A 144,179-nucleotide genomic window follows, 5' to 3' on the forward strand; every position below is an offset into this window, starting at 1 on the left:
AATGATTTGTCAGAAACCGACAATGTCAGAATTGAGTGCAGTATTCATTCTAGTGATCTTCTCACTATACCATATATATCTTAACATTTGAACTGTTTTATTTGCTCTGTGACCCCAGAATTTCTCTGACTTTTTATTTTCCTACAAACACTTCTGATTACATGCTTTGCCTGTGTCTTTACAGAAAATACATAGGGTTAACAGAGGCTGACAATGAATATTTATCATGCCAATTTGACTTTCATTTGACCTTGAAATGCCATTGTTACTTAATGTGAAGATATCAAGATGATAGCACCGCAGATGCTGCCAAATGAAAATTTTGCTGCAATGAGCTTTTTATGAAATATTGAGGCTAAGCAGAGAACCAGTTCCTCTGACTAAAATAATCTCAGTCACTCCCTTCCCTAAATCACAGTGTGGAGGCTGCTGGCACTCTGGGCTTTCTACTGCCAGCAATAACACCCTGAATGTGCCTAGCTAGGAAACATCCAAGATCAAGCGATGGTCCTTTTAACTGCAGATTGTGGGTATTCATTTCCATAGGTTTACATTCAAAACAAAGGTTTTGTTTATGTGGGTATTTTCAAATATCATGGTTTTCAACAACCTCATTTGTATGAAGGTAAAAAATATCTCACTCTGAACAGGAAAGGAAATGGTGTGCTTTCTATCTAAGCAGCACGTCACTCCCATCTTTGAAGTGTGCTGCATTCTCTCTCCTCTATTGCAGCCCCACTCAGCCCCCATCCTCACCTCGGGTGAAAACCTAACATCCCACACGGTACCTGAACAGGAAAAGAGTTTCTTACTCAGTTGACACCTTTGACTTTCCACTCAGTGAGGTCAACCTAGCTTATGTTTAGAGAAAGGAAAGGAAATCATAACGAGAGATGCTTTAAGTGGGACAACTAGGATGTGCTGTGCATAAGGAGTGCAACAGTACAGACGACCCGAGGTGTTTTCAGCTCTCATTGTGTCACCTGGCTGAGGCCCTCTATATCAAATGACATTTACTGAGCCGCTGGGAGAGACTGAGATCACATATACTGTTCTGCTGAGAAACACCAAGGGCAGGCAGCTTTCCTCAGGGACAGGTTTAGGAGATAAGAGGCATACTGCATTCCTCCATGGATACAGAAAGTCAAAGCCTTCTCCATTCAGTAGCATGAAGCAGTGGCTGAGGTGGAAAGAGAAATATGGTCCAGCCATAGTTCAAGAAAACTCCCTGACAACGCCATAGTAACCTTTCATTCCACTGACTGCAACGGCCCCACTGTTCTGTTCCTGGCACGACGCTCAGTGCTGGCCAGGATTCATTTCTCCCTATTCAGCTCAAGTTGTAGTCACATAATAGAATGCACAGTGACAAGATTTCCTGAGGTTTTCAGGTGCATTTAGCCTGGCAGGCTATGAGTTGCTACCTTTCTAGGTCCAATGGTTAAAAGAAGGCACCTATTGCTTCCAGACTGTAGTCGGAAACCAAACAGATACTATCTAGTATTAGTCATTCGGAAGGCAGTTAAAGATCATTTCATGGGCCAAGCACAGGCTTGGCCTGTAATCATGTAATCCCAGCTGCTATCTCATGCCTGTAATCCCAGCACTTTGGGAGGCCAAGGCAGATGGATCATCTGAAGTCAGGAGTTTGAGACCAACCTGGCCAACATGGTGAAACCCCATCTCTACTAAAAAAAAAATACAAAAATTACCCAGATATGGTGGCGGGCACCTGTAATCCCAGCTACTAAGGAGGCTGAGGCAGGAGAATCACTTGAACCTGGGAGGTAGAGATTACAGTGAGTCAAGATTGTGCCACTGCACTCCAGCCTGGGCAATAAGAGTGAAACTTCATCTCATTCATTTATACAACCAAATATTTTAGAGTATTCATTTTTTTCATTCATTTATACAATCAAATATTTTAGAGTACCAACTATGTCCCAGGCATTATGCCTAGCTCTGCCTGATACAAATATAAATAAAACATAGTCTGGAGGAACTCACAGCTAAGTGAGGAAGGGAGAGAAGTATGCATATAACACAATATGGTGAGTGCACAATTAGAGATGAGTACAGGGTCTTGAGAGGCAGAAGAAAATGGGTAAAATTACTTTAAGGAAGTGATGCCTGGGAAAGAAAAGGGGGTGATAAATGGAAGAGAATTTCAAGCAAAAGGAAAAATGTAAGCAAAGGTAAAATCATGAAGCAAAATGTTTGTGTGTGTGTGTGGTTTGCTACTGCTGGAACATAAAATGTGGGTGCATCACAGTAATGGCAACCAGGTAGCCAGGTAGAGGCCAGGTCAAGGAAAGCTCTATGACCTCTTCTAAGGAGCTGTATACTACAGACACGGGAGGACTATTGAAAGCTCTGAGCAAGAGAGAGACATAATCAATTTCCGCTCTGGCAACAGCGTGGAAGAGCGGGCTCATGGGACCAAAGTAAAGGGAGGAAAAACAGAAGTATATTTCAAAAGCAAGGGTAAATAATGATGAGGGCCTGTTTCTGCACCCCTCAGATAGCTGATCATCAACTCTGGAAACCCCAGGCATCTCCATTTGTTCATAGTGCACAATCAACCTTTAACCCACTGTAATGAATCCACTGCGTGGTATTACAAAATGTGCCAGACCTAACCTTGGAATGTCCCCCTAAAGCAGATGGAAGCTGGAAGAGAAAGCTCAGAAGTTCCATCCACATCCCCACCCTCTGCCCATCACCTCCCCAATTGCCTAGTGTGTTTCCTGAAAACACGTTCTGAAGGCTCAGACCAACCCACATCTGGCTATGCCCTGGAGCCAGCTTACTTCTCCGCATTGGGTGGCTCTGCCACACTCTTTCAATTGCTCATTTTTCCTGCCTCTGCCCACTTCTGGGGGCTTGCCTGTTATCTGTTTTATGGTTACCGTCATTTCTGCCCACTTTCTAAGTAAACCCACAGAGTTGGCCTCCTGCTCACCAACTCAGCATTGTAGCTGCTCAAATTCAATGTAATATCATGCTTGATGAGGATAAACAGTAAATTGTAGGTCCATTCCCAAAGGCATGCACTGTTTCCTTCTTTCTAGTAAGATAACATCCAGGTATTTTAGCCTCACAAGGAGGGTGTCTTCCACTGGTAAGCCTTGAGAGGCCAGTCCTAACAGGCTCCTTTGAGCCTGAGAAAGACTCATCCTCTATTCACACCTGAGAAGTATTGTCACCCACAATTTTCAAGCAGCAAAAACTGACATAGTCCACAATTAACCCCCATCCTGCCAAGTGGAGCCTGTGCCAGTGCTGTCAGTTCCTGAACTGGACACTGCTGAGGAGAAGGTCTTCCTGGACTGGAGACTCTCCATAAGTCACAGCCACTGTCACACTGCCAGCCCTTCTGCTTTCCACTGCTGATGATAAAACCTCTTTCTGCTTTTATTAGATAAGCAAAGAGAAAACAGTTGCCTGGTTGTTTCACTCTTGTACATTTTCAGCTCTCTTCTCACCTTTCAAGACGACAAACAACAACAACAACGAAAAAACAAAACACGGATCTACACATTGCCACCTTCCCATTCCCTACTATGAAATCTCGGCATTGCTTTCTGGATACCAGCATGAGGGGGTGGTATCTGAAGCAGACAGCCTGCGCTTCTCCACTTCTGTCACAGTGTCACATGACATTAAAACTGCTGCTTACTTTTCTGCTTCCCCTTAAGACTATAAACTCTCTGAAGACACTGTGAATGTTTCCTCAATGTCCTCAGTTCTATCAGAGTATCTGGGAGTCTATGGTTATTCCATTTACATTGGCTGAATAAATAAATAGTCAGTGTTTCCAATTGCATGAACAAATGGCCATTCAGTTAAGGCATGCCCCAGGCATTCCAAGGGCTGTACCTCTGAGATATCCATGACCTACAGGCTGCACCTGTGCTGCACCTGAGAACACCCAGGCTTTGAAGCAAATATTTATCCTTTCAGGGGAGTTGTGATCCTAGGCTGGCGTCCTTGAATAATAGATGTTTAAAAAATTTATCAAGGAACAGAAAATTCTGCACAACTACCGAAAAATGGGAAGAAACATGCATACCCTGTAAAAAGTAGTCAACATACATTTGAGAAGTAGCATCCATGGTGACTTCAAGTGACAAGGACTATGTTGATGTTGGACAAAACTGTAAAAGGCAGTCTAGTCTTATCCCTCTCTCTTCCCTACTGGCATCATCCCTACAGGCAGTAATTAAAATTAAAACCACAGTTCCTGCCAAGGGCTCATGACATGGGAAAACATTCACAGCAATACGGAACTTTTTGGGAGATCAGAACTGTCAGGTCATGTTGCATGTGGCATGAGACCAAGCATCTGGATCTGGGACTAGAGGTATTGTTCCAGATGTGTGCAGTCAGATCCCATGGTGTCCAAAGAGCACAATTAATTTTAGGCATTATTTAGATAACAACTAGTGCTGATTAAAATCTATTGTAGAGGACATAGACTTCTGGCATGGCAGAATGAGGAGCTCTGCTGGTCTGCTCCCCAGTAATAGTGGAAAAAGTTTTTTGAAAAACAACCACTTAAAGTCTTAGAATATTTTCCTAGGCGCAAACAGCAAACAAAATACATTTTTTTTCCAGAAAACCTATAAAAAAATTAGAATCTGTGGAATATAAACCAAGACCATTCCCTCTCTCCCTGCTCCCAGTTTAGTGAGGCAGACACTCCACTCCAGGCTGCTACAGCCACAAACCCAGAGTTCCCTCGGCCACCACCCCTGCTCCCAGCTAGTCAGAGGGTTTTCTTCCCAGGAAGAGCAAGACTTCAGCATTTCTCATCCTAGCCCAGCTACCTGTTGCCATGGCTAAGTCCCAGGTGAGAGCAGCTGAGCAATGAGGCTCCTTTCTGCAAACTCCCCACTTGTGGAATGAGTGCAACAGACTAACAATACTGGGACCCTGATTGCCATCCCCTGGCTTTTGAGGCAGTAACTCTACTTCAGAAGAGGCAAGCTTAGAGGACCTCAGATCGCTCTCTCTCTCCCCTTTACTGAGTACTAAGCTCCTGGAGCAGGGTTGTCACACAAAGAAAAGCTTGCTATTTTTCCCACCCCCAGCTTTACAGCGTTGATTTAGAGATTTTGTTTGAGGGGAGAAGCAGGCTTTAAAGCAGATAGTTTTGAATAGCTTCCCCAAAGGAATTAATTTCATTTGCAATAGAGCGTAGAGAAGTTCAAGTTTAAGTGCTCTCTCAAGAACAGTGAAGGTTATGGTGAAAGGCAGTTTGGAGATTTGTGGACCTAATAAAGATACAGCCTAGACTGTAGGTCAACTAGTTTACAGGAGGGAACCAGGGGGATGGGATAGCAGAGAGGAGCTCTCCTGGGGTCAGAATAAATATCAGGCACGGACTTCAGAAAATATTCCATCAAAAGAGCCACAGTTTGATTGGATTAGTTTGTGGAGCAATTTAAATTCCAGAGCATTGTTGGATAACAAGAGAGAAACCAGCAGGCAATTAGTGTAGTGTAAGTGCTAAATGAGTCCAGAGACTTTTCGGAGAGCCTGACTAATACTACTGTTATCTCAGGGTGACTGTAGGCAGACCCAAAACTACACCTCCTTGGGGCACAACATCAGAGGCTTAACACTACAGGTAGAAAATACACTTTCCTAAAAGAATCGGCCAGTGGCCAAAAAAATAATAATAATTTTTTAAAAAGAAGTAACAAGAACAAACTTCAGGGTGGCAGGCAACAGCCCAGAGTTGGTATATTATCTAAAATGCCCAGTTTTCAAAAAAATTATAAAACACGCAAAGAAACAAGTATAACCCATACACAAAAAATAGCAGGCAATAGAGGTTGACTTAACAAAGACTCCAAAATAGCCATTATAAACATAAATATGTGTTCACAGAACTAAAGGCAGGCATCATGAAGAAAATTTACATCAGAGAGACTATCAATAAAGAGACAGAAATTATTTCAAAAACACACATGAGAATTCTGGAATTGAAAAACACAATAACTGAAATAAAAAATTACTAGAAGGGCTCAAAAATATATGTGACCTGGCAGAAGAAAGATTGGTGAACTTGAAGACAGATAAATATGCAAATCAAAGAACAGAGAAAAAAAGAATGAAGAAAAATGAACAAAGACTCTGAGAAATATAGGACACCATCAAGAGAACTAATACATGCATAAGTGGGATTACCAGAAGGAGAGGGGAGAGAAAAGGGAGCAGAAAAAATATTCCAGGAAATAATAGCTACAAACTTCCCAAATTTATTGAAAACAAAAACCTGCACATCAGGAAGCTCAGTGACCTCTAAGAAGAATACAAGCAGAGATATTTACAAACAGACACATGATAATAAAAGTGCTGAAAGTCAGACAAGGAGAAAATCGTGAAAGCGACAAGAGAAAAATGACTGCTTTTTACAAGAGACCCCGGTAAAATTAACAGTGATTTCTCAGAAGAAACAATGGAGGAAAGGAAGTACTGGGACAACATATTCAGAGTGCTCAAAGAAGGGAAACTTTCAACCAAAAACCCTGTGGCCAGCAAAACTATTTTTTGAAACTGAAGGTGAAATACTCTATTAGTCTGTTTGCATATTCTTGTAAAGAACTGCCTGAGACTGGATACTTTATAAAGGAAAGACGTATTAATTCACTCACAGTTCAGCATGACTGGGGAGGTCTCAGGAAACTTACAATCATGGCAGAAGGCGAAGGAGAAGCAGGCACCTTCACGAGGCAGCAGGAAAAACTTCCAAGGAAGGGGGAAGAGCCCCTCATAAAACCATCAGAACTCGTGAGAACTCACTCACTATCATGAGAATAACCTGGGGAAAACCACGCACATGATTTAATTACCTCCACCTGGTCTCTTCCTTGATAGAGGGGAATTATAGGGATTACAATTCAATATGAGATTTGGGTGGGAACACAAAACCTAACCATATCATATACTTTCCCAGACAAACCACAACTGAGAATTTGTTGCTAACATACCCCCTTTATAAGAAATATTAAAGGAAGCTCTTTAGACTGAAAGCATGTAACCTCAGGCAGTAATTAAAATCCATACACAAAAAAAGAGAACTAGTAAAGGTAGTTACACAATTATGAAAAGCAGTGTAAGTGCATATCTTTCTCCTTATGTGTAATAACTGATTTTAAAAAGCATTGTATAAAATAACGCACATATAATTGTAAGGTACACGGACGTGCTTTGGTCAAGGAATAGGCCAAGATGGACATCCAGGCCAGAGTGATTCAGTGAGTTTAGGGTGCAAGCACACACACCACTTGTTATATAACCTGTTTGTGTAAGTTCATACTTGGCTCTGAGCCACTATTGTCTGTAAAAGGTATAACTGCCCTTCTGACACTGTGCATGGGGGACATGGCTCAGCTCAGCTCTTGGGCATGGCTCAACGTGGTTCTTGCACTTATGTCCAGAGAAAGAAAGAGTACCAGAGCTGTCCATCTTGCAGATGGACAGAGGGGAGCCATGGTACAGCACGGCTCAACAAGGCTGGTGCTCAGAGAAAGAGTTAAATGCTGACCCTGAAGGCAAGGAAGAGCGGGCCTTGCTCAGGCTGGTCGTGCAGCTGTGTGTGGGAGCAGCTGGAACCACTGAGGCGGTTGCTGAGAGGAGCTGCAGAGTCAGAGCGGACAGCCAAGATAAAGGCAGACGGTGTGGGAGAGCTGGTGTGGGAGAGCTAGTGTGAGAGAGCTGCTAATGAGAGAGCTGCTGAATAAAACTACACTTCACCTGCCTATGCCCCCTCCCCAGCCCGCGTGTTCTTTCAGCTATCACCCGTCCACCCACTCCCCTCGGACCTCAGCATGGGTTCGAACCTGACCCTGAGTGTGACATTTGGTGTAGTCATGGCCCTGGACCTGATAATAATATAATGCTACATTATGTTCTATAACAGAAATAAAACCTATGTACATTTATCAGCTGGGCATGGTGGCTCATGACTGTAATCCCAGCACTTTGGGAGGTCGAGGCAGGTGGATCACCTGAGGTCAGGAGTTGAAGACCAGCTGGTCAACATGCCAAAACCTTGTCTCTACTAAAAATAGAAAAATTAGTCGGGCATGGTGGCAGGCACCTATAATCCCAGCTACTCAGGAGACTGAGACAAGAGAATTACTTAAACCCAGGAGGCAGAGTTTGCAGTGAGCCGAGATCGCACCACTGCATTCCAGCCTGGGTGACAGAGCCAGGCTCTGCCTCAAAAAATAAAATAAAATAAATAAATACATATAAAGTATTTATTTATTTTATTTTTTGTCAACAGCAGAAAGGAGTGGGTTGAAACAAAGTTGTATTGGTCTTCGGAAATTACTACAGATTATAAAGTAATAATTATAACAATATATTTTGGGTCTTTAACATAACTAGATATAATATATATAACAATAATACCACCAAAAGGGGGGAAAGGGGATAGAGCTATATAGGACTAATGTTTCTATATGTCATTGGAATTAAACTAGTATATCTAGTTTATATATCTAAAGCTGATTCTGATAAATTAAAACATATAGAGTGTTATGGACTGAATACTTTTGTCTCCCTTACTCCCCAGCAAATGTATATGTTGAGAGCGTAACCACCAGTGTGATCATATTAGGAGGCTGAGCTTTGGGGAAGTGATTAGATCATGATCCCTTCAGATGGAATTAGAGGCTTTATTAAAGAGACCCCTGGAGAGGTCCCTGGACCCTTCTGTCAGGTGAGGACACAGCAAGATGATGACCATCTATGAACCGGGAAGTGGGCTGTCACCAGCACCTTGATATTTGAACCCCCAGCCTCCAGAAATCATGAGAAATAAACATTTATTGTTTAAACCATGCAGTCTACGGTATTTTAGATATGGCAGCCTGAATTGGGTCATATAGTAAACCCTAAAACATTAAGTATATGTATAAAAAGAAAAAATATGTATATTAAGAATGTATGTATATTTCCATGTATATATATGGAAAAACATTAAAGAGATTAAAATGTTACAAATCTAGTATAAGATCACAGAGTTACCTTCAGAATCAGTTGAGCTACTGGGCATCATCCCTTTGACAAAAATTGTTACCACTGGGTGCAGTGGTCTTGGGAAATGAGCAAAAATTCAGACCTGGGGGCGGCATGGAATAGGCAGGAAGGAAACAGGACTCATGTGTACACATGTACCAGTCCTGCTTGCCTAGTGGATGGAGTGCTGGTCTAGCCTTAGCCCTGTCATTTGTCCAGAAGAGCCCTAAAATAGAGTATAACAAAGAGGAACCTAGAGACATAGATCCAAGCTGAAGTGCTCAAATTTTAGCATGAATCAGCAAAACCTGGAGGGCTTGTTCGCAGATCGCTGGTCCCACCCCCAGAGTTTCTTATTCAGTAGATCTGGAGTGGGGCCCAAGAATTAGTATTTCTAATGAGTTCCCAGGTAATATTGATGGTGCTAGTCCACACTACCATGTATAAGCCACTGACTGCCCTAATATGTGCAGCTCATAGTGGATAAATGTAATTAAAGCCAGTTGGGAATTTAGGTCATAGCCCTAAGTACAGAACCTACTTCTAGATGAATCGGGGCAGTAAGCACACTAGAAGAACATGTGGTAGGTGTAGGGAACATGTAGTTGTTTTACCATCCAAATCAATTCATTCTTCTGGCTATTACACCCCACTATTCCTCTGGGAAACACCTTGCTCCCTCACTTTTAGTCCATATGCTTTGGAAGGGTTTGATGACCCACCTCTGCTTCCATGGGGTGACTGTGACTCAGGCCTAGATAATCAGGGCTTCACATTATCTTAGCCATAGCGATTGGTTCAGAGATGGGTAATCAGGATGAAAAGAGATAATGATACTTTTTCTGAGACAATAGAGAGAGACAGAAATACTGTTTTTCTGTTAGATTTGACCTGAAAAGACAGGTCTGGAGCTGCCACCTTGCACCATGTGAAGCCTGAAACCAAAGCCAATTTTATGGTAAGCCAGGAATTAGAAAATTAGCAGATTAGGTTATCATTTGAGTCCTGGACCAAACATACCTGAAATTTGTGTTGCTCTGTGAACCAATTAAAGTTTCCTTTCATTTGTATCACTTATATTTTTCAAATGTTTTATTATGACGTGTTAGCAACCATGTGAATAGATAAAGCAGAACAAGATATATGACATATTATGAGTGAGAATGGGCATTTCTGGAAGCAAAGTCTTTGCAGAGTCATGAAGGGAGATATTCAACATGCTAATGTGGCAGATGCTCCTGAGAGGCACTGGACCAAGATTGTCAAGACCTGAGTGTGACCATATGAGTGCAAAGGCAGAAGTCCAGGTGTGAGGATTCAGCCAAATCTAGTGTGCAGGAGAGTTGTGAAGGTAAATAAGAAGGCAGGATCCTGGAATCTACAAGGACCCTGAGGAGTAGCCTAGAAGAGGCCTGAGACCCAGATTGGATTGATAGCAAGGTGACTCACAGATCAGCTTACACATCTGCCCTCTTTGTCTTCCCTCATTCTTACTCTCTGACTCCTTGTCCTACCACTCCCTCTCTGCTGACTCCACTATAGACATAGTAGACTCCATGCTTGTCTTCAGATACATCAACCGTGCTCCCACCTTCAGACTCCTGTACTTATTCCTGTAAGTACAGGAAATATATCTTATATGGGGCAAGAGTCTTCCAAGCATAGGAAATACACGATGGAAGTGATATGATGTAAATGGCTGTTTCCTTCATTTCCTTCAGGCCTCTGCTCAAATGTCCCATTATTAGCGAGGTCTTCCTGGACTATTCTATATAATTAGCGAGTTCCCACCACTACCCTGGCTCATCCTAAACTCCTTTCCTGCTTTATATTTCTCCATCGCGCTTCTTGCTATCTAACATACTATGTATGTACTTGTTTGTTAATTGTCTCTCCTCAATAGAAGGTAAGCTCTGTGAGGGCACAGGCTTGGGGTTTTTTGGTACTATTGTCATGGTACCTAGAGTAGTCTAAACCACAGTGTGTGCTCAATAAAATGTTGTTGAATAAATGAATGAACCAGAGTTCAGCAACCAGAATTGGGCCACTGAATCCTAAGTCTGTGTGAATATTCCTATTATGATCACCACTTAAGCAACAGCTTATGATGAAAGTCAATGCTCTCTTCCTTGAGGATCCCACACTTTGCCCCTGCCCACCCACCCCATTTCCACTCAATAGGCATTGCTTTCAGCTGTCACTGAGCCCCTGCTAAAATAATTAAGTTGTTAATTGGTAGGTTTAAAGTATAATTCAATTTAGATATCTCTGCACCTTTATTTGTATTCAGTAAGGATTTGCTAAGTGCCTAGTGTGTGTGTGTATATATATATATATGTGTGTGTGTGTGTGTATGTGTGTGTGTGTGTGTATATATATATAATATGATCATGCTAAGAGCTGTTGGAGCTACCAATATTAGAATAATGTGGATGATTCCTGATGAAATTTACAATCTCATTTACAATGTCAAAAAAGTACTGTTGGATATTTTAAAGCCTTCAAAAGTCAAAGAAATGCAATTATGGGAAAATGACAGGTGGTAAAAGTTATCCCCACATCTACTGGTACACTAGAGCTGGCTTGGCTCATAAAAGTCAATTAAACACAACCATAAAAATTAAGTTATTTAAACTTCAATCAATCAAGGTTAAAGATAGTGAAAGTATGTAAAACTCATCACTTCCTTAAGATTTGATTACATTTTACTATTATTTATGCTTTCAGGGTTGTTTATATCTATTATTATGATGGGAATACCCTATAATGGTGAGCTACTGAGCATCTCTTCCTGACTTCACAGTTACACTAGAGGCATAAAAAAGGATGGGTTCATGTCCTTTGCAGGGACATGGATGAAGCTGGAAACCATCATTCTCAGTAAACTAACACAAGATCAGGAAAACAAACACCACATGTTCTCACTCATAAGTGGGAGTTGATCAATGAGAACACATGGACACAAGAAGGGGAACATCACACACTGGGGCCTGTCAGGGGGATGGGGGGTTAGGGGAGGGATAACGTTAGGAGAAATACCTAATGTAGGTGACGGGTTGATGGATGCAGCAAACCATCAGGGCACATGTATACCTATGTAACAAAACTGCACGTTCCACACATGTAACCTAGAACTTAATGTATTTATAAATTAAAAATAAAAATAAGATTCTTCGGGCCTAGTCCATTATAGATGCTTCTTTTTTAACGTCCTAGATGTGCACTTTGAGGTCCACATCAGTTGAGCAATCTTGAGTCATTATTCTATATACTTTGGGAGATACTCCAAGAAATAAGACTTTGTAGGAATTAATCCTTCCTCATTGTCTGCACTGCTTATCTGGCCTCTGTGACTCACTGGGAAGACATTCTGTGAGTTCAAACAACAGGTTAGTAATAATTATTAACTGACCAATATTTAAGTCCAACAGATTGACTAGCTTGAGTGTGCATAGCTGGCCTCATGAACTCTCCCAAAGGAAGTTTCCCTGGTGGATTTTCCAAAAATTTAAGGCATTTTTCTGGAAAGAACCATGTGTTTGGAGTTTATTTACTCCACCATTTCGACAAAGCCTATGTCTGCTAGACTTCTGGGCAGCAAGAATACAATATCTTTCCAGGCATCTGTGTCTGTCCAATGTGATTCAGGGATGAACATAGCTCTGGAATGTCTCTTCATCTACGTCTCCATGATGAGAACCAGCTGAAGGTAGGGCATTAAGTTAATCAGCTGATTGTTTTATTTAAACAACCTGAATTATTTGGGCAGCTTTTCTTCCTTCTTGCCTTGCTGATTAGAGACTGTTTCAGTAAAGACTTCACGAAATGCAAAATTAAGAATTATAGATGTGATTAGCTTTAATATGATTGTGAAAGTCTAGCTAAAACTGAACTAAACATTATAAAGAGCATTTGAATAAACATAACACCAAAATGATTACTGTAGAAAGTGTAGCAAAAAGGAGGAAAAACCATATCAATGAGACTATTTTGTTTCTAGTCTTCCATGTAACATCTTTTAAAATTATCTAACTGTGCTCACTCCTCATGGGTGGCTGTTTGACTGTTAAGTGGTAGTACAGTAAAAGGGCTACCAACTTTACCTGCCCACTCTAGGCACCACAATCTTATCTGCATTCACAGGCATCCAGTTATTCATTGAGGAAAAAACAAACTTCATCGAGAAAACTCTTTCTATTGACTATATCTAATGATGGTGATGATAATGAAAATTATTATGTTGGTTAATTTTATGTGCCACCTTGACTGGGCCATGAGGTACCCAGATATTTGGTCAGACATTACTCTGGGTGTTTCTGAGACCGTGGGACAAGATTAACATTTAAATTAGTAGACTGATTAAAGCAGATTGGCCTCCAAAATGTAGGTAGGCCTCATTCAGTCAGATGAAGGCCTGAACAGAATAAAAGGCTGGCCCTCCCACAGGAAAATCCTCCTACCTGGTTGCCCTTAAACTAAAATATCATCTCTTCCTGATTCTACAGCAGCTTCTGGCCTTCAGACTCAAAACTACAGATTTTGGACTTTCTAGCTTCCATAACTGTGAGAGCCAATTCCATAGATAGATAGATAGATCCTATTAGTTCTGTTTATCTCAAGAACCCTGACTAACACGATAGCTATACTATATTGAGCACTTATTGTGTACCCACTACTGTGTTATAATCATGACTTCTACCATATCACTTAATACAACAACCTATGAGTTGTATTTCACTCACTATACCCATTTTATATGTGATGAAACTGACTCAAAACAGGTAAATTACATTATCAAGTTTGTTGAACCAGGGTTTGAACCAGGGAACCAAGTTTGTTAGAGCCAGGGCCTGAAAGCAAATATGTTACTCTCAGTGTTTTATTTTTATATATTATTATCCTTTTTATTGTGGCAGAAATCATCAAAGATCCCTATGCTCCTCTACATTTCCAAGTCTTCTTTGTAGCTAAATTGAGCCATATGAATAGTGCTACCCAATGAAATGTGAGCAGATGTGACATGTGACCTTATGGACCAAGGCAATTAAGAGCTGGTGTGCCTCCATCATTTCTCTTCTCCTGCCTGCTCAACCCTGGAGGACACCTCTTCCATCTGGAATAGGAAAAGCTGAAAGAAGCCCAGGTTTTAGAGTCATGCCTTGGATGAGAGCCACACAGCAAAGTCATTTGAGCCACATCAAACTTTAATTACAAAATAAACTTGTATTGGGCCAATCCATTGATATTTTAGAGTTGTTAGTTACCATGGCATATGGTATACCTATTAAACTTTGTATAAATGTGAAATAATATTGCAGTGATAAGCGAATGAAATGTACAGATAAATTTGTGTACATAATGTAGCATAGCAAGGCTTTGGAAGCAGGCTACATAATTCAAATTCCGCTAGGATTAGAACTTGGCAAAGTGACTGACCTTAGAGGAATTACCTAGCCACTCTGTTCTTCTCAGGTGCAAAACAGAGATTATTAATAATAGAGCAAGTGGTTGTGATGGTCAAAGGAGTAAATATGCCTAAGGCTATATGATGGTATATGTTAAGCATGTAAAACATGAACTATGTATATTCAAAATAATTATCATTTGTCAATATAAAACAAATGTTTTTATTATTCACTAAAGTTCATTAAACAAACAACAAACATGTTTAATGAAACTATAAAGCCTACACAAAATTAGATTCTGGGAATACAAAGATGAATGAAACATGGTTCTATTTTCAAGGAGTTCACAGCCCATTAAAGTATTCAGCCATGTTAATGTGATTAAAATTTAATAAGCACCATAAAAAACCATTTTCGGAGGTTTCATAACTATGTATTGTTCATGAAAAGTATTTCATTTCTGGTGCCTTCTGGACTGCTATTTGAAAACTTTTGGCATGAGTAACCTAGTCAACATTACTGATGTGGAAGAAAGGACATCAGTCTCCCAGTTCACTCTCTGGCTTCTGTTTGTCCTCTCTCCAAGCCATCCCCTAGGCTGCCTCATAGATCTGATTAAATCATTGTACTACTTGAAAATCTTTGTTCTATCTCTATTGCCTATAGAATAAAGTATTGTGTAGACTCACCTGCATGCCCCAAACTATGTGCAGCTAGCGTCTTGTTATGTAGAAAAAGAACAGGTGAGATGAGGTAGAAAGAGAACTGGGGTGGAAACCCTGAATATAGTTTCACTTCTTACTGTCTTTTTCACCTTGGGGGAGAAACTTCTCTGAGTCTCAGATTCCCCATCTATAAAAGGAAATGTATCTGCTGTGAGAGTCAAATGACAGCATAAGTGTGTAAGTGATTTATCATTTACAAAGTATTAAGCACTGTATATAAGGTAAGGCAATGCTTCTCAAACTTTAGTGTAGGGAACATTTCTCCTGGGGAAGTTGATAAATACATATTCACCCAGGTGCCTTCCTCAGAGAGACTCTTTATTCAGTATGTCCAGGATAGAGACAGGTGATTTGACTTTATTACCAAAAACCCCAAGTGGTTCAGATGTAGGCCATCTGTGGGCCACACTTTGAAAACTGCTTATGTAAAGCATCACAAATTCTAAAAGGAAGAATCCTAATGTAAATGTCTTGACCCAAGAAAGATATATTTTTATTAATATCTACCCTTCTATTTTTATTGTCATTCTAAAAATGGAAATTGTTGTCAGACTACTAGCAAACTGGAAATAGACATATTTATTGAGAGGCCCAGAAACATTTGCTGAGAGGCCCAGAAAATTTCACAGGCTTTCATCTTCTCATTTTAGTCCTTGGAAAAAGTAAAAATACATAGCTTTACTCCAAATTTAATGATAAGGAGACTGAGGCTCAGATGTTGTAGAAACAAGTTTCAAATCTCTGGTGCCATCTGGAATGGAATTTGAGAACTTTTAAAGTCTGAGTATAAACCCCTCTATTTTCCATTCCTTGTGATTGCCTTCCAGACAGAGCTAGAGTTGGCCAGAAGCCAAACTCTGTGAAAGCTTCGTGGGGTGTAAAGGTGGCTGTTATCAGTTCTGATGAGCTTTGACTCACAAATCAATATTTTCCCATTACCAGCTCTGTCTCCACACATTTTTGTATCTGAAATATTGAAAATATCACCTCTATTACAGTGATTCCTCCTCTATATTGACCACACATGACCCAAGGCGGCTCACATGTGGTGGAATGATGGCTGCAGCTGGCCCTGAGAGAGCTATCCCAGTAGGAAATTAAAAGGAAACTGATGGTGATAATACTGAGTCACCTCCTTTAGCAGAAATTCCAAATAAAACTCCATTCTATCTCAATAGTGAGAAATGTAAATAAGGAACTGAGTGTGTGTGTGTGTGTGTGTGTGTGTGTGCACGCGTGCTTCAAAGCATTTACTAAAAGCCGTTTGGCAAAGACAAAATTTAGCATCTGAAAATCTTATCTTTTGTCACCCAACTAGCTTGCTCATTGTTCTTGGTTTTTGTTTATTTGTTTTGAACTACTAATAAAGGAAATGACACAGGGTGATATGATTTTCTGACCAAAAACACAGATGTCTTAGCAAAAAGAGAGCACAAACTTACATCTCAAAACTAGCTTATCTTAATATTGCAATTAATAGCTATCATAAATCACTCCAAAACTCAGAGGTGCATGATATAGAAAAAATAATTTTTAAATATAAAAATCATAAAGGCAAGATATTTTAAGTCCCAATAAACCTTTATTTAAGCCAAGCATTCATACTTTTATTTACTCTTTGGTGCCTGCTTGGAGCCAAACAATTAGTATGCATTAATAGAAAAACTTTCAGGAAACGAGGCAAAGTAATGAAAAGGAAATACAGAAAATATGTTAAATATAGGAAAAAAAATCTGTACACCATGCTATAGCCCACTATCCACAGATTAAAAAAAAAAAAAAAGCTACAACAGATGTGCAGAAGAAACAAATTTCTACTTGCGCTAATCTGAGCTGACAGCTGCTATTAGGGCTGACTCTGTAATACTTCTGTCATCACTTCTAAAAATCAGCTTTTCAAATAGAGAAAGGGGAATTTGAAAATATGAGAGGGAAACTTTAGGGATATAAATTTTGCTGCCATCGGTCCTGAATTCATCACCTTTTAAACTCTCAATCAATATTTTTCCATTATTGAGGCTGCCTCCAGACAATTTTATATGGAGGCTTTGAAAATATCACTTCTATTGTGGTTATTTCTCTTCACTATATTGACCACATTTTTGAAGGAACTTACGTGGAATTTTGAAATTCTTGTGGTGCAGGTAACTTCAGATGAATATATTTCAACATGTAAAAGGTCTGTTGACTCGACCAAAGGAAAATATAATGAGAAAACAAATAACACAGGCACTACAGTGAAATATAGTCCTGACTTAAATAACTCTATCATCACTCTGTGACCTTAGACAAATTATTTAATCTCTTTAATCCTCTATTTCCTTCTTTGCAAAATGGGAATAACTATAGCATCTATCAACATCAAGAGTTAAAGATTATACATACACATGTGTGTATATATAGAGATATGGATATATAATGTGCATGTTTGTGTCTGCATGTATACACATATAAGAATGGCTTAGAATGGTACCTAGCATGTCATATACATTCTTTAAGTATTAGATACTGTTGTTACTGTTATTATTAATGTTATTACAAAGTTACCATACAACTTTGCTTATGGAACAGACTGGGGCACTGATTAATTCAAAATCTGTGTCTATGGAAAACTTATGAGAAAAGCCCAATTAAGAATACTTCGTTTTTTTGCACTGAGGATTGTTTTGAGGAAGTTTAATGAAGGGACTGTTTGGTGTTGAGTACACACGTGGGAAATATGACCATGACTCATCTTGAAGCTGTTCTATCAAAGTCAGTTCCAGCCACACATCAAAGAACATCAAAAATTTTCACAATTTCACATTCAATTTGTGCCAATCAGGGGGATTTGGTTGGGTTAATTACTTTAATGACACATTTTAATTTGTGCTCATCTAGTATTTCAGCATAAGAGAGGATTCTTTGCTGCATTTTTTGGTGAAGGTTCTTCAGAGGCCAAGGCTAACAGGGGTGTTTTTTCAAAAACCAGAAAGATTGTGTTTTCAGCCATTTTTCTAGAAACCAAAGAGTCATATTTTTTTATCATAAGTAATGTAATTTCATTTTTATTTTTACCAATGAAAATAGGCATAGCAAGCAAGCATAGAAACTGGAGTGCTATTCATTCTTTCCTCAAAACAAAAACAAAACAAAAACCCTCAACTCTAACATGCCCTCCTCTAAATAGGTCTAACTCTGTCCTTTCTCATTTGTCAAACATTGATTTTTTTCAGCATTTAATGGAATGAAAATTAAGAGGGTCATGTTGTATTTTTTTTTTTAAATCTCCACTTTCAGCTCCTTATTTTGATAAAATGTGTTTTCCGACTTCAACATTAGCAATTATGTCAGCTCTACCCTGGGAAGAAATATGGTTTTTCATTACCTCCGTATAAGTCCACAGGGGAAGGACTAAGTATAAGATTTTATAGAGACTACCAATTGTGTGAATTCTTGTATAGCTTTTTACATTTTTCAGAAACTCAGTGGCAAATTTTCCAGATAAATATTTTGAAGCAAGAAAGCCATATCTTTAAATTGAGCATAGATAGTATTGAGGTTAAAATTCCAACAGTCACTCTTCATTTGCCTCGTCATTTTAGGTATCTCAACAATGCATTAATTTTAATTCATTAACAAAAAAGCAACCGAAATGCACAGCATAATAATAAAGGAACTGATGGCACTCTTCCTGCCAGATAAACATGCCTCACAGAAGGCTTAACTGTCACATACCTACAGTTTCAGCTGTTTGAGGGTGTTTTGATAATAGCATTAATGTCAAAATTCAGCTGCCAACACTAAGCTGTCAGCTTTCAAAATGCTCTATGGAGTGTTTGTCCCTTAGGACATAAATTCCAAGAAGCAACTGAGCTGCACTACAACTTGACAGCTTATCCTATTTCCAGGAGAGCCTTGGATCTGTGCAAATCTAGGAAATGTAACTGCAGCTCTGAGATAAGGAGATGTGATTGGAGCAAAACCTCTTGGAAAATAGCACAGGGGCCATTTGGGTGCTAGATATTCAAACGGCCTTTGAAGCCTCTGGAAAATGAAGGTAACTTGAGCGACTCTAGTTGGATCACAGCTGGACAGCAGGCACTTACTGCTTCTGCCAAGATTCTCAAGGTGGAAAATGACATCCTGGGACCAGCTCCTTCCTCCACTGGTGACCCTGGTAAGTAGAAGTAATTTCCCCGATTATGACTGCAATTTCTCATCAAGCATTACATAACCCATATCATTTCATCTTCCTAAAATAAATTATTCATGTCGTTTGGGAATTCATCTGGGAGCTGCAGGTCAAATATCCCATTTACTGCTAAATTACTGTTAACATTTTTTTTCTGACTTATTAGCTGTTTACACAGAATATTTCTTGGATATAACACGTTTTCCTCAGTGTAGTTTTTCTGGAAAAAAAAAAAGCACATCTGTATTTTCTTTTGAATCCCCAAGGTCAACTTAAGGATTATCAGTTGCCCTTAAAAAAGTGCCATCCTCAAAAAATTACATCATATAGAAAAAATTTCTCAACTGATATGATCCCACCAAAGTCTCAACTACATGAAATGGCTATTCTATAAAGACAGTGTCCATAGTGTGATGGAAAGTAGTCTGACTATGACATTTGTATCCCAGTTCCTCTACTTCCTAGCTGCATGACAAGAGGTAAATTATTTTCTTCTCTTGGCTTAACTGGTTTCTTCTCTAACATAAACATATTGGTAGCACCAATCTTGTGGACTATTGTAAAAACTAAATTAATACACATAGAGTGTTCAGGCCAGTGCTAAACATCCAGTAAACGCTTGCTAAATATTTTTAACATTTCTAAAATAATTGTTGCATTATCCTGATTCGATCTTTCGGAAATTCATTATTTTTTGAAAAATGATCGATAAAGAAAGTGAGTAAGCCAACAGTGCAACTAATTACATTACTCCTAGAATGTGTCTCGTTAATCTAACCACGGAATGCAGCCAGTCAAGAGTTGGTTAACTAGATGTCCATGCATGTGCCTAGGAAAATGAGAAGTTGGTAGCTTGCTAGGGGAAGAAAAATATTTGAAAAGCATCTGTGCAAACTGCTGAGTCCCAGGTTCTGCCTACCCAGCTACATATCCTCTGAGGGCCTGACCCAACCATCCTATCTCAAGTAGCTCCTGTCATTTTTGTCATATCACCTTATTTCCTTCAAAACATGCCTAAGTATCCAAGATTATCACTTCTAAAATTGCATTTATTTAGTCCTTTATTTACTGACTCCCTCACATATTTTTCACACATTTCTGTTTCTACTTCTCTTTCCCATTCACCAAATTCATGGCAAAACATTCCTAGTGCCAATTTGTTTCTCACCACTTTGCAAAAAAGCAGCAATGCATGCAGCATACTTTTGCAGTGTTCTCCTGCTTCCCATGTGAAGCATCAATGTGAATATGCATGTGACATCAGAAGATATAGGCTCTTATTACAGGAACCAGAACTGTTATAGCTGTCAAACGTCATTGACAAACTCCATCCTTATGAACCCACTATTGTATAAATGGAAGGATAGTTGTAAAAATGGTAATTCCAGTATTTGTCTCTTCAGGTGTTAATTGAGAAATAAAAATGTACAGTCTAAAATAAAACTATATTTTATGATATCCAATTGGACATTTATCCTTAATAAATTAATTAATAAAAGTTAAAGACAAAAGAGTAAGTATTGGCTTGTTAAACATAAGAATCTCTAAGCACACTGGTCCCACTTTAAGAAATCTAGTGATGCCTCTGTGTCATGGGTACCTTGTATTTTCCACCTGCCACAGACTGGCTTCCTCTTTCTTACACAAGGGGATAGGATGACAGTGAGCATAAAAGATAATCTTTACCCTTGGATTAAGATGCAATTATTCCATGTCAATTCTGACAACCAAAGTGAGATCTAGTTTGTTGGTTCACACAGAGCATTTTCATTTTGAGTATAGATGCATTCAGGCAGTTCTTTGCATTGAAATTACTGATGCACTCATAGCTTTTATTTGCAAGAGAACAAATCTAGAAAATACTTCTATAAGTATCACCTTCCACTTGGGATCAGCAAAGATCCCTTGGTGGTGTTAAGTTGGCAGATGAAAGATCCCAAATGGGTTGACTCACATGTCCAGTGTGTTAATAAGGATGGCTGAAAGGGGACTGTTGGCCAAATCACCTACAAATAGCCTCTCCAGCATGGCAGTTCCAGGGTAGTAGACTTCTTACATAATAGCTCAGGGGTCCTATAGACTATTCCAAGACACAGAAAGTGGAAGTTACCAATATCCAGGACAGCCTCACTTCTGCCATACTCTTTGTCAAAGCACACAGAAAGCCCTCCCAGATTCAAAAAAGGGGGACATCAATATTATACTCCCACCTCTCAATGGGAAGAGTGTCAAAGAATTTGGGGAGTGTCTTTACTCTCCCATATAATCATTTCCGTAGTTTAAAAAACATATACTCTCCCATATAATCATTTCCATAGTTTAAAAAACAAGTAGAGAGTACCCATTAGTGAATCAGTGAAATATGCTTCTTTTGACACACGTAGTTACATAATTTTACTTATTTATTTATTTATTTACCTAGAAACAGGGTCACACTCTAACTGCTGCCCAGGTTGGCGTGCAGTGGCATGATCATGGTTCAGTGCAGCCTTGACCTCCCTAGACTCAGGTGATCCTCCCGCCTCAGCCTCCCAAGTAGCTGGGACTACAGTTGCACAGCACCACTCCTGGCTAATTTTAAAATATTTTTGTAGAGATGGGGTTTTGTCATGTTGCCCAGGTTGGTCTCAAACTCTTGGGCTCAAGCAATCTCCCTGCCTCAGTCCCCCAAAGTGCTAGGATTACGGGTGTGAGCCACTGCACCTGGCCCATAATTTTATTGATAATAAAAATATGCCGATGATAAAATATGTGCATTTTGAAACTTAAAATTGAATGGAACACATGATGATATTAGAGAGCTTATTTTTCAGTCAATAAACAGAAATTAAAATTTTTAAGAAGAATGGTTTTGTGATTGTTATAGACTGGTATTCCCAGATCACATCATTTCTTAGTTTTCTTCTTGCCCTTGTAGTTGCTTGTTTTTAGAAAAAGGTTTTACATACTCCTCTTCAAATGATCATCCCTTAAAAGTCAGTGTGCCCCATAAATTTGTAATTGGTAATCTTCTTCCTTTTTATAAACACTCCCTGAATGATCTCATATATTCTCAAGGTTTTAGCTATTTTCCATGTGCTGAAGACTCTAAAACATTTATTTCCAGCCCAGCTAGTTCCCTATTTGACAGACCCACATATCCAAATAATTGAATCTCTGAGTGTTCCACTGGCCCTTCAAAGTCAAAAAGTCCAAAGATACATTTGTCATCAGTCTCCTAAGATCTGCCCCTCCACCTTATTCATCAATATTGTAGATAATCCAGTTGTACAGCCACCCAAGCAGAAAAACTGAAATCATCCTTGACTCCTTTCTTTTCCTCACCCCACACATACAATCAGTTCTCAGAACACGAATCCTCTTCATTCTTAATATCTTTTGAGTCTATTCTTTTATGTGTATACATATACATAGAGATATATAGATAGACATATGTAGATGTTCTTATTTCTAGTGCTTTAGTTCTGGCTCTCATGCTGTATCACCTAAGTTATTTTAACTACTTCTTACTAGATGTCCTTTCTCCTGCCTTTGCACTGGTCCTAATTCATCCTCCACATGTGTCACCAAAGTGTTCATTCTAAAAGGGAACTCATATCAAACTTCTTTCTTGTTTAGAATTCTTTAATGGTGTTACATGGAACTATATCCAGTTCTAGGTAAAGTCCAAATTTCCTAACGCGGTATTCAGGTCACTTTCTTTATTCTCTTGAATAATTCCTACTCCTTACTTCAAAACACACTTTGGATGTCACTTCACTCAGAATGCTTTCTGACCCACTTCATAGTCTGACTTCCCACCTCCCTCCAGTTTTTATCCTATGTTACACAGTTTCTACTTTCACACTCTTTTATAAGCATGCATTTATTTGTCTCTCACGCAGGAAACCGTGCACTCCCAGAGAAAAGCTAGAGGATTTTATTTAATATCCTGGGCACGTAGTTTCCATTTGACATATATTTTCTAAACGAATGAATGAATGTGGTTTATTGTATTAATAAAATTTCCATTGGAACTCTCAACTAAGTTTTAAGAAAGAATAATAATGTGCCTCTATTTCAATGCCCTGAAACAGAAACCTGGAACCACAAGAAACATTTCCCAGTGGAAACTATATCCATACAAAGTAGGAGAACCACAAGTTTGAAGAGCAGTCCTTGAAGGTGCTGCTCATTTGCCGACTCTTAACGAAAACCTGTCCAGAAGATGACTGAATGGCAGTAATTTAAAGAGTCATTACCTGTGCACAGCACTGAAAACATTTCCGGCTGGGGAGGAGGGACATAAGGGTGCTCTTAAAAGAAAGACACAGAGTTGGCAGCAAATGACTGAACACATGTGAAGGCAATTAACTCTTGGGATCATGACTCTAATATTCAGTGTAATAATCAAGTTCAGAATCACAGGGCATATTTTATAAACTTAATAGTATTAGAGGACAAAAAATAGTTTTAACACACAAACTAACTGTACTTATTGGAATATATTTAACCCCCTAAAATAAGTAGATTCTTTGACAACATCACGGACATAAATCTCAGTTCAAAATTCTAGGTATTTTTTAAAAGTCTCTATTGTCTATAGCGGTTTCAAACATAAAGCACCATTTCACTGAGATTGTGGAATACTTAATATTAGCTCTCTTGGGGTTCCCTACCTTCTTTAATAGGGTTCTGTTAAAGTTGTAGGATGTTCTATTAAGCTAAGTTATAGTGAGAGAGGGTAGAGAGTAGAGTAGTACCCCTCTTTTTAATCATCATTCACACAGGTTGTCTTTGAGGTATACAACCTCATTTTCTTTTTACTTTTAAGTTCAGGGGTACAAGTGCAAGTTTGTTACATAGGCAAACTTAGGTCATGGGGGTTTATTGTACAGATTAGTTCATCATCCAGGTGTTAAGCCTAGTATCCATTAGTTATTTTTCCTGATCCTCTTCCTCCTCCCACCTTCCACCCTCCAAAAGGCCCCAATGTATGTCATTCCCTTCTATGTGATACATGCACACATGTGTTCATTGCATCACTATTCACAATAGCAAAGACATGGAACCAATCTAAATGCTGATCAATGACAGGCTGGGTAAAGAAAATGTGGTACATATACACCGTAGAATACTATGCAGCCATAACAAATGAGATCATGTCCTTTGCAGGGACGTGGATGGAGCTGGAGGCCATTATCCTTAGTGAAGTAACACAGGAACAGAAAACCAAATACCACATGTCCTTGCTTATAAGTAGGAGCTGAATGATGAGGACACATATACAAGTGTTTTCAACAAGTCTTTCCAGGTCAGTTGTCTTTGCTGCTTCTTTTAAAGGGCTGTCTCTGGTTCTTCGCTCAGAATAAACAGACATATTTATTCCCAGAGGATACCAAAAATAAAACATGGGTGTTTTTTCACTGTCAATAACTGGACTCTTCTCTCTTCCTCTCCTCAGACTGAGTGCATCTCTTTATCAGCTATGAACACACACAAGACCTTTTATCTAAACACATTAATATTCTGCCTGAACTGAGGTTTTTTAGTAGGAGAAATGATTTTAACACGGATATTTCATGAATAAATCACTTTTCTGATTATTTTCCACCTATGAGAAATAAAGCTATTTATTGTTGTTTAAATAGTCAAATCCAGATTACCAGGATTCTTGACCCCTTTGAAATAATTCTATAACGATTGACACATGCCTACAGCAGCCAGACTGATAGGGTAGTAAGTGGAGTCTACTGACTGGAGAATGTGGGATCTGTCTAAAGTAGTTGCTGTGCCCCACTCTAGACCCGTGGCCAGAGCATCCAAATTTCAAGAGATGCTGAAAGTACAGATTTTTGTGTGAAAGCTCTTGGATTTTTCAGTTGCAGCTCAATTGTTGTAAAACACAATGTTCATACACAATGCAGGCTAAAGAAAAGTTAGATAGATGCGTTACCAATTTGTGTAATCTAGATATAGTTTATCAATTGGTAAAAGAACAAGCCTTACTGTAACAAACAATATACAGGAAAGATTTCTTTCACTCAGGGATCCTGTGAAAATGTTCTACATCTCTTTTTCCATTGTATAATCAAACTCAAATTTCTGCTGCTAAAAGGGCAGGTTATGAGATTTCCTTTATAATATTATTAAGAAATTTGGTATCTCTCAATCTTTTGACATTACAGACACAAGCAAAGGGATAAAGATAAGGAATCTGTTGTCTTAGGCTTCTCCTCCCCTTTCCTATCATTGACAGTTTCTGAACCCCTTCAGCACACCACAGACTGAACTCAGTTCCTACTTAGAAAACAGAGCCCCCTTCCCTCAAACCCTTTTAGCAAGTGTTAGTAACTTCTATGATCCACAAAATAATTTAGAATTAGAGTACAAACTTGTACCATTTACACAAGGACATTATGACAGTCACTTCTTTTCCCATAAGCCATGGGCTCATACATATAAAATGTTCTTTTTAGTTATAGTTAGACAAACTACTTAAGGCACTATTTGCCATTTTATTTCACTGAGTGTAATTTTCATAAGCTTACATTTTTTTTTTGCACAGAACAGCAACTCCTTGTTTGTGGTTTCTTCATTCACTAAATACTGAAGAGGAACTCTCCAAAACTCAACATGAAACCTTATTAGTATTTGCTAACTTATTAACACATCATTTAATTTAGTCATCTATATCATTAAGGCATACCAATGGTTCCAAAGACTATCAGGATTTTGTTAATGTTAGATTAGTTATCTGTTGCTGTATAACAAAACACCTAAACATAGTGTCTTGAAACAACGATGTAGTATTTCTCATGATTCTGTGGCTTGGCTGTGCAGTGACCTCTAGTTTTGCCTCGACTTTCTTCTGTGACTGCATTGAGAGAGAGACTGCCAGAATGGTAGATTCCCCATAGCCTTATTGACATGCTGGGAGTGGGTGCTGGCCATGAGTGGGGGTACCCCAGTTCTCCTCCACATGGCCTCTCACCTACAATAGGCTAGAATGACCTCCCTCAATATTGGCCTCAGTGTAAACAATAAAGGCAGAAGTTGAACAATCACTTAAGGCTCAGGTCCCAGAAACCCCAGTTCTCCTCCAATGCCTCTCACCTACAATAGGCTAGAATGACCTCCTTCAATGTTGGCCTCAGTGTAGACAATAAAAGCAGAAGCTGAACAACCACTGAAGGCTCAGGTCCCAGAATTCGCAAAATGTTACTTCTGCCTTGTTCTATTAGTCAAAGGAAGTCACAAGGCTAGCTCCAGTGGTGCACTTTCTCTTATATAGATACTCATAAGCTAGTTATCTGCTGGTCCAGGTTCAAGAGGGTGGACTGAAGAAACAGAACCCCCCTTCTGAATAGGAGGAGTATATACATCAGAATAAAATGAATTTGCAGCACCCACATTTTGCAAGCCTCTCTACATGTGGACTCACTCATAAAATTTTTGCAAACGTTATTCTATTCATATAGAAAAACAAAGACTTTAAAAATCCTCTATAAAAACTTTCCTGAAGAAGCACTTAGCCAAGGATATCAGTTACCTCCTATATCGGTTACCTCCTATATGCCACTATATGTCCTCTCAGTCTTACTTTTCTGTTGTTCTAGCTGCAGCTACTGCAGTGAACTTTGAATGACTCCAACATACCTCACACAGGCAGGGTTTCCCTAGGGTATGTGAAGTCCCAGGCAAATATTTTAACAGGACCCCTGACTATACAAACAATATGAGTCCCCTGAAATCAGCAAGTCAGCACCATTCTGGAGACACAATCTCACACCATCCCACAAAAGAAATACTGCTCTGACAATCCGCCCCACCACTTCCCTGTTCCCCAAGGCATCAGATAATCTATGTTACATCTCTCTGGCCCACCTCTGTTGTGGGCAGTTGCACACAAGCACAGACTCATGCTGATATCTCAATATCCCTACTTTTCAAGCTAGGAGCCTTCTCCAAAATCCCAGATGTCCATGTAAGCATGTGAATGCATATTTAAGCACTTCCCAGAAAGGGAAGAGACTTATAGCCCCCATAGGCAACTCCCAATAAGTGGGGGATGGGAGATAGTGGATTAATGTCCAGCCTCCCATCCTATGAATGTACAATTCTGAGAAGAATTCTGTACTGGAATGAAGCCCCTATTGCTTACTTTAGGAACCTCAATAATGCACTCATATTGTATTTTTCTCCTGCACTCTTCCTCCCATCTCCCTTACTCCTGCTTCCTGGATCACCATTTTAATAAGCTATCTGCACCTGCACCAACCCCTTATTCATGCCCTGCTTCCAGGGAAACCAAAACTAAGACACCGTGAGACTTTTTTTTTTAACATGTGTGCAACCCAGAAATGTGGGGGAAGGGAGATAAACCATGGAATGAAATTTTGATGAATGGAAGACTGAGACATCAGATAGTCTTAGTCCCACCTCCACCCCACAGACTATTCTGAAAAAAAAAAATTGTTTATATGATCTTTTCAAAGGCTTCCTTAATTGAACTCAATACCAGGAAGTGGCCAGTTTCATAACACACAATATTGGCTCTCCTTTCCTTATCTCATTCCCTTTTTTCCTACCTCTTGCTTGCTGAAATTGAACTTCCTACTAAAATAATAGCACATAAGGCATTAACTCAGACTTTCCTTCTTGAAGAACCCAGATTAAGACACCACACAGCAGAGAATTCAATTCAATAAACAACCAGTGGGGAGACATGAGGCAAAATGGTTATCAAGAGTTTAGACAGACTTCTGTTTCCCCAGTAAGCAAAGAGATTAGAAGTCACAACTCCATCATAACAAGTAAAAAGCTGAACATACTGAAAAATAAACAACTCTTCTTAGATCCCTCAGAGAATTGAGGTCACAGGGCAAACCTCTGCCCCAAAAACTGGAAAGACAGACAATCGAGTATAGAGAATTGTGACTTACTAGAGCAGGAACCTCCTATGGCAAACTGTAATTGACAAGTTACCAGAGGCTCAGTGCAGACAACTCTGAGAGTTAAAAATTCCAGGGGGACTCAGCCATAGGGGACCCTCCACATTTTTGTGAGTTTTACCTCCAGGCGCTTGAGCAGGTTCTCACAGTAGGTATTAGAGGAAAATCCCTTGCTTCTGGCTGGGGGAGGGGAAAAGGAACCCTCTTAAAACATACAGGAGCATTCCGTTCTTAATGAGGCCTCCCTCAGATGAAACTATTTTACCAGAGCCTCGCCTGCAAGAGTCTTAGCAGAGCCTAACTTATCTAGAGGAAGGGAAATACCTGAACCTAGCCCCCTTTAGCCATCCTGTCCCACTTAAGGGAGGAAAAATAACTGACAAGTACAGGTAAAATTTAGGGACACAGGTTCATCGAAAGACTGAAGCTAATCACAGGATATAGAATGCTTCTCCTACCTCCATACCTTAGCACTATATTATTGAAGGCCTATTTACCACAGTTCTTTTTTCTCATTACATTATGTCCACCTTTCAACAAAAAATTACAAGATACACGAAAAGGCAAAAAACACTGTTTGAGGAGACTGAATAAGCATTTGAGTCAGATATGGCAGAAATGTTGCAATTATCAGATCAGGAATTTAAGAAAAGTATGATTAATATGCTAAGGGCATATTAATGGAACAGACAACATGCAAGAACAGATGGATAATGGAAGCAGAGAGATGGAAATTCTAAGAAACAATAAAAAGGAAAGTTTAGTGATGGAAAACACTATAATAAAAAAAAAAAGGATGTCTTTGATGAGCTCATTAGTAGACTATACAAGGCTGAGGAAAGAATCTCTGACCTTAAGAATATGTCAATAGAAACTTCCAAAACTGAAAAACAAACAACAAAAAAAGACTGAAAAACTCAAAATAGACTATCTAAGAACGGTGGAAAAACTACAAAAGGTATAATATACCCACAACTGGAATACCAGAAGAAGAAGAAAAAGAAAAAGGAGCAGAAGCAATATTTGAAGCAATAATGACTCAGAATGTCACCAAACTAATATAAGACACCAAACCATAGATTCAAGAAGCAAAGAGAATACCAAGCAGGACAAATGCAAAAAACAAAACAAAACTATACTTAGGCATATATCTTAGTTTAACTTGCTATAATAAAACGCCACAAACTGGATTGTTTAAAGAACAAACATTTATTTTTTATAGTTCTGGTTGTTGAAAGTGAGATAAGGGTGACAGCACGGTCAGATTCCGGTGAAGGCTTTCTCCAGATTGCAGACTGCCATCTTCTCATTATATCCTCACATAGTGGAAGAAAGCTAGCTGCTAGCTAGTTCCCTGGCCTCTTCTTATGAGGATACCAATATTATTCACGAGCGTTAAAACCTTATGATCAAATTACCCCCAAAGTTCCCACATCCAAATACCTAATATATTGAGATTAGGGTTTCAGAATATGGATTTTGGAGGGACACATTTAGTCTATTGCAGCATATTATATTGAAGTTTTAAAAAAGATAAAAATAAAGACCAAATCTTGAAAGAAACCAGAGATGAGAAAAAAAAAAAAAAAAACAGCTTACATATACAATAGCAAAGATGAGAGTTACATCAGACTTCTCTTCACACACCATGCAAGCAAGAAGAGAGCAAAGTGAAATATTTGGAATGCTGGGAGAAAAAAAACATCAAACTGGAGTTCTGTACTAATTTACTGAATATAATCTACCTCTATAGACTACTTCATCCAACAAGTGAAGAATACAACATTCTTCTCAAGCTCAGATAGAATGTTCACCAAGATAGACCACATTCTAGACCATAAAACACAATTAAAAGGAAATGAATTTAATGTTTAATTTAATTAATGTAAAAGAATAGAAATTACATAATGCATGGTCTCAGATCATCATGGAATTAAATTAGAAATCAATAACAAAAAGATAAATGGAAAAATCTCAAAATACTGAGGAACAACACACTTCTAAAGAACACATGGATCAAAAAGGAAATTTTAAACTATTTTGAACTAAATGAGAATATAACTTATCAAGATTCGTGTGATACAGTAACAGAAGTGCTAAGAAGGAAATATATAGCATCTAATGTATGTATTAGAAAATAAGAAAGATCCAAATATCAGTAACCTAAGTTTCCACCTCAAAAAAAGAAGAACAAACAAAATCTGAAGTAAGCAAAAAAAAAGAAATAATAAAAATTAGAGCAGAAATTGATGGAATGTAAAAAAAAATTAATAATAAAAATCAACAAAAACCCAAAGCTGGTTTTTTAAAGATTAATAAAATTAATAATCTCTAGCTAGGCTAACTAAGAAAAAAAGAGAGAAGACACAAATTGCTAGTATCAGAAATGAAAGAGGATACATCACTGAAGACTCCAAAGGACATTAATAGGACAATTAAGGAATAGTAAGAACAACTCTATGCCCACAAATTTGACAACCTAGATGAAACGAACCAGTTTCTAAAAGACACAATATGTCAACACTCACACAAGAAGAAATCAACAATTTGACTAGACCTATATTTTTAAAGAAATTAAATTAATAATTATTAAGAACCTCCCAAAACAGAAAGCATCAACCTCATAAGACTTCACCAGTAAATTCTACCAAACATTTACGGAAGAAAGTATACCAGTTCTCTACCACCTTTTCCAGAAAATAGAAGCAAAGAGAGTACTTTCTAATTAATCCCATAAGGCAGACATTCCCCTAATACTGAAACCAGACAAAGACATTACAAGAAAAGAAAACTACAGACAAACATCTCACATGAATATAGTTGCAAAAATCCTCAGCAAAATATTAGCAAATTGAATTCAACAATGTATGAAAATAATTATACATCATGATCAAGTGAGATTTAACCCAGGCGTGCAAGGCAACAGTCAATAATCAATTAATGTAATATATCATATCAACAGGCTAAAGAAGAAAAATCACATGATCATATTAATAGGTGCAGAAAAATATTTGGTAGATCTAATACCCAATCATGAAAAAACCTCTCAGCAAACTAAAAATACAGGGGAATTTCCTCAACTTAGTAAAGAACATTACAAAAAAAAAACCCAAAAACCTACAGCTAACATCACTTAACGGTGAGAGACTCTAAGCTTTTCTGGTAAATTCAGAACAAGGCAAGGATGTCCCTTTCACCTTATTTTCAAAATAATGTTGGAGGTTCTAGCTAAAGCAATGAGAGAAGTAAAGGAAATAAAAGGTATACAGATTAGGAAGAAAGAAAACTGTCTTTATTCACAGATGACTTCATCATCTATAGAAAAAATTCAAAAGAACAACAAAAAACCTTCTGAAACTAAAAAGCGAGTATAGCAAGTTTGCAGAACACAAGATTAACATATAAAAGTCAATCACTTTTCTACATACACTAACAAGGAACAAGTGAAATTTGAAATTTACAACACATTATCATTGACATTAACTCCTCCCAAATTTAAATATTTAGTTCTAAATTTAACAGAATATGTACAAGGTCTATGTGAGGAAAACTACAAAACTCTGATGAAAGAAATCAAATAAATAAATAGAAATAGCCCATGTTTATAAATAGGAAGATTCAATATTGTCAAGGTGTCAGTTCTTCCCAAATTGATATACAGATTCAATGCAATTCTAATCAAAATCCCTGCAAGTTATATTGTGGATATCAATAAATTGATTGTAAAGTTTGTCTCAAGAGGCAAAAGACCCAGAGTAGCCAACATAATATTGAAGGAGGAGAACAGTGTTGGAAGCCTGAGACTACCCGACTTCCGGGCTTACTATAAAGTTGCAGTAATCAAGACAGTGTGGTATTGGTGAAAGAATAAAACACACGGATTAATGGAACAGAATAGAAAGCCCAGAAATAGACCTGAATAAATATAGTCAAAGAACCTTTGACAAAGGAACAAAGACAATACAATGGAGCAAAGATAGTATTTTCAACAAGTGGTTGAAAACTGGACATCCATATATGAAAAAATGAATCTAGACATAGACTGTATACCCTTCAAATAAATTAACTCAAAATTAGTAATAGACCTAACTGTAAAACACAAAACTGTAAAACTTCTGGAAGATAACATAGGACAAAATCTAGATGACCTTGGATATGGCAATAGCATTTTAGATATGACACCAAAGGCATGATTCATGAAGAAATAATTAATAAGTTATGTTTCATTAAATTTTAAAAGTTCTTCTCTGCAAAATACAATGTCAAGAGAATAAGAAGATAAGTCTCAGACTTGGAGAAGATATTTGCAAAAGACACATCTGATAAAGGAATCTTATCCAAAATATACAAAAATCTCTTAAAATTCAGCAATAAGAAATGAACAACCTGGTTAAAAAATAGGCCAAAGACCTGAATAGATACCACAGAAGATATACAAATGACTACTAAACATATGAAAAGATGTTCAACATCATGCCATTAGGGAATCACAAATTAAAACAAGATACCACTACACACATCTAAGAATGGCCAAAATCTAAAACACTGACAACACCAAATGTTGACAAGGATGTGGAGCAACAGGAACTCTCATTCATTGTTGATGGCAATGCAAAAATAGAACAGTTTCATGGTTTGTTATAGAACTAAATATAAGTCTCACCATATGATCCAGCAATCTCATCTCTTGGTATTTACCCAGAAAATGGGTAAAATGTATGTCCACACAAATCTTGTACCTGGGTGTTTATAACACCTTTGTTCATAATTATTGAGACTTGGATGCATCCAAGATGTCCTTTAGTAGGTAAGTGAATAAAATGAACTGTAGTATGTCGAGGCAATGAAATATTATTTAACACTAGACAGAAATAAGTTATCAAGCCATGAAAACACATGGCAAAAACTTAAATGCATATTGCTAACTGGAGGAAACTATCTTAAAAGGCTACATACTGTATGAGTCCAACTACATGACAATCTGGAAGAATTCAGGCGCACAGACCAATCCTAGTTGCATCATTTAACTAGCTGTGTGCCTTTGGTCAAGTGACCTAAGCTCTCTTTTCCTTAAGTTACTCATCTGTGAAACAGGACTAAACCTCATGGAGTTATTCTGAGAATTTAAAAAATAATAATAATGATGCATATAAAGAGTTTAGCACATTATCAGACAGAAAATAAGCATTTGCCAAATATCTCACTTATAAGAAACATCCTGCAGTATACTCTTAAAGATATAAAGAAAATAAATATAATCAATGCTCTTCAGGAGTTCGTAATCTAGGAGAGACCATGAGACTATAGTGATACCAGTTCATAATAAATTTTGTCATAATCAGAAATGTGATTCATTCGGGAGTTAAGAGTCTTAAAGGGGAATTCCACTGCAATCCATTGTAAAAATAAAAAGCTCCAGACACCACGACAAGTATGAAGACTATCTCAGATACTTTGCTCCCATGTAGTTCTCTGCAGAGCTCAAATCCTGGTATTAGTCAGCATTGTAGCGTTGATGAATATCACAAACAGGAAGCCACTAAATGCTTTGTCAGGGCTATATTTGGTGCTGGTTTAGCCCTTACTTAGAGAATCCTATTTTGTATTGATCTTCTTACCTCAGACATGATATAGCTACCCTTGGGAAAGTGAAAATATACAGAGCTGTGTGAGGCTAAGTTAGCTCCGAGATTTATGTCTGCAGGATATAAAATGCTAAATAGGCAAGGAAGGTCAAGAATATATTTTCATCAAAAAGGCATAGAGACTTTTAGTCACTGCTATACAAACACTTCCTAGCAACCATACTGAAAAATATGACCACAAAAAAATACAGTGTATTAGGGGTATTATCATAATTTTAAAATATTGACCCACTTGACCCAAAACCCACAGAAACCTACAAGCTCCACTGGACATAGCGGAATTCAGTACAAGGAAGAATACTAGGATTAAGATTTTCCCTTCATCACAAGCCAACTACCATACTTAATGCTTTTAACAATAACAAAATATTTTTGGTGTGACTCTAGCGTGATTTACGATAAGATTCTGATTAATTACATGGAATAATTTTAAGCATCACACAGCAGAAACATATTAAAAGTAGAATTTTACCAAATTCAGTGAGTAAAACAGTTAAAGAGTCAGTATCAAGACTCCTAAAGAAACACAATTTAATGCAATGTCAAATCGGATCTTTTGAACTAAACCAGAAATTCTGATTTAATAAAAATTAACACGCTTTTTTAAAAAATTAAAAATATTCATGATACTTTCTGGCAATTTAATTATGCTGTCATTTAAAAAAAGAAAGTGCAGAATAGCGACATTTATCTCCTATCATAATTCAAATAAATGCAATTTTTAATCCAAAATTGCCTAGCTGGCAAGTTTCCAATTTCCGTTTTTACAAAACATCTATTTGCACAGAATATCTGGGGTCCCAAAACATTCTTTAAAGAGAAAATGTTAAGCATTGTTTAATTGGTTTTTAAAATTTAAAGTCAAGGTCTGGACAAGCATAGGAAACACATACGTGGTTACAGAAAGGAATGTAAATGCTAACCTTGACAATGTAAAAGCAAAAGTGTAGCTAATAGGAGGACGTAGAAGCAGGAAAGGAAAAATGAAAAAAGAGTAGGGGTCCTACTTTTACATAGACATACTCATTTTACAAAGAAAGGAATCAAGAAAATCTGTCAAAACAATGGAGTTTTGGCCAGGTGCAGTGGCTCATGCCTGTAATCCCAGCACTTTGGGAGGCCGAGGTGGATAGATCACCTGAGGTCAGGAGTTCGAGCACGGCCTAATATGGTGAAACCCCATCTCTACTAAAAATACAAAAATTAGCTGGGTGTGGTGGCATGCACCTGTAGTCCCAGCTACTTGGGAGGCTGAGACAGGAGAATCGCTTGAACCTGGGAGGCGGAGGTTGCAGTGAGCCAAAATCGCGCCACTGCACTCCAGCCTGGGTGACAGAGTGATACTCTGTCTCAAAAAACAAACAAACAAGCAATAACAACAAAAATAGAATTTTATATTATTTAAAGTTACAAAGATTTAGATAAACTAAATATACATGTCTAACTTAGGCATGGAAGACAAAGATGTAAGAGTAATGTAAATGAGTTAGAAGTCTTGACTTTCTTAATAGGAAGTCTATTGGTATAATCTATTGATTTATGGAGGAGTACAGGAATAAGTACATTATCTAAATGTATCAAGGTAATCTTCAAAAACATTTTTAAAGTAACAGCTAAAAGATGTTGTCTTTGGAAAATATAATTGGGAATGGAGAAGAGTGGGTAAGAAATTTTTTGTCTCATCTGTATTATTTGATTACCATATGCATGTGTTACTCTCAAATACAGAATTTATAATAAAATTACTATGTGTACATATTGGCACTACTATTAATAGACATTTACAGAAAAATACTTAGGTGTAATAATAGGTAACTTCAAAAGAAAACATTTACAGAATATTTTTATCATAAATCAAACACAATAATAAAAAATATCTGTATTCTGAAAAGCTCAGGATTTTCCAGCTCATTAACATTTCCCCAGTGAAATAGGTCCACTATGGAAAATAATACTCTTATTTAACTACTGACAACCCACTGAACAGTGTAATAGGCAGAGGAACAAACAAGACTACACTTCTAGGCATTGCCAAGAGTATCTGTGTGACACTGGGAAAGCCACATCATTTAATCTATTGAGGCCTTAGTTTCCTCTTCCATTAAATGAGAGAGTTAGGCAAAGAGGCCTTGAAGGTTGCTTCAGGCTTGGTACTGTATGATCTTCAATAAAGAACTTCATTTGTTATAACTAGAATCAAAGATTTCAAACATTTGAAAAGATCTTAGGAGTCAGCCAGTCTGACCCTCTCATCTGCAGAAAGGCAAGTGAGGTCTCCTGAAACTTTTAGAGCACAAGAGCTAAAGGTGGCAGAATCAGAACTAGAGACTAAATCCACAGATGCCAATAAGCATGTCTTATATTAGTCTGTTTGGGCTGCCATAACAAAATACCATTAGACTGGATAACTTAAGCAACAGAAATTTATTTTCTTATGGTTCTGGTGGCTAAGAGTCCAAGATCTGGGTGTTTGCATCGTCGGGTTCTGGTGAGGGCTCCCTTTCTGGTTTGCAGTCAGCAGTCTTCTTGCAGAGTGCTTACTTGGCTTTTTTTTCTGTGTGTGCTCATGGAGAGAAAGATCTTATTATAAGGCCACCAATCTTATCAGATTAGGTCCATACCCTTATGATCTCATTTGACATCAATTATTATACTTCCTGAAAGTCAGATCTCCAAATGCAGTCACAATGGGGGTAAGGGCTTGAACGTATGAATTTTGTTGGGGACACAATTCAGCTCATGGCATCTTCTTTTGTAAAATGCATGACAAATTTTTCACATCTCTCTTCCCTGACAACATGACACAAGTCTTGTTCCTATATATCAACATTTCAATTTGAGGGAAATAATGCATTGGATAAAGGAAAAGAAAAAAAAATCAGAGATTGACATCATCTCTCATTTCTCAGTGATGACTTACATAAGAGACTACATAAAGATTTGCATGTGATACATTTTACGCTTTCTCCACATCAAAGTGCAAATTCAAAGAAATAAATGTGAAGGTGCTAAGTTGTCTATTGATAACCTTTCATACACATTTATCATCAACTGCTCTAACAGGTCTGCTTGTGTAGTCTTCTCTCAGCAAAATTTCCAAGAGTAAAAACTACAAACTCATGTCCATGAAAGCTAATAGATTTCTAGAAAGAAAATGTTTTGTTCTTAGTTGGACACTTCCTTTGCAGTCCAATTCCACAATCCCATCTCTTTCTTTCAAACTGACTGAAGCAAACAATACATTCAATGACTGGAGAAGTAAAAATGGAATTTTCAGTTTGGAGTTAAGAAAAAGAACTTGTTTTCTAAAGGCAAAAAAGCATATGGAGCAACTGAAATTCAGAAATAAGGAGCTTAGTATGGGAAACTCAGTCTTGAAGGAAACCACTACTTGATTACAACATGTCTAGAAATAGGAAGAGAGAGACAAATCCCACAAAGTTGCCGACAGTACAATTGTTTAGTAAAAAGAAAACATAAAAACACATAAGACAGAAGGGTGCACAATACAGATCAAATATAACATATTTTAGAAGAGGTTTTAGAGACAAAGGGCCAAAAGGGGGCACTTCATCCTCACAGGCCATGTGAGGGGAGATAGTGAAGTTATTCCATAAAACTTCTCCTCAGCCTCCCCCACCTCTACCACCTACTTTGATGGAGACAGTCAGCTCCTCTGTGGTTCCCAGAGTACTCGGAGTCAATAGCTTTATTGCAACCCTTACATATCCTCTTTCAGTGTTTCTCAAAGTGTAGTTCTCACATCTTTTGCATCAACTCACCACCATTCTCCGGCACCTCCTCAACTCCCCCACATCTAAGGATGGGCTAAACAATCTAACCTTCCAGTTGATTAGTGTGTTTGTTATATTTTGAGAATTGCTGCTATATATTAACTGTTATCTTGTCTCTTGCCAAACTACGAGTGTGTTTGATGACAGTTACTATAATTTATTCACCTCTTTATCACCAATGACAAGCTCAAGTTGGTCCTCAATAAATATGTGTTGACTAAGACCCTGGGGAGCACCATTACATAAACAGGGGACAGAGAAGTGAAGCCATTCAGTCTGAATGACTTGGTTGAATCTAAAGAATTGTATTAAATAAAGAATGTCATTTTCAAAGTTGAGATGAAATGTTAGAAATAATATGGGAATTTGATTCTGAATTGACTCAATACTTCACAAACTGTTTCTGAAAACAATTTTTTATCTTATTTTGTGGGAAACCGAGTGAGGTCTGGTTTAGCTTCCAAGGAGTTCTGTCACTTGAGTGCAGTGACTCTGGAAAGATGCAGTGTCTTTCCAGAAATTGCTTACCTGTAGGATCTCTACAAGCTAGGGATTGTAGAAAGAGACTTGCTGCTGAAATTGAGGTTGAGATCAATCCAGAATGAGAAACACAGTATCAAAAGGAAGCATCACACAGAAAGACCCATACCAGAGGCTGACCGTAGGTTGATTCCTATCTTGAACCACATTTGAAATAGTAGAGATCAGGACTGGAGGCGATTTTTCCAATCCTGAAAGCAGAACACTGAGATGACAGTTGAACAGTGGGAAACAAAGAGGTCAATATTGTGATCTTGATTTAAAGCTGTGACATCTTTCCTCTCACTTGAGTACATAGGAGCTAGGGGCTAGGGTTAGACTTGGCAACGTCTATCTTGGGAACAGTCAGCCTTCTAGAAGCAGAATACACAACCTGCCCAAGGAGACAAGCTATCAAATGTAGTATACATACTAGATCATGCCCGGCTTTGGTGGTCATACTGTTGTGGGGGTCAATCTGACTATGATGCTAATATCAAAACATTAAAATAGGCAGTAATTCAAATTGGATTTCCAGGAATAACATGTTTAAACACATTTGTTGTTGTCATTGTTGTTGTTTATTTCTTGTAATTTGTAGAGGTGAAAAATTTCTTTGCAAAATAAAAGGTATCAGTCCCAGGTACATTCTGCCTATAATGAGGCTTTAACCCAGAGCAGAAGGCAGCTGAGAGCTCACAAGCTTATCTGAATGGAAATGGCTAGGTAGACACCTTCTATATTTAGGTTACTGAGAGCTCTTGGAAAACACTACCCAACTTGTGCCTTCTGATGGCCAACATTTCCTTCCATGTTCTATTCTCCTCCTGCTTGCAATTCCATATATTCTCTATTATTCTCTTCATAAGTCCCTTACCCCATCACTCTCCCTATTACTTTTGCCTGATGACCTCATAATGTACCTCACAGGACAAATGAGATGCCGGTAACTGAGCTTCTTCACCTTCCTGCCCATCCTCTCTCCCTACTCAGAAAAGGAACTTAGTCACACCTATCCTCACCTTCTTTCTCCCATCTCAGTGGAAGGAGCAGGAAGGTCTCTCTATACCCATCCAAGCCCAGACCCTCCACCTGGCCTTAGAGTCCCTTCCCTTCACAACCATTCCAGTTATTACCCCTTCTCCTCTATTTGTTTAATTTATTTCCAAGGAGCTTGTCCCTCAGACATATTTGAGTTCTTCTGACCATAACAAAAAAGCTGCTTAACCTGTCATAGCCATACTTCTTTAAAGAATAACCTACAGTTGTTGTATCCACATCTTAACGTCCTATTTGCTTGTAAACTTCTCATTACACTATAATTCACCTCTTCACCAAAACTGTTCTCACCATGATTTCTGATTACTTACAACCACCAAAGCCAGTAGTAACTACTTAGCCTTAACATCACTTGAACTCTGGGGAGCACCTGACCCTATGAATCACTATCACTCCTCTACTTCCTCCTTCTGATTGGCTCTTTCCTCTCAGATCCATGATCTCTCTCTCTCTCTCTCTCTTCCTCTCTCCCTACCTACCTGGACATATCTTCCTAGTCTCAAAGTGAGCAAAGTGAGGTTCCACTTCTCTGTTTTCTTGAAATGTTTCTCAGAGTCCTAACTATGTCGTCTTTTCTTACACTCTGCCCCCCTCTCCCAGGGTCTCATCTACATCACCATCTGGATATATTCCAATGACTCACTGGTATATTTTAATGACTCCCCATCTCCAGCACAGAACCTTCTCTTGAGTTCCAAAACCATATGTCCAACTGTCTGCAACACTTCAGGCTCAGCATGTAAAACCTAAAATAATCCTCTCTGCCTCCCCCCGCCCATTCCCTATCTACTCTTTTTTTTTCCCGGATTGTCTACTTTGTTTAAGGACACAATCATTGCCCTGCTCACACACACAAAAAAAATCATGAATTCTTTGTTTATTTATCTGTCTCTAGGATATAATTAGTACCCTCTCCCCATTTCCCACACATAGTACCCAAAGTCAACTACACCAGTTTCTAAGTGAAATAACATACTCTGGAGTAAGCAATACTGCATATATTTTATTTGTTGATGTTTACAGCAATATATGGTTTTTCTGGTCATTTACCTGCAAATATACTAGCTAATTTGGAGAAGAAAAAAAACATGGCTCACAAATCCAACAGATTGAAGTAAAATATCCACTAGTTTATAAATATGACCACAGTATTGAAATGCTATATTTTATTGAAGCAGTGCATGTGATGAGGTTTCATGTTATTCAAATTATAACTGTTTTGCATAATAAGGCATATTATAACTCCTTTACACTGCATAAAGAACAATAGGAACAACGTTTTACCTCATATTTTATTCTGAAAAGTATCAGTCTTGTAGGAAAATTGAAAGAATTGTACAGTGAATACCCATAAACCCACCACCTAGATTCTACAACTATCATTTGTGATGTGCCTGCTTTATCACATATCAATCCATCTAGCCTTCTATCAATCCATCGTATTTCAAAGTAGCTTGTAGGCATCAGTTCACTTCAACCGTCAACACTGAGCATAGTTATTAACTACAGTTATTTGGGTGAAGGGAATTTACATAGAGTGAAATGAACAAATCTTCAGTGTAGCATTTAAAATGCTACTTCTTCTTGACCCTTCCTTCTCCCTCCTCACTCCTCTCATATCTAATCACCCCTGTATTGCTCAACTCCCTCTCCTCTCCTCCAGCCCCACAGCTCTGGTTCAGACTTTTGTCACTTCTCTCCTGAATTACTGGAAAGTCATCCAGCTTTTTCATTTTATTCATTTCAACAGCGCTGTCAAAGTGATATTTCTAAACCACAATCTAATGGAATTTCTTGTTTACATTGTTTCTAAGGTTCTTCTTCAAACATTTTGGGGAAGGTTTAGGACACAGTTCAATCTTTTGAACATGGCATTCAAGGATCAGACCCCGACTATTTGTCAGGCCTTATTTCTTGCTACTTCCCCCACTTTCCTATCCTCTGCCCAATTCCTTCTCATACAAATACTACTTACCAAAGATACAAAATTATTTGCAATATTTTATGCCCCCTCTCCAGATGCTTTGTATTTTTTTTTGATGTTGTTCTTTCTGTCTGCAATGCCCTGCTCCCCTTTCTTCATTTAGCTACTCCTTCAGACGTCATGGTGAGCCCTGCATGTCTGCTCTCTACCCCAACTCCAGAATTGGCTGGATATCCTTTCCTGGATTTCCTAAGCATCATGTGCAGACATCTTTCTCAGAATTGTTGTCCAGTATTTGCTTGTCAGTTATCCCAACCGGTCTGCAGTTCCTTGAGGGCAGAGAGCGAAGCCTCCTTCGCATTCCTCTGTCTAGTCTCAGATACACCAATGCTTGATCAATGTTCATAGAGAGAAATCGAACAGGAGGAAGGCAGGGATATTTACTAGATGTTTGAGAATCTTCAACATTAAGGTGAGTGGTAGAATGCAGTTAATTTAAGAAAACTTTTAATATAAATTTAAAACCAAATGAACCATTTTAGCCTACATAGGCATTTGCCTGTGGCTTCAGGAAAACCACAGGTAAGAAAAAGATCACAAGCCACTTTTTTTCTTTTTAAAAGAATTATGGTAAAATGCACATAGCATAAAATTTACCATCTGAAGCATTTTAAGTGTACAGTTCAATAGTGAAGTATATTCACATTGTTATACATAAGTAACTTATAATTGTATAAACTAGTATTATGTCTTTTAAAAAAAAAAAAAAAGAACATGTAAAGGCATTAGGAAAGCTCTGACTTAAGGAGGCCATATTCTTGCCTAAATTACATGTAACAGCTATGCAGGGGCTACCCTAAGGTACCACTAATCACCTGGCTGCAGCTTCTAGAGCTGTTGGCAGAGCTATCAAATAGTAGTAACAGGAGGGTGCTTTCTTCCAAAGGAAGTGGAAACTCCATGGGCTTTACACCTGGCAGCGACAGCCAGTCTACTTTAGGTCTGACCCTGGTTATCCAATTGACTTTTATACTAAGTGACTATACGGCATTTAATTTAGAGGAGCACTAGAGATCTAAACTATATCTTTAATTAAACAGCACAACTCCTATCTTCCCCATTAAAATGAATCTTCATCTAGCCCTAAGTTTTTCTGCACTAGACTGTGTTGCACTTCTCCACAGAAGATGAGTAAAAAAGAGATAAGAAATTTGAAATATACTGATGGTATCTGAATTCAGGTGGTTGATAGATTTATTGCACCAATTCTAACAGGTATTTAGAAGCAGAGACCAGGTCAATACCCGCCTTGAAACCAGAAATGTATTATCCAACAATACAAAGTTTGAGCCACATGAAAGACTTGGGATAAGAAGTAAAAATGAATCAATTTACTACTATTTATTGAAGGCTAGGTATGGACCAGTACTGTATTGTTAAAATTAGCATATTTGGCTTTCATATTTCAGAAGTATTTCAGAAGCAAAACTTCCAAACTATAGAAAATCTGATCAGAAGTAATATAAACCGGGAAATAAAAATGATTGCATTTGCTTCTTCAAAACTTGGGAAGAATGTAAACGGGTGGGAAAATCTACAATTGACTATGAAGACAATCTAGAAATGAAGAAAAGAAAAGATCTGGGATGACTATTGAGAATTGAATGATTCCTATGATTGATTGATTGCTTGATTTTGTCTGGGATGTATTTTGATTGCAATAAACAGAAACTTTCAATGTATCTTAAGTGAATAGCGGTGTTTACTAGAAAGATATATGGATATTTCATGTAACCCAAGAGCAGAAAATATATCTGGACTGCACCAGAGATTGAAGCAAGGAATTGGGAATCAGGGGCTATGGTTAACTTATCAGTACCTTAGGAGTGAAGAGGCTCCTTTTCTACATCTCTTGATTTGTCTGTTTTATTTGTATCCTTCTCTGCAGATGAGCTTTCTCTGTCTTGGGGTACACATGGCCTACATATGACAACTCTCACCCCAACCCTGTTTTTCTATCCCCTCACACTTCACAGGGATGAAGTCTACAGCCTCTGGGACCTAAATCCAAATTCTTAAGTGGAAAAACTGACTCAGAAAGCTTAAGTCAAGAATCTACTCACAGCCCTTTGATGCCTAGAAATTTTCCAGAAGACCCTACTTCCTAGGACTCCAAATATAATACCACATGTTGATGCTCTACTCATTGGATTGCAAAAATGCTGCAGCACTTACAACACCATTTTGATTCAGCCAGTAACCAAGTGAGATACAGACATGTGAAATGAGAAAATTGAGTCGAGTTATTTTAAAAAATACTTAATTGACAACAAAAGATTGTATATATTCAAATTATACAAGGTGATGATTTGATATAGGTATACAATGTGTAATAATTGCCACAATCTAATTAATTAACACACTCATCACCACTCATGCTGTACCTTAGATCCCAGAATTTGTTCATCTTATAACTGAAAGTTGGGCCATTTGATCAACATCTCCCTATTTCCTCCATCCCTAGCCCCTGGTCATGACTGTTCTATTCTGTTTCTATGAGTTTGATGTTTTCAGATTTCACATATAAGTGACATCATCCTGTATCTGTGTTTCTGTGACTGAGTTGTTTCACTTAACAATGTCTTCCAGGTTCATTCATGTTGTCAAAATGGTAGACTTTCTTCTTTTTTTATGGCCAAATAATATTCGTGTGTGTGTGCACTACATTTTTAAATTCATTCATCTGTTGACACTTGGATTGTTTTCCTATTGTGGCTATTGTGAATAAGGCTGCAGTGAACATGGGGGTGCAGATATCTCTTAGAGACACTGACTTCATGTCCTTTGGTTATATACCCAGCAGTGGAATTGCTGGGCTATATGGTACTTCTGTTTTTAATTTTTTTTGAGGAACCTTCATATAGTTTTCTATAATGACTGTACAAATTTACATTCCCAACAACAATGTACAAATGTTCCCTTTCCCCAGACATTTTCCAACACTTATCTCTTGTCCTTTTGATAATAGCCCCCCTAACAGGTGTAATTTGACATCTCATTGCTGTTTTCATATGCATTTCTCTGATGATTGGTGATCTCGAGCACCTTTTCGTATAACTGTTGACCATTTGTATGTCTTCTTTGGAAAAATCTCTATTCAAGTACTTTGCTTGTTTTTTTAATTGGGTTTTTTTTTCTTGCTATGGAGTTGTATAATTCAGTATCAAATTCTTAAGTTACCAGATTTATTTTGTTGGTTTTCATCCCACCCAACGAAAAGAACATAAACTTTTTTAAAAAGTGAAGAGCTTCAAGCACTTCCTTAGGATATTCAATTTCTAGTATGCTTTTTTTTTTATATTGTTGTTGTCCAAAAGAGGTAAACTCATCTTTACCAGAAAAAAACAGTTTGTGAAGTTATTCTCATCACCAACGTGGGAGCCTCTATCTGGAAGGCTAAGCAGTTATTGACTTCTAAGACTGTGGCAACACACAGATGGAGAGCATAAACCACCACTTCTCTCCACAGATGCTTTGTCTTACAGAATAGGATCTATGCTTGATAACAAATGCTGGAATGCACTGAAGTACCAATTACTAACTATTTAAGGACAATGCCATCCCCAGAATGGAATATGCCTGCACTGATGAAATAAGTTGATTCTGTTGCAGGAGATGAGTATTTCCACATTCTCTCCAGCAAGCCTTTATAATCTGCATTAATCACAAGTTTATTTTGGGATTCTTGTCTAGGGATAGGTGTAAACCGTTAATTAAGTCACTGCCTATGTGGTGTTAGAGTTGTTCACTCCTTGTTTGTAATACATACTTGTCTATTGGTCTGAATGAGGAGAATGGGTTGCAGATGCCCTAGCTGCCTGCCTCTGCAGAACCCAGACTGTGAAGTGTTGCCTCATTATAAGCTGAATTGTGTCCTTTCTCCAAATTCATATGTTGAAGCCCTAACCCCCAAATATCTCACAATGTGACTATATTTGGAGATAGAACCTTTAAAGAAGTTATTAAGATAAACCATTAGAGTGGAGCCTAATCCAGGCTGACTGGTGTCCTAAGAAGAGGACATGTGGACACACAAAGGGACTCCAGGGATGCATGAATACAAGAAAAGACCATGTGAGGACACAGTGAGAAGGTGACCATCTGCCAGCCAAAGAGAGAGGTCTCAGAAGAAACCAAACCTGCTGACACCTTGATCTTGGACTTTTAGCCTCCAGAATTGCGAGAAAGTAAATTTCTGTCGTTGTAAGCTACCCAGTTTGTGGTATTTTATTATGACAGCCCTACGAAACAAAAATGTGCTTCTACAAGAAGTTTTAATATTAGAAGATTCCCTAATTCTTTTCTTCAAGATGACCCATTCACAAGTTTAACCATATGGGACCCCAACTTAGTCTGTTTATTGTGCTAAATATAGAAAGAAACCAGATGAGAAAATTCATCTTAAAAATCAGGTGTTCCTGCAACACAAGGCCCTCATTGCCTCATGGTAACTGACAAGGGTGACTGGCGACTGCCTCCTTTACGTAAGAGATACACTCCCCAATTCCACACAGTCTCTCATATTGCCTATTGTCATATGCCTAATTGCTCCACTTATTTTTAATAACTGTCTGACCCCGGTAAGCATTTTAAATCAAGAGCCCCTGAGATGGTCTGCTCAGAACCAGGTTGCTGAAGTCGCAGTGCTTCTATCATTGGTACAGAGACATTGATCAAGCATCCTGGGCAGACTTGGCAGCAGCAGGCCCATTAAAAACATTTATTCTAAAGCCAGCTGACATTGATTTTTTTGGATACACCTTCTGAGGACAAAACAGAGTCACAGAATCAAGGAAGCAATAACTCTTCTCTGGCCATTGCAATTATTGAAGTAGAGTCACCTTGTATATACAATAGATAATGAGTAGTGAAGATACTCTCCTCTTTTCCATTTGATTCTTTTAAAAATTATGTGAGCTAACGAAGGGAGGCTATGATGTGTCCAAAAGGGGATATTAGGGCTTAGTATGAATCAAGTCTTTTTAGTGAAAGAGTTGAAAAGATTAATTTTGTCCCAAATACAGTTGGTGGAATGGCTGTCTTTTCCTGGTTTGTGATACCACCCAGGACATTAGTCCTCAGCTAATTTATACTAGTTGCAAATAATCAGAGAGGCACCGCTAGAGACATTCTGTTAGCCTTGGGAACCCAGCCAACTCTGATGGTAAAGAACAACAACATTTGGAAAAAGCCAAGATCATGCTAGGGTTGTCAGCGTTGCACAGAGTTCCATAGAAATGATGTCTCTCTTGTTCTCTGTCTCTCTTTGATCCTCTTTTCCTCTCCCTCCCATTTTTTCTCATTCTCACTCCAGTCTCATCATTCACTTTCTCCTCCTAAAGAAGGTTGAAAAGATTTTCAACTAGGAGGATCTCCCCTAGTTGAAAGGGCAGCTTCTTTTAAAGAAGGCTCAGTTCAAGGGCAGCTGCTTTTACAGAAGGCTCAGGACTTCATCAAGGACTGCTATAAAATCTCACTAGAACAAACACTGGCCAGCAATATAGACTGTAAAGCGAATAGCCAGTATCTCAGCATTGATCTGTGCTTCCCCATAAACTAAGGATGCTAAAGATTCATTTGTTCAAATGGTCAGATATTAATTCAGTGGCCCACCTGGCAGAAGTTAAACCCACACTCCCTATCAACCACACATACACACATAGAAACCACCAAGTATACACACCATCATCTACCACACACACAACCAGCCACCATTCACACACACATATTCACCAACAACAACCACACATATCACCAACCACCACACATACACTAACACCCCACCAACTGCTGTTCACACACACACACACACACACACACACACACACACACACACACATACTTAGTCCTGGAAGCTATCGGAAGATACCACAGACCGGGTGGCTTAAACAATAAAAATGTAGTTCTGAAGGCTGATAAATCCAAGGTGAGGGTGCCAGCACATCCAGTGTCTGGTGAGGAACCTCTTCCTGTTTTGCAGACAGCCCAGAGTGAGAGCTCTAGTCTCTTTCTCTCCTTTTAAGGACACTAATGTCATCGTGATGGACCTACCCTCATGACTTTGTCTAAACCTAATAGACTTTGTCTATTACCTCCCAAAGGCCCCACCACCTAATACCATTCATGGGGGTTAGAGTTTCAACACAGGTATCTTGGGGGGAAAGCAAATATAGAGTTCATAACATATACCACCAACAAAAAGCATGCACATACAACACCAACCAGACACAAACACACACCCACACATACCATTTCACAATAGGCACATTACAAATAGCCATTTTGTAATGGCTGCCCATTACAAAAATGCAGCCCTCATAAATGAGTTGAAAGGAATGTGAACAAAAACCAAGACTCATCAACAAAATCCTCTTTATTTTCTATCCTTCTCTTTATTTCAGAGTCCCTGTCTCTGATTTACAACGAATACAGATTTCACATTTACTTTGGATGGGAAATGTCTAGTACATTTCCCATACATGTCTAGTACATTTCTTTTCCTGTTTATATGACTTGGTGTCATCTGAGTATAAGCCAGTTTAGAGAAAACAGTCCATTGCAGTACTCTTTCCTACTGTGTACTCAAGAGGCAAAGTCATAGCTGTATTGTACCAGCCTAGATCCTCTAATTTTCTCTGCCTTCTTGCCCAAAGGCAATGAAAACCTCATTGCTAATGGAATAATTTAGTGTAAGATAAGCAAGCAATTTTGGAAGGGTAGGGATTGCATATTGTGGGGCGGGGGTGTTTAGTTTTTTCCCAAATAAAATGTGGGCACTTAATCCTCATTTAATTTGGAAAGAGATTATTCAATTGCAGTCAATTTATGATTATGCTAAGTCTAACATGCCAGCAGATCATCTTGAGTCCTTTTTTTCCTTCTTCTGCCTACACTTTCTGTTTCACTGCTCATTATCTTCATCAGTATGTAGAGAGAAAGGTTGTGGTGATATAGAAGTCAATCTCTTTTGTTTTATTTTTGTATCTCTGCAAAAGATTTGGAAGGAGAATAAGCTGAAACACATGAGACCTAGGGATCACCTGGGAATTTTAATTAGCTCTGTGCTTTTTGCCTCTCCCCCAATTTGTATAGTTAATTTAGAGTTGGTCATATAAACCTTTGCATGAGATGAATGTGCTTTTATTTCTTTTTCCTTGGCCCAATACTAGAAATACTCAAACAAGTAACTTGAAAGTGAACAATAAAAGCCACTCCAAAGAGCTTGTTAACCCAGACTATGATCCGCACAGCATTCTTTTACCGAATTCTAGGTCATCCATATTGAAGTTCTCAAAGCTCAATATCTCTTGGCATAAAAGTGAATTGCATTTGAATTGCCTGGATGACTCTGTAATGCCATATAGTTGCACAAAGACCTTGTTATATCTGACCACTAATAAATTGTTTGACATAACGAAAATTACCTAAATTTTACGAACTTCAATAAATGCATCTACAATAGATTCAGCCCCCAACTTCGTAGTGACAGTATTGGGAGTTGTACATGTGGGCTTTTCCAACTGTTCAAAAGAGTTTTAACACTGCATTGTTTGAGAGTGATTAATGATTAATCAATTATTAATGCAATTAGTACTATATTGCACATTGTATAAATTGTAAATGGACAGTAAGAACGAGTATTAATTGAGGATATTTGCACTTATGTAGATAGATATTTCTTTGTTAGGTGCATAATAAATTGGGCTATATTGTATAGAATGTATTGACTACCTATTAACTTCTATGATATTTATTCAATTGTTCAAATATAAAGCGTTCAAACTAATCACTACAAAATTTCATGAGGCTGTGTTCTTTGTTTTAATCAATATTTGCCTTCTCTATATTGCAATACTTTGGAAATCCTTTCAAGTTTGACCAAGCCTATTGGCTCTAATTAACCTACAGTTTTTAAAAAACAAAAATGTTATCATTTTCCTAATATTGTAAGGTCACTATATTGTGAGTAATTGTTTGTGGTGTAATGATTCCACGTTAATTAGCATGGCAAAAAGAGCTATTTTTTTCTATTATTAGAGATCATTAGAAGTCAAAATGCATAATGGTTGGGAGGTTCAGAGTTTAGGTATATATGTAAGGGAATTTGCTATCCCATACCTTTTCTAAGAATATGTTCCAATTCTGATAATTATAGCCAAGAATTGGGTCAAGGCATTTTGATAGCTTTAAATTAATAGATTTACTTTGTGCACTGCATAGATGTCTGAAGTTAGATTTTTAATTACTCACAATTATAATTTAATGTATATTAGCAGCCACTGGTTGGGGTCACCAAAAATTAACATTAGTGAATGACCAAGCAGTTTTGGACAAATAAAAAGCAGACATTCATATTTTGCATATAGAACACCACTGCTAATAGCTCATTAATGTGAACAAATAATAATAATAACTAACATTAGTTGAGCCCTTTATAAGTCCTTGATGCTATTCTAAGTGCTTTATATAGATTGTCTCATTGAATCCTCCAACAATTCTTCACAAACCCATGTTGTGAAATTGAGATGTACAGAAGTTGAGTGACTTGTTCAAGGTCATACAGTTAGTCATTAAAGGGCAGAGAATGGATCTAAACTGAAGCATGCTCACTGCAGATCTCCTGGTTTAAACTAGTATGTTTTACAGCCTGTAAACTGAATTATAAATCACATCTCTACACAGCCATAAATCTGCTTGGGGTTAGCTCCAAAAGAACAACGTCTTATGATGTCACTAAACCGTTTTCTTTTCCTCCACTCTTCAACATGCAAAAAGCGCAGGGGATACGCAACCTCCTTTTTATTTCCTAATCTTATCACAGCTAGAGTCAAATTCTTTACTTGCTAATATTAATTAGAAGATGACAGCAAAAACAAGAGTGCATAGGTCCTTATGATACAGCTTTTCCTTTCAAGAGATTAAGGAATCTTCTAAATGACTATTTGTTAGCCATTCAGCATGTGTTCTTTGTATTGGTGTATGCACAGATATATGTGGAAGAAAGTTAAGAGGAAGTTATTATCTTAGGTACAGCACATTACCCAGAGGTCAGGGACCAAAAGGTTTCTGAGTCAGTACACTCATCTACAAAGGCTCAGAAAGATTTGCCTCTTAGTGTCAATGATACAGTCCTTCAACAAACAGATATTGAAAGATACCATGTATTAGGCCTGGCTGGAGTAAGGGATACATAGAGGTTTACAACCCAATATGGGATTAGAAATGTTAAAACAAATTCTGAAGCTTCCATTGACAAGTGCTAAAGAGAGGTATTTACAAAGTGTTTTTGGAAATGCAGAGGAAGGAGAAATTGTCTACTGTGGAGGAAGAGGTATTCTGGAAGTCAACTGGGGTGGCTTCATTTGATTGGAGTAAAAAGGGGTACTGGGGCACAGAGTTGCATTTCAAGCAAAATAAACAACACAAGCTGGGCATGGTGGCTCACGCTTGTAATCCCAGTGCTTTGGGAGGCTGAGATGGGTGGATAACTTAAGGTCAGGAGTTTGAGACCAGTCTGGCCAACATGGTGATACCCCATCTCTACTAAAAATACAAAAATCAGCTGGGCGTGGTGGCAGGCACCTGTTTATCCCAGCTACTCATGAGGCTGAAGCAGGAGAATCGCTTGAACCTGGGAGGCAGAGGTTGCAGTGAGTCGAGATCACACCACTGTACTCCAGCCTGGGTGGCAGAGCAAGACTCTGTCAAAAGAAAGAAAAAAGGAAGGAAGGAAGGAAGGAAGGAAGGAAGGAAGGAAGGAAGGAAGGAAGGAAGGAAGGAAGGAAGGAAGGAAGGAAGGAAGGAAGGAATACAAATAACACTTCAGAGATGTATCCATACATACCATATTCAAGAAACATCTAACTCTTTCCCATGAGCCTAGAGCATTGCATGGATGGTAGAGAATGGCAGGGAGCAGACTGAAAAAAAAAAAATTGGGCAAGATGGTAAGATCTGGCCATCTAAAAATTTTAACATCTTAGAATTCTTCCTTCAGAGATTTGTCTTTGTCCTGGAGCAGTATCTAACCTGAAACACAATAAAATATGTGGACAGTTTCTGGATTTGAGAATTCACCTTGGCCACAGTGAAGATAATGAAATGGAGTAGAAATAAACTGGAAGCAAGTGGGGCCAGTCAGGAAGCTATTAAAATACTAAGGATGAGAGACAAAGAGAAGGCAATGGCAGGGAATGTAATGTAATGGATGGAGTGCAGAAATAGTTAAGAGGTAAGATCACTGAACTTGAATACAGGTGGTTCAGAGGCAGAGCATTCAGACAGAAATGACGGAAGTTTTCCACAGGGTGGATCAAGGTGCACAGGAAAGAAGTTCCTTGTAGAAGCCAAAAGCAAGTTGGGAGTTGAAGTTAATGATGCTGACTCAGTCATGAAAACGAAAAGGAAGATGGTGTCAAGGAGTTTATAGTATTATTTTCTTTTCCTCTGGATGTTTCATGTCACCCTACACTCATCTCAGACATTCCTCTGCATACCCCAGTCTATTCACCATCTTATGCCCACCACTCAATATTTTTCAAAGACATGTCAAGGATCTGTAACCCACTTCTCCCTCAAAACCACTAAGTTATTCTTTGCCATTGATAAGGCTTGTATGTTTGTCTCCTCCAAATCTCATGTTGAAATGTGATTCCCAATGTTAGAGATGAAGCCTGGTGGGAGGAAGTTAGATCATGGGGGCAGATTCCTTGTGAATGGTTTAGTACCATCCCCTTGGTGATTAAGTGATAAGTGAGTTATTGCTCAGTTAGTTCACATGAGGTCTGGTTGTTTTAGTCTGGGACCTCATAACCCCTTGCTCTCTTGCTCCCATTCTCGCCATGTGACATGTCTGGTCCCACTTCACCCTTCACCATGATTGTGAGCTTCCTGAGGCCATCACCAGAGCTCAGCAGATATTAGTGCCAGGCTTGTACAGTGAGCCAATTAAGTAGCTTTTCTTTATAACCATGAACCAATTAAGTCTCTTTTCTTTATAAATTACCCAGTCTTAGGTTTTCCTTTATAGCAATGCAAAAACAGCCTAATAAAGCCATTAATTTCAAATTGACAGAAATGTCATTTTTTCCCATAAATCCATTCAAAATTGATTATTGGAAAGCTGTGTCTCAGCTTCTTCATCCAGAATATTTGAGTTCAATACCCAAATTCTAATCAACTAGTATCCACCTACATATATACTCTTCAGTTGCATATATTCTCAATCTTATGTTTGTTATAAATTTTCTATCTAACCTTTCTATTAGATTTGCGTACAGTCCAACACCATTCAAGAGTATCTTATCTTCAATAGCCACTAAACCATATTACTATAATGTGGGGGTGAGGAATCTTCACATTCTTGTCAGTATAAAGACTCCCTCCTAATAAAAATTGTTAACACCTTTGATCAAGAAGCACATAGACTGATGAGTTGAATTTTTTGAATATGTTAAGATACACTTTTTTATTTCTTGGATATCATCTAGCTATTTCACAATATTGATTTTGCTTGCCAGTATGAAAGTGCTAACACCCACATTGACACACGCATTCTCTTCACACTAGATAGCTCAATTTTGGTGTACATCAGTTTGCTTTACACAGAGTAGCAAACTGAATGACAACATGATAGTTTCTTAATAACACCAAACACAATTGATAGGCTTTTAATTCCTTTGCTACTCAGCTAGATGCTTTATTGTTACTTAAGAAAAATTATGCAGACAAAAGTCCTTTTTTTTTTTTTTTTTTTTTTTTTTTTGAGATGGAGTCTTGCACTATCACCAGGGCTGGAGTGCAGTGGCTCAATCTTGGCTCACTGCAACCTCTGCCTCCGGGGTTCAAGTAATTCTACTCCCACAGCCTCCCCAGTAGCTGCACAGCACCACACCTGGCTAATTTTTGTATTTTTAGTAGAGATAGGGTTTCACCATGTTGGCTAGGCTGGTCTTGAACTGACCTTGTTATCTACCCGCCTCACCCTCCCAAAGAGCTGGAATTATTGGTATGAGCCACTGCACCTGGCCAAAAGCACTTCTTGTTCTATTTGCTCTACCCCTCAAAAGTCTTAAGTAAGAAGCATACTTTCCTGATATGAAATATAATTTGGGAAGTATCACCTGTTCTTTCTAATGCAACAAATATAGCTTGTAATCTTGAAGGTAAAAAAACAGATGACATATGAAAGGCTGACTGGTAAGACAAGATGTCATATAAACAAGAGAAAATGTGAATAGTGGAGACAGCAAGTGGAATCAGAGAAGATGGCATCAGTATAGATATGTTGTAAAAGTTAGGAAACCATCTCAAAATGACTAAACAGATGAAGGGAATGATTCACATGACTCAAAGGCTCAGAGGTTGATCAGGCTTCAGACAATATCATTTGTTATCACATCAAGACTAGATGTGATTCTCTGTAATGCTCTCAGTTCTTCATTCTACCTATTAGTCCACAGAATGACACCCTCATGTAAACAAAAATGGCTGCAGTAGTTCGAGGATAGGCCCTTACACATTGGAGAAGAGCATCTGTGTCCTAGCATTCCTGGGAAAAGTCCTAAATTCATTCCAATTGGACCAGCTCAGGCCACCTGGGAACACGTTACTACATCTGGGAAAATGGACTTTCCTAATTAAATTAGATCAAACCTGATTTATAACCCCTGGAGTCATCCATGATGTCACCTTCTCATATCTACATGGTTCCCAAATGGAAATCAAGGTTACTGTGGGTGCCAAAGGGATAAATTGGCAGGCACCAAATTGATAACTACTGTAACTTGTTTTACTCTTGGTTTTTCTCTTCTGTACATGTGAGAATTTCCACTGTACAATTAATTATATTAAACTAAATGTATTTATCATCTCTATTCTTATATGAAATGTTTAAATCCCAGGGTTTAAAATCTATGAAAGCCATTGGTAACTAAATGATGGTGACAAATCAGTCAAAAAATTCTGTCTACATGTAATGGTGCCCAGTGTTTCAAAGCCAAAAAAAACTGAGCTTATTCTCAATTCTGCCACCACATAACCCTAGACAAGCTGCAGCCCACTGTACCCCTCAGCTTCCGCATTTGTAAACTGGATATAACATAACCTTAGAGTATTGCTGCAGACATTTGTGGTAACAAAGGGAAGTACTCAAATAAGCTATTGTTGTCATTGATATCCTCATTATTACCATCCACATCATCATCCCAACCCTGAACAGAGGAAATAGTCACAGGTGGATAGACTTTTAAGTTAAGAAGCCTGCCTTAGAAATAAAATAATCAGTGGACGCCTGTAGTAGAATATCACCTTTCAGCCTGTTTGGTATAGGATTAAATTTCTCTCTTTTAAATGCCTCTGAAAGTGATGTCATAGTTTGACCACTAACTACCTGTGCAATCTAAGGCAAGTTAGTTAACCTTTCTAAAATTAGTTTTCTCATCTGAGTATAGAGATACCTAAAATATTTATTTCACAGCATTAGCTGAATTAATATATAGGATATATCCCATAAAAGATAGCAAGTGTTTTTACCATTATCATTACAATCATTACAAAGATGTTCCACTAGATAATCAGGAGAATGCTGATCACCAAACTGAAAGTGATACCTGATACTGTTTGTTGTTTTTGTTAAGATTTTGTTTATCCTTTTTTTTTTTTTTTTTTTGCATTCTCCTTGAGACATGGTTTAGAAAGAAGAGTTAAGAAAGCCACCTATGAGTTTCAGGACACTGAAAATTACAAGATGATGCTTTTTCACTCATCAGTACATATCTTTGTGCCTCAACATGAATGAGCTTGGTCTAGAGTGTCTCTTATGCTGATTAAGCAAAGGGTACAATAAAGAGCCAGTTTTGTCAGGAAAGAATGAAGGCAAAGACATCTTGCTCTTTCTTTACAATGAAATGAAGAACTCTATTTAAGAGGCAAATCTTTCATTTCAAAGTTTTAATGATAAAATATTTAGCAAATAATTCTGTTTAATTTAAAGAAATTGAAAAGTTCCACAAAATAGTATGTTCTTGAACATTTATTTTATTTAGATCTGTTAAATTTTCGTTCACTATTAGCCACTGCCTCTAAATTTTTGGTTCTAAGTAATTGATATAAAATTGAATGCATTTATCGTTCAAAGGACACTATCATGAAAGTGGAAAAATACACAGAATGGGAGAAAATATTTGCAGATAATCTGTGATAAGGTACTAGTATCCATAACATATGGAGAAATCATACAATTCAACATTAAAAAACAAATAACCCAACTTCAAAATGGGCAAAGAACCTAAACAGACATTTGTATTAGTCTGTTCTCACACTGCTAATAAAGACATACCCAAAACTGGGTAATTTATAAAGGAAAGAGGTTTAATTGACTCACAGTTCCACATGGCTTGAGGAGGCCTCACCATCACAGTGGAAAGCAAAGGGGAAGCAAGACATGTCTTACATGGAGGCAGATGAGAGAATGAGAATGAGAGTCAGGCAATAGGGGTTCACTACCACAAGAACAGTATGGGGGAACCACCCCCCATGATTCAATTATCTCCTACTGCATCTCTCCCACAATACATAGGAATTATGGGAGCTACAATTCAAGAAAAGACTTGGGTGGGGACAGAGACAAACCACATCAACATTTCACGAAAGAAAAATAGGCAAATAAGCCAGGCATGTTGGCTTACGCCTGTAATCCCAGCACTTTGGAAGGCCAAGGTGGGAGGTCAGAAGTTTGAGACAAGCCTGGCCAACATAGTGAAACCCCGTCTTTACTAAAAATACAAAAATTAGCCAGGTGAGGAGGCAGGTGCCTGTAGTCTCAGCTACTCGAGAGGTTGAGGCAGGAGAATTCCTTGAACCTGGGAGGTGGAGGTTGCAGTGAGCCAAGATTGTGCCACTCAACTCTAGCCTGGGCGACAGAGAAAGACCTCATCTCCAAAAAAAAAAAAAACAAAAGGAAGAAAATAGGCAAATAGACAATAATACTCAACATCATTAGTCATTAGGGAAATGCCACAATGAGATAACATTTCCCACCCAGTAGGTTGGCTCAAATAAAAATGACAGAAATAATCAAGTGTTGTCCAGGATACGTAGAAATTGGAACCTTCTTACTTTACTATTAAGAAGGTAAAAGGGTGCAACCATTTTAGAAAGCAGTTTGGAAGTCTGTCAAAAATTTAAGCATAGAATTACCATATGACCTAGCAATTCCACTCTTAGCTATATACCCAAGAGAACTGAAAACATATGTCTACACAAACACTTGTACAGAGATGTTCACAGCAGCATTATTCGTAGCTGTCAACAAGCGGAAGCAACCCATAGATGTGGGATATACATAGAATGAAATATTATTCAGCCATTAAAAGGAAAAAGTATTGATACATGCTATAGCATAGATGAACCTTGAAAACATTATGCTAAGTGGAAGCAGCCAGGCACAAAAGGCCATACATGGTATGATTCCATTTATATGAAATGTCCGGAACAGGCAAATCCATACAGACAAAAAGATTAGTGGTTGCCAGACTCTGGGGATACAGAAAAAGTGTGAGTGATTGCTAGTGTGTATGGGGTTTCTTTCTAGATGAAAATATCTGGAATCAGGTTTTGGTAATGGTGGCAAAACCTTGTTAATGTTAAGCCACTGAATTGTATGCTTTAAGAGAATGTATTTTATGGTATGTGAAATTTTTAAGTGAATTTAAAAATGCAGTTTCTATAGTATTCTTCACTTAAATGAGGTAAACACTAATGTAACTCTTTGGATGGCCTATTCTTTACTCAAACACTTTTATTAAATAATTGTTAAAGTAATGTTGGAACTTAGCAATATCATTTTGCACATTTTTACATCAACCCTGCCCTTCCAGTATACTGCCCTTTCTATTTTGAATAACTACAGTTTTAATAGGGGCCTTTTAGAATCAATGCTTTTACGATCCATAAAACTCTAATGATTGGAATTTTCCATTGTTGTAAGAGATGATTTTCATCAGCTGAAGCCTTGTGTCATCTTGATAGGCGACTACTGTAACTGTGACTGAAGCTCTGCTGGTTCCTACAGTTGCTTAACATGCTTTCCACAATTCTTTAAGGCCCTTTGCTGTGGCCCAGTGCATGCACTCTGGAAAATGTTGGTGGAATCAGCACCTTGTGGAGGGAGGTAGGCAAAGTTCAATGAGCACTGGTGATGGTTTCTCCATACAATTGCATGTCTGACTATCCCTACTCCTACTACCCTAAATAAATCTCTCAAGTTTTTTCCTGCATTATTATTTAAACAATACAACCCTTAAAAATGTATAATAAATGTGCCAGGCTCTTAAAAAGTTGTAAAATATAATTCACTTCAGGGCTTATGACAACTCTTCATATGCTAAGATGAGGTGTGAACCTCAAAGGAGGAATATATTATGCAACATTAATAGAAGACCTGGTAACATTTGTTACAACCTTCTGGGAAATGTTGCTGTAAGGCTATACCATTAATTGGGAATTCCATCAGACCAAAAACACAAGAGTCGGGAGGGCATTCAGGTTTGCTCTGAATATGAGAGCTGACAGTAGCAAGTCCCACAATATTTTATATTTTATCGTGAAATATTTATGTTCTCTGTTTAGCAAATTGTACCCCCTCACCAGAATGGGGATGAGGGAAAGAAGCTACAATATTAATTAAATCGCTCTGTCTAAGCCTCAATTTCTTGGTCTGAAAATACATTTGCTGAACCAGATGATCTCTAAGTCCCTACTAAAAAAAGATTATGTTTGGATCTATGACCCTAATATTACTGTATCACAAACGTGCTATAACTTGATGATGCTAAGAAATCTGCTCCATTTGACTGTTATCCTCAAAAATATTTTGAAAACAATAATGTACCTTTTTTTCCTAAATATGCTGACAAGAACAGAACATGTCACCTTTCCTCCCAGAAGTGGCCACGGTAACCCAATCTGGGAGAATAGTTTCTTGTTCCTGAACCAGTAAAATTTCCAGGCTGAAAGTAGGTTCCTGGAGACAGTGGTCCTGGGAAATGGGATATAAAATCTCAAATGAATTTCAAAACTCTAAACTTATGTTTAGTTTAGTTTCACCTAAACTTTTTAATCTACCCAATATTTTTATTTGCTATATATTCCTTTTTCTCTAGATTTCCATTCATTTAGCAGTTCAGAATATTGGCTAAAATGACAGTCAAATGAGGTTGTCTTTCATTTTTATACCTACTTTCTGATAAGAAAAGTGACATACATATTATGAAGACATTGGAAAATACAGAATAGTATAGAAAAGACCTTCTTACCACCTAACTACAGCTTTTATTTATTATCCTTAAAAATATTCATTTAGAACTTATGATAGCATTGAATTTCATCTCCTCTGACTTTCAAAGGAAATTTAAATAGATTATTTCTTCTCTTGCTTGTTCTTCAAATTTCTCTCTCTCTCTCTCTCTCTCTCTCACATACACACACACACACACACACACTCTCTCTTAATCCATCCTTCCCAATGACTGTCAATTAAATAATAATAATAATAATAATAATAATAATAATAACTGCTTTTTACCCCCACGCCACCATTTAGATATCATCTTTACTAAACTGCTGCCCTTACCTCCCACTCATAGGTTACCAAATAGCTCCTGTTAAGGTCATCAAAGGCTTTCAGTATCTAAACCCCCCCCAAAATTTTCAGTTGGCACTTTACATGACTTACCAGCACTTTTGACATGGTTAACCTCTCTCTGCTGATTTGCACGGTAACCTCTTAACCAGTTTTCTTACTATTTCTCTACTTTTCTGTGTCCTTCGCCTCCTTCAAAGTCATTAGAGGATTTTCTAAGGGGATTTTTAATGTCATCTTATCTTCTCATTCTATCCTCTGCTCTTAGGAATTTTATACAATACGATATCAGTTATCAATCATAGCCAGTGACCCCCAAGTTTACTTCTCCAGTTCATTCATTCATTCATTCATTCACTCGTTTATTCTATAAATATTTATTGGATGCTCAAAATGTGCCAGGCGCTAGGGATAAGATAGTGAATAGGCTTAGACTTTTCTGAGTTTGAGAAATGTACATCCAACTGACTTCTACTATCCCCACTTGAATATCTTAAAGCTAACTCATATCAACAAGTCCTAAACCAAACACATTACCTCCTTTCTCAAGCCTGATCCTCTCCCCCATCCCTATATCAATGATTGGCACCATCTTCCAACCAGCTGCTCAAGCTAAATCTAGAAGTCATCTTCAGTTTCCCCTACTCCTTTACAACCGTGTATAATCCATCATCAAGTCAATGTCATTGTTTCCTCCTAAGTACATCTTTAATTCTTTCACTCGACTCTCCATCCCCAACTTCATCACCTTAATCCAATGTAACATCACCACTTACCTGTCCTACTGCTAAAATCCCCCAGCCGGGTTCCCTGATTCTGCTTCTCTTCCCCCCAATTTATTTCCTGTGTTGCAGAAGAATGAAACTTTAAAAACAAAATCTTATATCACTCTCCCCAAGTCCTCTTCCCTGCTCACCACACTTGGCTTCCTTTCAATTCTTTAAACATAACATGCTACATCCTAGTATGGGGGCTTTACAATACTATTCCTGTCCCCCAGGCATCAGCTTAAATCTCTTACCCAGACATCAGATTTTAGTTCATTCACCAGTTCCTCAGTGAACTAAACCCCATATTATGCTAGATTCCCTACCGTATTCTCTCATAGTCACCTTCTTTCTTAGCACTTATCACATGCATAATTATACATTTATTCATGTGATTGTTTTTATTAACACATACCTTCCCCCTTAAATTGGTAGTGTGGTGACAGAGGCCATTTAATTTTTGTTCCATATTTAATGTGTAGCTCTAGTATTGTGTCTATACATGTTAGATTCTCAATAAAGACTTGCTGAAAGAAAGAATGAAAGAATGGACAAGGAAGAAAACGAATCACCCAAAATTCCATTGCCCCAAAATATGCAGTTATATTTTGATGTATTTCCTTCCAAATAATTTTAATGCAAACATATTTTGATATTTTAAAAATTTGAATAGATACTGTACACATAATTTTTATTATAATCTTTACATCAAACCCTGAGAATTTTCTGAAGTGTTAACTATTCCTCAAAAAATTCATTGTAATAGTTACATAATATTCTAACTTATGAGTCTAGTCTAATTCATTTAAGTCCCCTCCTATTATTAAATATTTAAGACTTTTCCAATTTTTTTGCTCTCATAAATAATGTTACACTGACCATTTTGTACATTTTGTGCATCCAAATTTATGACTACTTACATGAGACAAATTCCTAAAATAGGATAAATCCTAGGGTTAAGATGTATGTATTTTTAAAGCTGAGGAATACGTGAATACTAAGACCAGTGAATTAGGCTATAGCATGTTATATGTGTCTAGGTTAAAACAAATTCCTCAGATTTAGAGGGCGAGCGAGGGATAAACTAACTGGTTTATTGCCTGAATTTACTGACATTTTGAAACTATATTTGTATATAGATTACTCTAGGGAAAAGTTGACAAAATGTTTTGCAGGATGGACTTATTTCTTGGAAATTTATCTTAATTTCCCAAAAAGAAACTCTTTCAAGAAAATCTTTTCCCAGTTTGGGAGGTGTTTTGTTTTGTTTTGTTTTGTTTTTGTTTTTGTTTCCTGCTTTACAAGTCAGGCAACACTATGGAAAATTCAATAGGGACCTTGTTCAATAGGAATATGTTCCAAGATGAGCATAAACACATCCTAAAATCAATGATATTTATATATGCTTAAAAGTTGTGCCAAATAATTCTTTGAATAAGTTAATTGAGGTTCTGTGTCCTGGGATAAGGTATGAGATCAATTAAAGCATTAGGGGCAAGGGCTTCAGGAAGATGAAATTATCTGGCATGCTGTACATTTCCTTGCTGCTTTCACCAATTATAGGATTCCCTCTGGGAGATTTCCACACAAGGGTCTCAATTAGAAGAATCTGTTAACAAAAACAGTCTTCTAGACAACTGTTTTTTGCAAGAATATTACCTTCAAAACAACTGCAGCAATGCTTTCAACACGTTTATATTTCTGATGTTCAATAGAGATGTCAGAATCATCCATTTTTCATTCCGAGAACTGAATTCACAATCTACTAGGTAAGCACACATCAAGCTAGCAAAAGAAATCTATGCACAGCATGACCTACTTTTGATGTACTGAGTTTTTTTCTCAGAAAGAATTAAAAACTATCATTAAAAAGCCAGACAGAACTGCATTAATACAATGGAGGTAAAAGCATATTTCAGCATAGTAAGAACGAGTTGTATTTTTCATGAGGCTCTACAACCAATAATTTTTAGCAATATTTTGATGTTATATATACGGATATAAATGCACTTAATTCTGAGAATGTATTTAAATTCAACATTATATACTCAGTTGCTTGTTTTGGTGTGTAGTTCTTTTTGTAAAGGAAAGAACCACCTTTAGTAAGGAAGACTAAATTTTGATACTATAACTATTCATATTTTTGTCATGCCATTGTCATGTTTTCTGTTTAGGCATACTCAGAAATACCCTTGCCTCTATAGTAGAATTTTGTTTTTATTACCTAATTATTCCTCTTTTGTTATAAAATGCATTAGAAGTTCATTTTCTATAACATCCACAACAGCTTTATGACATATATGCATGTATACACATTTTACAGAGGAGAATTTTGAGATTCACAATTATTAAATAACCTCAATAACTAGAAAAGGGTGGAGGCAGAATTTAAATCAAGTTCTTTCTGGCTTTACACCTCTGCTCTTTCCACTACATCAAGGTGACAGATGATACAACTGTGCTACAAGTAGTTGTGAGCATCAGAGATATCATTTTTGTCTTTTTGTTGGCATTCAGTGAAGACATCTACTTATTGTCATCATCATAGTTTTTTATAGTGTTATCTAGCTATGAGAAATATTTTGCTAAACAAATACCCTATTTAACAAGTCTCTTGCAATCAAAACATATTCTTTTCCCCACCTGTGTGCATCATTTAGCCATAGGACGTAGGGTAGATAATTCAAAGAGTAAAACCGACTTCACAACATATACCTTTGACTGAACTTCCTCCTGTCTCTTGGCCTATATTATCTACTGCAGTTCAGGCTTTTTAATCTGCATACTAAATATCATCCTCTTTTCCTTCTCCAAATGCACAAGTTGAAGACTGTAGTACAGTAGAAGGAACAGAGGCTTTTGAATCAGACAAGTCTGCACTTGACTCTCAATACTACCACTTAACAGTTAAATAACCATGGGCAAGCTATGTGACTACTCTGAGATGAAGATTTTCTATCTGTAAATGGAATAATAACGCTGATCTCATAAGGTTGTGTAGAGTAGAAGTAATGTATGCACATAGTAGGTACCCAGTAAATAATTGCTCTCCTTGTTATTATCATCCTTTTAAATTACATTTCAGTCAAATCAGATCACGTGTCCCTCTACCCCCAGATAGTATCTGTGCCTCGCCACACCATCGGCCCATGATCACTCTCTTCCCATCCCACTATCATCTGATCCATTCTTCAACCTTAGCTCAAAAGTCACTGCCAACAAGCTTTCGCAGATCCTACTAACCAAAAGGAATCTCTCCCTTATCTGAACTGCTGTAGTGCTTGGAACTTGTTTATTTAACCCACTGTACCCTGTATCACAAAATGTCTATTTTTGTCTGTGTCATCAAACTGTAACAACCTCAAGGACATGGACATCTTATTCATCTCTGCTTTTGCCACAGCACCTAGCTCAGTACTTAGCACTCGATAAATGGATGAATATATATATAAATAAAGTATTTATGGAATCTGTATTCTCTTTTTAATATTGTCAAATCCTCTTAATTAAAAACGTGCTGGAGTTCCCAAGGTAGCAGTTTTAGAAATATGATCCATTTCTAAAGTGACTAAGTCACATATGCCACTCCTCGACCCTTCCTCAGAGAACATCCTTACCAGGATGTAAATGCATAAACTAGAATTTTCAAAAAGGCCCTTAGGAGGAAGGAGGGGCACTGCAGAAATGAGACTGGAAACAAAAAGAATAGGAAGATTGGTGAGGCGGAGAGCTCAAAAGAAGTAATGTGGAAAATCTGATTTTTAAAAATGCTTTTAATGAGAATGAACATCTTTTGGTCAAGAAAACTTCTTAATGTATTTTTGAGAACTCATTCTGATATCATTAGTAACCCTCAAGTTTAAAAAGATGTAAGCTTGGTGCAAATAAGAAAATTAGGCAATACAGACAAGGGTAGTTCACAAATCATTACCCCATTGCTGAACACAGCGAACAATGGGCAGGCCAATAACTGCTGGAAGGCTCTGGTCAAGGGACAAAGTACTGAAACGCAGTAGGCGCTCCGCTCACCAAGCTGTGCCCAACTGGCCTGGGGCTGCCTGCCCCAAGAGGAAGGAGACATTTTTAGAGGCTATCAATCTGAAGGGATGTAATGGAAGACCTGAAAGGTCGTTCCAAATTATCTCCTATGGTCAACTACATGCTGTCCGTGAACTTTTTTGGCGTTCTGATGAAAAGCTATGTCTTCTTTTTCCTAGCAGGTATGTATGCTTTAAAACCGCCTGCTCATACACTGAAACTGTAATGCTTAAAGGTTCAAAAATATTCCATGTGGCAAGATCTCACCTGTGCTTTCACTCCATACAGATTATCTCAGGGCAAGAAAAAACTCCTATGAGTACAGATAGCACTTTGATGAATCTTTGAAGATAAGCGTGAATCTTTGAAGATAAGCGTGCTTTCAATCTATTGTTTTATTTGAAAATAACAGAGTCTTAAGTGGGAATCCCACTATTTATGCAAAAGACATCAGATAAAAACTTGTCACATGTGCTCCAGAGAGAGAAACTTTCTCTCCCACTACTGTTCTCACTTCTAAAAAGGCACTCTCTCAAGCTTGTCTCTTTAAAAGCTTTAGAAAGTAGGAGGAAGAAAGAAGGAAGACAATGTCACTCCATGTGACAGCAGCAGCATACAATGAAAACTCCTCTGCCAGTCACTTAAGTGTATTTCATTCTACTGAGACAAATTCTGAATCTCTGCAATCTTGACTTCAAGCTATTAATAAAACCATAATTATGGGCTTGCATCCCGGCTTGTTTATAGCCTCCCTCCTACACAAGCCGTAGAAACAGCAGCGTCAAGGGGCCTTAAGTAGTAAGATCACTGTGTGGGACAGTGGGAGGACACAGGGGAAGGGTGATGAACAGAGGTGGGGGGAAGGTGTCTTCACTCTGTGGCTTCACTGAACCCCAGACAGGTAATGGGAGAAGCATCCCTTCCCCTAGAAGCTGGAACAATGACAATGAAGAGACCATTATACAAGTGGGAATGCTGGACAAAATTAGGCCAGGAGGGGCACCATGCAGTTCTCTCTGGTTGGAGGGCGTTTCCCTGCCTCTCCCTTCGGGAGAATTCTTTCTGCCTTGAAGGATCAGTTCAGTAAATACTCCTCCAGGAAACCTTTCATAATCCACCTTTTTCTATCTCTCCCTTCTTCTCCTTCTCCTTCTCCACCAGTAGGTGCTCAGAATTCATCTTGACTTCCTCTGTGATATCAACTGATATTGCAGTTACTCCTCATCAACAGTGCCGATGGCCCTGACTTACTATGGGGTTATGTCTGATAAAACCATTGCAAGGCCGGGCGCCATGGCTCATGCCTGTAATCCCAGCACTCTGGGAGGCCAAGACAGGTGGATTGCTTGAGTCTAGGAGTTCAAGACCAACTTGGGCAACATAGTAAAACCCCATCTCTACTAAAAATACAAAAATTAGCTGGGCATGGTGGTGCACACCTGTAGTCCCACCTACTCTGGAGGCTGAGGTGGGAGAATCACCTGAGCCCAGGAAGTCAAGGCTACAGTGAGCCTAGATGGTGCCACTGCACTCCAGCTTGGGCAACCAGGGGGGAAAAAAAAAGACATTGCAAGTTGAAAATATTGTAAGTAGAATATGCATTTAATACACCTAACATCGCAAACATCATAGCTTAGCCTAGCATACCTTAAATGTACTCAGAACACTTACATTAGCCTACAGCTGGGCAGAATCATCAGGCAGTACAGTATACTGTGGAGTACTGGTTGGTCACCCTCATGGTCACATGGTTGACAGGGAGCTGTGGTTCTCTACCATTGTCCAGTATCACTAGAGAGTATCTTACCACATACGACTAACACTGGAAAAGATCAAAATTCATAATTCAAAGTATGGTTTTTAGTGAATGTGTATTGCCTCCCCAACTTCATAAAATTGACAAATCAGAAGTTGAACCATTGTAAGATGAAGACTGTCTGTATTTAAGTGTCTTTGTTTATTGTTGTTTGTCTCCCACATAGACCAAGACAATATGAGGTTGAAGACCAACCTCCTTCACCCCTATGTAGCACCAGTACTAGGCACAGTGCCTCATTCAGAGCATAGAGCAAGTCTTCATGCATACTCTTCCATCTCCCTCAAACACTTCTTATTTATCCATTCACCTGCTTCCCTTAACCTAGTTTACTCCTACGTGTGAAGTTGGAAACAGCAGTCTCCCTACTCTGTTTGCAAGGCACTCCCATAGTGACATTTATCACCTTTTGTCCCACTCTGACTCACTCCTCTGTCCTAGGACAAGGAGTATCTTATTTGATTGAAGTGTTTGTGAGAAAGCATAAGCATGCCCAGTCCAACCCTTACCTCACTCCTATTATCTCAATACGAGTCATACTTTGGATTATAACAAACATATGATTTCCTTGGAAACTCTTCCCTGATCATAGAAACCTGGCTGGGTCCTCCCATACATTATATAGGTTTTTATTTTTCCTTCATGGCACTTATTCAATAACATATTTATTTGTAAAATTGCCTTCTTAAACTTGTTATCATAGAAAATTTCAAATATACACAGAGGTCGATAATAGAGTATAAATCCCCCACATATCCATCAACCAGCTTTATCAGTTACCAATCTATGCCCAGTTTGATTTCATCTCTACCCTACCCTACCCCTACAAACCCAAACAACTTTGAAAAAAATCCCAGACATTACATTATTTTATATGTAAATATTCCAGCATATATCTTTAATAGATAATCACTAATCTCTTTTAGTTTTTTACTTAACCCATTTGTAACACGTTTTTGTCTTAATAATTATTTCTACACACACTCACTTCTTCCCTGAGATTACAAACTATGTGTCAGAGAATGCTATAGTTTGAAGGTGTGCCACAAAATTCATGTGTTAGTAACTTAACGCCCCAACGCAACAGTATTGGGAGGTGGAGCCTAATTGGAGGTGTTTAGGTCATGAGGGCTCCACCCTCATGAATGAATTAAAGCCACTACAAAAAGGGGTTGTGCAAGTGAATTCTTTCGTCTGCTCTTCTGCCATATGAGGACATAACATTTCTCCTCTCTGGAAGATGCAGCAATAAGGTACCATCTTGGAACCAGAGACCAAACCTGCTGGTATCTTGATCTTGAACTTCCCAGCCTCTAGAACTGTGAAAGAATAAATGTCTGTCTTTATGAATTACCCAGTCTTAGAATTTTGTTAGAGCAGTGCAAAAGAGACTAAGATAGAGACATTGTCTGTTTTGTTCTGATTGCATATAGGCACATATTAGGTGCTCAATAAATCAAATGAAAAGGGAAATTAAAGGCAATACAGAAAACCATTTGCAACTTGGGAGCCAGCTGGCTTCCATTCCCCTTCTTTTGATAATAATACCGAGAATTTTCCTCAACTTTCCCTGTGATTCAAGAATGGCAGCCTCCATCCATGGTTCCAGGAGTATGGCACATGGCTCAGGTCTGATAAATCATAGCAGGGCAACATCCTAGCCAACATAATTGGCTTAGTAATGGACACATGATTCAACCAAAAAACAATGCAATACAGGGAGACTTCCTGGGCAGATAGGAAGGAGGCAAGCACTTTCTCCAGTTAGATGTGAACCTGGAGAAGGAGAGGCTAATGTCACTGTTAGGGCAGAGTGTATTTAAAAATCAAACTGATACAAAGAAAACAGAACAGATGGAGAAAGAAATCAGGCCCTGCAGAAGGTATTGGAGTACCTGAGTCAAACGTTGCTAGAGTCAAACCTACCCGTGGATTTTTAGTTATATTACTCAACAAAAACCCTGTTGGCTTAAATGAGTTTGAATTACATTTTCCAAGATTTCCAATGGAAAGTTTCCTGTATGACTACAGGGGAGAGAAACCCCAACGCCACTTGAATGATAAATGAAATATATTATTTCTTGGTCTCATGCTTAACCTAATACTTACATATTGAGTTCTCATGGCAGATCAAGCCTCTAGGCCTCAGATTCCTCTTTATTAGTGGTCTCTAAATCCCCTTTGACCAGGAAATTATATGTGTTTAGTACAGAAAGCCAGAGTGATGGATCTGGACGTCCTTGCTAGAAATAGCACCTGCTTACTAGCCTATCTTCCTTTTTGTTTTAATTAATTTTAAAACCATTTTGTATCTTTCAGGAAGAAAATAACTTCTAAAATGAGAAAGACTCCTGCTCAGTATTTCTCTGTTGCACAGTAGATACTCTGTAGGAAAACTAAGTCTTTTCTCATTCACTGTGGCCCAAGGTTGTAATATCAGCACTACGAAAACACATTCAGATATTAGGCATGATCAACAGGAAGCCAGAGATAAGCATTTTTCAATTTTCTCCAGCAGAAACTTTGCCCTCTCCAAAAATAAGCTCACTCTAACTGCCATGGAAATCAATTGTTTCCTCTTAAATATACATATGTCTTTATTTCACGCTCCTCATTTTGAAAAAGCATAACAACGTTCACCTGGTTGACAGACAAATCTCAGAATAATACATAAAGAAGACAAAATTCAGCTATACTTAGATGTCTCTTGGCTTTAAAATCTGATATCATTCTTAAATTCTGTTAAGTAAACATATATTTATGGAAAGACCACTGAGAATTTACTTTTATTGAAGGTGGTCAGAATAAACTGGGGTGGGCAAAGAAAATGGTCTCAAGAAACATGGGAATAGGTCATTTGACGATTGACCTCCCATTTTCTACCTACCCTCCCACCATGTCAGAAAGAAATACTCCTAGACAATTAAAGAATCTACTTCCCCTTTCTATTTTTTCCACAAGAAGATTCCAGCATGGGCTGGAAATATTGGTCGTTGGAAAGACACCTTCTCTGGTCTCACTGAATCTGTTTGATCTAAATTTTTAGTTGTGAAGATTCATACAATATATATAAGTGGCAATGTGAAAATATAGATGTCAAAACCTTAAAAGTAGGCACCCCCTTTGTGGTAGACAGCACACCCAAGACTTCTCCAAATGATCCTTGCTTCTTGGTATTCGTTCCTTCTTACTGTTCTCTCCCACAGTGAATTATGTATGTGTGACTGAATTAGTGTCCTATTGTTGTTTTAATAAATTATCACAAACTTAGTGGCTTAAAACAACACAAATTTATCCTCTTAGAGTTCTGGGGTCATACATTCAAAATGGGTCACTCTGGGCTGTGATTAAGGTGTCAACAGGAGTGTGCTTTCTCTGGATTGTCTAAGAAATCATCTGTTCCCTTCCCTATTCCAACTTTTAGACGCTGTTTGCATTCCTGGCCTGGCCGCCTCCTCCAGCAAGTAGTCACTCTGTTATCAGTTCTGTAGCCACATCTTCACCTCTGACTCAAATTCCTCTGCTCCATCTTTTACATATAAGGACCTCTGTGATGACATTGGACCTACCAGGATAACGGAGGATAATCTCTCTATCTCAAAATTCTAATGTAATCACACCTGCAAATTCCCTTTTGCCATGTAAGATAACGAATTCACAAGTTCCATGTTTTAGGACACAGACATCTTTAAGGGGTCATCATTTTGCCTACCACCGTGACTGATAGAAGATGGCAGTAGGAACAACGTGTGATTTCCTTTGCATTGCAACTTCTGTTTTGCTTTCTGGAATGTTTTGTTCCGGGGAAGTCAGCTGCCAAGTTTGAGGATGCACAAGCAGCCCTGTGGAGAGGCCATACAGGGAAAAACAAAGACTTCTCTGCCACGACCAGCACCAACGTGCCAGTCATGTACATGAGACTCCATGGAGTGGGTCCTCCAGTCTTGGTCAGGTCTTCTGATGAGCACAGCTCCAGCCATCATCTGACAGCAACCTCATGAAAGACCTTGCCTAGACACTTCTAAACTCCGACCCGACAAGAAAGGATTATTTTTGTTGTAGTCCACTAAATTTTGAAATTATTTATTATGGAGCATTACAACTAATATACTCTTTGACCCAGCTATTCCAGTGCAAAGAACAGAGCCAGTTGCATGTAGAAAGAATCCTGAGGAAAGAATCAGTCATATTGCACAAATCAATTACGTACAAGCACCAAAAATTCTGAAGAGAGAAGCCCATCGTAGTTGTTTATTTAGCAAAACATTAAAAGCAACCTAAATCTTTAACTATGAAAGATTGTTTAAATACTGTAAGACACATCAATATAACGGATAATCAGGTATCACTAAAAATCATGGCAGGGTGCAGTGGCTCATGCCTGTAATCCCAGTGCTTTGGGAGGCTGAGGCAGGAGAATTGCTTGAGTCTAGGAGTTCAAGGCCAGTCTGTAGCCCTAGCTATTTGGGAAGCTGAGGCAGGACGATTACTGGAGCTTCGAGGTTGCAGTGAGCTATGATGGTGTCACTGCACTCCAGCCTGGGTGACAGAGTGAGGCCCTGTCTCTTAAAAAAACAACAACAAAAAAATAATGTTGTAGAACAGTGGGTTTTCAAACATTTTCTGGGTAGAACCTTTTGTTTAAATAAAAAGTTTATAGAAACCAGTATAAATAAAAGCATTCTTTCAGGTGGATGCTCTGAATGAAGTAGGTTCAGCTTCCCAGAGCCAAGTCCTGGCAATATTGTACTCCAGGATACCTAGGATTCCGAGAGCACTGTTTGAAAGCCTCTGTTAAGAGAATCTGTAATGACACGTGAATCAAAATACCAACTGAAAAAGCAGGTTATGGAGAGCACAAGATCCCAATTTTGTAATACATTTGTCTACCTTGCCAGCTTCATCTTCGCCGCTCTGCCCTTGACATCTATGCTCTGGCTTTCTGGTTTTATTCAAGTCTCAGCTCAAATGACATTTCCTCAGTAAAAACTGACTTGCCCACCCCTTCTCTTCCCCCAGTCCCACCACACGAACCCAGATTGGATCAGGTCCTCCTGTTTGATGACCTTACACTCTGTGTAGTTTTCCCCCCACCACTTATCACCATGATTATTTCATTAATGCCTTTTTCCCACATGAGACTGCCAATATTCAATAGATGGTGTGAGGGGGGAGGTGGGGAGGGAGGTAGTTCTAACAGACTAATACAAAGTTATAGACAGGTTAGCTTAAACAACAGAAATGTCTGGAGGTTAGAAGTCCAAGATCAAGATGTTATCAGGTTTAGCTTCTTCTAAAGCCTCTCTTCTTGACTCTTGCTAAGGTTCTCAGCTTGGGTATGTTTGTGTCTTAATCTCCTCTTTGTATAAGGACACCAATCATATTGTATTAGGGCTGTTATGGACTGAATGTTTGTGTCTCCTCCGAATTCATGTTGAAGCTCTAATGCCCAATGTCATAGTATTTAGAGGTTGGGCCTTTGCGGGGTGACTAGGTTTATATAGGTCATGAGTGTAGGGCTCTCAAGATGGGATCAGGGTCTTTACAAGAAGAGATCAGAGCTTTCTCTCTTTCCACTATGTGAGGACACAGCAAGAAGGCGGCCATCTGCCAGCTAGAATGAGGGCCCTCACCAGGAAATGAGTTTGCTAGCACCTTGACCTTGGACTTTCCAGCTTCAAAAACTGTGAGAAATAACTGTGCATTGTTTAAGCCACCCAGTTCACATCATCTTATAGCACCAGAAAGTGAAGAAGTGCTAAAACAACAACAGCAACAAAAAAATGGGGCTACAGCAAAGGAGCATGGAATCCACCCTGAAAGAGCTCCCAGTTGTCAAAGGTGGAACAATTTGAGCAACAAAATAAAGCAGTATTGGATTATAACCCAAAGTATAAAATAAATATAAGAGAACCCATACTGATGTAACTAAATTATTGCAAAAAATAAACTGAGTAGAAGAGACAAATCTTCCTTACAGAAGAATTCTCAATAGTGTATGTAGATATACCTCTCCCTTTAGGAAGTAGAGTTTAATTTCCACCAACCCCTGTTTAGTATTGGCTAGATATGAGAGACTCCTTTTCTAATAATAGAGTAGAAAAAATGGAAATAGTAACTTTGCAGTAGAAACCTGGCAGACACCACCTTAACAAAGTGATGAAGACGAATGTAACCAGTGATGGCATGTGGATATCATCTATCCCTGATATGATGTGACAAGAAGGGCACTTTGCCTCAGTGGTAGTCTTTCCAAAAACCCATAATCCCAGTCTAATCATGAAAAAAGAATCAGACAACCCCAGATTTGGGACATTCTATTGGGTACCTGGCCAATTTCAAGACTGTTAAAGTTTTAGAAAAAGGGAGGGGAAGGAAAGACTGAGAAACTGTCACAGACCAGAGAAGATTAGTGAGAGAGGATAATTAAATACAACGTGGTACTCTATATTGGATCCTAGAACAGAAAGAGGACATTAATGGAAAATCTGGTGAAATTCAAATAAAGTCTGGAGTTTAGTTAAAAAAAGAAAAAAAAATGTCCATCAAGAATAGAAATTTTATTCCCATGTGTAACTCAAAAAAATATTTTAACTCACAATTCCCTAGAAGCAAGTAATTTATCTGCTCAATATACCAATGGGAAAAGGGGCTAATAACCTTACCAAATCCATAGGCACTCCCTATTACAATCCAAGGTAACTTATTGGAAAATTCAGCTCTTATGCTACGTGCGTTAGAATCCTCCTGATAGTTCTTGTGTAAGACACAATTTAAAAAAATGCATTCCTTGCCATTCTCCCTCACACATGCCACAACCAGAACGCCAGTACAGTCTGAAGCTGTATTATATTAAGAAACTATATTATTTACTTAAAAGAAACTTAAAGCTTCAAGTTGAACTAACTGAGATCTAAAACCATTCAGTTAATATACTTAACATTAGCATAGCTTTAATCCCTCTAAAGGACATAGTCAAGAAGTATAAAACTACTAAAACAAAAATGAGTAAACGATTTTTTTGAAAAAAGAAAAAGTCACATATAATCTTGCACAATTCTATCAAGAGAGGTCTTCTTGTAAATTTACACTAGTAATCAGGCCAATATTCTTTCATTTCCATGGTACTATACAAAGCCTCCATATTTAGAAACTTTTAGAGGACTCTTTCAGGAAGGGAGATACAAAAAAAAAAAAAAGTCTGTATATTGTCTTTTGCTCAGACAATCCTTTATGTTGTCCAAGCTGCTGTTCCCATTTTCTGTGTCTTTCCTTTCGTAATTCCTTAAATCTATCTTTCTCCTCCTTCTAAAATCTCACAGCATAATTAGAGGGCATATGTGGCTCCACCTTTTATGGAAATAGCTATATTGCTTATTTGCATGTGTTTGGACCCATTGCCAGCTGTCCATAAAAGCAGGGGGGTGACCATATCTCCTTGTTATCCAGACAGATTTTGTTCAAAGCCAAAGATTAGGATCAGTGCAAATGGTAGAAAATAGCTTTTTTTCTCTGAAAAAATACAAGAGTAGTTTGAAGTGAATGGAAATTAGCGGATCAGTGAACTGGAAGGAAACGTTATAGCCTCTGAAATAGCCTTGCTCCCACCCAACTTTGCATAACAATATTCAATTTGCTAGTATGCAGCGCGACTTCCACTTGGCTTCCCAGTCCAAATCAGTAGAGTTCCCCTCTCTGCAGTTAGATTTGTGGGAATGAAATGCACCATGCAACCAAACACAGTTAAACCTTCCAGAGAGGACTTAAAAAAAAAAAATCCTAGCAATTATTTCTGCCATTGACAGGTGTAAAATGTCTTCCAACAAGAAAGTGAAAAACAGCAAATGTGCTTTTGAAATATGCATCACAAGTTGCATATAAATAAGATATACTAGGAGTCTATTTGCTTCAATTTTATAAAGCAGATATCTGCTGTCCTAAGCAAATAGTTCAAGTTGTTTCCAAAATACTGAGGCAAAATGCAGTAGAGGTACCATTTACACACTCATTAGTTAGAGAGGAAATGCATCTGCTTTGGAAATTACTGTTCACTAAAAAGCAAGTTTCCCTAGCAACGGCTACATCGCACAACTCTTAGACCACTTCCAAGCTATGAAAAAATTATAGGGAGTTATATAAAAAGATTTTTATCAAATATTTTTTATTTTTGTCATGGGAACATTTCCTTTAAAGCTGAGATATGCCTAGGGAAATTGAAACTTGCCTCACACATCCCACTTCTACTTCTGAAAATTGGATGTATCTAAAATTACTCTTCCTTTGGTAAAGGCAAATCAATGTCTAAGAGATAAAAAGTCATTCATTGTATATCACCAGATGACAAAGGGATAGGAAAAGAGAGGGAGAGAGAAAGAGAGAGAAAGAGATGCTATGTAAAAACAAAGAAATAAATGGGGAAGGGATACCCACCTCTGCTACCATCTCAGTATAGGGTATGATTGGCTTGGTCACCTCTGACTCCAAACTTTTTTTTGTGGCTTTTCTTACTTCCTTCTTTAACCGAAGAATTGTTACAAATGAAAGAATTCCCAATTGGATAATAACAGAGTCAACAGAGACTCTAAATCCCATAATTCTGCTTACAGCTACTTAATTTCACTCCCCACGCCTCTTAGCTGTGAGGGGTAACATCAAGGGAGGAGGTGGGCATTTCTCTTGCCATTCCTCTGTCTGAAGGCTCTCATTATTCTGACAGGCATTTAAAATTATCTCAAAGTTCATCCAAATCCATTGGGGAATACCTTATTTTCCCAGAAAATAAAAAAGCTCTAAAATATATATTTCCGTCATGAGTATTAAAATATGCCTAAAAATAAGGCGGAACATCTGAACTTGCTGGCATTTCTGGATTGTTGTGACATGTATGTGTTGTTTTAACCGAAATACTGCTTGAGAACGGAGCATATTTTTTCTTAGTGACTGGTTACTTGGGAATACCATATTTGAATTTGTTTCACTGCTGATTCCTGTCTTAATCCCATAAATAATAGCTTGTTTGAGACGTCTCTTAATTGTACCAGGTAACATTCAATACAGCTTATCTCTTCCTGAAGAATCGTTTTCAGTCCAGGACCTCAAGCAGCAGCCAAGACAGTAGGAACAGTCTTCAGCCCACCATTTTCATGGTACTATGAAATGAAAAAGAAAAAGTAACAAAGCAACAAATATATAGATTTAAATTCAAATACACTATTTTGAAAAAAAACAAGATGATACTGGCAGAGGAAGAAGGGAGCTAAGACATTCCCAGGTCTTGTTCTGTGCATTGTACCTATAGTCTCTCTTCGGTCCTCACATCCACCGCCTAAGGAATTATTACAAGCCTTTTTCAAATGGGGGTTTTGAAACTCAGAGAAGTAGTGGTTTAGTCAGCATCACGTTGGAGTGGCGCAGTAAAGTCTGTCTGAAATCGAAGCTGTGTGCTTTCTGTGTATCTCTCTGTCCCTTCTGTGGCAGGGACTTTTTTTTTTTTTTCATTTTTTTCATTTTTTCAACTGGACCTTCCCTTGGCAGGACTCACAAACTGTTGAGTCTTTGTTCTCTTTAGCCAAATGAGTTTTTTAAAGATGTACATTAATTGCCAAAATGAAAGCCAGAAGTTTTCATATAAAATCCTAACTTCGGGATTCTCCTTAAAAATAAAAACAAAAGGATCTGATGGCAGCGGGAATCCCTCATGGTGTCTGTCAACCAGAGCTGAGGTAGGAACGTGCTCCTCCTTCAGGGTTGCTAGTGCCCAGGTCACCCCAGCCAGCCACACACATTAACTGCCTGGCTCCCACAGGCACGTGAGCTGGTATCGCTGAATAAACAGTATCAAATGAAGCTACCTACTTTTCACTGGACATTGTCTGCCAGCAGGGCCAGTGCCTTACAACTTGGACATGGGCACAGTGGGTATGGCCAGGAGCAGTAAACAGAAGGAAGGACATGGAACTGAAGAGCAAAATTGAACCTGGGGGATTGTTTATATTTGCTCATCATCTAACCAAGAAAGATAATGGGCCAAGATGTTTGAAAATTAACCATAAAGCATTTAAAAACCCGTCTTCCACTGAATAATGATCTTCTATGCATTTCAGCTAAGGAGATAGTAGAGCACAGGCCCAAGAGTCCAAAAACACAAATTCACATCTTCACTCAGTAACTAGCTTACCTTGCCCTCTGTATGCATCACTAAGCCGTGGTGGACTTCCAGTCCCATATCTATAAATGGAAATAACTGGGATATCGTATGGTCAGGAGCTGTGCCGGTAATATAAAGGCAGACTGTGGTGGGGGCTGGGTCTAACCAGAGGACACCGGGGGCAGCTGCTCCACTCCAGACCATTGTCACCTGGGAGAATCTGGGATTTGTGTTGCCCGATTGCCCCACTTTCACAGTAGCTAGAAAAATGTATGAGTCTGTGTTATGTATTTCAATTTGAAATATCTGACATTTTAAATGATTAAAACCTAATTCAAAATTTTAAAATCACCTCTTGTGCCAACCCCAGGCAGATGAAACAAAACGTCTCTGGCTGGACTGGCCCCCAGGTTCTCAGTTTTCTACCTGGGGCCTAAACTCTAGCAGTAGGATTCTGTGATTTTAAGTACTGAGTAATCATCTTGGGGAAGAAGAGAGGGGTGTAGGTGGGTATGTTTTCAGTGGGAAGGCTCAAGAAGATGAAATGTGTGGCATTCGCTAAGTGGCCCATCTTGCCATCCTCCTTTGAATCTTGCATTTCATGATCACGAAGCAAGAGATGTGGGCAGATGCACTGTTTGAGCATCACTTACAGAGACTGAGTGAGGAGACGTTGCTGGAAAGGAGAAAAAGAAGCAGAAGGTGGAAATTACTCTTGAAAGAAGTATGAGAATGCCACAAGGAAGGAAGGAAGAACATTTTTAAAACAGGTACTATGTGCTAAGTGCTTTATATATCTCATTTAGTCCCTAAATCTTTTAAGTTTAGTGCTGGCATTCCCCATCATTAAAGCAACAATTTACCATGCATTTTTTTATGTAAGTGCAAAGTTATTTAGGCACAGTGCAAAGTAATTTAGCTCATGCCTTAACTTACCAGTGTTGTAACAGGAATTTTTTTATGGCCAATATACACATGAGAAAATTAAGACTTTGATAGCAATTCAGGAATTTGGCCCCAAATCTACAGCTAATTAATTAGCAGAAGGATTTTATGGGAAGTCTCTGCTTACACAGCATTTGCTCTTCACTGTTTTCTACTTCTCTAAGAAGTCGGGGGGACTAATTCAAGATCGCATTGCCAGGAAGCAGAGTCCAGATTCCATCGCAACGTTGAGTGCTCACAAGCTCTGGTTACCTTTTCTGCTGTCTTTTCCCTGGTAGTCCCATGCCAGACACAAGTCCCCAGGGTGCAATGCACTTGAAAACTGTTCCCTCAAATTCTTTCTCGAACTCACAACCCCTATCCTTTTTTGCTCCTTTCTGGAACGCAGTGTACACAGTGTACATATCCCTGGTTCCCCTAGAGTGAAAACAACACCAGGCTAAGGTAATCAGACAACATTTAATAATCACTGTTTCTCTTGCTCTAATAAGACAAGAATATTAGAGTGTGAATAACACAGCACTTAATTAAAAAAAAACACAAATATAGAGCATCTGAAAAAGAGTGCAAGTACATTAAATGTAGTTTCTATTCACTTTGCCATTTGTTTCTCATGTGAAAAAAATATATATAGACACTGCTTTCAAATACAGACAAATCCGAAAACAAGTAAATAATAGAAACTGTTTCGGGCTAGGTAGTCCCTACACCAGCACTGCCACTGACGAGTATATTCCACATTTCAGGCAGTGTCCTAAGCACTTTGTATGTGTTTTTTCATTTCATTCTCACAACAACTCAACTTTTCGGATGTGGACACTGAGATACAAAAATGCTAAGGAATATGCCTAAAGTGACACAGTTCGTAAGTGACACAGCCAGCATTCAAGCCCAGGCATGTGCTCCCAACAAGGCAGTAACAGCCTCTAGAAATTGGCAAGGGACAGAAAGCATTGTCTAATTTGACCAAGGACATCATGTGTAGGATTTGAAGATTTTGTTTTTTTTTTCAGTTCTTTCCCTTTCTTCAAAAGCACATGATACTGTACTCTTAGTGTTTAAACTATTCCAGTAGAATCTCTTTAATATGTATTAATTCTTACAAATCAGTAGGGCCTATTGAATACAGTGAACTGTTTGATAGATTATCAAACAGATACTGAAAATCATAGACTCTTTGGACATTAGGGTGCTTGGAATTGCATATTTAACAAAGTAAGTGTTAACAAACCAAGATATGTACTTATATGAGGCACAGGCACACAGTATGTGCTTAATAAATGTCTGTTGAATGAATAAATGCTGGGTCTTTTAAAATTCAATTTATTAATTCAACAAATATTTATTATTCAGTGCCAACTATGTGCCTGACACTGTTCTAGGTCAACACCACCGTGAGCAGAACAAACATTCCTGCTCTCACGGAGTTTACATTCTGATAAAAGAAACAGGAAATAAACACAGTAAGCAAGATATTTAATACATTAGATAGTCACAGAAACTAAGAGAGAAAACAAAGGAAGTTTATAGGAAAGTTGGAGGTGGTATGCAATGTTAGATAAGGTGGTAAAATAGGACATCCTTGACATTCTTTTAAAACGGTGACTTTGGCAAACATGTTTAAACATCACTATTAAACATTCAAAAATTTAGTTCTTCTATGTGTACACAAATATATATTCAGTGTGATTTTTCTGAACTCTACCAGAATAAATTGTAGAAAATCACAATGCATGATAGAAAAATAGGATACAGCTCACAAATCACTAAAGATAGCTCTTGATCACTATTGTTTTGCTTTTCTATATCAATATCTGACAAATGGGCTACCATTTCAAAACTGGATATATCTTCAAATGAAATCTAAATAAATAAGTGAAATTCTATCTGGAGCCTCCTTAAAAATAATATACTCTTGCAGATTACTGTTGTCCTTGCTTGACCCCTATGCACCCCTAGCATTTCAAGTGGAGACTGCATGACAGGGTCTGTCACTCACACACAACTGTCCTCAGGGTCAGCAAAGCAAATCATGATGCAAAGCACTATGGCCACCAAGAAGATAAATTAGTTTTGATTTTTTTTCTCTCTAAAATGTGAAGACTCACTAATGAAACCATAATAACTTCACACTATGAAGGCCTTGAAAGTAGATACTATGGAATTGAGGTTAAAATTCAGTTTATCACTAAAGACACAACTATCTATGGCTTATACTATATAAATGATGAGAAAAAAACCCTAATCACCTTCCCAAGGCTCACCAACCCTACCAGTGCTAAGTAGTATGAAATTGCACACTGGGCTCAGCAAAAATGTTTAAAGGTTCTTTTTCTCATTTTTGTTGTTTTATTTCTCCACAGACTTTTATCAAGCTTTCAGTCCATGACTTTGTCTTCATTTGTTCATTGCTTCCTACAACGTGCATCCATTTTAAAAATAAATAAATATTTGGAATCATTTTGCTTATTTAAAACCTGCTAAGCATGGTCCAATGTTTCCCCCCTTTGTGAAGTAATTCACATATTTCAATTATTTATCTGAAAGACACAATAAATTCATTTTTACACACAATATATAGCTGCATTCTGATAACTGACAATGACCAACTTACACATTTAAAGATATATCCCAAACTTACTTATCTGACCATTAAGCCCTCTAAATCCATTTAAATAAAGATCAAAAATTTACTGCTTAGGAAATCTATAAAGTTCTTAATTATAATCAGGCAGAAATGCATTACAAGTGAAACCACTCAAGTATTCGGCCCTCACTCCTTCAGTGCTATCCAAGATGCTTCACGCCAGCCTAATAGCTAAATGTCACAGTTCCATGCCAAATACATCAAGGACTTTCCTGGCCCCAGTGTGCCTTTTTCAGAATGAGCAATATTTCAGCATCATCAGAGTTAACCATCCACTAAATTCAATTTAATAAGGCTGCATCTTCCTCAGTGTTTCACCTTCATGCACAATTTATTGTAATTTCATATGAAAAACTACACGCTCGGAGTATATATTCTCTATCATACTCTTCAAAAGAAAGCCCTTCTCTGGAGTAGTTTTAGACTCTGGATAGCAATTGTAGTTGGGTGTCTTCTCAGAGCATCGGACAGAGTTCACATTGAGGAAGAGATTAAAAACAAAACGTTAGGGTTCACCAGTTGTGAGATATCTCCAATTTCTCTTCAGGCCTTCAGCGATGAGATGAGAAGCCTCAAATAAAGACTCCCAGGGCCTTTGTGAATGCAGTCGCTGTCCCTGGTTCTCCAGAGCTCCCCACACAAACTGACGGAGCCAGGGAAGACAACCACTTCCCTGTGTGATTTCAAGGTAGGACTGGAAATGCACCTAGCCTGCACGTGTATCTTTTCTTCACTTTTTTTTTATAACTTTCTTCTGGTTTACAAGAAAAATAAACAATAGATACTACAGTTGTATCTGCTTTTTTCACATAAAAAGGGAACAAGAAAGAAGTAAACTGTAAGTGGAAACTCTCAGGTAAAACCTAATACAGATATTAGATATAGTAACAAGGATGTTAGGCTGCTCCTCTACATCATTTGCTTGGCCTATGATTAAAATAGTGCATCTCAGGTTATTTTAAAATCAGGATAATAGCCTGCCTGAGACTTCATAGGCTGGTCTTAGATGGAGATGGTACAGATACAAAACTCCCACGTTTAAAAAACACAAGAGCCTTAGGGATGGAGGTAGGGAACTGAATCATCTCCATGCTGGTCTAATTCATTAGGTCCATCACTTGTCACAAACTAAATATGCTGGCTGTGTGCTCATCTTATAAAAAGGCTTATGTGTTTCACCGGAAAAGCAGAAATCAACTACAGGAGTGTTACCTTTCAACAGTAAGTGTGCAAACAGATACATACAGTGGGCCAAGGCAGTGCCCCCATCCAGCCAGGTTCCCAGAAGTGTTGCTGTGATGTTATGGTCCCCTCCCTAGTCTCACACATTGAACAATAACTCGAATACATCACAAGATCACTTGTCAATCCTCCTTGGTTAAATGGGTCTTTATTTTTAGAGAACAATGGGGATTATAGGAAACTGGAGGCCTTCCATCACAAAACTATAAATAGTTGCTGTTAAATGCAGCCCTATGTGTTTGGTTTTCGATTTTAAAATGAAGTGGATATTTGAGAGGGGTTATTCATTTGTTGGACAGTTTATGATGCCCCGGTGATGTCATCTTATCTAGGTGATTAAGGACTTATTTAGTTTTCCAATCAGACAAATCGTTAGCTCTCAACAGGAATTTTAATCAGAAGGATTGCTAGCTGTGCTGAGATTGTCCCCAGTGAACAGAATATGACTGACCTTTCCTCCACAGGAAATCTAAATTTGTATCATTTGGCTGGTTAGGAGTTCTGCCATTTCCCTGTGGATCAAGATTAGAGATGAACTTTCAGGTTTAGTCATACATTAAAAACACAAACACATAAGCTGTGAAAAGCCAGAAGCAGAATGATGTCTTTCCCCTGATGCAAAGGTCACTGCTGTTTTCTCTCATTCATTCCAGCCAACCATAGGTTCCTATGCTTACTGCCCCCATTTACCAAGCTGAAATTGGAAAATAGTCACGCTTTTGGGTCCTCAGCATGGTCACTGCATTAATATTATCTACTATATTTAACTTTTCTCTCTCATTTGTATGTCAAAGGAAAAATGATTTCCCTTGTGACAGAATAGACCTTCAGTGACTTTTTTTTAAATGTGTAAATGAGGTTATATTTATCAGAATAGTTCTGGTTTAATCTAGAAAGTTCCTGGCTTGTCTCATGACTAAAAAGGAAATAAAAGTCCTCAGTATATATTTCTTAGAGAAACATGATGTTCGAAAAATACGCAATTTCAGGGCACAAACTCATACAATTCCGGTATCAGGTATTAATTAAGTAGATTAGGGAATCACACAGAAAACAGATCCCTTACCCCAATACAATCAATTAAAAAAAAAAAAGAAACTTAGAAAAGAACAGGAAAGTTAGTTACCATGATCTTTAATATTAAATTCACAATTGCTCTTATATTTCCAAAACTGGATTCATAAATTGATGTAATTATGAAACACAGCATCTCTTTAACGACCCACACCACATCCATTTAATGACTTGGGACTAAGAAGGGAGAAGAGGGAAGGTCTTAGCCTAGAATTATACCAAACACGAAGCAGATTTAAAAACTAAAAGACTCAAAATTAAAGCTTTATTTTATCTTATTTAAAAGGTAATGCCTGAAACCAAGGTAAGGCTACATTTTCACCTCAACATGTAACTGCTCACTTGCTTTTCAATCTAATTTATTAAGCTAAACTACATCTGATTCCAAAGAGGATATGCACTTAATTATCGCTACATATCAGGAAACATTAAAAATACTGTAAAGGTCTAACTGGTTGTAACTAACCTATACGTTTAGACCTGGAAGCAATTTAGAAACGCTTTTTAACATTTATGTATGTAAATTATGTAATTTTATTAATTTCACAATCTGAGTAAAGGATGCTTTGTAGTTTAGTCATGGAAGGACAGGGTGTTTTTGTTTGTTTGTTATCAAAGAAATTCAAATTGGTAGGCTAAAGGTTGTTCTACCTTGATAGGCAGGTTTGATTATGCATTATTTTTATAAATTGCCTTAACCATTAAAATGAAGTATAAATATAAAAGAGAGAAAATTTACCTCAAAATTCAGCCAGAAGCAAACACACAATGAATAGGCACTCTTCTTGGAAACCCAATTTAGATTTGACATCAGCCACATCACTTATATTGCACAATATTAAATATAAAAGATATCCTGAAATAACTTGTTCTTTAAAGCAGCAAAGAAATGCCCCAAATTGTTTATAAACTGAGTTTTCATGGTCAATGACATGCCATGGAATTTTTTTAATGATAAAAAAATGAAAATTCAGTTAAAATGCATGATGCAAATATCCTATATTCCTTGTCAAAGGTGAATGGATGTCTGTTCCTTTATCCTAAGTAAGTTGGAAAAAAAAAAAAAAGTATTCCACCAGACACTGTGCTAAGCAGTTAATGTAAACTTAGCCCACATTCTTAATGATTTAAAAAAACAAAAACAAACAAACAAAAAAACAACTGGGTCTCAAAGACAGTAGCTCAAGGTGATACAGCTAAAAATGTCAGCACCAGGGTTCAAGTCCAGAATTCAAACCCAGGTTTGGTCTGATTTCAAGGCAGATGTTCTTTCAGTTGCATATTCTGCTTGGTTTCAGATTGTCCTGGCTCCTTCTAGTCATGGAGCTTCAATGTGATAACCAATCTTTGCAGTGCTGAATAGCAGAAATGCATGCAGAACAAAGATAACTGCTTCCCTAAATTCACATTGCTCTTTCTTGGGTGGTTTTCTTCCATAGCCTTACTCTGGGAATTCTGAGAAGGACTCTCCAGTTTCTCTCGGAGTAATTACAAGATGTGCCCAAGCTAAAAGTGCATGCAAAGAGATTTTAAAGTCATTCAGCATAATTGTCCTAATCAACAAAATCCAACTACAACACAATCAAAATTTTCAAAAGAAAAGATTGTGTGGGAGATAAACAAATTAAAGCACAAAGTCAGGCTTTTATAAGGTGCTCCAGATCCTATCACCTTGCTCTAATATCTCGCATATTTCAGCAGTCACTTTTTTGTGTGACTTCACAGAAATAACAAGACATTTAAAAAACCCCGAGATGGTTACAAAAGCACTGTTAACACACACTGTGCATCCACATAGAGCCCACAGTGCGAGAACATTGAGATAAACTTGGAAGTCTGCAATTGAAAAGCTATTTTTAAATCTAAACCAGGTGATAATTTTCGTTAAAAAAAAAAAAAGGAGGAGGTGAGTGTTACTGAACCAACTCATATTTTTTTCTCAGTTTCCATATTGTTTGCACTGCTCCTTTCATTTCTGACACTACCAGTTTTGTAAGGGTTTGAACAAATCTAGAAAAATTATCTCCAAACCCTCATACATAGGTTAATTGTGCTGAGATCTTTTGTCCACATACTTTAAAAATATTAAGTGAAATTATTTATTTGTAAAGATTCTTTATCTCTTTTTAGAACAATAATTTCAGTTTCTTCCTTAAATCATACATTAATAATAGTACATAACTAGTATCAAATTGTCAAACTGATGATAAATCTATCGTGGCAACCCAACTCCATAATACCTTTGGTTATATTTAGACAAAATAAAAAGCATACAATATTTAACTCAAGGAAAACTCATATGTTTCTGACCATTTACTGTCATCTTTAAGAGCCATCTACTACCCAATATCGTTTGGTGCCAAAAGCGTTCTATGCATACCGTAGGTTCTTAATACATCATTTGAATAAAACTGAGTACTTTTAATGTAGGAAATGGTCAAAGGAAAAATATATATACTCCATAACAGTATCTGATTTCAAAACAAAGGACTGATGGAATCAGTATGATCCATGGCACCTATTATCAGCAGGCCTTAAGAGGGAAAAAACAAGACTTTCCAGGTATATTAATACAAAGGCTGTGAATGGGCAGTTATTTATTATACAGCCCACATAAAGAAACTTGTTAGTACAAGTTTTTGATGGAGCCACCAACTGCATCCAATTATAAACTGTGATTGTATAACTAAATTGTATGAATGGAATGCTGCTTTGAAAAGTCTTTAGGTACAAAATGTTTTGTGAAAATTTCTGTAATTCCAAAAAGATCCAATCACACACTCGCAAAGCCCTCCTCTGCCCCAATTTTCTATTGCCGCCACCGTTTTTATTAAAACTAACAGCAACAGAGGTGTAGTGAACGCAGATTTAAGAGACAGGCTATTTGGCTTTTTTTATTTGCAACCAAATAAATATTGATTTTGTGTGTATGTGTGTGATTTCTCCATCTTTTAGATACATCATGACACTTTAAAGGGAAGAATTAATCTCGTTTTGAGGCTTTGCCACAAAATGAAGAATTCTACAGTTGTGCATAAAAAAGACAAATTTGTTTTTACTTCAGAAGCTATGAAAAAGTAAGCAGCACCAGTCACAAGAGATTTTTGGAAAAAAATAGCAAAAGATAGTTAATATATTTCTTTATGAAAAACGAAGACAAGCTGAATTCCCAGCAGTCTTTGTCAAAGTCAGTTTACACAGTGGGTAGACAACAAACAGAGGCATTGTTGACAACTCAGGGAAACTCCAGCAGAAATAATTGAAAAATTCCCCCCTGGGTTCTCTATTTACCCTAGGCAAAAACAAAAAAAATACACACTAGAAACCAGATCAGGCATTCAGATGACAGCAAAACAAGTCTAACGGGGAGATGTAAATACATAGGTTATGATATGTAGACTAAAAGAAAAAAAAAAGAAAAGAAGGAAATATTTTCTTCTTTATAAGGAGAGTAAGGAAATAATGAAAATGGATCCCTCTTCATATTATGTAAAAGTAATGTGTAATTGTGCCTTGTGGCAAATTGGCTATAGTTAACTATAGCAAAATTAACTATAGCAAATAATTATTTCTGGGGTACTACCTAGTTTGATAAGAGCCAGATGGTCCTAAAGGTGAGGAGCACAATGTATGGGTTACTGGGAAAAAGCTCCCCGGACCACATCTAACCCAGTGCCTTAATGCTGTGATCCAGCAGGCTGGGCCGAGAGGGTTGGGTCAACTTTGTCTCTTACAGGTTGTGGCAGCAGCCATTAGGAAACAGGAGGAGTGTAAAAAAAAAAAAAAAAAAAAAAAAAAAAGGCGAGGGAGAAGGGAAGGAGGAAGCCACTTTCTAGACATACTTTCTTTTGTCATTTATGTTATTTATGCTTTGGTTGCCAAAATTTCTGACAACAAAGTGTATCAGACCACAGAGCCTTTGGTTTTACTGCCCCTTCCTCCTAATATAGTATGCATAGTATAGTATATAGTACAGTATAGTATGTATAGAAACTATATGAACCTTTTACCTGTCAGTGCAAGAGAATCAGCCTCTGGAGACATATTACGTATGGGTGTCATGGGCCAAAGAATAAGATTAGGAATTCTGCTAATCCTCTAAAAAAAAGTGTTTAAATAATCAAAGAAATGTGGATAAGTAGAAAGTTCTCCTGAGTAAAGAGGTATCACACTCTTAAAAGACATGACTAAAAATCATTGCCAAGAACACAACCTAGCTCCGCACAAATAAAGGATTCTGCAAATGGGATATTCAGTCAATGTTTCACTGCATGCTTCAAGAAGTCCTCAACCAGAAATATAATGAGTGCTCAGGAAAAGGTTCACAGATGCCAACCTCAGACACCTGCTGAGACAGGTGGGTTCTGTTCTAGTATCTTTTATTTCCCAATATACCAAGTCCTCAGATTTGGAACCAAAAGGCAAATCCAAACAATTAAAGAACCACTGCACAGGATAGAAAATTACTAGCAAAGATATGTAGAATAAGAATCAAAATAACACTGTCCATAAATATCTAAAAATGGTCACTTTAAAAACCTTGCTAAATCTCAAACCTATGTTCAAACATTACATAAGATAAAATTGCAAGAAGGTAAATTGGACCCAATGAGAAGGACTTGCATGTTATAATGGATTATTGCCAAGGCAGGAGATCTCTTGAGCCTAAGAGTTTGAGGTTACAGGGAGCTACGATTGCACCATTGCACTCCAGCGTAGGTGACAGAGTAAGACCCTGTCTCTAATTTAAAAATAAATTACAACTTAAAATGAATTGTCATAAGTGTTATGTTTATGTTATAAACTGCCATTTAGACCAGTGATTGTGACTCTCTTATGAGATTTTTTTTTTAGTTTAAAACATTGAGTTAATATCTCCAATATTGTTATTTATGTATTTTATGTATTTATTACTATACTAACGAACTACATAATGCATACATCAAATAAAAATTTTAAAAGAATAATTTTATAAGCACATCTAATATTTTCTTCCCACACCCAATTGGATCATCTCTACAACCCCTGGGATGTCAACAGCACTCTCAGAACACACAATTTTAGTTCATTAATTGGTATGAGGGACAACATATATTCACACATCATACACAAATACACATTTCATCTTTAAAATGCTTAAATTTAAAATGCTTTAAATTTATTTTACTACCTAGAATTTTTAAAAAGCAGTTATGAGAATAAAAATATTGCAAATTAAGGGTTTCAGATCCTGTTTTTATTACTACAAACGGTTGCTCTTTATTCAGTAACTATTATGTCACAGATATTTTATATTACATATATTATACCTAATTCTCATAAGAACTGGGAAGTAGAAATTATTTTTCCCATTTTATGAACAAATAAAATTAAGGCTCATGTTGATTAGCCATATCTTGCAAAAAAAAAAAAAAAAAAGTGGTGGAGCCAGAGTGGATGAGACTTTATCTTTAAAAGCACAAAATCTAAGCCAGGCATGGTGACATGTGCCAATAGTCCCAGCTATTTGGGAGGCTGAGGTGGGAGGATCTCTTGAGCCCAGGAGTTCAAGGCCAGCCGAGGCAACACAGCGAGATCCTATCTCTAAATAAATAAATAAAACCACAATCAAAATGGTCACAACTATCGGACATTTTATATGAAGATTCTAGCATTTTAATATTTATAAGTACCTTTACTTACAGCTGGCCCCTTAAAGAGAAAAACTGAGCTGCTGGCTTCTAAAAATTACTTTTAGATTAAAAAAATAAAAACAGCCCCCAGGTATATCCACCTGCTGCTTCCTTTCCCCTACCCCCACAGAAAATTATATTTTTACATCTTCCAAAGAGGCCTGCAGAGAATTCTGGAGGTAATGACAGTGGTTAGACACACTCAGCCCAGGGTACGAGAAACCTTAGAGTCTCAAGAGCACTGTTTTGCAGAACAAAATCCTCTAATCTTAAAAGAGAACTTGTGGAGTTTGGGAGCTTGCAGAGCAGAGCATTCTACTCCGCACTGGGAAAGAACAAAGGCGTGGAGTGAAAGAAAACTGGATTCCCTCCCGCCTTTTCACCAGGCTAATGTTGCAGTGGAGCACCTCCGACTTTCTCTCAGGGCCTAGAGTTTCCAGCTATGTCCCCAAATAGGGCCCAAAACTGGCTACCTGGTCCAAAAGCTTATTTGTTTTCCAAAGACAGAAAAAAACGATTATCTGTGCAAATTCTGGACCACCAGAGACCCACAAAAGATGAGAGGCTCTTTGAGGCTGGGGAAGTCACTTGAAGGTGAAAAGATTGCTGAATTAAGAGAAATGCTGATTGCGAAATTTTATTTGGCAGTTTGAATACCATGGTTGGAAATTTCACTACTGCTAAGTTCTTCAGATAACATGGGTCAAGCTGTATTTCCTTTTTTGGAGATGTTTTAGAAATTTAAGTGACAAACAGACTTCTGTCCAGGTTGTTGGGATAGTAGGCAAAGTAGAATGGAGTTGTATATTCCGATATAGGCATTCTTTTCTGCCTGGTAGGCTCCCATCCCTCCTACCCACCTTGCAAACTCCTCTTCGTTCTCCAGGCTCAAGCATAGTTCCCTGGTGAAGCCTTACCCACACATGAGGTGAAATTAGGAACTTTCTCCTCTTCTCAAAAGTCGTAAAGTTGTAAATCTATGTTTATTGAGATGCACTTATTTAAAAATATAACTATTTACTCTTTTTTTTTTTTTTTTTTTTTTTGAGACGGAGTCTCGCTCTGTCGCCCAGGCTGGAGTGCAGTGTCCGGATCTCGGCTCACTACAAGCTCCGCCTCCCGGGTTTACGCCATTCTCCTGCCTCAGCCTCCCGAGTAGCTGGGACTACAGGCGCCCGCCACCTCGCCCGGCTAGTTTTTTGTATTTTTTAGTAGAGACGGGGTTTCACCGTGTTAGCCAGGATGGTCTCGATCTCCTGACCTCGTGATCCGCCCGTCTCGGCCTCCCAAAGTGCTGGAATTACAGGCTTGAGCCACCGCGCCCGGCCACAACTATTTACTCTTGACTATGGGTTTTGGATCTTACTCCTGCACTATTCCCACGACTTATCCCTGAGGCTGGCACATAAAAACATATCACAATAAATATTTGGTGGATGAGTAAATAGAGGTTGAATCCATGGATTTTAAGGAGCATCAGTCCCCACAAACCAACTGCTGTAGTTTAGTCTTGGTGGTTCTTGAAAATGAGGACTTTTTTATACATTTTTATATAAAATTCATCATTGCCCTCTGAACATTCCATTTATAACTATCTAATATCACTTCATCAAGTTGTCAATAAACAAAGAAACCTTATCTCATTACTGATTGGATTGTATACCTAGCATAATACAAATGAGGTATCTGTTACATTTTTTTCTATTCACAGATTAGGAACCATTGTAATTTGTAGCATTTCCTACAGTCTCTGCCGAAAGTCATGTTTCAATGTTTATTTTCTGGTATCTATCCTAGTCAAAAGTTTCCTTTAAAAAAGTCCAAGGAAGATTTAAAGAAAATCTGAAGAAAAAAAAATACAATCCCCATCTCTTTCACTCCGAGAGCCTGTCCCAGAAAACATTTAAGAAATGAATTTCTAGGAAGTGGGGGGAAGGTGACCAGGCAATATTATACCAAGTGCAGTATAATAGGTCATTTTCTCCTAATAAAAAATGTCAATTCATACTGTTTAATGAATATCTTTTTGAACTGACTAGATTATCTTATATTGCCTACCCCTAAGCAGTATTTCAATCCTATAAATATCCTGATCCCTTAAAAATGTTTCCACGTAACTGCATTAAAATCTTAGATGAACATGACACTAAAAATATATGTAAAAATTAAGAAAAGAAAAACAATGCCCAAATTGTATTTTTTAAAATGCCCAACTGACAATAAAATACATAAATCCACCAACTAATTCAGAATTCTATTTGATCATTTCAAAAGATAATCTACATTAGGAAACTTTTTGAGCAAAATACTTTCCATATAATTTTCTTATACAAATTATATCAAAAATATACATTTTTAAATGTGCTTCTGACCCTAAATAATTAAGTAAACCTCTCTCTATCACTCTTACCCCACCTTGCCCCGGAAAAACGGGAAGGCTAATGCAAAGGGAGAAAATATCATTGAAGTATCCATGTATTTATTTATTCTCTCACAGCTCTCGCTTCCCCTGCCTGCCAGCTCCAAGGCTTCAGTTCTTTAACACTACCTCTCCACTTTAACTCTTCTCTTCTAGTTCTCTTCAGTTCATCTCAGCAGCCTACTGAGGAGACAGGGAGATAACCCCTGAACATCAGCGTCATTCCCTGATGCTTCTCAGATTCAATTATTTTGTTAAGATGCTGACTTTCCTGTATTTGTCATCTCCCCAGGCTTTCCAATGAAGGTACTTTCAAGAAATATATCTTTACATTTCAACTTTTATACAGATCAGCAATGTAAGTGAACACATCCAATCAGCCAGCCAAACAGAGAGAAAAATAAACAAGATTGTTCTTTCTTAGACTTCAGCTCCAAGGGATTTAAGTTCCCCTCTCTTAAATTGCTACTTAGTCTACAAAATATGTGCTTGGGATGCCTCTTATGCTATCTTTCGGCTTTCCCAGTAATAAGCATGTCCTTGAAGGTAAAAACTGTCTTAAGCCCTTCTGTCCCCAGAGTTCCGGCATGTGCTCAGTAGATGCCTTATGCGTCACGGTGTGGGACCATTCTCATCTGTTCTCTGGTTAGAGGACAGGATCCAGAATGGTCTACAGATTGGTCTACTCCAAAAGTTTCAGACTGTTTTTTAAATTTACCTTGTAACCTACTGCAAAGGTGTGGGGATACGCTAGGCAAAACTCTTATGTAATGCTAATCAGTTCAGTAGCAGCTGCCTAAAGTGCTAAGTCAAGAAAGATAATGCATCCACATCTGGCCTCTAGGGGGGCTGTGCTCTGATAGATTAGTGATGTCTGCCACATGCATAGGCGAGGAGCACAGTGGTCGGCATGCTCAGTATTTGCCATCCCAGCTCCAACCCCTTAGCCAAAATCTGAATTTCTTTAAGTTCAAAAACTTCTTACTGCGTAAGTTCCTTTCCCTAACTGAGGCATTAGGCCAGGGACAAAAGATGATTCAAAGTCTTCCAAATATATATTTCATGCGTAATCCTTTTACATAAAAGTTTGGTGAAGAATAGTTTTCCTGGCCAATCAGGCTAAAGGTCACTATCACGAACCCAGTGTTCCCTCCTCTTTCCACCGGATCACCGTAAGAATCCTTTCTTGAGAACATTCAGAAGGAACTTTGAAAGTGCGGGGGCTTTTTCACAAAAGCATAAGCATCAAAGCTCTTCTCTCCAGAAGCAACCCTAGCCAGGATCACTTGAGGATTCCACCAACTGCAGCTACTCTCTTCCAATCTAATAGATGCTGAGTTCCCTTTTCTCCTTCTGTGCTCTCCCATACATCTGTACATCAAGCACAACCCCACAATCAGGGGTGACAACATTCAGATTTCATTTCAGACTTTCTCTCTGAAACCATTTAATAAAACGTTGCACAGCAGGGCATGGTGGCTCATGCCTGTAATCCCAACACTTTAGGAGGCTGAGGCAGGCAGATCACTTGAGGTAAGGAGTTTCAGACCAGCTTGGTCAACATGGCAACACCCTGTTTCTACTAAAAATAAAAAAATGAGCCAGGTGTGGTAGCAGGCACCTGTAATCCCAGCTACTTGGGAGGCTGAGGGAGGAGAATCACTTGGACCAAGGAGGTGGAGGCTGCAGTAAGCCAAGATCGTGCCACCCTGCACTCCAGCCTGGGTGACAGAGCAAGACTTTGTCTCAAAAAATATAATAAAAAATAAATAAAAATAAAAATAAAAAATAAAAAATAAAAAAAGGAAGAAAAAAAAGAAAAAGAAAATCTTGCACAAAGTCATTTCACGATGGCAAAAATACAAATTCAACATCTCTCCAGGATAACGAAAGAAGTGTCCTTGGGGGTTCAGCAAACTCAAAATAACAAATCAAGCTCATTCTTCTTTTCACTTGTTTCCAGTCTTCTCAGCCAGAAAAATCCTTAACTTTTTTCCAACGTAAAATATCAAAGAAGTCCATTTCATAATTCTTCTCTAAAGACATATATTACAAAGTGAAGTATATTATTAAGTGCTGACAGCCTCCACTTCTAGCTTTATAATCACATTTATTGTATTTCCAAGGCAATCTTCCTCATCAATTTCCATTTCTCTAATCAAATACATTGTTTAAAAAGGCAATTTTACTTAATACTTGCTGTCCTCTCTGCATTACAGTAATGTACATCCTTGCTCTCTTTCAACCCCAACTCTTCTAGAGCATTTACGCCATTTATAAAGTGTGACAGTCTCTCCTCCTCTGTTCTCTGAATGATAACCACTTAGACCAGGGTCACTTAAAAGTTCCTTTAAAAAAGTTCCATGATTATAATAGAATAAAAGCCTTTCTGAGACAAAAATATGCTAGAATAAAAAACTGAGTAAAAATAGGTTGCTTAAGATTTGAAGCAATATTTTCTATAATGAAATACTTATCTGCCTCTAAAACTTAACTCAGAATCTTCAAAAAGCTTCTCGAACCTCAAATATTGAAATCACTTAAATAAAGTATCCCAGGGAAGGAAAAAGACACAGTGATCACAGATGGGCATTACAGGGCGTAAGAAGCAATGGACAGGACATGATGGTTCTGGAACAGTAGCCCAGCTGGGCTGGAGTCCAGAAGATCTGAGGGTTCTGAGCTGGTTTTTACACGTTAAATCCATCCCCGTAGAGCCTCTTCTTCCATGACTACTGACTTTGGGAGCCCTGCATCCAGAGGTGTAAAATGCAACCAAATGGAAGTCAGAAGAGCAAAAGAAGCTCACCTTAGATTGAGGCAAGGAATGAAATTTTATTGCAGCTTTATGCATCATCTGAGCTTCAAACAAATGGTACTTTTGCAAAAGAAGAAAAAAAGTAAAGTTATATAGTGCTGCAATGTTTAAGGGCAAGAGCAGTAAGATAATATCATCAGGTATATTCTGGCCAAGTGTGCCCTATTTAGTATGGAATATTAAATTGAATAAAGAATGAAAAAGTTAAAAAATAGAAACCATGTCAAAAAGGGATTGTTTTTCAACTAAAAGACATCCAGCCTATCCTTTTTTTTTTAATTGGTTCCTACCTACCACAGGCTACCATTCCATGAGGTACAGACAAAGTAAGACTGAACTAATAAAGGGGCTCTGCAAACACATTGTGAAAACTACTGACCTAGAATTTCAAACTTTCTTTCTAGAAAACCAAGTTTAAAATTATATAGCTTTACTAATCAGAAAAGAGTAAGTATGCCATATCTCATACTATTAACCCCTTTATTTTTGCCACAGAGTTTCACCTGTCTTTCAGGAAAAAACAAAACAAAACAAAAAAGCTACACATTTTTATTTAGCTATTATTAAGAAACTTAGGCACATGGGCAGAACAGGTCTCACAGGTAACCAGTTGTGTTTCCTAATAGGCTGAATACATATCATTGCCATGAATACATCTTTTATCGTAAAATGCCAATGAGCATCATAAGTAAATAGTTCTGTTGTTGTCACTGTTTTGTTTAACAAAAATAGGGCCTTAAAATAAGATATTTTAAGTGGAATTCAGTGGAATTCTTGAACAGTAAGTAGCCTGTTGATGGTGGACCTAGTTTAAAGCACCACACAACAATGTGTGTTTACATCACCCTTTTATTTCATAGTTAGAAATAATACAGTTCCACAGGGTAAATTGTCAATAAATAATGGTGTTTAATCATTAAACGTAAAAATCCCACTCTTTGGCATCTGACAGGATTCTATTTCTTGTCAAACTAATGACTGTATAGATATAGCTAATCTTAGTGATCATTCGTCAATACAATATGTTACAAAGGTGCAATTTACTTTAAAATATACAACAGCTAAACATTTCCAGTCCAACGAGAAATCTGATCAACTCAGTAAGATATGGGCCAACTTCCCCAAGGCTCTTTCACATAGTTTGCCTTAATGAAAGTGTAATAAACGTTGATTAAGAGTTCCTAGGGTTTTCTAATACTTACTTTGCTCTAAATAGAGTTTGCCATTCATTCTGGCTAAAGAAAAATCACAATTGCACCAGGAATGACCCACTCATTAATTAAAAGGTGTTCTTATTTTATAAGCAAGATTGCTAACACCTAAGAAACTCACAGACCCCAAAATAAAAAGTAAGCAGTTCTATGCTGCCAGAAATCCCAATTCAGTAATAAATTGCACCTTTAAGAGTCAAAAATGGGGGAAAAAAGAAATAGAACGTTTACAAAAGGTAAGTTACATACATTTTTTTTTTTTTCAAAATATATTCAAGAATAGTTGAGCTGTATTTGTTACTAAAGCCAGGGCATTATTTCTTTAGCAACAAATTAAACCAGTGCAATTGACATAAATTGTTAAGTAATCCAGGATTAACCCATTAAAACTGTAGAAGCACGTTAGGCTCCTACGCTAATCCTAGAAACTGGAATTTCAGTGAGTGCTTGTGTTGCACAGAACTAAAACTGGAATGACCTGATGCCATGCTGAATGGTATCACTTCATACTTAGTTTAATCATTCGATAGTACAAATCATGAGTTCCTCTATTAAAAGTTTCATTCACTTACAGAAAATTCAGATGCAAACAGTATTATGCCTATAACCCACAATTAAAAGAATCCTTTCCAATTTAAAGTTCCAGGTGAATTTTAAGTTAGAAAATAAGCACTAAGGAGAGTTTTTTCAACTTATGAAAACATCACATTGGAAACTTTCTGGAAAAGCTTCCCCCGCCCACCCATTGTAAAATAAATACTTTGTATCCCAAATTTAATTTTATTAAGACACACTTTAATAACGCTATAAAGAAATATTTTACAGCCATAGAGATCAATAACTTTCCATGCGGAAATAAAAAATTCATTGCTCAATAATATTATTGAGGCAAGTGAAGAAAGATTACTCTGTTGTCAATCTGAAATGTTAATTTTTTCAGTGCAAAACCAGTTATAAAATATTTAAACTCAATATTTAAAAATAAAAAGTGGTCCAATTCAGCAATGTTCAAGTTCTAAATTTCATAAAACAAATAATTACATACATTTTATAGTAAAATACAGAGATTCAAGAAGTACTTGAGTACTTAAGATATAAATTTCTAATGAATCATATCAAGTCAGCAACAATCAAGCAGATAACATTCCCAATTTGAGGGTCAGAATCATAAAGATGAAATTACTGTACCAAAGCCTTTTTTTCCTAGCTAAAAAGCTATACAAACTAACAGTCAACTTTCTGTTTTCTTTGCAGTTGCGTGCTCTAGAATGATATCCCCCCCAAGTACCTGTGATTTCATTCCTGTATTCAAATTTGATCCAGACAATTTTTATGTTCCAGGAACACTTAGCTGATATAACCATCTATAGTGTGAAGAGTCATGTACAGAGTACAGCAGTGGGTTTTTTCCAGCCAAGCGTAGGCTGACCTAAACTGGTTTAAGCTCTCTGCAAGTCATTCATGTATTATTCCTAGCAAACACACGGTCCCCTCGGAGGGTTAGGTGTTGAAGCTGGTACTGTAGCACTTCCGTGTCAGCTGGCTCCTTGATCATTTTATCTAGATTGAGGTAGTCCAGAGATTTGGAGTGAGCCCTCTTACCTTTAAGAAGACAAAGAGGCAGAGGCCCATGGAGGGCCTTATAAGGTTCATAAGGTAAAGATTTAGTGCACTTGTCTCCTGAGCTGGGCATCCGCCTTCGCCTCCTGCCATTGACAGCTGGAATCTCGTATGGCTGGTAGTACCTACTTCTGGTTTTATACAAACGAGAGGAACGGGCAAGTCCTGCATCTAGCTGTTTGGAGCGTAAGGATGGCATGGCTTCTGCCTTGCTCTCTTCACCTCCTGTGCACTTCTGAGCTAACTTCAGGAGTTCCTCACCAGTCGTGAAGCCAACCAAATAGTTAGAGTCCATGTGTAGGATCTGGTAGCCTGACACGGTCCTCCGCATCGGGGAGCAGGGTGTGCTGGAGCACCGGGGCTTCTCTGCCTCTGCCTTTCCCGGGGAGTTGGCCTCGGCCCCAGGGAAGGGCAGGGTGGTCAGAGTACTTCTAGACTCTCCATTAATATCGACTTCCATTTTAAGCACCAGTCTGCACAATCCTAAAAGTAAACAGACTTAGATTAGAAGAATATAATGCACAGAGACTCGGGCCAGGCCAGGTCCTTTTAGAATGCTCAGGGAGCATGAAGTAAACTTGCCTGAAAGACAGTCAATGTACCACTGACATGTATCTATGTCTACTAAACGTTTCAGAGTGGGCATGAAATGACAACTACCTCTCTGCTTTTAAGAACTGAAAGGCAAGTTAAAGTCTGATGTACATGAAAAAGTTCAGAAGGAGAAGCAAACAGAAAACAACAACAATAATACTTCTCTAAATGCAGCACTCCATTCAATCACATAAAGTTTATTCCTTAATGCACTATCAAGTGAGTCAAATACAGATCTCAGCATTAAGAAACGAAAGCAATCATACATAGTTTCATAAGAACACATAAAATATTTCTGGCTTGAAAGTTAAATTTTTCCATTATTTAATTTAAAGTGTTTAGCTCTTGACATCTGCAATTCTTTTCAATTTGTCTTTAAGGAACATATAATAAAGCTGATTGAGCTGACGAATTTCTGCAAGGAATCCAATTTAGACTTAAAACAACTATTCGTAGAGTATGAGGAGTCTTAGGGGAAGGTTCCCCCAAATCTTGTAAATGTTCTTCCTTCCATATCCCCAGTGACTTAAAGAATATCATTTTATAGTTTAAAAGTTAATGCTAAATCCAATATATCACATAATTTTTAATACTAAAAATGTATAAAACAACAGATGTCATTTTAATTTGACTATTTAATCATAAAATATACCACAGGCTTGACATTCTGTTTTGCAATACCTAAGATGCTGTACTTTTCAATAGTTTCATAAATGGCAGAATAATTCACAATGAATATTAATATTATTCCTTAAGATTATTACAATACATAGTTTAGAAAGCTCCATTGACAAAAAATAGCACAAATGGTGGCTAGGTTCCTAGAAAGCTACAGATAGATCAAATTTGGGAAACTAAAATACTAAGGGAAATAGTGACCGTTTCATTTCTGAGAAAGTATTTGTACTTGCTTTTTAATTGGAAGTAGATAACATGATTTTCAGTATCTCAGATTGCTAATAAAAATGACATCAACTGATTTTAAGACAAAAAATTTACTTAAAAATTTATTAAATAACTCTTATGAATCTTTTTACTAGACAGCCACTTCCTATTGAAGTATTTCTTAAAGTTTGGGTAATCATTTAAAACCTAAGCAATTAGAAAGCTTTGTTTTAAAAAGAAACAAAAAACAAAAAACAGCACTTTATTCCTCCACATGCATGTTCTAATTTCCTTCATTAGAAGATTGTGAAGTTACCAGATACCACCCTGTGCTCCCTATGATCCCCACTGAAAACAAACATTTATTACAGTATTTGAGATAAAGCAATGCCAAAGGATCTATATGGTATTACTCACTATTTATTCTCAATCGTAGACTATTTCCCGTGTTTATTTCACCAAAATACTCTAGTCCCTGAACCCTTTTAGATTTAATCAGCTTTATTATATTTTAATGTAAAAATAAACTATATTATAGTGTATTTATATTATTTATATAAAATAAATTATATTTGAGGAAATTTATTTCTCCATTGATAGGACTGGAATATCAGGTGACTACCAGCTACTCTGATATGCATATAAGACTTCTCAGCTAATAAACTTTAGAGAGCCATACGAAGCCTCAACAAATTTTTATGCTAAACAAACAAATATTAACTTGGAGCCAAATGACAAATTTATCCTTCCTTTCTCACTAATTTTGTAACCCAGAAAGAATATAAGAGGACATAGCCAAGGCCTCCAACCTACGTAACCTGACTGGCAGCTGTTTCTCTGATACTTCATCCTGAAAAGGAGAGGAGGGTCAGTGAAGCAAAAAAATAACCAGGGCCATGGAGAATAGGGCACACACACACACATACACACATACACACACACACACACACAGACTGGGCACCACACCCAAGGAGAGTCACCAAGGCAGTGACACTCAAGCTGTCCGTCTGCTCTGAGACTCTGGTCTAGGTCTCTTTCAAATCTGGCACTCCGTGACAACTTATGGAGTTCCACCAGGCAGCTTACTGCATTCTCATTTGGTATATTATAAATGTCTTTATATCTATGACTTCAGACCCCACACATTCCAAATTGGGTAAAAATTCATGCAGAAGCGAGGCTAAAATTCATCTTTTTTGTCTACGAGGGAAAAAAGTTTGCTAAGCAAGTTAATAGCGCATAAAGTTGCAGTAAAGAGGAGTGGACACAGGTTTCTGAGGGCAACACAATCATCAAAGGTTTGTCGCCATACTAAGCCAATCCTGCTGCATCAAGGTAAACTGTCAGAAATCCTGAGAATCCTTGGGGGTTGAAGATAAAGCCTAGAAGGACACAACGGTTTAGAGAAATAGGCAGAAATAACATATTAGCTAGAAAATACTTGGAAGTACCTGGAAAATTAGAAATGTGAAGACATGTGTAAAGGTCAAAATCTGATTTGATATGAAATAGACACTACTGTTAGATGAGTAACTCATCAGTTAAGTTTCCAACAGCCAAATACACCATAAAAAAAATGGCTTGAGAAGAGAACTATCCAAATAGGATCTTCACACATCAACCTGGTAGACAACGATTTAACCTAGGTTGTTAAGTAGAAGATACAGATGTGGTTTAAGAGCTCTGGAAATTTCAACCAGGCAGTCTGGCATATGAAATCTACCACATTTTACTGAGGTAGACAAAACATTCACTATGGAAAACACATTCTAACCAGAAAGTTGAAGGAGTAAGCATTTCTAATATCCTCCAACATAAATACTCAACAAAGCAACTAAAGTCAACGCAAAACAGGTCAGTATTCCAGGGAAGATTCCTGCGGGAGAGTCTCAAGGCGCCGGAACATGAAAAGGCTGACTTTAAATATAATTATATAGCTGCTATCTGCTGAACTTCTGATGAGCAATTCTCAGAGCTGGAAAACTGTTTGTACTTTTTGGCTATCAAACATCAGTATTTTTGCTCCAAACTACAAATAGTGTCTTCTCAAAACTAACAGTTCATTGGGTGGTTCATTGGTCTCCACAATATACTGCCATATGTACAAGAACAACTTCAGGTCTCGATATTCACGTAGGAACATGAACACTGGAAACAAGACCCTCACAAACGGCTTCTGTTTTTCTAAAGGATTCTTTTTACTTATATATTGCCCTTCTAAAAGCATCTACTACGCGGCACCAAGAAAGCTAGGTAGAGGCTGGGTTTCAGAAAAGCCAGCCCTCATTGTCAAATATTTCATTTGTAGTTGGGCTGAATGCTGAATAAGCAGCATACCTCCCATTCTTCCATGTGACAGAAAACAAAACTTATGCTACCACATTCCTGAGAATTTCTTGACTAGATTTAAATACTGAAGCAAGATCCTGAGATCAGTTACAGAATCAACTTGCTCAGGTCATTTTTACAACGGGGGCAGAAGCACTTTAGACACTGTCCCATCTGCACAGGAAGAAGTCTAGGTACCTCCTAACTCCAGAATTCTGGGGGGAAACAAAAGACACTAAAGACAGATATACAGATATACAGATGTCCAACATTTTCCACAGCAAAATTTCTTATTGAAAGACATTCATCAGGAAACTCAGCTACGGTGACTATAACTGGAGGTGGCCTGTGTTTAGCAGCGTATTCTTCAGGTTTTACCATGAAAAAAACTGCTTACAGGCTTGTGTTTTTTAATAAGCCTATTCATGACTCAGCATTTTGTTTCATATTGTCAAATAAACCTTGTATCCAAAAAGCTTGCTGCCAAGATAAACAATCACAAAGCACTCTCATAAATACTACTACAGGTACCACGCAACAGGTGCCACACTTCCCACTACATCAATAAGAATAGCCTGTGAGTCAAGAAATCAGGTCTAATGCCACCTGCTTCATTCCTGAGCACTAAAACCCAAAGATCAAAGATACCTTTCTTGCTTCCATTAATGCCTTTTATATATAGTTTAAAGCAAAAATAGACTGTAAGTAGAAAACAGAAAAAGTATTAATGTTGTAATTACAGAAGCAGCAAAATGTCTGTGCAGAGAAGAAGCTAAAACAGAAAATGAAACAAGAATAGAAAAGTCAACTTGTAATTGAACAATGCTTTTAAAATTGAGCTTCTTAAAAAGTACCAGGAACAATACAACTTTTCAAATGACACCTAAGGTCTTCAACATCAAATTCCCTCACAATCCAACCAGTAACAATGGTACCAATGTATTTATAAAACATGAAAGATTATAGATGCTTCTATATTGCTGAAATTTATGTGGATCCAACTAGATGACAAAGGTAACACTAATTCTTAAAAAATGTACACAGTACACATTTTTTAAAGCATTGGGTACAGAATGAAATTGTAAATTTTGGCTAAAACTAAAGCAAATAGGTCCAAATTACAACACATGTATAGGAGAACCTGGTGCACCAGGATAAGCACGTTCAAAAGCCTGTGACCCTTATAGAATCTGCATAGGTCTGAATACTCTCTGAGAGGCCAAATCTAAATTTGGGGCATAAATACCAATACTTTGAAAATATAACCTAAATGCCCTTGTCTCCTTAGACCAGCTTTGAAAACAGGTGATACGTCTGACAAATGCTATAGAAAGAATTCTTTTTGAGAAACACTGTATCCTAACACCTGTATTTCATCTAAGAAACTCAAAAAATTAATTGCTTCATTAGCTTTCCTATATATAGAGTTCATTTATATATCAGTAGCATGCCTGCTAAAAAAATTCCAACTCCTCGAACCTTTAGCTGAGATGTCAAAGGCATGAAATTCTCTTGTTAGACTCATTCCACCAAGTTTAATATTGCTCGTTTTTGCCATCTTCTCTTAAAACACCTTCATTTTTCTCTATTACAGATTGAATTAGTTTATCAAACATATTTTTTATGACAGGAGGGATGTGGTAAAGGTAGGGTACAATGTAATTCTCATGGAGAGAAAGAAAAGCAAAGGTTCCAAAAAGCTGAGAATGTGACTTAACACCAAGATACATCCAGATATTGCCCACAGTCAGCTCCTACGCTACTGGGTGTCTGAGTCAGTGACACACTCCAAGAAACAAAAATTATTTCACTAGGCTCAAAGCCTAGGGCACCATCCTAGTTGCTAATTTCTTTAACCATACAGAGATATCTCAAAGAAGTCTTAGAGTCAACAAACATTTTTTATAACCAGCTTTCCCTTCCAGATACTTTCTACCTTTTTCTTACCCCACTAACCTGCTCAAAGGATTGTTTTCTCTTGTTATTGTTTTTGAAATCAGTAAAAGCAATACATGCAAACTGAAAGCTATTCAGTCCAAATAATTCATAATGATGTACTATAAATGGCAAAATCATTCTTCATCCCCTACCAATGCCGGACATATCTTGAGGAAATCTCTATTAATATTTTGGTATATCCTTTCTTTTCCTGAGTATTTACAAATGTGAGAGTGAGTAATTACTTCCTTCTACAATGAAAACATGCAAGAGTACACACAGACACACATGAATATTTCTGCAGAAAATTCCAGAAGTAAAAATGCTGAGTCAAAGAACATGTACTTTGTAGGTTTTTATAGCAATTACCACAAAACTTTATTAATAATGCTTCTGGTTTTTATATGGATAATGTATTACTTTATATAACTAAAAATTAATGTAAACACTTTTAAAGAGTGTAATCTATACATTCATCAGAAGAGTGCCTGTTTCTCCTCTTATTGCTTAGAAATAGGAATTATCAAAAGAAGAAAGGAAGATGATGTGCTTCCTTTTGTTTGATGTGTTTGATTTTTTCAAAAAGAAAAAGATAAATGAAAGGGACATGACCACCATTCTTTGACCTCAAATCTCCTGATATTATTCTCACTTAAAAAACACTTAGACACTCTTTAAAGAAATTTACAAACTAAATGCAAATTTTCCTTCAAAAAAGGAAGATAACATTTCATTTATATATATTAGAAAAATACATACAGTGTACATTTCAAAAGCATTAGATACAGCATTCAATACCCCAATACCAGTATTCTGGCTGAGACTAAAGCAAACAGGTCCAAACCATAACATACGTGAGTGGAACCCCGTGCACCAGGAAGAACAGTCAAGAGAGTAGACCTGTATGAAATCTGCACAGCTTTGAACACTCTTCAAGAGGCCAAGCTTCCTATCTATTTGGCACAAAGAGCAACATTTTGAAAATATGATCTAGATGCCTTAGCTCCTTAGACCAGCTCTGAAAATAGCTAATAAGTTTCAAAACTGCTATACAAAGAATTCTTTTTGAAATTGCATTCTGAGAATTTTTTAAAATAAGATTATAAAAAAAATTCACTCCCAGTTATCAAAACACTGCTCCATATGCTTTCACTGTTTTTTTTAGCAACATACAGCAATACCATATAAGAGAAAACAGATATCAACATAACCATTTTAAATATACAGAATAAAAATGTCATCATGTTAAGAAAATCCTTTTCAAGAGGTACTTGAATCAAACCATTCGAATAGAGCCATTTTGGGGGAAATAGGGTCTCCTAAGCAGGGCTAATACCAGTCCAGTGATATGTATGATATCTAGAGTCACCTATTTTTGTGTTTGTTGTTTGTCTGTTTGTTTAGACACAGCGTCTTGCTCTGTCACCCATGCTGGAGTGCAGTAGCACAATGATAGTTCACTGCAGCCTCAAACTCCTGGGCTCAAGCGATCCTCCCACCTCAGCCTCCCAAGTAGCTGGGACATAGGTGTGCATCACCACATCTGGTTAATTCTTTCTTTTATACTTTTAGAGATGAGGTCTCACTATGTTACCCAGGCTGGTCTCAAGCAATCCTCCCTCCTTAGCATCCCAAGTAGCTAGAATTACAGGTGCGAGCCACTGCCCCTGGCTAGAGTGATACAGTTTTAATGCCAGAATCATCTTGGACATAACCTACCTTACCTACCTCCAAATATAGAGAAGACACTGAAATCACGAAGACAGGGTCCTGCCCAGAGCTATACAGGTAGTTAATGCCCATAATTACAACTCAGGCTCCCTGGCTCCAAGTCCATGCTGTGCTTCTAGCATGTGGTTCCCAAACTTGTCTACACACCAGAATCAGGCAAGGAGCTTCAAAAACTGCTGATGTCTGTGTTCCACCCCAGATTTGTGATTTAAATGATCTGGGCTGTAGCCTGGGTTCTGCAATTTGTAAAAGATTCCCAGGTGATTCTAATATGCATCTAGGTTTGGGAACTTGTCAGATAGAACTTATCAGATAGAAGAGTTTCACTCTTGTAAGTCCCTGCTTTGTTTTTAATCAGTAATTACTGTATAGTCATGTTGGTGAACATAATTTTTGGCTGCTTATAATTGCTAACAACCTACCCCTAGGTCTTCTAATTTACTGTTCCTAATCCACTGTGGGCTGGAAATATCTGTTAACCAAACGTGTTAAAACTGCATATAAGATAAAAATAAATCTGTGCTGAATGAGAATCGGGCTCCTTCATCTGCATACACTTTGGCGTAGTTATTTTAGCTACTTAGAAGCCTTTGTCAGGTGCAGCTACTTTAGAGAACAGTTTAGCATTTACTTATAAAGTTGAATAAATTCTCATTAAACAACCCAGCCACCATACTCATAGATATCTAACCCAAGAAAAATGAAAATACATGTCCATACAAACACCTGAATGTGAATATTTATGACAGCTTCATTCACAAACACCGAAACTAGAAAAAAATACAAATATCTATCAACAGGGAAAGAGATGAACAAACTGCAGTCCATCCCTACAATGGATACCACTCAGCAATGAAGTGGAACAATCTGGGAAAATACCAAGTGAAAGAAGCAGATACTACACCTATATACTACATGTTTCCACTTACGTGGCATTCTGGAAAAGGCAAAACTATTGGCTAGAATCAATCATTAATTGCCAAGGGCTAGGGTGGCGAGAAGGGATAACTACAAAGGGGAGAAAGGGAATTTTGGCAGCTGATGAAAATAATCTATTGGTTGACTATAGTGGTCATTACATAACTGGATACATTTGTCAAAATGCATCAAACTGTACACTTTAAAAGGATGGATTGTACTAAGTAATAATTCAATAAACCTGACATTAAAAAATAAATGAACTCTGTCACATATTTCCAAGTTTCAGATGGTCCTCCAAATATTAAATTTTTTTGTACCGTATAATTTCGGAATCAAAAGGAATCTTAATAGTTGTCCACTGTATGTTTGAACACCTGCAGTGACAGGTAACTCACTACCTCCCAAGATGATTCATTTCACCTTGTGCAGCTCTGCTAGAATGTCGATTTATTTACACATATATCTGTATGTACATGCATATATACGGTCAACCCTCTGTCTCCACAGGTTCTGCATCCATGGATTCAACCAACCACAGAGAGAAAATAATTGTAAAAGCAAAAAATTACATCTACACTGAATACGTACAGAATTTTTTCTTGTCATTATTCCCTAAACAATTTAGTGCAGCTACTATTTATGTAACATTTACATTGTAATAGGTATAATAAGTAATCTCTAGATTAAAGTATACAAGAGGATGTGCATAGGTTATAGGCAAATACTATGCCATTTTTGTATCAGGGACTTACATATCATCAGATTTTGGTATCTGGGGGAAGTCCTGGAACCAATCTCCCATGAATGCCAAGGAACAACTGTACAAATATAGGTATAAACAGAGATAGATGGATAGACATAGATACACACACATATATTGCTGTAGCTTCTACGCACTTGCTCTAGTTTTGTGATTTATTTCTATTAGCTGAGTCAGTGACCAGGCCACATTATTTTTTATTCAATATCATCTCAAAGTACTTTGTACTATGTTTTTCAAACTTCTTACACTTTTCCTCAAAACTGAAAATTTTAGTAATGTTTCCATTTTTCCAATGTTCTAAAATGCATTTTCATAAAAGTAATAGGTTTTATCTACTTAATGAGGTTAAAGTATTTGTTTTTCCCTACCATTCCTTGGAATCATTCTGCTGCTGACTAGAAATTTAGAAATCGCTTATTATGAAACTCTGCCTTTTCCAAGGATTATGACCCTCTCTACATAATTCAAAGCAAGGATGTACAAAGATAACGGCCAAGTAGAATGACACACCAAAGCACGGAGTCACCCTAATACAGTCTTGAGAATGCTAAAGAGCTACCATAGATCATTAGGAATTTCTTTTTTCCCTTCAAAGACTTCGAGCCACATGGACAACTATGTCAGCAAAGACACACAGATGACACACTGAAAAAAGACAACTAAAGGAAGAAAACAGCATTGCATATTTTTAACAGTTTAAATCCAGGGTGTGATAAAAAGAATGTCACATTTTCACTGAACTGCTATATGACTAAGTGAAAATAATGCTCCTTTCAGACACCTGTTAGCTCATTCTTTACGTATGATAATATATAACCAGAATTTTTTGCCAATTATTTCAGCAATGTTTGGAGATTAATGTTTTTACTAAAATTTGCCCCAAATTGGAGCAACTATCTCTAACTACTACACTTTGAAATATTATTTCATAAGGTCTTTATATTAAAGAAATTTAAAAGAAGGAAAACTTAGTCAAACATTTCAAATAAAATAATATTTGCATATTGCAACAATAATTTCATTTCTCACCATTGAAAATGTGTAATTAGAGTATACATATTTGCAATAATACACCGACATTACACATTCACTTGATTGACATTTCACACTCACTTGTTTATTTATGTAGTCTTTAAAAACCACATTATGGTATTGTGTTCATACAACTGTTAACAAACAGAAAAAGCAAAATATAACTCACCAGACTAAATCCCAGAAGATGTCACTGTACAATTTCCAATGAGTCCCAAGGAAACACAGACATAATAATTTTTCTGTTCTACTCCAGGTACTAAACATGAAATAAAAAAATAAACCTTTAATTTAACAAGTAACACAACTTGTAACATGATATCAATTCTAACTGCAAAAGAGAATGAAACTAGCAGGAGGTAGTAACATCAAGTATAGGCTATATAGGATCCAATAATTAATTAATTCAATTAATGTTGAGTTTGTTCACCTAAATGCATCCTCAAACATTTTATCGTGTATTTCTCTGTGCTCTGTTGCTTAAATTCTGCCTAGAGACTAGGAGTAGCTAACTGGGCTAAATAAAGAGACAAGAAAAATTAAGGTAGTAAGTATTAGTTTCACCATCCTAGTCCTATTCATGTGTTCAACCGATTCACAGTACTCTGTGCAAAAAAAATAATGCTCAGGCTAGGATCAAAAGTACAGGCCATAGTTCCTAACTCTGGCTTTGCTAAAAACTCTGCCTCTTGACCCTGCATAAATATCAATCTCTAAAATGAAGACCATAATAACCCCCCCCAATACAGTTGTTTGATGGATCAAATGAAATGAGGTAGGTGAATGCTTTACGTGCTGCAAAGCTCTTTACAATGTGTGATGCTATTGTTATGCAATTAATTTTTGGTATCGACTCATTTTAGCCATAAAGCAGCAACAATGTAAATCTTTCATAAGACTGACGTGAGGCAAATGATTAGAAGTCTCTTGGATAACACAACAAAAAAAGACAAGTGTGTGAAAAAGCACTTTTTTATAGTTACCACCTTACTTAAGGTTTCTAGCATCTCCTCTGTGCCTTCCCTCTCTTACCTGGGAAGTTAATGTGTAAGATAATCTATCTCTATCTCCTACCTCCCTAGTTAATAGGGTTAATTTGCTGAGACGAGGAATACCCTCCAAAGTCCTTTTCCACCTGTAAAAGTTTCTTTGGTTGTTGGTTTTCGGTTGTGTTCAACAACAGAAGCAGTTGGAAGGGTGTCAAATGAGGCTAGTAGATTCATTTTACCTATGCAGGTGCACAGAGTCCGAGAAGTGGCAACATTTACAATACCTTATCAAACGAAAGACCAATTGCAAGAAAAAAGGCAAGGAGTTTGTAACTTTATTACTTTCCTTACCAGTACAGGAGAGTTTCATCCAAAGGAAATAGATAATTACTAAATTTAATATGTGCTTCTTTAGCTTGAGAAAATGGAAGGAGCTAATGCACCAAGAACTGTCATTCCAAGAAACTAGCATGTTTATCAGCCTTTGTAGCTTCTTCAGATGTAGATAACAGAAACACTCCCTTTCATGTCTTTTGCCACCAACTATTCTTAAATCGGGTAACCAAAAAATCTTAAAAATTAAGCCTTGATTCTACCCCACCAATGAAGCCTCTGGTTTTAACACACAGTAAATTGTAAAAAAATTGTTATCTATAGACAAAATATTTAATATAATTATCCCAAAGAATTTCCCCAATACTAATAACATTTATCTTCATTTCTTATTTAATGGACTTTTAATGGGAAAGAGGAATTTTAAAAACTAACATTTCTTTAGCATCTTCCATATGTCAAAAGCTATATACAATTTATATCATTTAATCTTAACTACTCCATGAAGAAAATATTATTATTCCATTTTTAAAGTAGTGTTTAGTAGTATCCTTATTTTAAAGTACTCTTTCAGGTGATACTACATGAGAGTCAGAGCAGGAATTGGAACCCCAATTGGCCTCTGTTCAATGATAAGACCATAAGCATAGCCTTTTACATAATAATCATGATCCTGCAAAATGTACATCAATTAATTTCTATAAATGAAATTCTATTTTAAGTGTATGGGGAGGCACTTTATCTAAAAGCTTTATTGCCTCATTTGTGAAATGGCTGGGGGAACTACTTAGCTGAAAGGTTACTTCCAACTTGAAAAATATTAGGATTTGGTGGCACATCGTGGAGAGTCTCATACAAAAGTCTTCTGAATCATGGACTCTTTCTCCTATGAGCTTATATTTTCTAAAATCATAAATTATAAGACAGAAAAAACGTATCAACCAATACCATCTGGTTATAAGGTTGGATATCAAATACAGTTACATATTTCTGCTTTATTTCTCAAGACTACATCTATCACAAAGTGGGATAGATTTCATTTATACTTTTAGAAATGTCAACTGAAAAACAAGCAGGAGGAACATTAGAAAGATCTGAATGTCTTAATCCTAAAGAATAGTTTTGATAGTCTTAAATCTTATTCAAACTTTCATATAATTTGCCTTGTGTATTTGGTGACATATTCTTCTTTTCAAGCTTGTAAATGTATTAGAAAAATATTTAAACTTTCAAAGAGTTTTTCAACACCAAAAGAAAGAAATCAACTAAAACTTTAGTCTGGATTTGAAAGTAGAGGAGCCTTAAAGATATTATCCAACTCTTGCACTGGAGCTGATGTGTAAATCTAGGAAATGGTCGGTAATTTCATAGTAAACAAAGAGTAGTAACTGATTATTCCTATTATGCCAGTGCCAAGCCAAAAATAGAATATAAACACAATGTCCAAGGGAACAACACAAGCAAAACCAAAGTGCAGAAGCTCCACTACATTCTCACTTTTTCTAATTTTGACTCTGCTTACTGCTTTGTAGGAGGAGGAGGAAGAGGAGAAGGAAGAGGAAGAGGAGGAGGAAGAGGAGGAGGAGGAGGAGAAGAGGGAAAAACAAACCAAAAGAACAAGACCAGAAACTAACTAGTATAAAAATATACCTTTTCTTTAAGACACAACCCATAATCTACTACAAAATTACAGTAAGGGTTCTATCCCCATCTCCCACTTAAAACAATTAAAAGATTGTAATATAAAAATCCCCAAAACATGTACCTTCCAAATAACACACATTTTTAGAATACCTTAAAAATCTCTAATTCTCTACTGCTTGCAATTGATTCTGGCCAATGTTCTGAACACTGAAGGTTTGGAAAGATATCAACAAATTTCCTCTCAAAAACAGTCAGCAAGAGGAAAAGGAATCCATGTGAAATTCTTAGAAGACAGACTAAATGCTGCATAAAAACAAAGACTGAAGTAAATAGAGCAAAGGCTACAGGATATAATAAATGTTTCCAGTTATAAGAAGCTGAAACAGAATGCAGTGGGACATTATCCCATAAGCAATAAAAATAGGAAAAACTAAGCATTGGCCAAGAGCTGCCCACAGACTTCTGGATAAGAAAGTCATGGGTGACTAAGCAAAAGACACCCAACATTTGACTGCAAGTGGAGCTTCTACAAATAGAAAAGTTTGCAAACGTTAAATAGCAAATGTATCGAATTTCTCAGGTGATAGTTACTACCACAGGTAAGTAAGAATGCCTTTCAAAAGTAGAGTGACTATGTATCTCAATTCATAGTCAATACCCTGGTATAATTATTTAAAGCAACCCCCTTTAACTCTCAAAATTGTCTCAGTTTGGCTGTTTTGTTATCCTACTCAAAAGTAACATATACCAATGGAAAGGCAATGACTTTTAAAAAGAGAAACACCCTTCTGCTTGAACAGTGAATTCCCATACAGATCGGAGTTCTTCTTTGGGTGTACCCACTTAGGTATTCACTTATGCAGTCATTCAACAATGTTTCTTGAGTCGTCTTATATATCCTCACACTGCACGGGCACTAGTGTACATATAAAGAGAGAGCCTGAGACTGGGCCAGAGGGGAGGACAGACATGGAAATAAATCCATCTAATAACAGTAAACCTGAATGGCACTAGGAACCCAGAAAAGGGATACAAATATACAAAGCTCCATTTGGAAATGTTTAGGTCCACACAAAATCCATACACACACAAAAAAGTCGTAAATCCCAAGCTTCAGCACAGATCACTAACAAAACAGCAATAAGAAAAAATTTAATAATATTGGTCACAAATCATAAGATTATAAATATGAGGACCAGCACATGGCCCTTTCAATATTGGTAAATAAATCTCATTCATCATTAAAGTTTATATTATGAAAAGACAAATTTTAGGCAAAGAAATTGGTACAGTAGAAGTTGTGAGTTCTAATTTTAGCTACCAAAACATTTATTTTCATTTTTTTCATAGCCCTAACCTGAAGCCCATCAAAACATTTAGAAAGAAAGAAAGAAAGAAAGAAAGAAAGAAAGAAAGAAAGAAAGAAAGAAAGAAAGAAAGAAAGAAAGGAAGGAAGGAAGGAAGGAAGGAAGGAAGGAAGGAAGGAAGGAAGGAAGGAAGGAAGGAAGGAAGGAGAGAAAGAAAGAAAGAAAGAAAGAAAGAAAGAAAGAAAGAAAGAAAGAAAGAAAGAAAAAGAAAAAAGAAAAGAAAAGAAAAGAAAAGAAAAGAAAAAAGCCAGACTACCTGTCTCTTTCTATTTACAGACTGGCTATTTAAGAAGAGACCAATAATTGGAAAAAAATAGCAATTTTTAAAAATTCCTTTCAAAATAGTAAAAATATTTTGTGACCACTAGTCTCAAAGACCACTAAAAACAAATAAAAGATGAAACAAAACATCTCTGGAGGAATACTAACTGAACACTAAGCAGAAATAAAATGGCTTAACTGTCAAAGTACAACACAACAATGAAAACAAAATGTTTAGCTGTACCTAGATGCTCATCTTAGAGGTTTCTTTCAAATACTCTTACTTTACCATTTGCAACTTGCAAAATCTAAGTCATCAATACTTTTTAAGAAGAGTTAACTAGGGTGTGACTTTTCTGAAACCATCCTTGACCTTACAAACAAACCAATAACCTTGCCAACTTCGTAAAATAACTCATAATTCGTTCAGTAAGACAAAAACGTGTTTCTCTTTCTAGTATCAGTTCTTTTAATAGCAATCCACCCCCTTAAAGTGTAGCACTCATTATCTTTCCATTTCTGCTAGTAAAAATTAAACCTAGGTTACTAATATCACGTGGTGTCATCCTTCTACTTTTAGAAAAATATTCAGTTTCACTGCAAATATGACCGACAGTAAGTGGAACTAAAGGTCAACATGCAGCCTTTACAAGAAATGTGCCTCTTAGGAAGCATCATCAAAATGGAACAGGTGTACACGGTGGAATTGGCTAACCTTTGGGAAAGCTTAAAACCAGGTACTCATTTTGATAGGCTGCAGAAAATCAAAGTTCTCTCTGGAGGAAAGGAGCTGATCCCTCACCTCACCCCCAGCTACAAAAAAGCAAAGAAATTTTAAATCCTGTACATAAAGCTTTATTACTCTCAACATATTAAATACTTTTGAGTTAATTTTATAATAGCTGTCTAAAATACACAGAAATATACAAAGAAAATAAGCAAATTCATTGACTGTTACATAATATCAATAATTATATCTTATACACTGAAATAGTTACTAACACTTTCATTTGCAATTAAATAAACTAAAATGTTAGCAAAAGCTATTCATTCAATACATCAACTGTTACCAAATTAACAGGTCTCTGTATTCATTAACTCTTATATTTCATCCTGTTCATTTTGCTTTTAAGTTTATAATGCATTCAGTTACATAATTAAAACACTGAGGATTCTGTGACACATTCATTAAACATAATAATGTAATCATAAATCGTGGCCAAAAGCTTCTGCATTAATAACCAATACTATATTTTGAGATGACTAGGAAAATAAACTCTGCAAAAGGGTCATTTCTATCTCCCTAGTGTCAATCCTGCATTACAGGATTTGAGAAAATAAAACAACTAACAACCCTAACTTGTAGGTTGGCTCTTTGGAAAAAAAAAAAAAAAAAAAAGGAAAACGAAGAGTTTAGTAACATCAGAAATGTGCAAGAATTGTTCTTTCAGCTAGGAGCGGCAAGCACACTGTAAAATGCCTCCATTCTTCCTGCTCAAATAAAAAGTTCCCAGCTTCAGCTTTACCTGTGCACCACAGACAGACAGACACACACACACACACACTCACGCGCGGAAATCTTGGTTCCACCCTAATCACTAACCCACCGGGTTGAAAATTGAGGTGGGAGGAGAGGCAGGGAGTCCCTAAGGGTGTGGAACACTTGCAAGGGGAAAAGGACGGGGCCATCATTCCCTTCGCGTTCCCATCTCCTTTCTGGCTGAGACCTGCAGATTCCACCACTAGAAAGAGTTTGGCAGCTTCACAATGGGGCCGTTACTGGAGGTCTGACTGCCACCCCCCTCGAAACCCCTCTCCTCCGCTTCCCACCTGACCCAAAGTCCACCCGCGACAGGTGGGGCGAGGGCGGCAATGCCCGACGACATCTGCCGCTTACGCTTCTGGCTCGGACCGGGCCCCAATCCACACGGTCGCACGCGGCCACAGCCGGCCAGTCCACCCCCACTGCACCAGCGGACACTCGGAGGGCGCGGGCGGCCTCGCACCGGGTTGCAACCCGGGCGAGGAGGGTTGGCGAGATCAGGCCGCCGGGGCTCGCCCTGAGGTGCTATCTGACCCGGGCAGTCGCACCCTGAGCGCTGCCGGGCATGCAGCCAAAGGCGCACCAGGCAGAGGAAAGCTACTTCTCAATGGGGCCTCCAGGCCCGCTGCCCCGCGGTGCGGGAACGGCGGCCAAGGGAGGGAGCGAGTATGCGCGCCAACGCGCCCCGACTTCCGCACCGCGGCACCGCGGGAGAGGCGCTCTGGGTCGCCGAGTCCCCGTACCTCCCCAGCGAGCGCACGACGCGCGCACACGGGGGCGCACGCCCCCGCACACTCACACGCGCTGCACACTCACAGCGTCTCCGGCCCCACCCCTGTGCCAGGGAACCGCAAGCTCCCCGCACCCCGCGCGGGCCCCACCCAGTTTACCAGACCCCAGTCCCCTTCGGGTGCCTGGGAACCGGTCCACCGAGGCCATGGGACGCTGGGGCCGCCCCGCCGCCCATTGCAGAAGCTGGTCCGGCCGGGTTTCCCCAGCACCGCGGGCATCGTGCACCCGGCCCAGACACGAGGCGGAGAGGAAGGGGCGGCGCCGCGATTGGGGCTGGCACTGGGGATCGGAGACTGGGGCAAACCCGCTACTCCCCCAATCACCCCATAACCACCACCTTTTCTGCGGCACAAAAGGTTACAGACGGAACCGCCGTCCCCGTGCAACCTACCGATGGCCCAGGGCTCCGCTGCCTCCGCCGTGCCCGGGGCCGCGGAGCCGGAGACAGGGGTGGGAGAGGCGCAGGACTGCGGCGCCGAGATCCTGGCAGAGGCCGCCAGCCGAGCCAGCCGGGTACCCTCTCCTCTCCCACCGCGCTCGGCGCCAGCTACCGCCCCGCGTAGTCCCCGCCCCCTCCTCCTCCTCCGCCTCCTCCGCCTCCTCCTCCGCCTCCACCTCCGCCTGCCTTCCCGCCTCCTCCCTCTGGCTGCAGAGGCGCAGCCCGTCAGCGCTGAGCCCGCCTCCTGCGCCCAGCTCTAAGACACCCGGAGGAAGGGCGGGCCGGCGGGCTGGAGAAAGGCGCTAAGAGGCCAGAACAAGTTGGCGGGGGTGGGCGGGGTTGTTGACTGGTGGTGGGGAGGAGGAGTCCTAACACCAGCTCTCTAGTCTAAACCCCGCACTCCAACTAAAGAGCTCCAACTTGCGGGCCTGGGAACACTCCGGCTTCCTCAATTAAGTGGTGTGCTGATATTTGTCGCTTGTGAGTCTCTGCTTAAAGGGCTCAGCACTGAGCAGAAGTACAGAAAACTAGAATAGGCCATGAAATTAAAAATTATAGGGTCAGTCTACAAAAACTCCTAAAATCCAGTGAAGGTGGCGCGAGGGGGAAGGTGGGGAACTTCAAATTCAGATTCCGATTGGATTAACTGTTTTTTAATTTGCACAAATGTTGATCTTGTCTATTACGGTAATAAATTATTTTCTTTGATGAAGATTTTCTTCTCTCAATTCATGTACATCTCTGCCAAACTGGTTAAGCTCAGCAATAAGAATATTTACTGGCATGCATATTCAAATTTACATCTCTCAATAACTATTCTATGAGGAAGTAACCAATTATGATCCACATTTTAAAGATGCAGAAAGTTTAGGTCATATGCCTACTAAGTGGCTAAGGCTGAATATATACGCAGTCAGTGAACCCCGAAATTGTTTATAAGTGTTATAAGTTTCGGTCCCATTGTCAAATCAAGAGAGTTTGTTATTTTTTAAGGCAAAATGCTTTATATGAACATAAAAGACATAAATCTGGAGTAGATTAATACAAGTTAAAACAAGTCTTGACTCACACTTGTTCCAGAATCTACATATGTTCCTGATAATATAAAGGCAAAAAATATATAAACATCTCTAGTTCAACAGAACGACTCCTGGAGGCTGCTCAGCTATAAGACATTTTATGCTACTGCTTATGTGCCCTAAAATAAGTACAGGAAGGTAGAGGGAAGAGTAAGTTTTAAGGAATGTTCCCTAAACAATTTTAGAAAACATCAGGTCCTTTTTTTTCTGCAACAGAGATTTGTATGTAATTTCAAAAATATAGAAGCTAGCACAACATAATATGAATAAATAAATGAAGAAACTTTTTGCATCAGTACATTAGGAGAACACACTGAAAATTATTTCTGATTATAATCTGTTTGACACAATAGTGTATTGTCCTGATGATCATTCTCATAAAACCACCTCCAAAACATTGTATATTTTATATTGAGACTTAATTTCATTTCTTCTTGTCTGAAATCTTATAACATTTTCAGAAGAATGTCTTGTACTTGCCCTTTGCTCTGAGAGTTTGGCAGTGTTCTTTGGCCAAAAGCAATAAAGTTCCCCTCTTAGTTTATTAGGCTCAAGGCTGGCTCTCTTGAGGTCATTGTCTCCAAATTGCCTCCCTCCCTGGGTGGTGCTCTATGCTCCCATCCTAACCCTGACTCTTCACCCAATCAGAACTTCAGTCAGTTCTTGAGTGTCACAAAGAACACCTAATAAACCAATTCACCAGGCAGTAATGGTTTATGTGTGGCCCCATCAAGGATATGTTTATGCCACCTAGAGATGCTGACTGGGTACTGTCTTCACTCGGATTGGATGTGGGCTGCAAGGGCCGTGCCTGAGGGGCATATAAGGGGTGCAAGTTAATGCAGAATCCCTTCCCCAAGCTTTTTAGTGTTTTATGAAGATCTCTTTAATCTATAAAGACAAATGGCATACATATAAAGGGTTAGGCCCAAATGTAGAATAGACCGTAAGCCCTGAAAGGCCTTCTGAATCTGGGGACTCAGAAACTCCATCTCACACATTCTTTGTGTAAGTTGTGTCTTTGCCTCAAGGCATCCTTTCCAGAAAATCACTTTAAAATGACTTTAAAATGTCAGTTGTCTGGGAAATATTATACTACGTTGATGTAAATGATGTCAGCTAGCAAACAACCAGCTTGAGAGCACAGAATAGGTGAAGTTGATAGCAACATAATGATGTAAAACAGAATCTACAAAGCCAGGAATACCACAATGTGCAAGAAATACCACATTGCCTTCTTTTCTGTAAACTGATTTGTTTCAGGCAGGGTCTAACCAGGAAAACAGAAACCATTTTGAATATCTACAGAAGTAATTGAATGCAAGAAATTGGTAACATAGGTGATAGAAAAAGTCAGAAGGTAATCAGGAGATGGCACAGGAACCTAGAAATTAGCAACTGCAGCCTCTAGCTGGAGAAATAAGAGAAGAGGCAGGGTTATTGGAGTCCAGGGCCCAGGCAGCATGGCCAGCCTGGTGAGAGCTGTGGCCATAGAGGAGAAACAACCACTGCCAAAGAAGCAATCTATGGAGGGAGAAGGGGGAAATGTACTATACGTTCTCCTCTCCTGCCCTCCAATCTCCTTCCAGTGCCTTTCATTGGCAAAGTCTGACACACCTGCCATGGGAGCCAGGGGAAAAATCCTACAGGGATCAGCCCTTTGAGACACCAAGGAGACTAGGAGAAGAACGTAGAATGTGAATCTGCACACGATTTTATTTCTCTTTAAAGGCCTTACTCTTTTGTAAAGTTCTTCCCTCACTCCCGTGAGCAGGGTCAAAGTTCCAAGAGCATATGCCAGACCAGGCCATGAGTGGGTGATGATGGCAGGGAGTGGAGGGGAGGTCCTTTGGTTTGCAGTCATCTGTCCCAGAGCTTTCCTTTGTTCCTTCCTGGAGCTGCCACCTATGGCTCCATGATACAGTGCACAACCTGTCTGTAGATCGGACGGCCCTGCCCTATATACTGGTTCCTTCCCTTTGGCTCGAGCACCACAGCTGAGGCCAGAGGAATTTCCTAGATCTGGGACCATTCTGCTAAGCCTCACATATCCTCAGTCATTTATGTTTAGGGTATTATGGTGGTCCAAGTTCAGGGCTCAAATCCCACTGCCTTGGGGCATGCTGACTTCTATCTTCTTCTTTCCAGATACAAGGGAATCTCTTCTTAAGGAAAATCCTTCCTCTTTATTTTTTTTTCCCCAGACACTCTGCCATTGCCAGCAAACTCTATTCTGTCTCTGGGGCTTAGGCTGTTTTCAGTAAAAGCCAGAACGAAAAAATGTTCTGCAGGCAACTCCTCTTTACCCTGCCACATCTCTCGCCACGGCAACAAGGGGGTAAATACAAGTTGGAAAAAAAAATCATAAATTAGTGTCTCAAAATATTATCCAGCCATAGAAGTAAGAGACAGTTAGTACTGTGGACCAAGCTGAGGAGGAGAAAGGTGGAAGGAGCTTACTTTGGAATATGTTGATTTGGTGGCTCTGTGGCACATCCTCATGGAGGTGTCAAGCCGAAGGCCAGATGTGTGGAGTGGGTGCTCAGGAGGGAAATGCAGGCTGCCCTTCAGCTCTTGCCAGACCACTTCTAATTCCACACTCGCATTCTGCTTATTCATTACTTAAGCCTGTACATAATTGTTTCCTGTGGAGCATTCTTCTCCACCCCTCCCCCTCAGTCTGACTAATTCTTCGCCATTCCTCGGATTTCAGTGTAGATGTCACCACCTCTAAGAAGAGTTTAATGATTCCTATTGATATTTCTCCTTTCCCTAGCCTAATACCACACAGTGCTGAAATATACTATCTCCCCCTCTAGACTATACATTCCCTGAGGTCATGGACTATGTCTAATCCCCAAAGAAAGCCCAGAGACTGACATAAAACAGGTGCCCAGTAAATATTTAGCCTATTTTTACTGTGAGGAGTGGGAGAAGAACCTGTAGGTGAGGTCTGCCGAAGGCAGCTTGTATCTTGTATCTGGCTCAGAAGTACTGATTGCTAAATTTTTTTTTTTTTTTTTTTTTGAGACAGAGTCTTGCTCTGTCGCCCAGGCTGGAGCGCAGTGGCCGGATCTCGGCTCACTGCAAGCTCCGCCTCCCGGGTTTACGCCATTCTCTTGCCTCAGCCTCCCGAGTAGCTGGGACTACAGGCGCCTGCCACTTCACCCGGCTAGTTTTTTGTATTTTTTAGTAGAGACGGGGTTTCACTGTGTTAGCCAGGATGGTCTCGATCTCCTGACCTCGTGATCCGCCCGTCTCGGCCTCCCAAAGTGCTGGGATTACAGGCTTGAGCCACCGCGCCCGGCCTGATTGCTAAATTTTTAAGAACTTTGCAAACTGGTTGTTAAATTATCAGTAGCCTGAAATCAGCATGGTAGGATTATTTACACCACAGAAATTGGCAAATTCTATAAACAGGGCTTCCCGTTCCTCTCTAATCTCCCCCCCACCCCCGAAAGCCAGTTTACCAGCATACCATTTGGTAATCTTCAAGGGGCCCCTCCTGTGTGCGGAGGAGGAAAGCAGGTCAGATAATTAAAATCTGTGCTTTTAGAAATATTCTTTCATAGAAAGAAAATGTAATTAAATTCCATAATTTGCATAGAAAAACCTATTTAACTCAATTGTATCAATAAAAAATAAGATAGGAAGTAGAGAAAGGAAACAGAAAAATATAAAAGCATTATAAACAACACAGAGAAATCACTTCTCAATTCCAGCTTGCTGTGGGACCTCCAGTTGGTCACTAAATTATAAGTTTCTTAAGAAACTTGAGTTGTGTTTATACGTGTAACCCTTAGAGTACCTAGACTGGCACAGAACAGGTATTCATAAACTACCACTTGAATCTGGGCAAATTAAGCTTTACTTCTGTTGACCTCAGCCCCTTCATTCATAAATTAAGAGGTGAGAGAAATGATTTTCAAGAGGGCCCAAGTAGCACCCCCTTTCCTGCCCCATTCCAAACAAATGGAGAAATAAAAGGCATAAAGGTGGTGCCAATTGTTTCTGTAACATTGGAGGATATAGTTTAATGTACAATTACAGTGGTTCTATTTTTTAAATCCCATAATTAGACTGATATACCTACCCAATAAGAGGCAACATTGGGCCAGGCAGGCCTCCCCACATCAAAGCCTGCCAAGGTAAGACTTAGGTTTTAAGGAAGAGAGAACATCTGCTCCCATGAAGTCACTTTACTGCCAAGAAGGTAATGAAAACAGCTAGGTTGAGCATGCCCAGTGTAATTCTCCAATGAGATACTCTCTTCCTGTCTTGGGAAGGATAGAGTGGAAAGGAGGTAGACCAGGAATGTAATTACCAGTGATACTTTCTCCATTAAGACTGAAACATCAGGAGTGAGGAAGAAGTCCTCCCCTAACAATAGATGGCATTAGACAGTCTTCAAGGTCCCTTACAGTTCTTACTTTTTAAGATATACTGTGCACCACATCTGTGTTAGAGTCTGGGAACCCATAGACTCAGAAGATACAATCCTGTCCTCAAGGACTTTAAGATTAAGTGAATAGGCAGACAAGTAATTATGCAATTACAATGTGGTGTCATAATATGTCATGATTCTCTGAAGACAATTCTATGGGAAATTGAAGTCTAAGATGTCAAACAATTGATGTACAAACTTAATCAAGGTATACCAAGACTTCTGGCTGCTTCTCAGAAAGCTGCTAAATATCAGCAAGGACATGGCTAGAGATCTTGCTTCTTGCTTTTTTTAATGTTTTTATGAAAGAACAGAGAGAGATTTATTCAGCAGGCAGTGTTTCCAATGAGATAAGAAAATTGCATTTGCATATCAGCCTTGGTCTACGATGTCTTTCTTGGGAAAAGTTTAAAAAAAAAAAAATCAGTACCCCCCACCCTCAAATTTACCTTCTTCAATGCATACACACACAAACACACACACACCATCCTATAGAGACATTAGTCAACTCAGGTCTACAGAAGCTGGGTAGGCACCAAAGACTGGGCACCAACCCTTGTCCATGAGCCAAAACAACTCAGGATTCTAGAACCATTTAGAGAATCAAATAATTTTTCCTTCAGGCAGATCTAGAACAGTTAAGATAACATCAGGATTTTCCTTGACATAGCATGAGATGGGAATAGAGACCAGGCTCTATCTGTAGGAGTCCTATAACTTCTGTTTTATTGCCATTAATTAGAAACAGAATGTGGTAATTTCAGTGGATCTCAAAAAAGCCCCCTGTTTTGCTAACTTGTTATACTACATATAACTGTGGGTAATATTCTGTAAATTTTTATTGAAATCACTGCAACAAAATAACAAATGCAAGGTTATTCATTACATTGTTATAAGAGAAACAACTTAAAAGTTCATTAATTGGAAACTGATTAAAAAAATAATGATACAACTTGTTAATAAAATATGCAAATATTTTTAAATGAAGAGGCTTTTTATAAACTAATACAAAGTGATCTCTAAAATATAATAGTAAATAAAAGTAAGATGTAGAGCAAAGTGTTTTATATGCTATAATTGTACAAAAAATGTGATGAAAAGAGTTCAAGATGTCAAAATTAAATGGGGAGACTTCTCTCCTGGAATGGAGTAGATATACTTTTCCCTATTGCTCCTGCAAAATACAACCAAAAGTTGAGAAAATTGAGTTTATAATTTTGAAACTTCCAGAAAAGCAATTTCTGGGCCTAGATGGTTTCATTGAAGAATTCTACCATACATTTAAAAAAGAATTAACACCAATTCTGCACAATATCTTCCAGAAAATAGAAGATGCATGAACACATGCCAGGTCATTTTGAAGCTAGTATTATTCTGATACCAAAACCAGAAAAAGAGAAAAATCTAAAGAACAATATTTCTTATGAGTGTAGAGGCAAAACACCTCACAAAATATTAGCAAACAGAATTCAGCAATAAATAAGAAAGAAATATGCATTGTGACCAGGTGAAGTTTATTTCAGGAATGCAAGGGTCAATATTCAAAAATCATTCATTGTTATCCACCATAGTTGCAGACTAAAGAAGAAAAACTACATGATCTTATAAATTACAGAAAAGCATTTAACAGAATTCAACACCCATTCTTGATTTTTAAAAAACTCATAGAAAAATGAGAATAAAGAGGAAGTTCCTCAATTTCATAAAGAGTATCAACAAAAATCTTCAGGAGACATTATATTTAATGGTGGAAGAGTAAGTGTTTTCCCCCTAAGATTCTGGGTAAAAACAAAGTTGTTTGTTTTCACCACTCTTATTCAGCAGTGTTGGAAGTTCTAGCCAGTACAGTAAACAATAAAGCAAGAAAATGAAATACAAGGCATACAGATTGGAATGGAAGAATAAAACTGCCCCTACTTGCAGATGATACAATTGCCTATATGAAAATCCCAAGGCATCTAAAAAAAAAAACTATAAAAATACCTAAAACTAAAGTGAGTTCTGCAAAGTTACAAGAGACAAGATAAACATACAACAATCTATGATAAAAATTATTATCATTTATAATCACTCAAAAAAAGATAAATAGGCTGGGCACTGTGGCTCATGCCTGTAATCCCAACACTTTGGGAGACCAAGGTGGGAGGATTGTCTGAGCTCAAAAGTTTGAGAGCAACTACAAATCAAAAAAAAAAAAAAAAAATTAGCTGAGCATGGTGGTGTGCCCCTATAGTCCCAGTTACTTAGGATGCTGAGGCAGGAAGATTCCTTGAGGCAGGGAAATGAAGGCTGCAATGAGCTATGATCGCACCAGTGCACTGTAGGCTGGGCAACAGAGTGAGACTTTGTCTCAAAACAAACAAACAAACAAACAAACATTTAGTTGTAAATCTAATCAAAAATGTAGAAGATTTGTGTGCTGAAAACTACAAAACATGCATTAATGAAATAAAAGAAGATCTAAATCTAAATAAATTGAGAGATATGTCATATTCATGGGTTGGAGACTCATTTAGTAAAAACATCAGTTCCATAATTTATATAGAAAGGCACAATTCCTATAATGGCTAAAATAATCTTGGCAAAGGAAAATAAAGTGAGAGGAGTCAGTCTACCCTATTTCAAGACTTATATGCCTTCATAAGTAGGTTTTAATAGAGGAATAGACATATAGATCAAGGAAAGAGAACACAGAACACAGACTCATGCAAATATGACAAACTGCTTTTTGACACAGATGCGAAGGCAATTCAATGGAGGAAAGATAGACTTTGCAACAAATAGTGCTGGAACAACTAGAAATCTATAGGCAAAAAAAAAAAAAAAAAAAAAAGAATTGAACCTTAACCTAAGTCTTACACCTTATAACAAAAACTAACTCAAAATGAACCAAGAACTTAAACATAAAATATAAAACCATACAACTTTTAGGGAAAAAATAGAAAACCTTGGGATCTAGGGGTAGACAAACAGTTCTTAAACATAACACAAAGCATGATTCATAAAAGGAAAAGTTGGTAAACTGGACTTCATAAAATATAAAAATCATTTGCTTTATTAAAGACCCTGTTAAGAGAATAAAAAGACAAGCTAAGCTAAGGGCAAGGCATGGTATCTCACGCCTTTAATCCAAGTGCTTTGGGAGGTTGAGGCAGGAGGTTCACATGAGACCAGGAGTTCAAAACCAGCCTGGGCAGCATTGCAAGACTCCATTCTACAAAAAAGAAAAAAAAAAGAAAAATTAACTGGACATGGTGGGATATGCCTGTAGTCCTCGCTACTGATGAGGCAAACATGGGAGGATTGTTTGACTCCAGGAGTTCAAGGCTGAAGTCAGCTATAATTTTGCCACTGCATTCCAGCTGGGAAACAGAGAAATGGTCCGTTAAACAAAAACAAACAAACAACAACAACAAAACAAAAACAAAAACAAAACAAAACAAAACAAAAAACAGGAAAAAAACCCAACAATCTGACTGAGAGAAAACATTTGCAGAACACATATTAAACAAAGTAGTAGTATCTAGAATTTATAATTAATGCCTTCAAATTCTAGTTAAAAAAGCAAATAGTACAATTTAAAAATGAGGCAAAGATACAAGGAGATTTCACCAAAGAAGATAGATCAACGGAAAATAAGCATATGGAAAAGATGTTCAAGATCATCAGTCATTAAGGAAATGCAGAATAAAACCACAATGAAATATCACTATACAACTATCATAATGGCTAAAATAATAAAAATAATGACAACACCAAATGCTGATGAGGATGTGGAGAAACTGAATCACTCATACAATTACTAGTAAGAGTATAAAATTGTTTACCACTCTGGAAGATACTTTGACAAACAATCTGGAAAAAAATTAACATGCAACCACATACAACCCAGCAGTTACAATTTTGATCACTTCTCCTAGGGAAAGAAAAACTTAAATTCACCCAACAACCTGTACACAAATGCTTAGAACATTTAGCTCTATTCACAACATACAAAAATTGGAAAAAAACAGAAGTCCTTCAACAAGTGAATGGCTAAACTGTGGTGCAGACATACCATGGAATACTGCTCAGCAATTTAAGAAAACAAACTATACATGTAACAACCTGGATGAATCTCCAGTGAATTACAGTGAGAGAAAAAACCCAGTCTCGCAAGGCTACAAACTATTTGATTTCATTATAACATTATATCATTACTCCATTATAACATTACAGCATCACTGAAATGACAAAATTATAGAAATGCAGAACAGATTAGTGTTTGCCAAGGTTGAAGAAGGGAGTAGGGGTGGAAAGGAAGTGGATGTGGCTATAATAGGGCAACATGTGGGATTCTTGTGATTCCATAAATATTCTGTGTCTTGGCTATATCAATGTTAATATCCTGGTTGTGATATTGTACTGTGGTTTTGATATTGTACCATAATATTAATACAGTATCATACACTACTATACTGTAACTTATCATTGGGGAAAGCTGGGTAAAGGGTATATAGAATCCCTCTGTTATTTCCTGTAACTGTATGTGAATGTACAATTATCTCAAAATAAAATGTTTTTTAAAACTGAAGAAGGATAAACTCAACATGTGCATATTTAGAACGTATCTCTCGAAGTATAACCAAAAAGTGGACAATATAATTTTTCGTTATTTTTTTTAATTGAACTGGAAGTGACAGAGGCTGTTGGAAAGGATTTGGGGATTTAACACATCTCCACAAAATCTAAGAAGGAGGTGAGGCACTACAGTAGGAAATAGACACAGATGGCCATTGACTTTTAAAAAATATTTTTCTTCCATCTTTTGTTTTAGATTCAGAAGGTACATGTGCAGACTTGCTATATGGGTAAATTGTGTTTTGCTGGCGTTTGGTGTACAAATGATTCTGTCACCCAGGTAGTGAGCCTTATACCTAATAGGTAGGTTTTCAGTCCTCACCTTTCTCCTACCCTCCACCTTCAAATAGCCCCCAGATCTATTGTCCCACTCTTTGTGTCCATGTGTACTCAATGTTTACTCACTTCTAAGTAAAAACACGTGGTATTTGATTTTCCGTTTCTGTATTAATTCACTTAGGATGATGGCCTCCAACTGCATCCATGTTGCTACAAAGGACATGATTTCATTCTTTTTTATGGCTGTGTAGTATTCCATGGTGTATATGTACGATGTTTTCTTTATCCAGTCTACCATTAATGGGCATCTAAGTTGATTCCATGTCTTTGCTATCGCAAAAACTCCTATAATGAACATACATATGCATGTGACTTTATGGAAGAATTATTTATATTCCTTTGGATGTGTACCCAGTAATGGGATTGCTGGGCCAAATGGTAGTTCTGTTTTAAGTTCTTTGAAATATCTCCAAACTGTTTCTGCAGTGGCTAAACTAATTTACATTCCCACCAGCAGTGTGTAAGCATTCTCTTTTCTTCCCAACCTTGCCAGCATCTTTTATTTTTCAGCTTTTAACAATAGCCATTCTGACTGGTGTGAGATGGTATAGAAGAATCAATATTATTAAAATGGCCATACTGCCCAAAGCAATTTACAAATTCAATACTGTTCCTATCGAACTACCAATGCTATTTTTCACAGAATTAGAGACTATTCTAAAATTTATGTGGAATCAAAATGAGCCCAAATAGCCAAAGCAATCCCAAGCAAAAAGAACAAAGCCAGAGGCATCACACAACCCAACTTCAAACTATACTGTAAGGCTACAGTAACCAAAACAGCATGATACTGGTACAAAAACAAACACATAGACCAATGGAACAGGTTAGAGATCCCAGAAATAAAGCCACACACCTACAATCACCTGATCATCAACAAAATCTACAATAAGAAGCAATGGGGGAAAGGACTCCTTATTCAGTAAACAGTGCTGGGATAACTGGCTAGCCATATGCAGAAGATTGAAACTGGCCTTCTTTCCTTTCACCATATACCCATGCATATACCCATGCAAGATGGATTAAATACTTAAACCTAAAACCTAAAACTACAAAAACCCTAGAAGAAAACCTAGGAAATATCATTCTGGACATAGGCCTTGGTAAAGATTTCATGATGAAGACTCCAAAAGCAATTTGCAACAAAAACAAAAATTGACAAGGGGGACACACCTAAACTAAAGAGCTTCTGCACAGCCAAAGAAACTATCAACAGAGTAAACAGAAAACTTATAGAACGGGAGAAAATATTTGCAAACTATGCATCCAACAAATACATAATATCCAGAATCTAAAAGGAGACCTAATAAATTAACAAGCAAAAAACAACCCCATTAAAAAGTGGGTAAAGGACATGAACAGACACTTTTCAAAAGAAGACATACACATGGCCAACAAGCACATGAACAAATGCTCAACATCACTCATCATTAGAGAAATGCAAATCAAAACCGCAATGAGAAGGGGAAAATATTAGTTCTCTTTAGAGAGAAACAGCTGATGGCTCGGGGACAGGTTTGGGAGGTAAACTTTTTATTATACATTCTTTTGAATGTTTTGAATTTTGATTATGCAAAATAAATGCCCATTTTAAAACATTAAAATTTTAAATGTCAATGAAAAATTCTCAACCAAAGCTTGAGACTTTCCAATTGTTAATAGTCTTGATTAATCTGTTAACTTTCTAGTCAGAAATTATATGAAGTTTTTCACCTTTCTAAAAATTAAGCTACTACAGAATCGCAACTTGTTATTCTTCAAAAGCACTTAGACAAAACCTTTATCTTTTTATATTATGAAGACTCATCTCTATACTCATTCTTTTCCTGAAAAAAAGGTAGTTAACAGAAAAAAAAGCTTTGTTCCTGTTGCTGTAAAATATTTGCATATTTGTGTGTCAGTTGGAGCAGCCTTGACATCCTACGGTGTCATTCAATTACTTTACAAGATACAATGTGATAAAAATCTCCAGTGATAGCATGGACTTTGAAAGCATACAATCTAGGATTTCTAGCCATGTGTCATTGTTCAAATTATGTAACCTATCTAACACTGTTTCCTCATCTATAAAACTAATATTCATTTCTCCAGATTGCTTTCAGTATTAATATAACCTACATACCTGAAATGTGGGAGAGGCTTAAGGAGAGCTAAAAGGATAGAAAGCAAAAGCCTTAGTTCTAAAAAACAGAGACCCACCAAGACAACTAATAGTGGGAATGCTTTATGGACACATCCATCAGAAAACAAGGGCACCTGTGAAGTGAGCTAGGGGGAACAAACACGGCTCTATACAGCAATGTAAAGTGTGTCCCATCTTTCCATATTATATTGCAGTTAAGAAACTGTTTCTGTTCTTTAACATGAATTTAGACTAGAGAAACAAGTATATTTAGGGTACGATTTTAAAGGGTTTTCCCCTCTCTGTTGTAATGAATTTTCTTTAATAATTCCAAATTCTTCAGGGAAAACTTTCACCCACACAGCAGTGTTGACTGCTCGTGCTCTGAGGAAATTACGGCACATAGTAATAAAAGATATATAGAATTTCTACATCAGCAACATGAAGTCCAGCCCAGCACCCCAGTATGGGGGACCGATGGGAGTTCCAGAAGGTAGAAGCCCATACCGGAACTGGAGGCAGTGGAGGGGATGCCATGTGGAAAATTGATTGCCAAACTGAGGCCTCAGAAATGGATGTGAAATAAACCTTCTCCTTCACAAATCTTGTAGAGAGAAAGAGCCTATGAAGTTGGAGGAGGTTGCCACACAGATTATACTCAGTAGACACAAAGCATCTCAACTTACTACAGGAAAATCACCTTTAATGAAAGCAATCACAGTTTCCACATTCACCTCTCCCCTTCTTTTCTTGGGTACTTTCATTAGTTGCAAGTAAACTTTCAAAGTCAGAGAATTATCAGCCGTGTAGCCACCTAACCAAATAAGACAAAAAATAAATGTGAACTCATTTTAACAAGTGAGTGCCTATTAAATCAGTAGATCAACACTGGCAAAATACTGTATGTACAGTGCTCCCACTTTAATTGAGGATGGCACCAACAACCCCAGTTCCTCAAGACATCAAGTGAGTGTACATCAAACCAAACTTATGAATGTGTAAGTGACATTTCCTTAATATTTCATATTTCCATATTGCTTCAACATCCACATGTTAGATGTGTTTCTGAAATAATGTTGGTAAAGAAGAATTATTTAAAATAAATATTTTACCATAAGTTTCCAGTTACTATTTAAAACTCCCCACAATAACATATAATAACTTGAATATTCACATCTCAAAGTATTCCGCCTTTGTCAATGCATAATTTACATGCTCTAAAGTTCAAACTGTAATTTAGTTGAAAGGACAAACCCGGAACTTTCACAGATGCATTTAAATAACAGTACACATAATGTATGCTATAAGGTGATTATCATATCTTAGACTTCTTCTAGTTCTGAGAGACTTTTATATTTAAGCGATCATCCTACCTAAGCTTTCAACAGAATTCATGACTGGAAGACTCACAGGGAGGTAACGGTATGGATCCTGATGTTTGGTAATCTCAATCTCGCTCCAGTTACTTATGAATAAGATAGTCTTATTACTTTCTTCTGTTACACGTGTCAAAGGCTTTGAAATGTTAAGAGGTATGTAATTAGAAAATATAAACTAGTGTTCAAAATCACCTTGCAGTTTCTTTTCTCTCTCATCCTAGGCTATAATTTGTGATTGTCTAAGTAAAAGGATTCATCCATGCATTCCCTGGAAAAATTTACTACCCAAGTTCACACAAGACAAATTTGGAGTAGAAAATCCATTTAATTACTTCTCTTGGGAAATATTTCTTCCTGGCAGAGAAACTAATATGATATTAGAAGGCTGCTTATTCGGAATTTGTGAAAGAGCTACACATACCACTTTGGGTTTAAGCAAATTATCAGGGTCTCTTTGTTGGCCCACTGGAGCCCTTTCTTCTGGGAAATGCTGAAGACAAGAGTCCTAAACTGGTCCCAAGCCCAGGTTTTCTCTCCTCCAAGTTACTCTTTCTGTTCTTTGAACATCTAAATATTTACTCAAAAAAGACTCCTTACTGTCTTACAGAGAGAGACTCTGTGTTAACCTCTTTTAACATCTGACAGCTTCTAGCCTTTTAAGGAAGTGATACCTCCACCCATCACAATTTAGCAAGTTTAATCTATTATACGAGTTAATCATGTTAACTACCACTAGCAAACAGTAGGACAACTGTGACTTCCTTACAAGGCATTGTGATTTTTGTACTATCACCTTACTGATTATTTTAAGCCCATCTTTAATCATCTACAACATCCACAAGTTATAAACCTGCTTTTTGGTTCATGTGTTCTTCAGTAACAAGAAGTAAAAAAGTGTCTTTAGAGACACTCTACATATTTTTTAACCCTTTTGTCATCACCAGGAAAACGAAAACCTTTGTTTCTCAGTGGTAAATCATCATAGACAGAAAGAGTTGGTTCATGAAATCACACTGTGTGTGCTTTAGGTTGGTCCTTAACTCAAACCTGGTGTGTATTTGCTCGTGCGCGCACGCCTGCGTGTGTGTGTGTGTGTGTGTGTGTGTGTGTTTTGGCGGAGGGTGGATGAGAGAGAAAGAGAGGGAGAGAGAGACAGAGACAGAGAGAACAAAACAGAAAGACAAACATAGAGAAACAGAGAGACAAAGAGAGAAGAGATAGTGCTACATTCCTTGATTATAAGCATCTTTTCTTCCTTTAACCTAGCATACCTTTATCATAGCTCTTTAGTCACAGTTTTTATTCTTGCCTTTCCATTGCTGCAAATCCTGGACTGGCAACTTTCTTTGTTACCACATCCTGGTCAGATACAGTCAATAGCTTTGTGGTCAGATTCTTTGCTCCCTGAAATCTCCTAACCCTCAAGATATTCGGCACAGGCCTGATAAGCGTTGAATCATTGCTCAGCAATGCTCCAGGTCTTGTGAAAGGCATAGGTCTGGGACCATAGCTTTTTTTTCCCTTTCTTTCATCCGCAATATTGTACTCTGCTAGTACATAGTAAGTGCTCAATAACTGTTGAGGGAAGGAAAAAAGGAGGGAAAGAAGGAAAGCGAGCACATTTGGCAAGTGATTTGACAAAAAACAAACAAAAAAACTGGGTGCTTACATTATAAGAAAGTTGATAGAAAGGAAATTCTGATACTTAGGCAAAACTTTGCTGTTTTGTGTATTTGTGTGTGTGTGTGTGTGTGTGGTGTGTGAGAGAGAGAGGGAAATACTAACATGAGTTCGGGGGTGGTGATGATGATGGTGATGATGATGATGCAAATTACAATTCTTTCTTAACTGAATTTTAATAGGAGTACCAAAAAATGAGAAAAGAACAAAAATTGTGGCTGGCTGTAATATACTACTTACCATCAGCTACATGAACTGCTTGCTATCTGAGCCAGGTTACTTTGCAATATAATATGACGATAAACACATTTACATCTTCCATATCCCTCCTAAATGCATTTCACAAGGTTCAATTTCCAGCCTTATGCTATTTTTTAAATATATACTGTTTTTCTTGGAGATTTAAGAATCAACCATTATAGTGCCCCTCACAGTTCCTTAAGTATACAAGTTTAGTAAATATTGAATGTTTGATGAACTAATTAAATATAAGCTCAAGGCTGAATGGTGATTTTGGAAATTACATATTTAGTATGTATATTTAGTGTAATCTTTCACATCTACATAGTAGAAACCTTCATTATTCTACCTCTTCCTTTTCATACTTCTTTCCTCCCCAATTTTTAAACCTTACCTGTTAACTTTACTATTAAAAAAATTAATTGTAATCCCAGCACTTTGGGAGGCTAAGGCAGGTGGATCACTTGAAGCTAGGAGTTCAAAACCAAGCTGGGCAACATGGTGAAACCCCGTCTCTACTAAAAATACAAAAAAATTAGCTGGGCATGGTGGGGCATGCCTATAATCCCAGCTACTCAGGAGGCTGAGGCAGGAGAATCACCCGAACCCTGGAGGCAGAGTTGCAGTGAAGCGAGGTTGCGCCATTGCACTTCAGCCTGGGCAACAAGAGTGAAACTCTGTCTCCAAAAAAATAAATAAATAAATAAACTCTGCAATGAGCTCAGTCCTCTGATAAACCAGAGTTTGTGAGTAATAACAGTATGATACTTAAATTATGAAAAAGTAGACAAGAGATAGGATTATTTTTTATTTCCTCATATTAAATTATTAAATACTTGCCTTAGTCCATTTTGTGTTGCTATAACAGAATGCCTGAGACTCAACAGTTTATAAGAAAAGAGTTTTAGATAACTCATGGCTCTGTAGGCTGGGAAGTTCAAGAACATGGCCGTGGTCTCTGGTGAGGACTTTTGTGCTGCCTCATAACATGATGGAGAGGAAGCAAATATGTAAAAAGAGAATACTTGAGGGATGCCCTGGCTTATAACAAAACACTCTCTTAGGAATATTTCTGTGAGAACTAATCCAGTCTTGTCAGAGGGAGAACTCACTCACTACCAGGAAAACAGACACCAAGCCATTCATGGGGGATCTGCCTCCATGACCCAAACGTTTTCCATTAGGCTCCATCTCCCAGCACCACCATATTGGGAATCAAATTTCAACATTAGTTTTGACGGGGACAAATAACCCGTTTCCAAACTGTATCAATGACTAACTTTATTTTTAGTTGTTTCTAATTAGTGTTACACAAATAACGCTAACTCCAATGACAAGATAATTTTGGAAATAGAATTTATTTTATTTAACATTTTCAACTAGAGACTATACAAAGAGTGGTGATTTTCATAAATAGCAGCAACTTTCAGGCTATGGGATCAAAACCAAACTTTTTAAATATTGGAAGTTATTTTCATTAAAAGGCTTTTACATGAATATGTAAATAATTTGAGAAACAAGATTGTGCATGGATTCATCTTTTAAAAATATTTAGTGAACAATAACTGTTTCATGTACCTTGTTAATAAATTAATTTTGAAATCTCTACCTTTTAGGTACCATGAATAGATTCTTCAAAATAAATCTAATCTACTTAGATGGATATAAAATCCCTGTAATACTACTGTATGAATGTATATATACATATATGCAGTGGTCTCTAACATTTTTGGCACCAGGGACTGGTTTTGTGGAAGACAATTTTTCCACAGATGATGTGTGGTGGGAGGATGGTTTCAGGATGAAACTGTTCCACCTCAGACCATCAGGTATTAGTTAAATTCTCCTAAAGAGTGTGCAACCTAGATCCTTCGTATGTGCGGTTGACAATAGGGTTCTTGCTCCTATGAGAATCCAATGCTTCTGCTGATCTGACAGGAGGGGCAGCTCAGGTGGTAATGCTTGCTTGCTGGCTGCTTACCTCCTGCTGTGTAGCCCAGTTCCTAACAGGAATGCATATATGCAGGGGTTGAGGACCCGTGCATATATGTATATTGAGTATATATAGAGGGAGAGAGAGAGAGAGAGCGACAGAGAGAGAGAGAGGTGTGATTGTGGCTACTGTTCTTACTGTTTTTGTCATTGGGTTCCATGTGTAAGCAAGCCTTTTGATCAGGTATTTTTTTGTTTAGTCCAAACATGTATCAAAGAGAACCTATGATTTTTATATGTGATCAGAGATAAAATGTTTACTATATGCCAAATATTTTTATTGACAGAAATTTTACATAAACTGGATGTATTTTCAACTAATATTTATTGAGTACCTATGTATTGTTCTAAATATGTTTATATATGTCATATATATTATATAAAGAACTAAAAACAGTGCCTGATATTTTAAAAAAACACTGTGTGTCAGCTATTATTGTTTATTGATTTACTAAGGTACAACTAAAATATAATAAACTGTACTTATTTAAAAGTCCAACTTACTAAGTATTAACATATGTACACACTCTTTAAGCTGTCGCAACAATCAAAATAATGAAGATATCTCTCAATCCCAAGAGTTGCCTCCTGTGTTTTTATTCTCGCAGCTCCCCACAATTCTCTGAACCACCAACAGCCTTTCCCCCCCCCATCCAGGCAACCAGTGATCTGCTTTCTGTCATTAGATTTGTTTTTATTTTCTAAAATGTTCTATAAATTAAATGACATAGTATGCATTCTTTTTTGCTTGGCTTCTTACACTCACAATTATATGGAGACTAATTCATGTTATTGCATGTAGATACAGTTTCTTCTATTTTGATGCTAAATAGAATTCTATGGTATATCCATGTCACAATTCACCTGCTTACAGACATTACAAGTAAGGCTGCTATGAACACTCCTGTCCAAGTGTTTGTGTGTATATGCTTTTATTTATCTTGGGTGTTACCTAGGAGTAGAATGACTGTGTGAAATAATAGGTATATGTTTAATTTTTAAAGAAGCTGTCAAACTCTTTTCCAAAGTGATTGTACCATTTTACATCCCCACCAGCAGTATATAAGGGTTATCGTTTTTTTACTTCCTTGCCAACACTTAGTATCATCAACATTTTTAATTTTAGTAACTCTAGCAAGGATAGTGGTATTATATTGTGGTTTTAATTTACATTTCCCTAATGACTAATGATGTTATGCATTTTTCATATGTTTATTTGCAATCCATACATCTCTTCAGTAAAGTATATATTGCAAACTTCTGCGTATTTTCAGTTGTATTTGGGTAATTTTAAAAACTATACTCTGGGTATGAGTCCTTTATCAAATATATGTTGTATAATCCTTCTCCTAGATCATAGATTGTCTTCATTCTATTAATAATTTCTTTGGAAAAGCAAAAATTCTTAATCTCGATGAAATCCAGTTTAAATTTCAGAATCATCTTATTTCTATAACATAGCCTGCTCTTATTTTGATTGGGATTGCGTCAGTTATAAAACATTTTGGGTATAATTAACATATTAATGATAGAGTCTTCCAAACCATGAGCATGGCATATCTCCCATTTATTTAGATCTTCTTTAATATCTCCTAGTGCTATTTGATTGCTTTCATGGTATAGGTCTTGAGCATTTGCTGTCGGATTTATCCTTAAGTAATTCATATTTTTTGTCTTGTGAGCTGTATATTTCAATTACAATTTCTAATTTTTTCTTGATAATTTATACAAATATAACTGCTTTCTAAAATATTGACCTGGTATCCTGCCACCTTAGCAAAGTCACTTTGTGTTCTAGAAGAATTTTGTTGAGTACTTATAATTTTTTACTTAAAAAACCCATTTTTTTCTGCAAATAATAAGTTTTATTTGTCCTTCCTGACACAGATTTTTTAAAAATTTCTTTTTCTTGCCTTATTGCACTGGCTAGACTCTGTAGTAAAATGTTGAATAGAAATTATGGTAGTGAACATCTTTGGTTTGTTCCTAATTTTAGGGAGAAAATACTGTCTTTCACCAATAAATATAATGTTAACTAGAGGGTTTGGCATTTTTTATTAGATTGCGGAGGTTCTTTTCTAATCCCAGTTTTTGAGAGATTTTTATCATAAAGAGATGTTGAATTTTGTCTAATGCTTCTTCTGCATCTATTGAGATGATCATAATTTTTCTCCTTTAGTCTATTAATACAGCAATTCACAATGTTTGATTTTCAAATATGATTCCAATCTTACATCCTGAGATAAACTCCATTTGCTCATGATATAGTGCCTCTTTTTTTAAGTATTATTGGCTTCGATTTGCTAAAATTTTGTTTTAAATTTTTGTATTTATGTTCATAAAGGATGTTGTTCTCTGATTTTCTTGTGTTGTATCAGAATGGTTGTAGCCTAATAGAAAGAGCTGAAAAGTATACCCTTCTCTTTGGCTTTCCAGATGAGTTTGTATTGGTATTCTTTCTTTCTTAATCTTAGATAAAATTTACCAGTGAAAATTTTGTAGGAATATTTCAAGCTAAAAATTCAATTTTTAAAATAAATATAGTACTATTCAGGTGATCTATTTCTTCATGAGTCGTAAACTTTGGTAGTCTGTATCTTTCAAGGAATTTGTTCATTTCTTCCAAGTTGTCAAATGTACTGACATTAAATTGTTCATAATAATTATCCTTCATTATTCTTTGAATATCTATAGGACATCTAAGGGTGTACCTTTCTCCTTTCTGATATTTTTAATTTCTATTTTCATTCTTTTTATGCCTAATTAGTGTACATAAAAGTGTATCAATATTGTTGATCTTCTCAAATAACCAGATTTTGGTTTCATTGATTTTCTCAATTGTTTTTCTGTTTTCTACTTCATTGATTTCAGCTCTGATCATTGCTATTTTCTTTTCTCTGTTTATTTTAGGTTTAGCTTGCTCTTCTTTTTCCTAGTTACTTAAAGTGGAAGTTGGGATTACTGTTTTGAGGCTTTTATTCTTTTTTAATACAGACCTTTTCTTCTAAGCACTGCTTTAGCTGCATCTTACAGATTTTGAAGTGTTGTATTTTCATATTTATTCCACTCAAAATACTTGCTAATTTTTCTTTTGATTTCTTTTTTAACTTGTGGGTTTTTAAAAGTGTGTTATTTTAATGTGCAAATATTAAAAAATTGACTAGAGATATTTTTGTTATTAATTTCTAACTTAATTCCACTGTGTTCAGAGAATATACTTTGTATTATTTGAATAATTTAAAATTCATTGAGACTAGCTTTATGGCCCATAATATAGTCTATCATAGTAAATGTTGCCTGTGCAAATTAGTGGACTCTGCTCTTGTTGGGTGGAGTGGTCTATAAACATTAGTCAGGTCAAGTTGGTTGATGATAGTGTTTTTCAAGTCTTCTATGTCCTCACTGCTTACTGATTTTTTTGTCTGTTTTTCCTATCAATATTTCTGTTTCATGTTTCCATATGGTTAAATTGAAGTGATATACAATTGACCATGTGATGTTCTGTCTTCCTTAAGGTATCACATCTGGAGACACATCTGTCCCTCACTGATGATCATAATTTTGATCATTAGGTCAAAATGTTGCCCAATGTACCCATTCTAGAATTACTGCTTTTTATTAATCTGCCTTGCAATTAATAAGCAATTTATGGGGAAGCACGTTAAAATCATGCGAATATCCTACTCTTCATCAACACTTCCTCCTGGATATACCACCTGCTGATGATTCTCATCATCTTTAAATAGCTCAGGGGAAAAAAAAGTATATATTTGCCTACTCTTAACATTATGTGTTTGTGTGTGTGTGTGTGTGTGTGTGTGTGAGAGAGAGAGAGAGAGAGAAACAGAAAGAGAAAGAGAGCACTCAAATGGAATAAAATGTTAACAGTAGGCGAATTTGAGTAAAGGTTAAGGAGTGTATATTCTTTATACTATTTTTATTTTTGCAATATATTAAACATTTAAAATTATTTTCTGTATAAATTATCACAAAATGTATTGCAAATGTTAATTCACCTTTAAATAATATACATATGCTTTAAATATATCTTTAAAATATGTATATAGATATTATATAATAAATATACAAAATAAATAATATATAATTTAATGTATTTTAAAATATATAATATATAAATATATGTTAAAATACATTAAATTATATTTATACATGTATTACATTAATATGTAATACATTAATATGTAATACATGTATAATATGTATTACATATTAAATATATATGAATGTATATTATATATTTAATATATTATACATATATTTATATATTCTTTTAAATTATTAAAAATAAATATATTAAAATACATATAGATATTTAAATATATAAGTATGTATTATATATTTATATTTTTCAGTATGTATTTTTACATATTTATAGAAGGACTTTTTATATATGAATGTTTTATATATGTATCTTTAAAGATATATCTTTATAATCTTACAAATAAATATGTCTTTAAAAATATATGTTTATATAGTCTTCATACAGATATACATAGTTAAATAATAGTTTAAACCCCAAATGATATTACCAGAGATTAAGGAGTGGAGGAGGACAAATATGAATAAATAAAAACGTTCTCATTTGTTAAGGTAGACTGAGTCAAAATAAGTCAGTTTCAACCTTGACTTCCATAATTAGAAACCTGTTTGTTCAAGAGTAAGTACAAACAAGAACTGAAAATCATACAAATCAGTGCAGGAGATAAAAGCAAAAGTAGCCTATTTTTTATATTGAAAGAGTAAAAACTGGCACTGAAACATAATAAAAACCTAGGACAAGGTGGCAGACTTTAGAGCAAACATTATAGTTATACAAAGATTTAAAAAGACACAGGGATTTTAATAAAATATTCATAATATAACATTAAGTAAAATGTGTAAGATGTGAAGTATATTCAAAATGACCTCAATTATGTTAAACACACACACATATATTCAACATAGAAAAAGAGACTATAAGTAAATAATCAGTGTAATTGTTTCTGGCTGGTAGGATTTTACATAATTTTTACTTTCTTAGTTATAATTTTATGTTTTTGAAAATTATCTGTAGTGTGCACAAATAACTTTTATACCAAAATATGAGTTACATTTTTAAAAATAAAAATATAGCCTTTTCCATTCCTTTCTATTTCTAGAGCTAAATCTGATTAAATGGTGCATGAAATGACATCAAGACCTTCTGCCTAACATTTTTCATGAAATATGTAAGTCTGCCCCTCAGGCAACATTGCAGAGGTAACATGTTTTATCACTTAAGTTGTTTTACCTGAAACAGTATCCTCCACATCGATTTTAGCTTCATCTTGGGTATATAAAAGGTTATATCAAGAAGCTACTTGTATAAACATTAATGTCAGTGACTTTTGATTAAGGTGAAGAATTGTCTCCCATTTCAGAGGACACAGGAGAGGGGGAGTTTTTTCTTTATATTTGCAGTTGAAGTTTGCACTACTCAATGATATGGGATCACCCTCAGCAGTGTCTTGTGTTCCACTTGATGGATATGAAAAGGCAGCATATAGCGTGGGAGCTGGAGTCAGGTGACCTGGGCTGGCGTCCTGGCCTGTGAGTTAGTAAATGTATTCATGCCTCAGTTATCTTATCTGTGAAATGGGGATAACAAGAATAGCACCTACCCTATAGGGTTATTTTGAGGATTTAACAAATTGATATTTGTTATGTACTCTGAACAGTGCCTGCCACACAGTGAGTGATGTAGAAATCTTAATAAATAAAATTCACATTACTAAATTACAGACTAAGGTACTTCTTCAGTCTTTTGTCCCCTATGGTAACAAGAAATAGTTCTGAGTCTTGCCTTACTCAAAATAGTGAAACATTGCATTTATCCACTGGGCTCCTACTCCCTTTTGGCTTTCCCATCTTTTGGGTTCAGTGATTTTCAGTCCCGTCTTGATTCTTCATCACTTCCTCAGAAGTTACCTCTCCTCATGAATGCCACTCTCTTGCAGCTCTGCTCTCTACTTTAGAGGACCGTGGCTGGTGATAATGTCCACACTCACTTACTTACTGTTGCTCCATTGCACAGGGCCTTTCTGGAGACAAGACCTTCATCCGTCTTTTCCAGAATTTTGCTAAACAGAACACTAGTCAGAGGGATATTGGACAAGTGTGCTGAAAGAAAAAGTATTCTGACCTCCTATAGAGTTAGTAAATATGCTGGGTTTACCAAATTAACCTTTGCAATTTCAAAGACTTTATAGTACGCTACTATATATATCCAAGTGGGGAGGACAAAGTGTACAGCATTTTCCAAGGCTAATTTGACTTTTATTTTCTCTGTATATTACTATTAATGCCTGGAAGAATTGGCATAACATCACATTGAAAAATGCTGCCTTTACTGAAAGGAGTGGATTTCTCCAGTGAAAACACCCTATGCCTATGGTCTTGTGGAAAAGAACTGTTTCTGAAGGCATGATTCATATTACCCCAGTTCGTTTTCATGGCCAGAGCTGGTTTACCACCATAATCCCAGAAGTAATCCAATCTCTCTCATGCTGCCACAGACATGCATGTACTCATTCTACAAATACCTGTTGAGGGCTTGCTAGTATCAGGAGCTGTTCTTAACAAGCACCCCTGTCTTTTTTCCTTAATTGAAACAACATATTCTTACCTGACAGATTCCCCTGCTCACAGGACTGTGTGCTAAGGATTGGAAAAACTGAACCAGACATTCAAGAAAGAGATTTTCCCCTCCCTTTGGGCCCTAGAGGGCTGAGCCAGGCCCGAGGTGTGGATGGAAGAGTACATGAGTTCTGTTTGGTCCACTCTTCCCAGTACACTATTTTGGCATGCTTAGCCACCTTCATTCAGTCCTCAGTAGGAGGGCTGTATGACTCAGAGGCAAGCAAGTTACAAGGGCTGATTAAAAGGAAAATGATGAAAACAGAAAATACTTACCATATTAAGTACATTATACATGTTAAATCTGTTTTCACTCTACTTGAAGACGACTAAATATTTTCCTGTCTCTGGACCAGACCCAAGCTAGTTACAAGGGTTGATTAGAAGAACAATGATGAAAACAGAAAATATTTACCATGTTAAGTACTTTATTCATGTTAAATATATTTTCACTCTACTCGGAGAAGGCTAGGTATTTTCCCATCTCTGGATGAGAACTTAGGCAGGTCCCATAATAGTTTTTATAACTTCAGTAATAACATAAATTGTCGAATCCCCTCTAGGTACAAGAATATTCTTGTTTTAGTAATTAAAACGTTCGGTGCAGTGTGACAGTTAACGTTCCAAACTCACTTCAGAGTGAGCGTTCCTTCTGTACCCCAGCATGGCCTGCTTTGGACTGAAAGTTTGCAGTGAAAAAGTTGGGACTGGTCAGGCAGATTTCTTCCCTCTTGCTCTCTGTAAGTCTTACTTCAGAGTTGGAGTTGGGATAAGGGTGGGAGGAGAAGTAAAGAACAGGAAGGTTCTACTTGTCAGGCACAGATCTATACCCTGGGACCACCCTGGGGTGATGTCTCTGTGCTTATTATTTCTCTGGTGGACTCCTCAAAGACACTGCTGCTGGGGCCCCTGGACTGTGAGGCTGGCAATGCCTCGCCCCAACCGGAAACCACTGCTCTTTCTGCATGCCGTGTGCATCTATCTGATGGCCCATCCCCTTTATGGGTATCACATTGTCCTTTCAGATAGGGATTCTTAATACCCTTGGAGTTTATTTCTGGTCTGTGAGAAACACCTGTGCTTTTTTGCCAGTTAGCCATACAAGTGTACCTTACTTCCAGCACAGCTCTTTTCTCCTGGCCCCGTGCCCTCAGGCTTAAGCAACCATAACCTCTCACAGTTTTTGTGTGCTTCATTGCCAGGGGTCTCATGTCAACAACTCCCAATGACTCTCTTGAAGATCTCTTTCTCATTTAGTTGAGAAAAAATATTACCCACCCTGCACTATGGTGATTATGCACAGTTCTCCAACAACTTTCTCTAAGTAAGTTGTCTTTTTAAAAAATCCATTCATTCACCTGTCCGTATTCTTTTATATGCTTGAGGTATGTATTGAGCTAAAGTTTGCAGTTGTTGACCATCCCCTTTGCAAGTACTGCATCAATGGTCTATCTAACACATTGCTACAAAATGTAGAGATACTCTGAATCTGTCATTTCATTCTGGGCCTTTGCAGATTCAGTGAAAACTGAGGTAGAGATTTTCACTTTAACATCCTGGTACACAATCTCTCTGCTTTTAAATGATAGAGGTTCTTTGGTTAATCACTAGATTCTAGTCAGTAGAATATAGGCTTCATGAAGGCAAGGATTTCTGTCCTTTTTCTAAGGTGCTATCTCCCCAGCTCCTTGAACAAATGTGACGTATAGAAGGAATTCAACAAAATTTTGTTAAATTCATGTAGTATTTTACATATAAGAAAATTTAAGCTTATAGAAGATAAACTTTTCAAAGATTATTCAGACAGTAAACTATGGAGCCAGGATTTGAATAGTGAGAGAAAGTAACTAATAACGACAGTAAGTAATAAGTCAGATGTTTTATTTAAGTTTTTATTTTGTGTATATTTACGTGAGCTGGTATTTGCATAGAGATTTTAAATTCATCTTATTTTCACAGAAATATTCTGGAATTTGGTTGTCCTGTATTTCAGACAGTCATGGTAGCTCATCTACTGGACTACATAGCTATCTAACCTTGGATGGCCACACTGTCATCTGGTATTAGATAGATGAATTGCAAGTTCATTGTCACTGTATTACAGGCTGTTAAGGAAATAATCATAATTTTCTAAGCTTTACATTCATCAACTCATTTAATCCTCATAACAACCCTATAAAACAGATTATGTGCCCACTTTATGGATGAATTTTACAGTGTCAGAACCACGACGTGATTCCAGGCTATCTAGCTCCTAAACTTACTTTTAACTCTTATATTCTACTATTTCTCCAATGTAGGAGCATTCAAGATTTTTAGAGTCAGGAATCCACTTCTGAGTTAGCCAAATAAATTTTTACTAGATAACAATGGTATGCAAGAGATTTGACTAAAACATGAATCAAGTACAAGTAGACAGAAAAGTTATTCATGGTTATTTTCCTTTGTTCTTAATTCTTAATGATGCTCTACTTATTGGACACAGATTCAGGGAAAGTAAACTTTAAAAGCACAGAATGAAATATTGAATTTTTATATTAGTTTTCTAGAGCTGCCAGAACAAAATACCAGACTGGGTGGCTTGAACCCAGCAATTTATTTTATCAGAGTTCTGGAGGCTGGAGGTCCAACGTCAAGGTGTTAGCAGGTTTGGTTTCTTCTCAGGCTTTTTTCTTTGTCTTGTAGATGGCTGCCTTCCCACTGTACCCTTATATGGTCGTCACCTCTTGGTTTTTGTGTGGTTTGTGTCCTAATCTCTTCTTAGAAGGACATCAGTCATATGGATGAGGGTCTACCCATATGAACTTGTATTACTTTAATTATCTATTTAAAGGCCCTGTCTCTAAGTACAGTCTCATTCTGAGGTAATAGGAGTTAGGAATTCAACATGTGAATATGTGGGGAACACAATTCAGCCCATAACAAATTTTATTCTAAGGGACTATCATCAACCAGATCACTCTATTTCAATAATGTCTAAGGACCTCTGCTTTCTTACTCTTTGCTATGGTTTCAATGCTTTTGTTCCCTCTAAAACTCATTTGTTGAAAACTTAATTTCCAATGCAATAGTGTTGGAAGGTGAGACCTAATGGGAAGTGTTTAGGTCATGGGATCTCCACCCTAATGAATGAATTAATACCACTATAAAAAGGGCTTCTTTGAATCGGTTCTCTTTCTCTTGCTTTTTTGCTAAAAAACAAGTTCCTCCTTTCTGGAGGATGCAACATTCAATGCACTATATTGGAAGAAGAAAGACCAAGTCTTAACCTCCTAACACCTACATCTGAACTTCCCAACCTCTAGAACTGTGAGATAATAAATTTCTGTTCATAATAAAGTACCTAGTCTCAGTTATTGTGTTATAGTGGCACAAAACAGATTAAGATGCTCTTCGACAACCTGCTTATCTGATTTTATGGGGTTATAAACAGGACCATTAGCCATCCAGCTAATGCTGGAAGGAGGGTAGTATGATTTGGCTCCGTGTCCCTACCCAAATCTCACCTCAAAATGTAATTCCCAGAATCCCCACATGTCAAGGGCAGGACCAGGTGGAGGTAATTGGATCATGGGGGTGGTTTCTCCATGCTGTTCTTGTGACAGTGAGTGAGTTCTTACAAGATCTGATGGATTTATAAGCATCTGGCATTTCACCTGCATGCACTCATTCCAGTCTGCCACCCTGTGAAGAAGGTGCCTGCCTCTCCTTTACCTTCTGCCACGATTGTAAGTTTTCTGAGGCCTCCCCAGCAATGAGGAACTGTGAGTCAATTAAACCTCTTCCCTTTATAAATTACCCAGTCTCGGGTATTTCTTCATAGCAGTGTGAGAACGGACTAATACAGAGGTGAAACTCAAAACTATTATACTATTTACTCACATAATTGTCTTCTTCATTTCTTAGTATTTTACTACTAATCCCAGTGAGAAAAAAATCAGGTATTTCACCAACTATAATGAAGCCTACTTTTTAATATTTATCATCTCTAATTCAACAAGCAATATGCAAGAATTCACATGTGATATATTGTAAAATAGAGCCAACTGGAAACATCTACTTTTTAATGTTTAATTTCCATTTCTTTTTGGTTTCAAATTTTTATTTGTGATTATTGGGGTACATGTGCAGGTTTGTTACAAGGGTATATAGCATGATGCTGAGGTTTGGGATTTTATTGATCCCATCACCCAGATAGTGAACATAGTATCCAGTAGAAAAATTTTCAGCCCTTACTCACCTCACTACCTCCCCTCTTTTGGGAGTCCCGGTGTCTATTCTTCCCATGTTTAGGTTTGTATGTACTCGATGTTTAGCTCCCACTTATGAGAATATGCAAGTTTGGGTTTTCTATTTCTGTTAATTTGCTTAGGATAATGGCCTCCAGCTGCATCTGTGTTGCTGCAAAGAATATTATTTCATTCTTTTTATGGCTGTGTAGTATTCCATGGTGTACATGTACTACATTTTCTTTAAGCTACTGTTGATGGCACCGACATGTTGATTCCATGTTTTTGCTATTGTGAATAGTGTTGTGATAAACACATGAATGCAGATGGGTTTTTTTGTAGAGCAATTTATTTTCCTTTGGGTATTAAACTTGTTAATGGGATTGCTGGGTTTAATGGTAGTTCTATTTTTAGTTCTGTGAGAAAACTCCAAATTGCTCTCCTTGGGGGCTGAACTAATTTACATTCTAACCAACAGTATATAAGTGTTCCCTCTTCTCCACAGTCTTGTCAACATCTGTTATTTTTTGACTTTTTAATAATTGTCTTTTGAGAAGTGTCTGTTCGTGTACTTTGCTTATATTTAAATGGGGTTTATTTGTTTTTCACTGGCTTATTTAAGTTCTTTATAGATTCCAAATATTAGACCTTTGACAGATGCATCATTTACAAATATTTTCTCCCATTCCATTTATATTTATATATAAACAGCAAACAAGTCTTAAATATTCTCCCATTCCATAGGTTGTTTGTTGTGTGTGTGTGTATATATATATGTTTTAAATATATATATTTATAAGTATATATATCTATATACAAACAGAACAAACAGGTCTTACATTTAAATCTTTAATTCATCTTGAGTTAGTTTTTATACATGGTAAAAGGTAAGGGTACAGTTTCATTCTTCTGCATGTGGCTAGCCAGCCAGCCCAGCAAAATTTATTGAGTAGGGAGTCTTTTCCCTTATTGCTTATTTTTTTCAACTTTATCCAAGATCAGTTGGTTGTAGGTGTGTGGCTTTATTTCTGGAGTTTCTATACTGTTCCATTTGTCTGTGTGTCTATTTTTATACTGGTACCATGCTGTTTTGGTTGATGTAGCCTTATAGTATAGTTTGAAGTTGAGTAATGTGATGCCTCTAGCTTTATTGTTTTTGCCTATGTTTGGTTTGGCTATTCAGGCCCTTTTTTGGTTCCATATAAATTTAAGAATAGTTTTTCCTAATTCTGCAAAAAATGACATTGGTAATTTGAGAGGCATAGCATTGAATCTATAGATTGCTTTGAGCAGTATGGACATTTTAATGGTATTGATTCTTCCAATCCATGAGCATGGAATGTTTTTCCATCTCTTTGTGTCATCTGTGATTTATTTCAGCAGTGTTTTGTAGTTTTCCTTGTAAAGATCTTTCATCTCCTTTGTTAGACGTAATCCTGGGTATTTATTCTTTTGTGGCTATTGTAAATGAGGTTCTGGTCTTGATTTGCCTCTCAGCATGAATGTATAGAAACAAATACAGTGCATAGAAATGCTACTGATTTTTGTATGTCAATTTTGTGTCCTGAAACTTTACTGAAGTCATATATCAGATCTAGGGGCCTTTTGGCAGAGTCTTTAGGGTTTTCTAGGTATGGAACCATATTGTCAGTTAAGATCAATAATTTAACTTCCTCTTTTCCTATTTGGATGACTTTTTCTTTTGCCTGATTTCTTTGACTAGGTCTTCCAGTAATACGTTGAATAGGAGTGGTGAGAGTGAACATCCCTGTGTTGTTTTAGTTCTTAGAGGAGATACTTCTAGCTTTTGCATGTGCAGTATGATGTTGGCTGTGTGTTTGTCACAGATGGCTCTTGTTATTTTGAGGTATGTTCCTTCAATGTCTAGCAATTTGAGGGTTTTAATAGTGAAGGAATGTTACATTTTATTGAATGCTTTTCTGTATCTGTTGAGGTGATCATATAGTTTTTGTTTTAATATTCTGTTTTTGTGTTGAATCACACTTGCTGGTTTGTGTATATTGGACCAACCCTGCATCCCAGGAATAAAGTCTATTTGTGGTGAATTAACTTTTTGATATGCTGCTGGATGCATTTTGCTCATATTTTGTTAAGGATTTTTGCATCTAAGTTCATGAGACATATTGGTATGTAGTTTTCGTTTTGCATTTTGTCTTTGCCAGATTTTGGTATGAAGATGATACTGGTTTCATAGAATGAGTCAGGGAGGAATCCCTCCTCCCCAATTTTTCAGAATAGTTTTAGTATGATTGGTACTAGCTCTTCTTTATACATGTGGTAAAAATTGATTATGAATCTATCTGGGATTCCAGAACTTTTTGGTTAGTGTATTTTTATCACTGATTCAATTTTGGAACTCATTATTGATTTGTCTAGGGTTTCAATTTCAACCTGATTCAATCTTGGATGTGTGTTTCCAAGAATTTATCCATTTCCTTTAGATTTTCTAGTTTGTGCTCATAGATGTG

General features: G+C 37.5%; 1 protein-coding gene across 7 annotated transcripts; it reads right to left on the reverse strand.

Annotated features, from left to right (window-relative positions):
• Window positions 1-16,955: 16,955 nt before the first annotated feature.
• Window positions 16,956-113,001, reverse strand: MACIR (macrophage immunometabolism regulator). 7 transcript variants are annotated; one of them, XM_071098652.1, is made up of 4 exons: window positions 111,948-112,401; window positions 110,833-110,930; window positions 105,693-105,782; window positions 93,034-95,814 (listed from the first exon to the last, which is right to left on the reverse strand). In XM_071098652.1, exon 4 carries the CDS (start codon window positions 95,789-95,791, stop codon window positions 95,171-95,173), a length of 621 nt encoding a protein of 206 aa, XP_070954753.1. In that variant the 5' UTR covers window positions 95,792-95,814; window positions 105,693-105,782; window positions 110,833-110,930; window positions 111,948-112,401; the 3' UTR covers window positions 93,034-95,170. The 7 variants fall into 7 exon arrangements, with proteins under 7 accessions (XP_070954755.1, XP_070954753.1, XP_011721743.1 ...); XM_071098654.1 differs by lacking the exons at window positions 93,034-95,814; window positions 110,833-110,930; window positions 111,948-112,401 and adding exons at window positions 16,956-19,322; window positions 112,551-112,831; XM_011723441.3 differs by lacking the exons at window positions 110,833-110,930; window positions 111,948-112,401 and adding an exon at window positions 112,844-113,001.
• Window positions 113,002-144,179: the final 31,178 nt, after the last annotated feature.

Source organism: Macaca nemestrina, chromosome 6 (assembly GCF_043159975.1).
Source record: "Macaca nemestrina isolate mMacNem1 chromosome 6, mMacNem.hap1, whole genome shotgun sequence".
Classification (NCBI taxonomy): Eukaryota; Metazoa; Chordata; class Mammalia; order Primates; family Cercopithecidae; genus Macaca; species Macaca nemestrina.

What these genes read in the sequence shown, in the direction of transcription:
- MACIR (XM_011723441.3), bottom strand. Translation starts at nt 95,791, where the DNA reads ATGGAAGTCGATATTAATGGAGAGTCTAGAAGTACTCTGACCACCCTG.